Here is a 115,853-nt window from a genome sequence, read left to right on the forward strand (position 1 = left end):
CTGTATAGTTCAACTTTGCCAGGTGTGTGTACTCCTTCAGTTTTGCATGACCATGTGGAACTAAGGAAGATAGAACCAAGACCTGCTCACATTGCAGAACAGTTGATCAAAATTTCTGACATGCCTTAGTTCCATACAGTTGTCCAGAAGCAATGTTGGACACAGCGCACACTGCATGTCAAATGAAGACTGAGTAGGCCAAATAATGCCAGTCTGGGATAATCGAGAGAAGGTTATCCATCTTCCAGTGTAGCAGGTCAACAGTCAGAGTTCCCACAGATCCACTTGTACACCTCAACGTGCCCTGCACAAATACCTCATTCTTGTTGCAAAAGTCTATTTTCTCTTCCATTCAATTTCTTTATCATACATTTGCTTAGAGTAACTCTGCTTTATTCTTTTGTAACACAAATATTTGCCTTGAAGGCTTTCATTGTCTTGTTTGAATGGGATAGTACTGAAATCTTTAATAAACAAAACCCACCTACCTGAGTTTCTAGCTAACCATGCAGTGTGAGCACTCAAACTGTGTCCAGTGTTTGTCGGGCTATAAGTGGTCTTGTGCACAAACTCAACCTGGGAAGGTTGGACATAACAGCTAGAGTATCTTTAACCCTCTGTGCAACTTTTAAAAGTAGTGGTCACTGGAATTGGTATTTGTAAAGGGCTTTTAAATCCCCAGGATAACACTATTCAGAGGTAAATTGCTGAGAATTTAATTAGATCACTTTTTTTATTTCTTCTAATACATTAAGTGAACACCATAGCTTTGATGAAACAAAGTGCATGAAAACAAAATATTTTATTGATAACTATGAAATCAGTCAGTTACTATGACTCAGAACAAAATGACAGTAACAGAAAAAATATATACCTGCAGATTTCCATTGGGTAAATAGACAATAAATGAAGGCCTACTGAAATAGACTGTAACAGTATGAACAAAGATACAATTAAAGCCCTCTTCTTGACCAAAAAAAACAAAAAAAAAACATGCAAAAATAAATGAGGGTGGGGGTATTAAAACCAATTTTTTAAATAGCCTTAGGCATATGGACTACTGAATCACCTTGGCACCTAGCACTCAGAATGATAAAAATGAGAGAAGAAAGATCTCTGGATAATTACATCTCCATTAAAAGTGCTTTTATATAAATTATGTAAGAAAAAGGCGGCCATATGTTTAAAATGCATCCTCATTCCAGTGATAAAAAAATTTATTTCCAGAGGATAATGCATACAGATGAAAGACTGTTAGCTGCTGGTTTTACATTTGTAACACATCATCTTTCAGAATCCATTTGTTAAAATGTCCGAGAGACACTTAAGACTTTCAGGCAAAAAAAAAAAAAAGGGAAAAAATATCAGAAGGTTATAAAACGATACAGCAGTTAACATGTCCCAGAGACAAGTCTGGGCAATCATACTTATTTTTAAACCAACCATACACTTTGTTAAAGAGAAAGAAATCACAATGTTGCTTAGCTAAACAACCCATGATTGCCTGAAGAAATTAAAGAGAATAAGTGGTTATTAAAATGTCAAAAAAAGTAAAAAATATAAAGCAAATTTACCTACATTAAGTATTTTTGAGATGTTTGATTTTGAGACCTCAACAACATGAGTGTAGAATAAATGTTGAACGCTTATGGTCCCCTGAATAAACGGACCAAAAGTCTCACTAAAAAAGTCGGATAATTCCATGTCTACAGGCATTTACTTCAGCGAATATGAAGTTCACAATATTCTTATTTAATGTAAATGGGTGATAATAGCTGGCTTGTTTTAGGCTGGTAATTGTTTGCACACCAAGAACATCAGTCTCCACAGGGATGTCTTCATGTAAATATCAGGTACTAAACTAATATTTTTGGTATAATTCTTTCATAATTTCTGATAGAAAACAAGGCACTGAGCACAATAATATAAATTGTTTCTTGCAAATGCTAAACACATAGCACAAACTGTTGACCCGGCAACCAATTATTATTATACAAATAGTAATAACATTTTGGAACTGCGACGTTTTCCCTTTCACACCATAAATTGTGTAAAGGCTTTTATAGGTCACCTGATCAAAAAAATGAACACCACCACATTCCTAAAAGTAATTCTTTCACACACTTCCAGTGAGATGATATTGGCAACCCCCCCCCCCCAAAAAAAACAACTCTTAATCTAAATTTCTTCCCCTATTAGATCAGGCTTATGCAGATTTTGCTGTATATTACACTCTGACCCAAAGCAAGCACACACCATGTCAACTCAGTTTAACTGAAGAGTTTGACAAAGCAACCATGGCAGTATGGCTTGTCGTTCTGCTCCTTGAAAGTGCCCTTGTTGAGCTGCTTGAGGCAGAAGGCACAGACAAAATGCTCAGGGTGGAACTTCTTCCCCATAGCTGTGATGCACCGGCCTGTTATCGGCTTCTGGCAGCCAGAGCAGAGAGAGCCACGTCGTTCATGGTAGTGAACCTCACAATATGGCTGCCCATCATGCTCAAAGAAACTGCCATTCACGAAAGGGGTAAAACACTCCTATTGTACACAAAAAGGAAAAAAAAATTTGGAAAAATTTATTTATATTAAAAACAAATGATGGAGTGGAAAGTATGAGTCATGTATACATGATATTTTACATTTTAGTAATAAAACACATACCCTACAAACAAAGCACTCAGGGTGCCAAAGGCTGTTCAGAGCAGATATATAATTTTCCAAAATAGCACGGGCACAGCCGCCGCACTTAGGAGCAAACAGGTCAAAGTAATCTTTACGGCAGTACGCCTTCCCATCTTTCTCATGAAAACCTAAAAAAAAAAAAAAAAAAAAACACAGATGGTGAGAGACCTCAGGACTTGTTGCAAGTGATACACAGGGAAATGCAGACAACTGCAGTAGCTACTTACCCTCAGGACCAAAGAAGGCCCCACACTGAGCGCAGAAAAAGTGTTCAGGGTGCCATGTCCTATCCAGAGCAGTCACTACTTTCTGCAGATGAAAAGGAAAACATTTTCCCTGTATCTCGTCAATAAACTCACAGAATGTATATCTTATATTCTACATTAAACCTTTCTTCCCAAATATATGTGCAGAACGGCAATAGATTAGTATTGAGTATTAGTACATTTAATTGCACGGAATTAAACAACAAGGGTACAGTCTAATTTAAGTGTCCTCACATCCAGTATGGGACCATTGCAGTAGTAGCATCGAGGTGAGAAGAGGTGATGGTAGTCCCTCTCACAGTATGGCTGTCCGTCACGTTCAAAGAAGTTTCTAGAACCAATCTCCTCCTGGCAGTGAGAGCACACAAAATGCTCTGGATGCCACGTGCGGCCCATGGCGGTCACTACCTGCAGAAGCACCCACAATTCTACATTCACTCTCCAGCTAATCACAGTTAAGTATCAAGTTATAACTTCATTTTGTTTATACTGCTAATAAACTAGCACCAATTTATGTAAATGATAATATTTGCAGAATACATTTTAGTCCTAACTGAGACTTCTTAGGGGTGGGGAACTATGACAACTGACCAAATTGTTTAATCATGAATATACATTTTTATTTCTCTTGACATCGCTTGTCAAGAGAAAGAAAAGATGCATCATTGTATACTCCTCACCTGGCCAACAATAGGTTTGCAGCAAGCTCCACACACTCCTTTGGCCACAGTCTTTACGCCCAGTTTATGTAAGTCAGACTGCAGGCTTCCCAGCATGTTGTCTAGTTTATTGACCTGTGTGTTTGGACCCTTTCCTTGATTCATGATCTAAAGAGATGGCAAAGGAAACAAAACTTAATTCAGCCCATAACAAGATGCAACATCAAATAGGCTTAAAAATAAACGGACAGACAGTTGCGGAGTTAAGACAATGGAGAGAAATTTGTCTCCACAAAGAAGGAGACCTTATTTGTAAACCTTTCATGTTCATCAACATCAATAAGCTGTATAGACCATGCAATGAATCATACATGGCAGCTTGGGGGAAAAAATTTTAAAATTCTGACATTACATGCTTTTTCAAATTGTATGGATGGGAAGGGAAGCTGTGTATGTGTACAACACACGTGAGCTACTTCTGCACTTATCTACGAATGTTTGCAGCCCCTTTGAATCTGTAGATATTCATAACTCTACTGTGAGTAAGTCAGTGACTTACCGTATTTGTGCTATTTGCGATGGACAATATTGACAATGCTTTTTCCACCTCAAACCTAGACACACAAGTATTTTATGTAATGCTTTATGATGAAAGATCACCACAATACATTTTTTTTCTAAATGCATTTTCATAGGAAGTTGTTGGTTTAGCACTATCCTAAGTTGCAATAATGTGTTCTTAACCCAAATTCCAACGGTTTTTATGTTTTCTTTCCTGGATCAATAATTTCACCCTTCTAAAATGGTGACTTTTTGACTGGACAGTATCTATTGTCCCCAGCTTCTAGTTTCTTCTCTCTCAAAATTATTGAGACCAGCTTGTCATGTCAGAAGGAAACTCAGAAAGTGCAAACACTTATCTCCTGGGACCTAAAAATTTAAATCTCATGGACAATGTCCACATCTAAGAATAAACATTTAAAAAATCAACTAAAAAATTCATATTGCTCATAAAGGAATAAAAAGTTGTAATTTTGGCAATTGTAATTCACTGTTCAATAGCAACTGTATATCATCTACATTTTAAACTGCAATATTACCTAGTGCAATTTGAACATGTAACTACGGTAGTTTGTTTCTTTTATATTTATACACTGTACTGTATATTTTTGTACTATGTATCTACTTTTTAGATTATTTATAGAAATAATCTATAGAAATTATATTTGCACATTTTTCCTTGCTGCTGTAACACAGAAATTTCCCCATTGTGGGACGAATAAAAGTTTATCATTAATTAAGTGGTAGATAAGAGGAAGCAGACTCTTCCGAATACAAACTATTTAAAATACTCTATTCTTAAATAATGATAAGCCTGTTTATATTGTTTTAGTAGCTCTAGCTTTTATGGTTATGGCACCCTCAGCACCCCATTTCCTATTTCCTTGTAGGAGAGTGGGAGGCCCATGCCTGCACCTTCATCAGCGGGAAGAAAGGATCACACTCCGTCTGGCAGCTCACGGACACCAAAATTTTTGAAGAAACAACGGGGATAGGCTGTGTTGGTGGAGGCTGTGTTGGTGGAGGCTGTGTTGGTGGAGGCTGTGTTGGTGGAGGCTGTGTTGGTGGAGGCTCCTGGAATGGAGGAGGCTTTACTGGCTCAGAAATAGACGACTTTTCTGGGACTAAAAGAGGCTCACATTCTACAGGGAGTTGGGGAGGAGGTATGGATTCCCAAGGAAGTTGAGAGGGTAAAGTAATAGGTGGAAAGTGGGTGGGAGGAGGGGGAGGTGGAACTGGGACAGCTTTTACTGTAGGCCTGGCCTTTGGTTCCAAGGCTGGGGGTGGGAGGCGAGGGGCTAGGGAGCTGGACTGGGGAGCGGATATCACCTTTCTCTGAGGAATAGGAGACTCAGGGGGAATAATTTTCTAAAGAGAGACAGACAGACAGAGATAGAATACAGGAGGGAAAAGACAAAAGATCAATAGAGAAAGACTGATAAAGCAATGACAGGTCACTTGCGAAGTCAATTTAAGCAACTATTCACAAAGTATGAAAATGAGTTTGCTTTGTGAATTGCCCATTATTCTGCCCATCTACCTTATCCACCTCACTGCAGTGGTCATCTCGCAAACGTTTAGGATTTGACATTACAATGACCCCCTCTGTCAGCCAGTCATCTGGTTGTTTCTTGGGACGTTCCTTGCGAGGAATTCCAAGCTTGCCTTGTAGCTCTTCTATGAGGCGATCCTGAGAGTTGCTTTTGTGGAAGATTACTGGACCCATCTTCCTGCGAATAATACCATCCCTGTACATGGGATGGACGTTGGGCGTTTCCTTTGTACGTCTGATCACAGATTTGATCTAAGCCAGGGGTAGAGACCCTATCAGATGTTTTTTTTATAAAATGACATTACATGCCATAGTTAGTATTCAGCAGAAGTTCACCCACTTGAGATTAAATGCTGTTGAGGTGATTTCACACAAAGGTGATCACCACAAAAACACACAGCAATAGCTTCAGGCTGATAGTTCTGTAAATAGGCCAATAACTTTATGGTTGATTATAATTAACTACAATTATTTTAATAATGCTTGCTAATTTTAATACTTCTATTTTAATGATCTCATGCTAATGTTCATGCTTCATTCACATGCCAACACTCCACACACAGTGCACTGGCACACAGCTTATAAATAACAGTAAAAATCCACAACACTATTTCCATGACTAAAGTGAAATAATGCAATTTCTTCCATACATGTCCAGATGCTGAAATCCTATCTGTGGTGCTGACAGAATGCAACAAGGGCAGGTTTGTTTGGGCATCTGGGGTTCCAGGACATGAGGATGGGGTAAGGGAGTCATCCATCCAGCTAGCTTCAGTCATGGAGCCATCAGCTCCATCAAGTGCTAGCTTCAGCTCCATATCCGCCCAGTCCAGAAGTTTACTCCTGCAGTAGGACTGGTCTTCAAAAAGTCCATCCCCTGCTTCACTCTCTGTGTGCATGTCTGGCTGCACCACACTGCGGTCCACTGCAACAAGTGTATTCTCAAACACATCTAGGTTTTCTGTTGAATTCATCTTACAAACTGATGCAGCAACATTTTGGACCTCAGTCTGAGACTTGCTGAAGTTAATGGTGAGGAGATTGTCCAAAGGATCAAAAGAAGGCTCTAGAGCTGGAGCATCCCAAATAGGAGGAAGTTGTTTTGTTATAACAGTGCCTTGATCTGACAGCTCTGCTGAAAGACTTGAGGTCTTAGGCTCCAACGCAGAAGTGATGGGAGATGTGCTGACAGAAGGTTTAGCATGCAACAGGGCTTGTAAGTTGGGTGATTCACTAGCAGGTACCGATGTAGAGATAGGACATGTAGCAGCAGATATAGAATTTGGACTGCTCACAAGACATACATCATTATAAGCTTGAATTATGAAGGAATTGTCCTTATTTGAGATCATTACATTTCCAGGTTGACTTATTGGGATTTGAGGTTTTGCAACAGGCACAGAAAAAACTGGAGGTGATTCTGTCCCACTGCTGGGAAACAGACTCTCTACATGGGCAGAGATATGCTGTTGATTATCAAGGGTGGTGTCAGAGGTAGTAGTGATGGTTTGTGATTCCAGCTTAGTGCTTAGCATGCAGACAGAATCACTAATGTCTGGGTCTGGATGGGGAATCGGAGGGACAGATTTTAGGGCACTGTACCGCAGAACAGTGTCATTGGAATCTTCCACTATATGTAACTCTAAGGGTACTGGAGAGGAGAGCAGTGGAGAGTAGTGGTTCGGTTTTAAAGGGAAACCTAATGTTGAAGAAACTGCAGTAGGGACTACTGTGGCAGAAGAAGAATGAGTTGCAATGGAAGGGATGCTGATGGACTGATCAAACAGTGGCTCAAAGTTTAGAGAGCCCAAAGAGCTTGGCTGGAGGGTAACAACAGGAAGGAAAAGAAGAAAAAGAAGAAAAAAAAAGTATGAAAGAAAGCAAACAAATAATATATATTTTTTTTCTTTAATGAATAAAATAAAAAAAGGGCGTAGAAGAAACGTAAAAACAGCCTGGAGACTAGATGAACAGACTAGCTGACAAATAAACCATCTGAGCTATGAATACCTGATCTTTGTCAAAGTGCTGAGGGTGTGGGGTAACTGGACTAGATAAATAGTTTAGCAATCTTGTCTTGAAGTTAAGAATTGCAAGGAATTTCATTCCATATACATTTAATCGCCCTTTCACAAAGGAACTTGCATACAGTTATAAGTGTGACATGTAATCCTTAGGACCAAATAATATGCACTCACATTGCTCTGAACCTTGAAATCAGATAAGCAGGCCATGAGCTCATCTAGCTCTCGTGTGGCTGAAGTGGCTGACATCCGACCCTGTTGCTCAGAGGATGCATCCAAATGCGCCTCTGTCTGAAGTCCAGAGGGGGTATGCCTGCTTACATGTTAAAATTTATCAGTAATATATAAATTAGTCATATTTCAGGATTCATAAAATGCAGAAATATAAAACTTAGAGAATCTCACATTGGGGCAGGTATAGAACCCTCTAGTTCATTCAGTAGGCTTTCAACAGTAGGCCGCCCCTCTTCTGGCCCTTTGGTTCCATTTCTGTGAGATTTGTCCTTGGCAGCAGGGGAAATACCTGATTGGGCCCCATTTTCCTGAATATAGTGTGCAGAACTGGAGGGAGGAAGTGGTGGAACTGCATCTTCTACAGATCAACAAATTACAATACATCTCACAATTAAACAGGGTTTATACTGGCGTATTCATTGTAATTAACATGTTTGTAAGAATCCTATTTTACGGTAAAATACACAGCATACAATGAAACATGGTTAAACCTAGGATTTTAATCCTTCTATCTGTGTGATGCATATTATTGGGTGTCATATACTGTATGTAGGGCTTTGCCTTATGAGACCCCAAAATCAATTACATTTTACCATATATACAGTACTGTGCAAAAGTCTTAGGCACCATATTATATGCTGTACCAATTTCGTTACATATGTTTATCATGTCTGCATAAGTATGTACAAAATCAGTATTTCCATATATAACTTAAAAATTAATACCTAAATGACATTATAGGAAAATACATGCTTGGCTGTAAAGAAAAAATATATAGTACAGACTAGTTTTCAGATGGGAACAAAAAAACCCTAATGTATGCTCCTGATATTTGCATAAAAACAGAAAAGAGCAAGTGTCACAGTTTTTTTCTTTATTTTTTCTTTTTATCTTTCTTTTCAGAAAGAAAATACATTCGTAGGCAGGGACATTTACAACTTTTCCGTATCCAAAATAAGCAAATAAAAAAGTAATAATAGTAATATATATATATATATATATATATATATATATATATATATATATATATATATATATATATACACACACACACACATACACACACACAGTATATATGTATATATACACACATTGCTATGCTTACCATGCTAAAAAAAAAATAACAATAAAAGCCTAATATACAAACCCTCACTAAATACCATTATGAACTATTAACCTTTTCCATTGAAACTATTACAAAATTCCTTATTATAGTGTGTTTTGGACACTTTCCAATAGGATTTACCATCCCATTTACGAGAAAAAATCCATCATATACCAGCAGACATTGTTATACTTACCATTAAAACCAATACAATTCCCATTATAACCATTAAATCCATTACAATTTCTATTATTTTTGGGCAAGGTTCTATTGTTTTTTTCAGCAGTATATAGAACATGAGATCTAATTAAATTATTAATATAGCCAATATATTTACAATATATTTACAGTATACTGTACATAGCCAGTGTAAATTACATCTGTGTAGATAGTTTAAAAGACATTTTCCATTTGCTATAACTCTGTTATGTGACAACTTTAAGTTATGAGTAGTTTATTTATTTTTTGCCAAAATTGGTCTGTTACGGAACGACATGTAGTATTACTACTAGGTCTGTCACGATAAATTTTGCAGGACGATAAATTGTCCAAGAAATTATCGCGATAATCGATGATATTGTCGATCTGAGACCATTTTCATCTAGAATAATGATAATGCCATAATATTGCACATATGCCTTTCAAAATTCAAAAACGTTTATTTTCAGACTATTTAACACTGAAAATAGAAAACATTTTAAATATCCACAATAACAATGAACAAAACAACCAAAAACAAGAAAAGCAATGGACTCTCAGTCTCTGTTAACAAAAAATGCACTTGAATAAATACCAAAAACAATAAATAAAATGGATGTAAACAAAATTGCACTTCAAAAAATATTAAACAACAGGCTCAACATGCATTCCATAACAGGCAAAACTGCCTGTTAGGACCTTTGTAAACAAACAAACAAAAAGCCTCAAGCCATTTGTACTGGTTGTCAAATGTTTGCAGCATTCGTCGAAATGCCGGCTTTTCGACAATACTAAAGGGCAGCATCTCTTTAGCAATCAAGCGAACTACACTGTCGGTGAGTGCACACCATTTTGAACTGTCCTGTTTGTACTTTGTTTGTCGACTAAATGCCCCAGTCATGGTGCATTGTCGGGAAGACGAAGGCCCGTCTGTTGTAGATTTTTTTTTTCTCATCTGGAAAAACTGCAACAGATGATTGTGTTTTAGGTGCATGTGCATGTTCTTTGCGTTACCGATTTTAGTTGATACTGTTTTACAACAAATGCGACATACCGGCTCGCTCAGGTTAAGTGGTTCACCACTGTCATTCGGTTTGAATCCGAAGTGCTCCCACACGGCAGCTGTCGCGTTTGGCTTTGAAACCAAACATGTCACCATGTCTTTTTGCTCTTCTCTGCAGTTGCCTCAAGCACTCCCGCCTTCCCACACAAAGTCCATGTGACTGACAAACGCCGCCTCCCCACACAAAAGACAATGCAACTAACAAGAGGGTTCGCTTCTCCTACGCTAAGGAAACGAGAGTTGTCATTCAGTCGCTTGATAAACAAGTATGCAAATGAAATTATCGCGGCCGGAAAAATTATCAAGGTGATTTTTTTTATCGTGCGATTAATCGATTTATCGACTATTGCAACAGGCCTAATTACTACAATAAAACGTGTGGTGTGTACAAAATGTAAAGCTGTGTCAGGTTTTTTTTTGGAAGGGGGGGCTGCTAGGAGGCTTGGGGCGCCAGGAGGGAGTCTCGTCCAGGGAGCAATTCAGTGTAGAACCGCCACTGCTTCCAATCAAATTCTCTCCATAATGTTGAACTTGTAGACTCCAATTGTAATCTGCAAATTTTCCCCCAATTATCCTCCAGAATATTCAGATTTCCTTTCATTATCCATTTGTCTCTGACATATAATGTGTTAGAAATGATCTTATTGCATGACTGTGCTTTTGGCACTGCTAGGATCACCTTCATTATTTCTGTCTCTGCTATTTTCAGTTCTTCTGATTTAAAATTACATTCAGCATAATGTCTTACTTGAAGGTATCTATAGAAGTCACTTGGTGCCAGATTTTAAATAGTAAATTAATTCATGGATTTGTTTCCTCACTCATTCTTATTCTTAATTTAGAATCAGCTACCAGAGCGGGTAGAGGAAGATCACCCATCTTTCCTCTATCCATTTCGATCCTTCTTGCTGAGTATATTGGACTACACCAACAAACAAGTGGGCTTAGTTGAGCAGCATAATACTTCTGAGGGCATGGAAGGCCTAGCCCACCCTCTTCTTTTCTTAGTTGCAATGTTTTAAATCTAACTCTAGGCTTTTTTTTTACCTGCCATAAAAATCTAGCTATTAACTTATGCCATTCTGTAAATTGTTGATTTGGTATTTCTATTGGGAGTGTTTGAAATAAATATAACAATTTTGGTAGGATTATCACCCAAGTCAACTTTTGAACTTAAACTATAGAGAGGAATAAGGTTCCAACGGAGGAGATCGGATATTTTTTTTTTTTTATGAAGGGGACTGTAATTTAAATCAAATAATTTTATTACCAGAAATATTTACTTCTAAATATTTAATTGACTTGGTATCCCAATTTAGATTAAACTTCTCCTTATTTAGTCTGGGTGGTTTATAATTAAATAATATAATGGGTTTTTGTAATATTCATTTTATAACCAGATATGGCCTCATATTCTTCAAGGAAGTTAAATAAAATAGGCAGTGACTTAGGACATATAGATCCATACATCAGCAAAAAAAAGCTAACTTATGTTTTCCAAACCCCATGTCAATACCCTTAATTAAATGGTTTTGTCTTCTATCCATTGGCTCAAAGGTTCAATAAATAGGGCAAATAGTAATGGCGAGATGCGGCATCCTTGTATTGTACTCCGTTCTAAATTAAAAGGATCTGATAAATCTCCGTTGATTTGGATTCTCACATATGGCTTATTATATAATGTCTCAATTATTTATATAAACTTATTACGAAATAAAAATTGCCAATACCTTGTATAAGAAAATCCCACCTCACTGAGCAAAAAGGCTTTCTCTGCATCTAAACTCAATTGAGCCGCTTTCACTCTATGGTTAGAAATATAACTAAGTATATGTAGAGTTCTTCTAATATTGTCTGATGCTTGCCTTTGGCTGATAAAACCTGTTTGGTCCAAATTAATGAGGTCCAGAAGGATCTTTTCTAATCTCCAAAATGGAGGTGAACAACTAATAATCAACATTTAAAACACTAATTGGGGGGTAATTACTACATTTTTCCCCTCTTTCGGAATAACTGAAATTATCGCTTCTCTCCATGAAGGTAAAATTTCCCTTTTTTGTATTACCCTGTTAAGTGCCTTTAATGAAGTTGGTGCCAAGTGATCAAACATGGTTTTATACCATTCTAGGTTTTTTATCCAGGCCCATCGCCATATAAATGGAACTGTGGTCCGAGATCTCCATCATACCCTATTCACAATGTACAATCAAATGAAGATCCTTTTCGAAAACCAAGAAGTAATCTATTCTAAAGTATATCTTATGGGGATAGGAGTATTAGGTGTAATCCCGGACCTTGGGATTTAGTTCTCTCCACACATCTATAATTCCTATTTCCTTAAACAGGCCATTTATCTTTTTAATTAGTAACTTTGGTACCTTGGTATTTTTAGAACTATTCAACATAAAGTTTAAACATATGTTAAAGTCCCCTCCACACACTAGAATTCCTTGAGCTTTAGTAATTGTTAAATCAAATACGGTAAAAATTCCATCCTGGGTCAGGTGAGGCATAGACACTCAAAAAACTAATTAGATTTCCCCCTATTTTCCCTATTATTATTACAAATCTCCCTTCTTTATCTTTTATCTTCAATATATGTTCATAATTTACCTTTTGGGATACAAGTATGGCCACACATCTTTTACGTGTAGATTTATAGGATGAATGTAAACATTTTTAAACACCATTTTGTGTAGTTTTGTATGTTTTGTATCATTTAGGTGGGTTCATTTAGAAGCAACCTCTGCTTCTGCCGTCTTTAGTTTAGATAAAATTTTCCCTCTCTTAACTGGACTAGTTATGCAATTAACATTAAACGAGGCAATTTTCATGCTTTGCATTTAAATTGTATATTGATTTTAACAAATATATCATTTGAGCTTTGCGAGTCACATTTCCCGTCTACACGACGTGGCATTCTCCCAGCATCTCCATTTGTACTTCTCTTTCATGAATGGACGCATCTGTGTGAAATTTATGACGGCATCTTCGAAAGGTTTGCAACTTCTCTTTGAATGAAGGTACTCCTTTCTGCTGCTTATCAGTGCTCCTGGTGTGTCCTCTGCCACGACATTCTCTGAATCCGCTCCGTAAAGGTGTTTGGGTGGCTGGTCGGCTGCACGAAGAATCCTCTCTTTGTCATATGCTGTGTTGCCTCCTCAATTGTGTAATAGATCTTCAAGCACTTTTAATCAGGCAGGATACAATGTCTTAAATTTCACTTTGTCTTTCAACACCTTGCATATCTCTTTATATTCTCTTCTCATCTGCAGCAGTTCTGGGACATAATCATTATCAAAGCTGATCCGCTTTGCTTGTTAGGAGAATCCTCTAATCTGCCATGCTTGTTGAAGTACTGTATTAGTTCTTTGGTCGTGAAACTTTGGAAGTTGATTACTACTGATCGTGACGGAGCGTCTGCCGGTGGTGGTTTGCCGAGCACTCTGTATGCACGTTCTTTTCGAAGGGACATGCCTTCGGGTAGAGTTAGATTTTCTTTTAGGAATTTTTCTAGAAAGTGGATCATTATTGGCGAGTCTTATTTGGCACCTTCAGGTACTCCGTATGTTCTGAGATTATACCCGACCCTCCACAAGTTTCTCTTCAATTCTGGTGTGACTTTAACACATCTGTGAATACCTCTTCGACATTTTGATTCCTGTCTTCTACTGTTGCAATTTTACATTTTGCCTCCTCCAGTCTAGCTTTAGTATTAGAAATTTCAGCTTTAATGTCTTCCAGTTGGGTTTTGGTATCCTGATGAAAGTCCCTTAATTCTCTAAGAATGAGGCATAAATCGGTAGTCTTTACCATGGGGTTCGCTGTGTCTCCCTCCTGGCCTCCTTGTTTGTGAGCCAGGGGAAGAGCGCGCTGATTCCTCTTCTTGCATTTCTGCGGGCTGCATGGCTTTCTTAGTTTTGCACCTAGTCTCCATGTTTCTCCCCCTTTATTTTAATTATATATCTCACATAAATCTCTATTTAAATGTTTTTTGGGGAGTTTTCAAAGCCTCACTAATCGGGAGCGCTAGCTCTATGCTGCCATTTTGTCGCTATCCACAGTGTGACAAAGTTACCAGTAGCACTCATTCTCCAGCAAGCTCAGTAAAGCCTAACAGCTGTTTTCTTATAAAACTGCACAAATCTGTGTCTAAAACTTCATTTTAAGCAATGAGTTTTTACTCCAAATACTGACTGTTTATTGTATTACTCTTTATAGAAGTTTCTTTTATGCAGAAATGTTTTCAAAATATTTTATTTATGCCATATTTTTTACATGCCCAAGCATCTATTTGCATCTATTATAAGAAAACAGCTGTTAGGTTTTTTTCCTCCTTTGCTCCTTTCTACTTTTATGCAAATCCCAGGAGTGTACTGTGTCTTGTCTTATACTACATATTTTTTTCTAGTTATATATGAATGATTTTGTACATAATTATGCAGACAAACATATACAGTGAAACCTCGGATTGAAAATAACGCGGCTTGCGAGTGTTCCGCAAGACAAGCAAAGATTAATATATTTTGACTTGGAAAACGAACAAGCCTTGATTTATGAGTATGAGTATCATGCATCACGCATGTGCTTCTTGTTTTGACGCCGAGTGTCACGATCACAAATGAACCAACGTTTTTCCTTTCTCTTGTGCTGCAGAATTGTGGGTAATCGTCTCCCCTGCTGGGTCTTAGTGCGCGTCTCTTACTGGCATAATTAACATCCGTGCATGCGTGTACTGTTTACTTATAATACTGTGACACACACACACACACACAGTGCTATCTCTCAGGATTTATTTATTTATTTTTTTAAAGGTAAAGTGCAGGTTAATTTTTTTATTTAAAAAAATCTTTATATTTTGTGTTTATTAGTTTTATGTATTTATTTTTTTAGTCTTGAATTTGGTTTATGAGTGTTTTGGAATACGAGCCCGCTTCCAGAACGAATTATGATCGTTCAAGGTTCCACTGCATAAAAAAATTAGTACAGCATATAATATGGTGCCTAAGACTTTTTCACAATAATGTATATTTATGGCCAATATCAACTGTATATTGAATTACCACACATTGGATGATCAGGTGCAGATATTTGGAGATAAAGTCTTGTATTCGGTCATGCACTGGCAAAATTGGAGATGAAAGCAAACATTGAGATGCATTGATGAACTCCATGGAAGTTGACAATGCAACCACCGCAGTAGATTATACTGATGTGTCGGTGCAGCCCTAGATAAATGTATGGGTGTAGGTACCTGTGCTGGTGTAGGATGGGGTGTTCTGTTGAACAGCATTCAGTTCAAGCAGCAGACGGTCCAGCTCAGACAAGTTGCTGCCCAGTGTAGAGCTCATAGCGGCTGCTGCTGAGGAGTCTGATGGTGTCTTTTGCTTGTTCGGAAAACTAGAATAACAGTTAGAGGTGGTCACACTTCGGTAATGTATAAAAACTGGCAATACAAAAGTTTCTGGGGTCATGTGACTGACCTGTAGACGTGGTCCTCTTCTGTATGAGGTAGTGGGGGACTACTGCTATCTTGAGACAAGGTGCTTTTATGTGCTGAGCCAAGAAACTGAAAAGTGGACAAAAAAATACATGGCCAAACAAATATATCACTTTACCCTCTTACTCACTTATCTCCCTTCTTCTTTGTCTTTCGGCTGTTCCCTTTTAGGGGTCGCCACAGCGAATCATCTGCCTCTATATAACCCTATCCTCTGTATCCTCTTCTCTCACACCAACTAACTTCCTGTCCTCTCTCACTGCATCCATAAATCTCCTCTTTCTTCTTCCTCTAGACCTCCTGCCTGGCAGTTCAAACCTCAGCATCCTTCTACCGATATATTCACCATCTCTCCTCTGAACATGTCCAAACCACCTCAATCTGGCTTCTCTGACTTTATCTTCATCAGAGGGACAACCCATGTTAGATGTTTTAAACTCATTCTTGATCCTATCTATCCTTGTCACTCCCAAGGAAAACCTCAACATCTTTAGCTCTGCTACCTCCAACTCCCCACTCTTTTCTTCAGTGCCACTGTCTCTAAGCCGTAAAGCATCGCTGGTCTCACCACGGTCCTGTGCACCTTTCCTTTCATTCTCGCTGATACTCTATCGCACAACACACCGCTTATCTCCCTATACTGCTTTTTCTGTGCAGAGTTGCAGGAGGCCTAAAGTCACTGGCGGGGTGCCAATTCAGAACACATGCACACACAGAACAGGCAATGTGGAAACACCAATTAGCCTAATCTGCATGCTTTTAAACTGTGAGGAAACCAGTTACCAGAAGAAACCCACCATGCAAACTCCACACACGCAGATCAAAGGCGAGAATCAAATACTCGACTATGGGAGGTACAAGGCCATCAAAATAAATAATTATAATTAAAAATAAATATCGAGCCTATATACAGTGGTGGCCCAAAGTCAAACATGAAATTTAATGTTTTAATGACATTTTTACATTTTAGTAAATAAAGACAATCAAGACTTAATTGGTTATTTTTGTGCAATGGAATTGCTACACAACAATAACTATTTAGTATGAAGTCCTTTATTCATCAAAACATGCTGGGTCCAACTGGGCATGTCGAAAAGGCTTAAATATTAGATCTCTCACATCTAAAGGGCTTACTGTTAATGAAACTATAAAGGATCAGGAATTTGATATACTGTGTTTAACAGAAACCTGGATCGAACAGAACGAGTATGTAGCATTAAATGAAGCTAGTCCTTCTGGATACACTTACAAACACCAGCCTCAGCTGAAGTTTTGGAGTATTGGAGGAGGCGTCGCAGTTATTTATAATGATAATCTGACCATCGTACAAAAACACAGACACAAATTTAATGCATTTAAAATTTCATTAAAGTAACATAAGTGTAGCTACAAATATTAGGTAAGCTCAGTCGATTCTGCAAATGATCATTTACAGTCCCACAGGGCCGTACTCTGAATTTCTCTGTGAATTTGCAGATTTCCTCTCAAACCTAGTAATTCCTGTAGACAAAGTGTTAACTGCTGGAGATTTTACTACTTCTTCTGAGAACAGCATTTTTGTCCATACTGGACTCAGTAGAAGTAAACCAGTGTGTAGTAGAACCTACTCAAAGCAGGTCACACTTTAGATTTATTAATATTTTTCAAATTTAGTATAAGAAATATAATCACAATTCCACAGTCTCTCAGATCACTATCTGTCTCAATTGAAGTGCGTCATAGTAATAATGTACGCACAGTGCCGCGCTATCGGATTAAATGTATATTCACATCAACTACCACACAGAGCCGTCTGACCCCCCTAGAACTCGATTAGGCAACTGAATATTTAGAGTTGACATTCCGTTATACCGTAGATAACATAGGTCCAGCTAAAACGAAAATGAGTAGAGATGACTTACTCCCTGGTATAACGATTACGCATTTTAAAACAGACACAGAAATTAGAACGTAAATGGCGTCGAACTAAATTGTTAGTATTTTAATTAGCATGGAGAGAGCATCCTGAACTATAAAAAAGCTCTTAGTGTTGCTAGATTGATGCATCTCTCCAGGCTTATAGAAAATAACCAAACAACCTAGATTTTTATTTAATACCATAGCAAACTCAACTAGGAATAAGGCTACTGCAGAAATCTTTACAACAAAAATATACAGCAGTGAGGACTTCATTAACTTTTTCAATAACAAAACCATAAAATATTAGATCAGAACTTAGAATAATTTACTTCCCTTGAAGAAAATAAGCTAATTTCACTCATCTCATCTGCAAAATCATCAAGTCACCTATACCGACACATGTTCTCAAGCAAATGGTACCAAAAATAACAGAACCCCTGTTGAAAATAATTAATTCTTCCCTCAGCAGTGGGTATGTTCCAAAATCTTTTAAATTAGCAGTTATTAAACCATTAATTAAGAAACCCGACCTCGACCCCTGTCAGCTGTCCAATTATAGACCGATATTAAACTTCCCCTTTATCTCCAAGATTCTGAAAAAGATAGTAGTGCAGCAGCTATGCTCATATTTTCATAGAAATAGCATACACAAACTGCATCAGTCAGGATTTAGGCCTCATCACAGCACAGAGACATCACTTGTTAAAGTAGTAAATGACCTCCTATTGGCCTCTAATCAGGTTACTTCACTATGCCCGTGTTACTTGAGCTTAGTGCAGATTTTGACACCATGGATTATAGTATTCTTCTTCACAGATTGGAAAATGTAGTAGAAATTGAGGGAACGGGCCCTCTCCTGCCTTAGATCCTGTTTGACTGATCGTTATCAGATGTAGACTTAAATGGTGACTATTCTGCCTGTTCTCAAGTGGAGTTCGGTGTTCCACAGGGTTTGGTTTTAGGCACACTTTTTTTTTCTCCTGCGATTAGAAAACTGTGATTATACCCAAAAGTTTTCTGTCCTTCTCTTCTGCTCTCTTCTCTCTCTCTGTCAAGCTACACATGCAGCTTATGAGCTGCCAGTGATCCAGACTCCCTCTGCCCTCTGGACCTGCCTGAGTCTACCTGAGCCTGCAATAACAAACTGCACTCCATATTAACCTAAACAAACAGTGTAACTGCAGATTAGCCCCTGCCATCTATTATCACCCAAATGAAGATGGGTTACCTGTTGAGTCTGGTCCTCTTAAGGTTTCCATCTATTGCAATCTCAGGAAGTTTTTCCTTGCCACCGTCGCAAAATTTAATCATTTTGATTTATACACCAACATTTCATACAAACTTCCATAATTTCTTTTAATTGTGTAAAGCTGCTTTGCGACAATGACAACAAATAAAAAAATATTCAATTGGAAAAAAAAAAAGAAAAAAAAAAGTCTGCAGTACGCTGGTGTCACTTACTCAGTACATGCGTGTTTGATTGCTTCCTGAAAATTACATACAAAAATTTGTGACAAAAGACAGAAGTCTGCAAGTTTTATCGATTTCTGTGCAGGTGTGGACATCCCAGCTTAAAAAAAAAAAATGGTCCAGCAATAGTTAGGGGATGCAATCTTAGGGTGTTTTCACATTAGCGGTTTCACCCCTTTTTTTCGAGAACACTTGACCAGAAAGTCTGGTTCATTCTCATTTTGATAAGAATATATTCGTTCCGCGTTCAGAAATGTGTCCGAGTCTGCTGGAAAAGGTGGCCTCGGGTATTATACAGTGTACTCGAGCACAGATGGATTAAATATGAAAGCCAATTGTGCCTGAGAACGGAATTAGTTTGCTGTTTAGCCGCAATGCCATCAGTGCTCCTTTGAAATCTGTGTACGCACAGCATGCACCAAGCTCATCCTTTGTCCTACACAGCCATAGTGATAAAGTAGGAAGACATACAAGAGTATTGTACCAAACGTTTTCCCTGAAATATCAATATTATTAGTCATAGTGTAAAAGTTAATTTCCTTGTTCTCTTCTTCTCATGTTTAATGGTGGCTTATAAACTAAATAAGTGCTGAATGCCACCTGTTGTATCGGAGGGTGTGAATACACCAATGTGCCTGAGAACGGAGACAAAAAACAATGTAAACGTGGCCAGTGGAGGAGTTGGAAGGGGGAGAAATTTGAAAATTAAGCAGGGTACAAATTATAATGTGAAAATGCCCTTATAGTGCGATTGTTTTGGCCAGGCAGTGCATCTCTGCTCTCAGTGGTGAAAGACATTACCTAGTTTATGCATTCTGGAGCTTTGTTTAACAGAAAATTCATTCTTTCGCAAAAATAAATAAATACAGATTTTTATATACATAGATACATACATACACACACTAATATATACATACATACATATACACACACGCTACCGTTTAAAAGTTTTGGGTCACTTTCTAACTCCATGATGGTTCCTGATTTTTATTTCTTTCTACATTGTAAAAAAATGCTGAAGGCGTCCAAAAATGCATTAATCTCCTTTGAACAGTTAACGGTGAGATGCGTCTGCTACTTATGCCCTGTAAAGACTTTATAACGCCTCTAATCTGAGGTGCTGTTAATTGGTCATTTTTCAGGCTGATAACTCTAAATGAACTTCTCGTCCGCGCAGAGGTAGGTTTTGGTCTCGCCCTCCGGGGATGGCCTTCATGAGGGCCAGTTTCATTTTGGTGCTTGATGGGTTTTGCAAATGCACTTGACAATACTGTTCTTGCAAGAACTATTACAGAAAGACTTTGTCTGACCTCTGTGTCTTAAAATAACAACTGTTGTTTTTGTTGTTGTTACATAATAACCTAATTCCATACGTGTTATTTTATAGTTTTTAAATCCCCAGTATTGTTGTAGAATGTAGAAAATAAATTACAAAGAAAAAAAAAAAAAAAAAGAAGAAATCTGCAAGTGACCTCAAACTTTTGAACGGTAGCGTGTGTATATATACACACATACACACACAATGCTCAGTATAAATAAGTACACCCCACTACATTTGTCAGAAAACCATTAGTTTCCTTTTAGAATAAATTTTTTTATGAGATACTATACTACAAAATAATTCCGCAAATGTGGGCCATTGATCGCAAACAAGTTTTGTTAATTTGCACACACAAAACGGTGAGAATTTTAAAGTTTTAAAGTAGTTTTTGTTGCCAGATGTATTCATTTTTGCTTTAACCAAGTTGAGTAAAACTGAAGATTTTGTGATCCAAGTTTTATTATTAACCTTAATTTCATGTTATGGAGTTAAACAAGTGTTCAATAAAACTCAAACGTGAAAATTTTGGAAATTGTTCTTTTGTTCATTGAGTTACTGATTAAATTCATACTTTTAAAGTGGGTGTACTCATTTATGCTGAGCACTATATATATATTATTAGCACCAGTCAAACTGACATTTACATCCCGGATAAAGGCTTACGACTAAAACATAACTCCTCAAAGATATGAGGAATTGAGTCACTGCATGTTTTATGTTTATCAAACAGGTGAGCCAAGTACACTGAGGAATGTTGAACTGCCTTATTCTGTATGCATAAGCTGACTGATACTGTAGTTATGACAGTATAGTGCCAGTCCAGTTATATGGTCAGGCATGCATGGGTGGGTGTGGCATTGCAATCTCATAACAGGAAAAAATTCTTTACTTTCATCTAGCGTTCTAACAAAAACCATGTAAAATGTAATGATGTAATGGCTACTGGCTACACACAGCAAAGTAGTTTGTAACCACTCTGCCCTTTCTGCCCTTGGCTTTTTGATTAAAACAGATAGTGAGCAAAAACTATTTTTTTTTTGTTTTTTTACACCTAACCTGTTGTGAGGAGTGGTGGGAGTCAGCTTGTTTTTGTAGAGACCCGTTCAAAGGCCCTGAAGATGGAGAAGGGGGCACGGGAGGAGCACAAGTATCATCCTGGAGCAGGCTTCCACTACTGGGAAAAGAGTAAGGTGTCTCATCTGGAAGAAACACTGGACACTTTGAGATATGAGCAGTGGATGACTCCAGGTCTGCCAGCAATGCGTCTGTGGGGGGGGAAAAAAATCACAAATTAAATAAAAAAGCACAAATTGTGAAAAAGGAAATATCACTATAACTCTTTCAATGTCGTTATAGCACATGCTGGGCATGTGTAATCACGGGAAAGCCAAGAACATGCATCAACATAATTAATCAATGAGAGAAAGCTAGCACTGCATCTCATCACAGGGCACCATAAACACAAACATACTTCTGGGGTGAATTTTAGCCACCTATTAGCATGTCTTGGAAAGTGGGAAGAAATGTTTAGAAGCTGAAACCTCCATGCCATTTCATAAAAAAATAAAAATAGTACAGTAGCTCTTTTTTAGTGTGTACTGACAGTAATATAATTAAAATGTATGGTATTTCTTTTTACTTTTACTGGTATTACTTTTACTTTTTACTTAAACTATTTAAAATGTTACTAAATGTTACTGTTCCCGAAATATGGGAATGAATTGACCTCACAAAATGTGCATATGATTTTTTTTTGTTGTCTAAAACAACCATAAACACATGCCACCTTCTGAATCTATGCTTTTTAGCTCTATATTGCATAATCCTGATCCCTACATATATTTAAACATAGTAATGCAACCCTCCTTCCCCCCCACCAAAAGAAACCAAACTGGTTTTTAAGGGCTACACATGCGCTGACAGAGTGCCATCCTTGTACACCAAAGAGTGTTTAGTTCTTAACAATTTTCCTTCGCCTTATTCTCCACATACAGGTAGATTGAAGTTAGGGGTAGTTGTTTTGATCTCTGAAATGTGAAACTAAAAGAAATATCAAATAAATAAATAAAATTGTGTTTTGTTTTATGTAGTAAATCAGTTTTGCGCTGACCCATTTTACTGGCTACCACCGCAAGTACAGTGAGGTCAATAAGTATTTGATCACCCTGTGATTTTGCAAGTTCTCTTACTTAGAAATCATGGAGGGGTCTACAATTTTCAGCATAGATGCATTTCCACTGTGAGGGGCAGAATCTAAATAGAAAAATCCAGAAATCACATTGTATATTGCTTTTAAATAGTCCATATGCTTCTTATGGAGCTGCCCCTTGGTTTTCCTGGCTGTGTGCTTTGGGTCATTGTCATGTTGGAAGACCCAGCCACGACCCATCTTTAATGCTCTAAATGAGGGAAGGATGTTTTTGCCCCAGAGCATGATGCTTCCAGCCCCATGCTTCACTGTAGGTATAGTATTATTGAAATGATGCTCACCATTCTTCTTCCTCCAAACACGGCAAATGGAGTTAAGACCAAAACGTTCTACTTCGGTCTCATCTGACCACAGGACTTCAGACGGGCCTGGACATGGCCTGACTTAAGCAGGGAAACCTTCCGTGTATTACTGATAGTAACCTTGAAAACGATGGTCCCAGCCCTCTTCACGGCATTGACCAGCTCCTCTCGTGTAGTTCTGGGCTGATTCTTCACCATTCTTAGCATTATCGATACCCCATGTACCTACTTAGACTTTGGCTGATTGTGGGGTGCACAGGTGTCTTTATGACAGCTAACGACCTCAAACAGGTGCTACTAATTTAGAATCATGAGCAGAGTGTAGCTGGACTACTTAAAAAGCTAAATAACAGGTCTTTGAGGGTCAGAAATCTGTCTGATAAGCAAGTGATCAAATACTTATTTGACACAGTAATTTACAAATAAATTGTTAAAAAAAAAAAAAAAAAAAAAAAATCATACAATGTGATTTCCGGATTTTTTTTTTTAGATTCTGTCTCTCACAGTGGAAATGCACCTATGCTGAAAATTGCATGCGACAAAAAACTCCATGATTTCTAAGTGAGAGAACTTGCAAAATCACAGGGTGATCAAATACTTATTGACCTCACTGTATATTTCACACCTGAGGGAAACACTGCAATGGGTTATACTGTATCTAATCAAGAATCCCATATGAATTTTTTTTTTCCTGCAGAACTAAACTGGTAATCTTGTGCTTGTCACTTTTAATGTCACTATTTTATGTTAAGGAAGGGGAACAGCATTAAATTAAACAAATTTTAAAAAATCTGATTACTATAGTTGTAACAGCCAAACATAACAGGGGTACTAGTTTTCTCCTGAGGTAGAGTGTCAAGATCCCAGAGTGGTCAGAGACAAATAATGTAAGTACATAATCATTGCCTACTGAATGTGCATACTTTTAGGGAAGAAGATTTTTGGAAGACGTCTTTGGCACACAAATTATACAAGGACCATATAATTAATTGATTCAATTTATATTCTTCCAACAATTATAAAAACAAGATATTTTACCTTAAACAATTATTGTACCGCTTTCTGTTTCACAATGTTTTTAAAACGAGTGCATACTTTTGCTTTACAGATTTTCCACATTCCATTATCTCTCTCTCTCTCATTTCTACATTTCTTTTTTTTTTTAAACAAAATTTTAAGTAATTTCCATAGTTCAGGAAAATCCACTGTTTAAAAAGTGTTGAAGTTAATTGCGGCTTGGTTAGTCAATCAGTGGTTGTGAGACATTAATAGGATGTTTCAGCCTGTCAGAAAAGGGGGGTGGTATATATAGAGAGCAATAAATCTTAGATCATTAATATTTTATCCTTTTCCAATCATCTTTAACCCTACCACTGGTAGTCTAATAGCCAATAATAGCTTTTAGCTCTGACATACCATACTGGGGGAAAGGGGTGGGGGTGGGGGGTTATTCAGACTTGTTAAAGACTGACACCGTGGGTGACTAAAGTCTGCAACTGTGAAGGTTTATATGACGGCTATATGCTAACCTGGGCCTCAGAAATATGAGTGTGTGCCACTGTTACTCAAAGTTTATGAGTGCAAATACCAAAGGAGCAGATATGAAATGCTGGCCCATATCTGAAGGTGTGGTGGCAGAGATTACCGGCAAGTAAGTTCGAAGAGCAAGTCATCACATGAAGGTACAAATAAGCTGAGGGCAGGGTTGCACTTTGAAACTGTGCTATTCATAAATCAGGACAGATAAAGTCCCTGTTTAGATCAGCAGAACAGGCTGAGCTTTTATTAGAGCGGTCAAAATAGAAGTTATGACTTAGTGATAGTCAACATCTACACAAATGTTTATTCAAGGAGAATATTATAATCAGAAAGAGACCTGTCTTTCTTCAAAAAAAACAGACAATAGATAAATGTTAGAAGCTGTTTTAGTAGCACCCAAGTGAAGCATTTCATACACATAAATAAGAGTATACACGCAACATTACAGAATATACTATAACGTAAAGAAAGACGAAAATTTTACTCACATTAATTTGGGCATGTATGTCTAAAATGTATTCCAGTCCTTTTAACTCACACCAGCCTGTCCACAAAGTGTCAAAGCCAGTGAAAACAGTGTAAAAGAGAATGGTCTGTGTGAGCATGTGCAAGTATGAGAGAGAATGCAATGCAGTGGGAGGAACAACAAAGCCAGGGGACATTAACCCACTCTTGACCAAAATCTGTCTACCTTTCTTTTTTATGTTTCAGATAATACTTAAATACTTATAATAATTGTAAACAATAATACACACACACTGTATATATATATATATATATATATACATATACATATATATATATATATATATATATATATATATACACATACATACACACATATACACACACAGTGAGGCCAATAAGTATTTGATCACCCTGTGAAGTTTTCTTACTTAGAAATCATGGAGGGGTCTACCATTTTTAGCATAGGTGCATTGCCACTGTGAGGGACAGAATCTAAAAAAAAAAATCCGGAAATCACATTGTATGATTTTTGAACAATTTATTTTTGAATTAGTGTGTCAAATAAGTATTTGATCACTTAAGTCAAAAAATTAATTTTCGGTACAGAAGCTGTTGTTAACAATTACAGAGGTCAAACGGTTCCTGTAGGTCTTCACCAGGTTTTCACACACTGCAGGAGGGATTTTGGCCCACTCCTTCATACAGATCTTCTCTAGATATGTGTGGTTTCGGGACTGTCACTGAGCAACACAGAGTTTCAGCTCCCTCCAAAGATTTTTGATTGGATTTAGGTCTGGAGACTGGCTAGGCCACTCCAGAACCTTAATATGCTTTATACGGAGCCACTCCTTGGTTTTTCTGGCTGTGTGCTTCGGGTCATTGTCATGTTGGAAGACCCAGCCACGACCCATCTTTAATGCTCTGACTAAGGCAGTGGTTCTCAAAGTGTGGGGCGCGCCTCACTAGTGGGGAATACAGATATGACAGGTGGGGCGCAATGAACGGGAGGGAATTAGTGGAAAATAATAGGAAAGTACCTATTCTAATTCATGCTTTTCTTTATTGATTTATTTAATCTTTATTTTCTTTATCGGACACTCGAAACTAAATAATGACACACAAAGAAATGGATCATTAATACAAGTAAATTAAAATAACATTAGAGAAAAAGTGGAACCATAGTGCAACAATAACGGTTTAACGTCGGCATGTTAATTGCAGCGGAACAATATATAAGGAAACATTCGGTATTATATATGTCATTTCATTTATTCCAATGTGTATTCTGATGTTTCTGTATTTTTGTTAAAAATTAATATTTTATCAGGCGGTACTAGTCCTGCATTTCTAGTTTCCAGTGTGGTAACAAAGTTGCTTTTTGATCCTCCAGGCGCTGAACAGAAGGGAAGATCAATATCGTTCTACGCTTTTTGTTGGTGTGCGGCTTTTTGCGATGATCCCTAAATCATTGGTTGCGCCGTAGAGAATAATGGTGTTTATGCTTTTAAACATGTATAATTTAAGGTGTAGCTTAAACACAATGTAGAGAGGAAATATGGGTGGGTATCTTATTTGCGGGTTTACTTACGCAGCTATTGAATTCGGAGATGCGAATATCAAACTAACTTTACCGCGAACACAAACAGGTGTTATTCGCTAAAATGCCCCCCTGCCACGGGTTGCCCCCCTACATAATCTCTATCAATTATTATATTAGGACATGCATTCAAATGTTTATTATTATCGAATATATTATTACTATTATAATTAACCCTAGGCACGTGACAGCCGTCGAGACGATTAATACAAATCCCCAAAATGATTATTTTATGGCACATTTATTTTGCAGGGGTTTTTCAATGTACAAATAAATTATTTATCACAAATTACACTTAATAAATATTGTTTGTGGTGAAAAATTAAAGGAAATGATTTTTATTATAAAATAAGCAATATAAAAATATACATGTGGTATATGAAAAAATATATAATTTATATATTTTGCCCCCTATACAACCTTTTTTTTTTTATATTGCTTACTTTATAATTAAATTCATTTGTTGTAATTTGTAAACCATAAACCTATGAATTTAGGTGGGCAATCCGTGGCCTAGGTCGGGGGCATTTAAACCATAACACAGTAGCGTACTGTATGTAGTGAGCATAATAACATCAATGGATACATTTGTTACATGGACCACAAATAAGCAGGTGTTTCAGCCCTATCAGCCTAATCAACCAAAAATCCAGCCGAAAGGAAAACATGATGAAGCCTATGTTGCGCTTGGATTCATGGTGGGGATTGGGGCAGAGGAGAGACCTTTGTGTGTTTTGTGTCTTAAACCGCTGGCAGTCAGCATGAGACAAAGTAGGAAGACACTTATCGACAACACACCCCAGTCACGTTAATAAGCCACTTAACTTTTTTGAAAGAAAGATCTAGATAAGTGACGAAGTAAGCCTGTTATAACAATTGCACATGTATTTTATCTGTTTTGAACTTGGTGTTATTTTATCTTACTGGTTTAGAAATTGATTTTTCAATAAATAGTACACTTGGCCGTTTTCGTTATCATTTTGTTGACAAGTGGGGCTTGAAAATTCGCCCACCCCCTTAAGTGGGGAATGACAGAAAATGTTTGAGAACCACTGGACTAAGGGAAGGAGGTTTTGGCACAATATGTCACAATATATGCGTTCATCCTCTCCTTAATACAGTGCAGTCGTCCTGCCCCCTGTGCAGAAAAACACCCCCAGAGCATGATGCTTCAAGCCCCATGCTTCACTGTAGGTATAGTATTATTGGGATGATACTCATCATTCTTCTTCCTCCAAACACGGCGAATGGAGTTAAGACCAAAGTTCTACTTTGGTCTCATCTGATCACAGGACTTTCTCCCCTGACTACTCTGGATCATCCAGATGGTCCCTGGCAAACTTCAGACGGGACTGGACATGGGCTGACTTAAGCAGGGGAACCTCTGTGCGATGCAAGATTTTAAACCATGACGTCTTAGTGCATTACTGATCGTAGCCTTGGAAGTGATGGTCCCAGCTCTTTTTACGGCATTGACCAGCTCCTCCCGTGTAGTTCTGGGCTGATTCTTCACCATTCTTGCATCATTGATACCCCATGAGGAGAAATCTTCCGTGGGGACCCAGTCCGAACGACATTGACGGTCATCATTAGCCTCTTCCATTTAATGACAATTGCTCCAACAGTTGTTCTTTTTTTTACCAAGCTGCTTGGCAATTGCCCCGTAGCCCTTTCCAGCTTTGTGAAAGTCTACAATTTTTATCTCGTGTCTTTTGACAGCTCTTTGGTTTTGCCCATGTTGCTACTTAGACTTTGGCTGATTGTGGGGTGCACAGGTGTCCTTATGACAGCTAACGACCTCAAACAGGCACTACTGATTTAGAATCATGAGCAGAGTGTAGCTGGACTATTTAAAAGCAAAATAACAGGTCTTTGAGGGTCAGAAATCTGGCTGATAACCAAGTGATCAAATACTTATTTGACACAGTAATTCACAGATAAATTGTTCAAAAATCATACAATGTGATTTCCAGATTTTTCTTTTTAGATTCTGTCTCTCAGTGGAAAATTGTAGACCCCTCATTGATTTCTAAGTAAGAGAACTTGCAAAATCACAGGGTGCATATATATATATATATATATATATATATATAATTTATAAAAAAACTCATTTAAATCACCACACTTAGACCCAGCTTTGCTACATATTAAATGAACAAACTCCATGCGACAAAAAATAATTCTTCTGCTTAAATAGTTGAATGTCTACTCATACATTTTTATTTTGCAACCACAAAATTTGAAAAACAACTGACTAAAAAAAATATTTTGCCACACTCCATGTTGAATTTAAGGATCTTTATAATCCTTCTTTTATTTTAACTCTTTTTGGGATTAACAGCTTATTAAGATCTGTAAATACTCTGCAAATTATAATGTGCTTCCATATTTTCTCAACATTGACTCAATATTGTTTTGTGTTGATTTCATATTTTCCCCTGAGGCTGCATAACCATTAGATAGTAGGTGTGTGAAAATAAAAATACACATTTGCTCCAAAGCTAGCTATGTTTAACTTTTGCCACAGAACCACAAGGGGGCATAAAGCTTCGCTATTTTAAAGTTCAAGGATCAACATGTCTATGTAAACATGCTAAAACTAAACAGCAGTAAGCATACTTCATCCTGTTGTTTAAAAGCTAAGGTGTTACTAGATTCATAACTTCTCTCTGAAATATTACTTGCTTTATTTTGTTGCCCTGTGAAGAGTGATTAATAATTACATGGTTCAACAAAGTTACCATAGTGACTGAATACAGATAAGAACCAAACACAATCGTGAGTGACCAGGAAGGAAAAATCTCAAATATAAATATCATGTTAGTCATACATTCATCATACATTAAATGAGACAGCAAGAATAATAATAAGTATCTGTCTCTTTAAGCACATAACCAACTTAAGATGTCAGCAGTAAAACAAGAAGATATTGGGGTTATAATGTGGGCAGAAAAAGATGAGCCCCTTAACACAGAAGCAATGCTGTTATAATACACAAAAAAACAAAATGTGAATTTTTATACTCTAGAATATAATGAAACAAAGTTACACAAACGTGCGTACACACAAAATACTTCTTTAAATTTCATTACATTAATTAAATTTGCGTAAAAACAGTAATCGGATTGTAGTGGGTATTGGCCTAAATTGTGATTTAGGCTAATACAACCTCAGACAAATATTTAACTTTTTTCCCCCACGCCGTTATTTATTTAATAAAAACTATCTGAAGTACCTGTCACTGATGAAAAAAGTGTTTGTAGAAATAGCTGAGTGATTCCATCTCAAATTAACCAGTGGGTTCCACCACATGATCACAGATTTTGCTGATTTTTTCACCAACTGTTGGTATTGCCATGAAAATAAACCCCCCCAATTTTTTTGTTCCAACTCCCACTCGTTAAAAAAATGGCAGCCATCTTGATTTTTGGCCTCAACGCGCTTCGAGACATGCCACGCCCCTTTTTGAAATCCTCTTTTCCTTGATAACTCACTTGCTATATGTCATATGGAGATGAAACTGGGTATATTTATGTAATTTATGTAGATTCAGATTCTGCAACCAGAATTTGGCTATCTGCTGTGGTTATGGAGATAAACCTTTTTGGGGGGTACCCCTTTTCGACCCCACAGAACCCAAGGTCTGCATGTATATATGTTACTCAAAAAAATAGGGGTTACTTCACATCAGCTTATCTTGAAAATAAATAAAAACCTGGGGTGTGTTATGCCCTGTTTTATAGAAATCATCAAAAATGTATTGTTTTACGATTTGATACACATTCATACAGATACAGAGAATGAACATGGATCTACACAATAGGCCTTATCTACCAGTAAATGTGTCATTTTATGGTGGTACATGTAAGATACATGTATTACTGTCAAACAGTATCCTGTAACTGAACCATTCAGGTTCATACTGATCAGAAAGTTGAATTATCTCCAACCAACTCCATGAGTGACCTCGCACTCAAGGAACTTGAGGATTGCATCATCTTTTTCTTGGTATTAATTAAGTGCAGAAAAACAAAAGCAGGTGAGTATTTCATTTATGTTAATTTATTAACTAAAGCTTTCCAATGTAGTTTGTTATCTTAATCACAATCTGATTACTAAGACCTGATGGCAAAGCTTGTCTGTTCTTTGGATTCTCGTGACTATATGTTGCACAGGTGTGAGCAGTGCCCCCCTAAATCAAAACTATCTGATTTGAAAAATTTGCGATAATGATATAACTGACAATATGATTGACACGAGACAAAGCAGCTGTTTGTATGTGCATTAAAGCTATATAAAAGTTTTACAGTGCAAATGCAAATTCCCCACCACTGAAGTTGCACCATTTTTACAAACCAATTTTGGTTTATCTTATCTATGTTTCATTTAACGATCCGCTTTCGCCCTTCTTATTCTCCGCCGCCGCCATGCTTTTTCCGCCATAAGCGTTTGGAAACAAAGACACTACACATGTGTGTTTTACCCATATTCTATCGCGATATTTCATTTTCTTATCATTGCCTAACATTGTACCGGTATTACCGTGAAAGGTATAATATGGCCCAGACCTAATCTTGATGGTATATTTGAAAATGCTGATTTGGACCCAGATGACATTGTTCAGTTCGAGCAGTGGATTTCATTATGAGATTTTGTGAAAAATGTGACTCCTGCACAGCTCATCACTATACAGCCAAGGCCCAAGCTGCTTATTTGAAATACTGAAAGAGAAACTTCCCATTGGAAAGGAGGCTGTTATGCTTATGGATTTTGCCGAATGCTATTTTTCATTTGTCAGGATGCTGTTCAAAGTTTTCATTGGGATAGATCCAAGGTGATTCTGCATCCCTTCGTGGTTTACTATAGGGATGGTAGTGAAAACGATGGTTCGCTAAGTTGCAAAAGTTTTTGTGTTGTCAGTAATGAAAGGGAACACAATGCTATTGTTGTTCACAAGTTTATTAAGGTTCTCATGAATCCACTGAAAGTTCTTCTAACAAATTTAAATCATGTGCATTTCGTATCAAAATGACTTTGGTAGCTACAAAGTGCATGCCTTTCCTAGTTGATATTATTTGTGTCACTGCAACTTGACAGGTCTCGTACATGTACCCTTTTGGTCTTATTCCATGAACTCATTTTTGTGGGCTTTGTTCTTTCACAATCAGATACCCAGGGTGATAAAAAAACTGCTCCTTTCAAAGTAAAAGTTACCTCAAATTCTTCTGTAATGCATATCTAGTCAAAGACTGATAATGACGTTTTTCATCTCTCTACACTGAAAGGACTAATCACAGTTTTTTTTTTTAAGTATGCATTAAGTATTCTACAAATATTGCAGTACATTTCTGTGTGTCAAATCATAAAATGTTGCAAAACCTGGACAATAAATTTTTGATGATTTCTATAAAACAGGGCATAACACACCTCTGGTTTTTATTTATTTTCAAGATAAGGTGATGTGAAGTAACCCCTATTTTTTTGAGTAACATATATACATGCAGACCTTGGGTTCTGGGGGGTCGAAAAGGGGTACCCCCAAAAAATGTTTTTTTTTTTTAAAATATCTTCATAACCACAGCAGATAAGAAAATTAAGATGGCTGCCATTTTTTAACGAGTGGGCGCAATACCAACAATTGGTGAAAAAAAATTAGCAAAATCTGAGAAGTGATGGTGGAAAATTTCTCTTTCATTGGTTGATTTGAGATGGAATTACTCAGCTACAATTAATATAAAAATACGTTTAATTAAATTAATCAGCCATTATTTCAGGTTGAGACCCACGTAAAATTATTTGACAAAAACAAAGATGAACTGGTGTGGCATAGTACGGTATGGGAAATATAAGGAAATTTTACAAAATTTGCCTAGTTAACGACAGGGCTTTGAATCTGTCATTTTATCTTATTACAATCAATAGAAAAAATAGGATATAGAAACGTTTATGTTTTCGTCTTGTTCACGCCAAGTTGTACTTTTTTCATTGTTGGCCAAATACACTCCCTGCTCAGTAATTGGAGAGTGAGCCACAGATGAGAAATTAAAGTAGACCAAATTATGTTTTTTTTTTTATCTTAAAATGACTCCAGCATATTAAAATTTAGTCATACCACTTCAGCATTCTGTCATTTCAGCTGTAAAAATATTAATTAATGGCAGGAAATGTATTCGGTTTTGATTTTCTAATTCATATCTATTAATGAAAGTGTTCATTTACATTGAGCAAGTAACTTGTAAGTACCTTATCTTAAAGTAGATTATTAAATCAGGCACACAACTGTTAATAACATCACTTTTACTCAACAATTAGATTTACTATTATTATTTAATCAGCACTTACTTATGGGGCTGATTAAACTTAAAAAGGCAGATATCTAAAATTGTACTGCAATAATCTAAAAAGTCTACCGCAAGTTGCAACTAAAACATTTTGTCCAGCCAGTTGTGAGGTTTGTGCATCTAATCAAACCTCAAGAAAAAATATCGTATGGACAAATGAGACCAAAGTGGAGTTGTTTGGCCCTAATGACCAGTCCCATGTTTGGAGAAAACCAAACAGTACACAAAATTAATCCAAGTAAATACAAAATGCTATTTTTAAATTATTTCATTTATTATGGGGGGGGGGGGGGGGTGCATTTTTCCCCTTAATAAACGAAATCACGTAAAAACTGCATTTTGTATTTACTCAGTTATCTTAGATTAAAAAATTTATTTGAATAGTAAAATAATTTAAGTGTGACAAACATGCAAAAACAAATTTCATTCAAGAAAGGTGTGTTATACACACAAAATCAGAATTCTAAAATAAAATGGAACCTCAGCATATGAATGCCCTTCCACCGAAATTTGTATCAGCATACAAAGCATTTTCGGCATACAGACTTAACCAAGCGCCTTTCCAAGGGAAAAGGGAGCCACTTTCAGTTTTGCTAAAAAAGCAGCCGGTGTCAAGAGGAATCATAAATTAAGGTGAGGTTCAACATCTATTTTCATATTTTACTTCATTTACATGCCATTTTTTTTTTTTTAGTTTTGATTCTTTTTATATGCAAAGATATTATAGTGTTCGAAATTGGTATTTTTTTTGTGTGGCTGAAACGGATTTTATATATATATATATATATATATATATATATATATATATATATATATATATATATATATACACACATTAATATACACACACACATATACACATGGGTAATATATATATGGGACTTGGGACTTCTTGTGCCAGTCCCAAGTCTGGTGGTAGGGGAGAGTGTAGCCAGACAACATAGAATGGTGGTGTGTAAAATAACCTTGGTGGTGAGGAAGGTGAAGAGGACAAAGGCAGAGCAAAGGACTAAGTGGTGAAAGCTGAGAAAAGAAGAATGTTGTGTAGGCTTTAGGGAGGAGTTGAGACAGGCTATGGGTGGACAGGAGGTGCTTTCAGTTGACTGGACAACTACAGCCAATGTGATTAGGCAGACAGGAAGAAGGGTACTTGGTGTCTCTTCAGGAAAGGGCAAAGTGGACAACGATACTTGGTAATGGTGGAAAAAGGAAGTACAGGAATGTATAGAGGAAGAGGTTAGCTGAGAAGTGGGACACAGAGGGGACTAAAGGTAGTAGACAGGAGTACAGGGAGATGCAGCGTGAGGTGAAGGTAGAGGTGGCAAAGGCCAAACAAAGAGCATATAAGGACTTGTATGCTAGATTGGATAGTAAGGAGGGTGAGGTGGATCTGTACAGGTTGGCAAGGCAGAGAGATAGAGATGGGAAGGATGTGCAGCAGGTTAGAGTGATTAAAGCAATGGAAATGTACTAACAGATGCCAGGAGGGTGATGGGAAGATGAAAGGAGTACTTGAGGAGTTGATAAATAAGGAAAATTAAAGATAAAGAGTGGAAAGGCTGTTGGTCCTGATGATGTACATGTGGAGTTATGAAAGTGCTTAGGAGAGGTGGCAGTAGAGTTTGACAAGATCTTGGAGAGTGAAAAGATTCTAGAGGAATGGAGAAGTGTATTGGTGCTGATTTTTAAGAACAAGGGAGATGTGCAGAGCTGTGGGAAAGAGTAGTGGAAGCTAGGTTAAGGGCAAAAGTTAGCATTTGTGAGCAGCAATATGGTTTCAATATGGTTACATCAGATGCAGTACTTGCTTTAAGGATGCTGGTGAAGAAGTGCAGAGAAGGTAATAAGAAGTTGCATTGTGTCGTAGATTTAAAGAGTGTGTACGACAGGGTGCAGAGAGAGAAGCTGTGGTGTTGTATGAGGAAGTCTGGAGTGGCAGAGAAGTATGTTAAAGTGGTGCAGGACATGTATGAGAGCTGTGAGATGTGCTGTAGGTGTGACAGAAGAGTCCAAGGTTGGTCTGCATCAAGGATCGGCTCTAAGCCCCTCCTTGTTTGCTATGGTGATGAACAGGATGACAAATGAGGTTAGACAGGAGTCTCCATGGACAACGATGTTGGCAGATAACACTGTGCTTTGTAGCGAGGGCAGGGAACAGGTGAAAGAAAATTTGGAGAGGTGGAAGTACGCTCTGGAAAGCAAAGGAATAAAGCAATGAAGCAAGATGGAATACACATGTGTGAATGTGAGGGACCCAAGTGGAACAGTGAGGCTACAGGGAGCAGAGGTAAAGAAGGTGTAGGACTTTAAGTACTTAGGATCAATGGTACAGAGCAACGGACAGTGTGGAAAGGAGGTGAAGAGGCGGGTACAGGGTGAAATGGGTGGAGAAAAGTGTTAGGTGTTTTAAGCAATTAAGCTTGTACATTAGTTAAAGTAAGCAAATGAAATAGAATAAGGTCACAACTTATTGTATTTTGAGATAGCGCTTCATAATGAGTAAATAAAGTCTTTACTGTGTTAGAAAAGTGGAGGCAGAAACAGTATTAGCCTAAGAGGAGGTGAGAAATGTAAAGCTGCTGTTAATGGAAACCCGAAATTTGTGGTGATTGAAGTATTAACCATTGATATTAAAAATTATCCTAAGATAATAAAAAAAAAAGATTACCAATCAAGTAGGTTAATTAAAATGATTGGGATAAAAATAATGCAGTTTTTATCTTTTAATTAATGATACTTATCCACACCTCTGTCTGAGTATTAGAATCATACAACCTTATTTGGTTGCAGAACTACCAAAAAAAATAAATAAAAAATCTAACAGTTGAAAAAGGTAAAGAGCTGTGGACTAGGCTGTATAACAAATTCAGTGTTACAAGAGACACTTTATTTGTGGCAGTTTGCAACTCTGACATCCGCCTACCTAATTATAGACAAACAGTCAACACATTGACTGCAAACTTATACAGCAACGCCTTCTTGTTTCAGTATTATAATTCATACAGAAATCTTTTGCATGCAATGGACATCTTTATTAAGTTGTCTCACTGATTTTTTTTTATTAAATATGTTAATAAATATAAGGATCGTAATCTAAACTTAAATTAAAATCTGAACAGAGTATAAAAAGGCTTTCATAAAAGTACATTTACATGCATACAGCATGTAGCACAAAAGTCTGACTTCTACTAGTCACCTACTGGTGATGAAAACTCCCTACAGTAGTGAGAGCAAAAGTGTAAATGACCAAAAAAAAATCTGAGATCTCAAATGATATCTTACTGTTATGTAGAAAACCTTGGAAGTGTCAATGATGTACATCTGTATAAGGAACGGGAGGCAAGAAATGTAATAACTAACTTAGTGGCTAATGATCAGGCAAGAAAAAGGAATGATGGAGAAATTAGGAGTTGAGGAAAATGACAACTCAAGTCTTCTACAAGTCAAGCAGAAAGGTAAAGCTTTCCTAAAATCGACATAGCCTCCACATGGTTCTTTATACCAGGCATATAAAATGGAGTAGGGAGGACTATTCTTAATATGCACACACACACAAACACACCTTTAAGTGTTGGTTGACACATGAGTTAAGTTCTATGTGTTAAATATGGACATGAACCAGACAGACACCACAAGCATTGTTATATTTGGCCTTTTCAGTTTAACTTGCACACAGCACTTAGTATGACTACATGCACTCAATGGAACATTTGACACACAATGCCTTGGAGTGGGGGGTGGGTCTCTAGTTTCAGTCATGTGGCAGGAATTCAGTTCAAACTTAGTCTAGTGCTGAAGCATCCAAACCCATCAGGAAAACAATCAGTACTGTGTCTCAGCCAAGACACAAGTCCATTAAGAGGGGGAAAGTATGTTCGGAAAGGAGTTAGGAGAAAACAGCAAGGGAAGACAGAATATTCTACCATGTAGACTCTAATGCCTATTTTGATCGCGACATAAACTGTAAAATAAAGTGTCCCTGCTGTGCCATATTTTCCCCTCTTGTTGACTGTATTCCATGTTACGGTACATTGTATGTTTAATGACTTGAAAATTATTTTTATAACCATTGCTTGACTGCTAGCCTTCAACAAATGATACACTACAGAGGCACTTTAAGCTCTTTGCTGTAGGATGCAACCAAGTAAATGTCAGGAAAATCCTTTTAGAACTGCTGAACTTTCTAAAAGGGGGGGGGGGGGAAATCATTAATTTGATGGCAACTATTTAACTTGTGTTTGAATGTTATTGGTTAATTCTGAACACAGCCACATCACCAATTATAAGGAGGTGTGCAGACTTTTATAAATCACATTTAGTTTTTAATTTTTATTACCCCACCAGGTGAATTGAATAGGTTATAGGTCACATTAAAAGTAACATAAAACATTAAAATTTAAAAATGTAAACAAAAGAATTTTTTTTCTTGGTCTTTTTACATTACAAAAACCTGGGATTTTAACAAGGGTGTGTAGACCTTTAATGTCCACTGTATTTGTTATTTAAAGTAGTATGATAAATAAAAGATTCAATGTATTGAGGACTTGCAAGAATTATAAAATGGTAAATTTGGCTAAGCTAATAGAACAGATAACTAGCATCAAATTCTCACAATTTCCTTGACACCATATCCTGAAAAACTGCAGAAGTTGCCATTTCTTAATAACACCCTTATAAACATTTTGATATCTAGCCTTCTTTTGGGCTCCTAAATTAAAGATCTAAATCCCAACAACATAACAGTTGCATGGAAAAACAAACACTGTACAACACTGAAAAACTTTTCTTGGCTTCAAAATCAAAACGTCTCCTTGTAGAGCATTTGAAGTTGTATTGTCTGCCTGATGAACTGTGTTCATTGTGGTGAGAACAGACTGCTTCCTCTTTCTGCAGTTTCCTGAGGAAGTGCCAGTGAGTGCTGAGCTCAACTCTGGACAGGGTGTGAGGGACAGTAAACCAGAAGTTGCTTAGTATGAATCATTTAGCTGTGGTTATGACAGATACATTGCATCAGTTAAGTCAAATAACCACACATTTAAGCAACACCTAAACTACAAGGGGACTAATCAGTAGACTGAGCAGCCTGAACAAGCAGATTTTGTCTTTTTGTCAAATCAAATATGTAATCAACTTGTCTTGCTATGGCTGATAGAGTCATCCCTTTGGCCTTCATCTGGACAACCTGCTGCCGGAGGCTTTCAGTCAAGTTGAAACGGCCCACCATCTTGCAGAGTCAGTGTAACTGGAAGTTAGGCTGCCAGTTAAATAGGGGTTGACAGGTAATAAAGGAAATTAGCATCAGGTGCCAGATTAACACCAATAACTGGGAGGTATCTGAAAGTGTTCTCTAATTTTGATCCGTGTGTTTTCTGCAAAATAATGTTTTTTGTTGAAATGCCTTAGTTATTTTGTGGAAAAGGTGTTCTGGTAGCATGTATAGACAGGACAAAAACTCCAACTGTTGAGCAGTGAAGATGACATTATTTCAGAATTGTTCAATTGTTTATAAATTGTTCTCTAATTCTGATCTCCAGTGTATATGAGGGTCAAGAAGAGCAAAAAATGATCTGCCTTCCGGCTGTGAAACATCGATTTTTGATCTTGTTTTTCAATACACTTTCCCAATCTGTAAACATTAAAAATGTTTTAGGCCACAAAAAATGATTGAGGCAAAATCTTCTGCCTCAAAGTTTCTTTTAATTCATTTTAAAAGCTTGCATTATGTTTTTGCGCAATTATTTGTTTGGCGTGACAGCACGCTTCTGGATGCAAGCCACCAGTAAACACTGTTGAAGAAGAAGCACTTATGTCACCCAAACAAGTGGAAGGAGACGCACACAGTTAGCTGTGTATTGATTTGCGGGAGCGTTCAGTTGTGGGCTGCAAAATGGAAAAGAGCGATAAAAATATCAGCGAGCCAAGAGATAAAAAAAAAAAAAAAAGAGAAAATGACAAATTGTCAGTAAAGACTTATGTTATGCCTGAGCTGTAGATTTTAAAACTTTGTTGCACAACCAACTTTTTGATTAATTAACTATTTTAATGTGTGCCTTAGTTTTTTGATACCCAACATCATTTGAAATACCTTTTTTTTAGTTTTTGCATCTGAGAAAAGGCTTTAAAATAAGAATGTACAGCATTGTAATGAACTTACTTTATCACCGTCAACTTTAAGTTATTCCTTGCGTTGTGAATAATGTCAATGTTTATTTTTGATAAAATGCTGTATGCATTTTAAAAATAAAAGTAGACTCTTAAAAAAATAAAAGCAATTAATCTTTGTTTCTCTTATATATTTTACATTGCTGTTTTATCAGGCAAAAGTAAATTTTATCCGATTACTCGATTAAATTTCTGGTAGAATACTCGATTACTAAGATATTCGATAGCTACAGTCCTAAACTAAAGGGCACCAGATGAAAGTCTGAAAGTATTTTGCAGTGTTGACAGTGTGGGCAGAAGTGTGAGGAATGTTATGCAGAACACCCTTGAACAGCAGTCATCTGTGTTCAATCCGAAGTTTAGGCTTAAGCTCTCCAATAAACATCTCACTGTAATAAGATGATTGTAATGTTGATTGTTGAACCTTTTACTGTATAAAATGTTCCACTAATGGCCCTCGAGTGTGCCAGAGAATGGTAAGCAAAAATTTCCAGATGATGGTTGACTTTTCTTTTTCCTGGTGATGCGGATGCTTCCACTCCATAGTCTTTCACTTACTCTCAGGCACGTAGTGATTAATTTATGCCTAGTCACCAGAAATAATTATCTTTAAGAAACTTTCAACTTCATTAGAGTATCAGTCCAAATTCGGTTTGGAAATATCGAAATGCTGATGTTTATGCTCTTTTGTGAGAGAAAAAGATTTATCACTGCACGCTGCTCTTCTTTCGTGCAAATGACAAGTAGAGCACCCATTTTGCTCACAATGTGTAACAGATGAACTGATGTAACTAGTTCACACCTGTACAGCAGTGACTGGGGAGACAGTAGCCTTAAATGGAAAGTGCCTAATAAAACCGGATATATTCATGCTTGTATTAAAAGTTTTACTGAGTGTGGATCATGCTTGTAGATTTGTTTTTTACAGAAATTATACAAAATTATAGTTTTTTACAGGGGGAAAAAGACATGAGTGTTATGCACCCCACAAGATTTGATAACATTTACCCATGTCTCAGACTTTAACTAGCTCATTGGCACTTGTGCACAATGATTAGAAAAGATGCAAGTGATGCAAATTTTAAAGCTTAATAAATACTCTGACCCTTTATACTTCATGCCAACAATCAGCAATCATGGGCTGCTTTTGTAAGCAGAAAAAAGCCTGATGCATTTTGGAAACAGATCTTGTGGACTGATGACTTTAAAATGTTTCCAACCTTAAAAAGGGCCTTGAGCAAAGGATTAATTGGAGATATGGTATATTGGACACAGAATTTCATGCAAGGAACACCTTAGCAAAGGAGTCAATATGCCTTGTATTATAGCCAGTAGTGAACATTTCATAGTAGGCAGTAAAATGGATTACATTGAACACCAGCAAATCACATCATATGTAAAAAAAACATAATGGAAGGATCAAAGTTTCTACAACCAATTATTTACCTAAAAACTCAAAAAAGACCTCAAATTCCACAACACAACCTTAAGAGGCACAAGCTTTTTTTAGCATGGCCCAAATTGTCCACAACCTCAACATCATAAACACATAAATGGACCATTAAAAAAAAAAAAAAAAAAAAAAGCATTGAATGCATTTATTGCAGCAATTAGCCCAACAAAACCAAGTCAGCTATAGAGATGACAACCAAAAACGTTCATACCTTATATGACGTTGGCTGAGCGAGAAAAAGGCTTGGATAGATCTCTTAGATGTATCTCAAGACTTAATATAACTGGACAATTGTGTTAACTAAATAATGAAGGTTCTAAGAACATGAGATGCCATCGGGTCTTTGTGTCTTCGTGTCTTCCTGGTGTTCACATTCCTTCTCGTCTTTTCTAATTTCATGCTTGTAGAAGATAAAAGCATTTCTTGTTTTGACACTCATGGCATTTTCACATCAGGGCACCGGAACATTTCCGAGAACACAACCCAAAAGTCTACATCATTTTGATCCACGAGAACAAAAATGTCCCGCACTAGAGAAGGAGGTCTCAAATAATTGACTTCCTTCTCTCCTTTTTGTTTAATGGTGGGTTGCAAACCAACTAGGTGCATACTGCCATCTGCTGTAGCGGAGAGTGAAAATATGCACATTTACCTGACTATGGAGAAACTAATGTAAACACTGGCCAGTGTAAAGTAATTGTTCATGGGCAAGGTCCAAATCAACCATGAACTAGGGTGAATGTGTCCTCAGTGTGCCTGCTGCAATTAGCATGGATAATACTGCTAGCATCACTAGCACTGCTACCTGCAGCCTTGAAACCAGCTTTCAAAGTGTTCAGCTTGTCCACCACACACATTTTATATTCTGTAATACCCTACCTATATTGCCAAAAGTATTCATTCGCCTGCCTTTACATGCATATGAACTTCAGTAACATCCAATTCTAAATCCATAGGGTTTAATATAATGTTGGTCCATCCTTGGCAGCTATAATTATGAGCATCCCTAAAATGTTTAGGAGTATTTTTATGGGAATTTTTGACTATTGTTTTATAAGTGCATTTGTGAGATCAGACACTGATGTTGGAAAAAAAAGGCCTGGCTCGTAGTCTCTGCCCAAAGAGGTTCTATTGGGTTGAGGTCAGGTCTCTGTGCAGGCCAGTCAAGTTTTTCGACAACAAACCCATGTCTTTATGGACCTTTATTTGTGCACTGGTGAGCAGTCATGTTAGAACAGGAAGGGGCTATTTCCAAACTGTTCCCACAAAAATGGAAACATGAACTTGTCCAAAATGTCCAAGAGTTCACTAGAACTAAGGGGTTAAGCCCAATGACTGAAAAACATCCCCACACAAGTTCCAACATGACTGCCCTCCAGTGCACAAAGCAAGGTCCATAAAGACATGGAAGGGTTTGGTGTGGAGGAGTTTGTGAGTTCTGACTGGCCAGCAAAGTTACTCAAGCAATGTTACGCAAGCTCATATGCATGTGAAGGCAGGCGAGCGAATACTTTTGGCAATATAGTGTAGCTGTTAGTGCCTGGATAAGCCTCCTGTTTGAATCGTTTTCTCCCATTTGGCTTCTTAACCATTCTGCTGACAACATGCACAGCGTTGTATTTGATCATGGTGATCCTTATGTCCAGCATCTCAGAGCACTACAGATGGTTTGATCAACCCTTGGCTTCTGGCTGGAAAACATTGTTTATTTTAGATGGTATCATTGACCAGTTTCCTGATGAATCATGTGAATACTCCCATAAATGTGTTGGCTTCAGAGCTGGACAGAACAGTCCTAGTCTGCGTCATTTAGGACATCCTGCAAAACACCAACTGGTCGATTCAATACGCACCACCCCTGGTCTTATTCCAGACACTGAGTAAAGTGGCCACACCTCTCAACATGCATGTGCGTAAAAGTATTTAAACTGATATTGGAATCTGCTTTTTAGAAATGGTTACTAGAGACATTCCTAACATGTAGATCTGCAGTGTATCCCAGGTGTATAAAAAAAATACTTATGGTGATAGCTGGCAGAATGTGCCAGCATTTTCTAGCAGCATAAAAATTAGTTAATTACAATGTTTACATTTGGGCACATCATCTTAGCCCTAAACCCCACCCTGCATCTATTAAAAACAAAAAATACTTTGGTTTTATTTAATCAAATTAGCAAACACTTCAACACCTGTGCATATGCAAGGGCCTCACCAAATTTGTGAAGCAAGATGAGGCAAATATACGGCTAAGAACGTAATGCATTATATTTACGTTACCTTATTTATATGAAATTTCAAACGTCTACCAATTCCATATCCCTGAAGCAATATTTTAACCTTTTGCTCAAGCCTTTAAATGTGTCGCCTGTTTATCTTAGATTAAAAAGAGCACACGATGCTTAAGAGTAGAACATGTCTGTGCTTGTAATACTGTCCCTAACCACATATTTGGAGAATGCAATCTCTCCCTCTCTCTTTCTCTCACACACACACCATTTCCCACAGGTCTGAAATACATTTGTGGTCATAACCAGCAAAACGAGCTAGCATTACCTGCCAGCACAAAAGTGGTCTACTTCATACATACATACAAATAAACTTTATTTATTTGATATTTCTGTTAATTTCCTATTTCAGAGATGCAACCTACTAACACTTTTTGGTTACAAAGTTGTCACTGTTTATCAGGGCACGTAACCCATATACATATATATATTTTTTTTAATTGCATTACTACGTTTTAATAAGTATACACTGGGTCAGAATTGTGAAATATAGAGTGACATACAGCATACTTTCTTTCAAGACAACCTAGGCAATATGATCACCTCAATTTTACATTTTACCTAACTACATTGCCGTGCAAAAGTATTCATACCGCTTGAACTTTTTTACATTTTATCACGTTACAACCAAAAACAAAACAAACAAAAAAAAAAAAAAAGGTAAATGTATTTCGCTGGGATTTTATGTGAGAAACCAACAGAAAGTGGCCTCAGAGGTTTTTTAGTAAACATTAGTGAACAAACAGCATTATGAAGACCAAGAAACACACCAGACAGGTCAGGGACAAATCTGTGGATGAGGTTAAAACAGGGTTAGGTGTGACGAGCCATGTGGGGGCACAGCAAACATGTGGAAGATAATACTCTGGTCAGACGATATCAAAATGTAACTTTTCGGCCTTAATGCAAAACTACGTGTGGCCGAAAGCTAACACTGAATGGTGGTGGAAGCAGCATGTTGCGAGAGTGCTTTTCTTCAGCAGGGACAGGGAAGCTAGTCAGAGTTGATGGAAAGATGGAGGGAGCCAAATACAAGGCAATCTTAGAAGAGACTGTGGTGGAGGTTCACCTTCTAGCAGGATAGTGACCCTAAACATATAGCCAGAGCCACAATGGAATGGTTTAGATGCAAAGTCAAACTCCAAACCTAACTCCAACTGAGAATCTGTGGCAACACTTGAAAATTGCCGTTCACTAATGCTCTACATGCAACATACTGACTGAGCTTGAGCTATTTTGCAAAGAAGAATGGGCAAAAACCTCACTCTCAACATGTGCAAAGTAGGGCTGGGCGATATGGCTGAAAACTGTATCACCATATGAGTGTTTCATATCGGTCAATATCGATACTTATTGATATTTTTTATGACCCATTTAAAATAAGGACCAGGAGAAAAATATTTTACATTTAAACATTTTTACTTTAAACTTAACCTTCCTCTGATCATAGTCCCCTCAGTTATAAGACAGAAATGTCAATAACCATGGAAAACTCAAATAATTAAAATGTAAACATAAGTCTAAAGTCACAATGAACACTTAATTATCTCTTAACATTTAATATGCAAAATGAAAGAAAAAGTGAGAAATGCTTAATAAAGTGTAATAAAATAGTGCAAAGTGCATTTTCTGCCAATGAAGAGGAATCCAGCAGACCAGCCTGAGACATGAAATAACACATATGGAATTATGACATGGCGCAACCAAACGTGATACTGTTACATGAGATACTGTTACCAGAGAGCGAGTGCCTTTGTTAATGCAACTGTCATGGGCAACCGGAGACAGACCAGAAGACTAGCAGTTAGCCCTTGTAGCGTGGACCCTAAACCCAAACGCGGAAATAGCGCGAACAGGCAGGATAAACACGCAAGTTATTGTAAGAACTCTCTCACGCCGAGAGCAAGAGTTTACACAATTAAACCCGCGTTCTAGCAACACACACTCAATCAGGAATTGGACCCAAAATGGTGAGTACTCACATAAGATCCGGCGAAGCGCCGGAAACGGCATGGGCAGACTCAATGACTGAGCGATGTGAAGCGCCATCTTGTCTCCTTTTATGCTTCCTGAATCGCAACCGTACTACTTTAGGGTCCTAGTGCCGGTCGCGAAGTGAATGCGCATGACAGCAACCAAACTAGCTTCGCAACCTCTGTTTTCTTCCGACAAAGAATAAAAATTATCAAACGTTTTATCAAACACATTTTTTATTGATATCGGTCACGTGTCTATCGCGATACGTATCATTATCGTTTTATCGCCCAGCCCTAGTGCAAAGCTGATCCAATGCATTTACTCTCAGCACAACGCTCTCACAATTGCAAAATGTACAGGTACAGGAGCGGTAGTGCAAGAGAAAACTGTCCGCTACTAGTTAACTGATCCTGGATGGCTTCATTCTCCCAGACAAACTAACAAAAAATAAATAAATAATATTTTTTTTAAAATCGCAGCCACATATTAGCAACAACAATGGCGGGAATACTGACATCTTAAAAGGAAAACAATACTACACATTGCTGCCATACGTCAATTTCAAGTTTAAAAAACGGGCATAGGTAACTGTTGAAGTGTGTATACATATTTTGTGCCCCTCTGTATTTCAACATCCACTGTTCAGAGAAGACGAAAATTTCACAAAGAAACCATTACTTCAACAAGCAAATCAGACTTGCTTGGGGCTGTCCTGTGGTCTAATATGTAAAATTTACTTATACCCAATGCCAAAATCTGATATGGAAATGTAACTAAATAACTGTGATCGGTCTACATGGTAGCATTACATGTCCCACTTCTAAGCTTCCAGAAAAGTTGAATGAACACAGACACACCAGGAAACAAGTATAAACGCACACAATGCTGTAGACCGCTTGCTCTGTGTGTACCTGATGCAAAAGCATAAATTTAGATTTGATAGCCACGTTTGCTCTCTTGCTATGGCATTGTTGAGGTTTAAACCATGTGCATCACTCAAGGTCGCCATCTGACATTAACACTTTTGGTTGTGACACTCAATGCTACATAGCATGAATTGAACTAATTCACCAAATGGCACCAAATTTCTTTCAGATTTCCTGATTACGTATTGTTCAATCTTGACCTATATCATCAAGCCTTTTTTCAAAAAAGGTAGAAAACACTGCATTAAAAGGCTTCAGTAAGCATAAACAAATCATGATCAGGAACAGGGTGATACCCACAAGAGCAATGATGCCATTAGCAAAATATGCAGAATATATCAAAGAAAGCATACAGATGGACGACAGGTGGCTGGACAGCTCTATGCTAATTATACATTTCTACTCCTAGAGGAGTATGCAAAAGTCATGGTTCAATAGGTAATGTGAGAAAAAAAATTATGAAAACATTTAAAATCTATAACAAAGTTAACTTGTTAAACTTCTACAAACTTGGAAACAATGGCAAACTAGCCCAAATTCCTGGACAGACACATTCATAAAGCCACATATCTTGCTTTCTAAAAAAAATAAAAAAATATCCATGTCCAAGTAAAATATATATAATCTCTTTATTACTTTTGTTTAATGCACTTGCCTGTCCCCAACAGTCTACAAATGTAGACATAATCTGGCACTAAGCGATTTAGGTGAAGAAGTACACAAGTAGTTTGTTTTTTTTGATTGACATAATTTCCTTACTTGTGCTGAACAATTTAAAACCTCCATTTTAAGGCCGGGGTCATGCTCATTTAACAAACAAGGCTATGAAAACCTAGTGCAAGGTTTCATTTTCAGCCAAAACTTAAGCTACTCCAAAAAAATTAACTTTATAAGTTAAATGTTACCTAGCAACACAGCTAAATTCAACATGCTCCTGAAAGGCCATCAACAATGTTTAAGATGAATTGTTTCCGTGGATGTTACCAAGTGCATAAATTGATGCTGTGAATCAATCAAATCAACTCAACTAGTGAGAAAAAAAGTCAGTAAATTTTACACTATGGCAGCACAACACCTATGCTTACAGGACTGGATTACTGAACATGCGCTAATTTCACTGCTATTCTTTCCCCTCCATTATGGAATTGGGGAGGAAACTGAATTTACACAGAATAACACAAAACTAGAAAGTTTAGCGTATACTGGTCAAGTATGACTTTTTTCACTAGTGTTTCTGTCTACTGACAAGATATACTGTACATTTTCTAGAGCACAAAACACTAAAACAATACACATGGGTAAATCTAAACTACATTTACTCAGAACACAACATACAATGGACCAAATGTCACGTACCAATACAAACTTACTTCTAACTGAGGGAGAATAAAATGTGAGGTGGAATTACATGTTCAAAAAGACTCATGTTTAAACATGCACTGGCCCAAGGCAAAGAATGAAGGCAACAGTTAAATAGTCTGAGCAAAATATTTGGCCTACAACAACAAAAAATAAGATTAAGTAAAAGATGCTGGAGTCAAGCATATTTTTAGTGATGTTCCTGATTGAAATAAACTGGTGAGTTGTAATGAGTGTCTTTGAGCAGAACCTGTTAGGGCTGATATAAAGAAACATGCACAAGAGAATTATACCTAAATAAATACGCCTCCTTAGTGTCTGCCTACCTATTTAAGTTTGGAGAAAAAAAAGGGATGTTCATAAAAATATTATGCGAAGACATATCTGAAGTCAAGCAAATACTGTGCCCTGAATATTCTGGCCAGAGCTTTAACAAGTTTGGAAACAATGAACAGAATAAATTGAAGGACCAGTAAAATTAATTTATGGGACTAGCAATACATAAATAAAGGACCCCCCCCCTAAAGGACTAACCCTAACCTACTATATATCCCACTGAGAAAGCTGGGGTCAAAGAGCTGGGTCAGCCAGGATACAGCACTTTGGAGCAGATAGGGTTTAAAGCATTGCTGATGGGTTCAATAATACCAGCTTGGCAGAAATCAGTAAACCCAGCCTTAATCATTTGAGCAATCACATCCTGTGCAAACTTGTCAGCTTGGTCTGAAGTTGAGACTACTAATGCGGCATCATAATACAAATAAATGCACTTCATTGACAGTATTAAATAATTACTAAAATTAATCACCAAATAAAGCAAATTAATGCATATTAATTTTTCAAACCTGGATCAGTCATGGAAAAAGGTAATTTAATAAATCAAATTTGTTTGGGTTCCTTATTTAATGAAATTGTAATGTAAAATGTCTACTGCATATGATGTAGTCAAATATCAGCTTTACAATATGCATCACTCATCTTATTGTTACAGTGAATAAATGACTTTTTTTTTTTTTTTTTTTTTACTCGTGGTTGTTCCAAAGGTCAAACTAGATTCCATCATTTGTCTTTTTTGGTTCTTAACTCAGCCCAAACTTGAGCTTGAAAAAATTATTATTAACTGTAATCGTGAAAAAAAAGTACAAACTTAATGGCTATGATCTTTTTCTTCTTCTTTTTTTTTTTTTTTTAAAGATCTTACTGATAAGATGGTATATGTTATCCTGGAAAGCTAAACGAGTATCTACATACGAGTAATCTAAGTGTTTTCACTTGTTCTTAAAATGTCTTCTAAAACTAAATCTGATCTTGTTTTCTAGTGTTTGACTGCTAAGTTTTGTCGCTCAGCCCTTTATCAGATTAAGGTGGTAGACAAAACTCTGGGATTTGCTTTAGAAATCTCCGAATCCAAGAAATAGTATAATAACCGGTAATTAAAAGGTTATCTTTTATCTCTAACCGTGTTGCAGTCCACATGTCGCTAGCGTTAACCCGACGAAGAAGCGAATCTATTCATAACTGAACAATGATATTTTAAACGTTTCTCTGGCGAGGGGTCAAACGCTCTGGCATTCCCAAATTTGTTAGCTAAGCTAGCCGACTGAGTGTTAACGTTAATACAAATACGGGTTTCCGCTGTCAGACCAGTTCAAAATGAACATTTCACCACTTTGGTAATACAGCGAAGAGAATCACATACTCGCGAAAAAGATAAGTTAACATTTGCCCACTTTAAAACTAACTTGTTCATTGTTGGTTAAGTTAGCTACACACGAAATAGCACGTTAGCGCTTCCCATTCCTCCCATACTTTTCCGCTATTTTGTTTTCCTGCCACCCTACAGGAAATATAAAAGGTATGCAGAAGTATTGTTTTTCTTACCTAAATCGTCCATGCTGCGCTTTTCTGCGATTCTTCACTTGTCTGCGTCCACGTCGCCAGAAAAAATCGGTGACCCGTGGTCTTACTATAATGCTTTTTTGTTTTTTTCTTAAACAAGTTCTTCTGAAGTTGTGCGGTTCCTCAAACGCACAGGTCTGAGTGAGCAGCGCCCGGCGCAGATATCAAGGAGGCGAACACACTGAGCACGAGCGCCCTCTACTGCATAAGATCAGGCTGCAACACACAAAACACACAAATCAACACAATCCGTATCCTCTGCCCAGCCCGTCTTTTGTCTATCAGGCTTGTTTAAATGCACTAATGGACGGCCAGTGTTCAGCACAGTTTGTAATTCGCCAACACTTACACACACCCACTAAATCTGGCAATTAAGAGATTTGTTAAATCGGCTGTGTTCGGGCAGGGGAAAAAAATCACCATCCTGTGCTGAACACTGGCCCTTCAGGACTGGATATGAATACCCCTGATAAGATGCAAAGGTGCTCTAATTAAGGGGAGGCCTGCACCCATACTGGCCCTTTCTAGATCAGATTGGACACCTCTGCTCTGGAGTGGCTACATTTATTACACATAACCTTTTTATACATGTCTTAACTGAAACCATTTAAAAGCACCCAAGTACACACTGATCACCAACTATGGTGAGAGATGTAGGAATAAACCTTTTTTTTGGAGGTCAAGTACCATGGACTTTCTGAATTGTGTTCCCTTAATGTTTGCAGCCATGGACTCGTTGATCAGTAAGTGAAATTTCATGAAAGCCCCCTATAGTACAGAATCATTTTAACCTAACCCATCAATGAAAATATTAGGCTCATGTTTTAAGTGTGCATACTAACAATCTGACATTTATTAGATCTTTTTATTCTGGGACTTTCCACCAACTCAACTTTTTAGATCCACACTGATAATTAATGGCGTTAGGATTAAACCCAATTCATTAAATTCACTATACAAACTATAATAATTCAATAATCAATTATTTTATAATTGTGAAGTTATAATTTCTATAGGTGTAACAAAATAAAAAATCGTGTCTGCACTTGATGGGGTTTATTATTGGAGCCTCAGTTCTAAAGGACACAGAAAAGCATAAGGAGTAACCCTGCTGTTATCTAACACATTGTAACTTAATATATTCATGAGTGTAGCACATCTCCATGCAGGCATTACCAAACAAATTAGTCTTAAGTTTGCAAATGCGACTACATCCATCAGTGTTTTGAAATATGTATTTACAATATAAAAACACAAATCAGCATCCTTAAATGCAAAAGTCTGCTTTAATGTAGAATACCAAAGAAAGTTAAACAACATTACTTCAAAATCAAAGGCTAAAAACAATAACCTCCCCCTCTATTATATGTGCACAAACACTTATGAAGTTACATTAAAAGTCCACTGCCTTTAGCTTCTTCTCCTCTTGTTTTGTTAAAGCCTGCTGGGCCAATATCTTGTCATGAAGCCGGTGGTGTTTGCCTATCCCAAGTTTGGGCAAGCCTCGATTTAGGCCATCCAGCAGTACACAAGACTTGCACAGTGCCTGGCTGGAGATATAACCACAGCGTGAACATGTTCCTTGCACAGGCATCTTCACTCCTTCCTTCACAGAGAGGTTCTCACCCGAGTGGATGATGTCAATGATAGCACTAGGCCTGACAGCCTCAAGGTCTTTGAGGAAGGTACGTGCATAGCCACGGTAAGCATTGGGTGAATAAACACACTCAGTAGAGAAGTAGTCAAGCTTTTTGAAGTATGCATAGAGAACAATTTCTTTTTCATAAGCATATTTGAGAGGTTTGCAACGTGGAATTGCTCCTTCACCATCACTGGCTGTGGTGATTGCTGTGCAGCGACGCAGACGAGCAATATCACCACGCAGTACATTCATCAGCACCGTCTCCGCCACATCATCTGCATTGTGACCTTAAAATACAACACAAGAGATTGAATATGAATGTTTGCAGTAACCCATGGCACATATTCATTGTACAAGTTTGCATATTCTTAATATAGATATTTAACCTTTCGTTACAATGTTTTGTGTGTTGCCAGGTCTCCCGAGTGCAATGGAAGGGAGTGGCGGGGGCACAGTTAGTTATGAGGGTTCGTCGAACCACTGCTCCCCTGACTCCTAGCTTGCTCCTTTTAGGTCTAATCACAAAGCGGGACATAGCACATCAAAGAGCTTAAAAAAAATCTACTTCATAGTCTACAATGGGGTTTGTAGGGTGGATACTAGGGCCAGGGGTAGCTCAGTGGTTAAGGCATTGGATTACGGTTCAGAAGATCCCAGGTTCAAACCCCACAACCATCAAGTTGCCACTGTTGGGCCCTTGAGCAAGGCCCTTAACCCTCAACTGCTCAGATCTGTAATGAAATAAAAATGTAAGTCGCTCTGGATAAGAGCATCTGCCAAATGTAAATGTACTAAACATTTTTGGACCATTTCTGTAAAAAAAAAAAAAAAAGGCCATTATGTGCACAATTTTTTTAATACACACATGAAAATTGAAATCCAACAACTTTTTCTCTTCTCTCAAACAATTAAAGAACCAACTTGTATTAAAGGACCTTTGGGTGGAAACAAGTAAAAATACCACAAGTGTGCTGTTGGCTTTGAAGTTTATGCTAGGTACATTCTCAGACTCCGTCCACACGAAGCCGGTGCGTTCCCTATCCGATAATTTTTTTGCGTAAACACGGTGTCGTCTCAAGAAATATCTGCGTACACACGAAACCACTGAAAACGGTGTAGTATATATGCCAGACCAGTATGGGGCGCTGTAATTCTGCCATAGAGATACACCATAAAAGGAGAAGAAGACCTTGAGCATGTGCATAACCTTCGCGCTGTATACGAACCAAGATGGTGTTGTACATTATCGCTTTTTGCTCATAACAGCTGCATAGAAGCAATAGATTTTGCTATAATAAAGCTAGTAGGCTTTGTAGCAACATGAACACAATCATGTAGTCCGCCATTATTGTTGTTGCTGTTACGTGTGACGCAACCGACACGTGATGTGATGACATCATCGTTTCACAAAATATACGGATTGGCCGTACACACGAAGACGCAAGGGTGTTGTTTTCAGATGTAACCACTTTAGGACCCGGTTTCAAAAAATAGCGGTTTCAGTCTCCTAAAACGCCGGATCCGTGTGGACGAAATGCCAATACGATGAAAAATTTATACGTATACAGCAAAACGCGTCTCCGTGTGGACAGGCCCTCAGTGACTGAGTGTTTCATGTGCAGGGGGGGAGGAACAGCCCAAGTCCAATCAATACAGACACACACACAGACAGACAGACAGACAGGCGCGCAGAAAAGTTAAACAACATTAGTGCCAAATCAAAGGCTAAAAACAATAACCTCCCCCTCTATTATTTGTGCATAAACACATATGAAGTTACATTAAAAGTACACTGCTTTTAGCACACACAGGCGCGCGCGCGTGTGCGCACACAGGGAGGAACACAGGCAGGCAGGCACACAGGCAGAGACATGACACAGACAGACACGACACACACAGACACCCTGATTTTACAGGCAGTATACAATCTTATCTTTGGAACCATATGGGCTAGAAACAAGATGTTTTGCTCAAGAAAAGCAGCATGCATTTGCACCCCTACTTCTCCAGAAATTGTATCTAGTTAATTCTCTTACAGTTTAATGCATGTTTTTTGTTTCCTTATACGCTGCTTATAGTTTGAATTAAAGTACTCACTGTTCATTTTTAATTATTATACTTTAATATTATTGAATAATTAATTGCAATTAGCTTGACAATGCTTATTTCTTGCTGGATTACAAATGTATTACATCAAGACACCAATATAATTTATGAAATTTGTACATTATATTACTCCACTATCATAACACTATTAAAAGTGAAGATTTTAATTGCTAGTTAATCTGCATTTCTATTTTAGAAAGTAATTTGCACCTGCCTTTTGCTGGTCATGGACAGGCTCCTTCATGTGTGTTAATCAGCATATAGACACGCACAAAGACATACCTGTCAAAGCTAACTCAAAGTGTTGAGGGCAGCTTGATTAATACACAAAATATGTTGCTAAATTGTAGTTACATAATTTGTGCAAGTATATTGGATTTAGTATTGACAAAATATACTAGTAAACAATAGACTATTAGTAACTAAACTAGACACGATTTAAAAAAAAAAACAAAAAACAACACTTTATTAGGATCCGTATATGGATTTGGGTAAGGGCCTCCACCTGATTACAAAACTTTGGCATAATTCTAAAAGATGCTGGGAAAAAATTCTTAAATAATTCAGTCGATGTTAAATCTCCCATTCTAACACATCTCAAATTTGCTCTATTACATTCAGATCTAGTCAGCAATTTATTGTGGTTGTATATTTCAAGTGAAAATGTAATCCAAGCATTTAAAATTCAATGCAAAAATATTCAAGTTACTAAATTACAGTTCAAAAATATTTTCATGGTGTTAATCCAATACAATCTTCATTATTTTTCAATATAACAAATTCAGGTCGACAAAATTCAGGTAATAAAATTCAAGTCGTCTTGTGACTTGAGAGCCGATTGCTGCTGTCCGTGCCTCAGTGTACTGTAAAGTATCAGGGATGTCTGAAACTGACTCAGTGACGTGTGCCCATAGCAAAAATAAAAGTGATCAGAATGGGTTAAAAAACATCAGGAAAATCGGTTTTCCTTCCTCCTACTGGCTGTGGAAGTATCTGAGATGTCTGAAATTGCCTCAGAGACATGTGTGCTTAGGTAATACAGTGAGATGATGTTTTTTTCAAAAACACTATTTTAACAAAAGACTCCTGGAAATCAATTCACCCAGTTAACATTTGTAATAAACTTCAAGTTTCCATACTTTGTGAAATTAAATAAAAAGAACCAATTCAGATACATTATTTAATGTAAAAATTCTATTATAATATGTGCTGTGCCAATTATATATGTCTGTTTTATAATGGATATCCATACAGTATATCATGGACTTCAGGATTATCATGTTTCCCCATCATATGCGGGTGCTAAGGTAGGTAGATGGATAGGTAGATAAATAGATCGATGTGATGAACATAAATAACTATGAGAGCTATAATCGCTGTACCAGTGTGTTTGATATGTACACCATAAAACTAGATGTTTGAGTGGGTTAAAAAAAAAAAAAAAAAAAAAAAAAGAGTATGGTGGTTATCACGAGTAGACACTCTACCCTTGAGTTACATGCTATAATAAATTACAAAGTATAACCTTAAATATATTTAGAATTAATCAGTATCACATCTATTTTCACACAGCTAATGTTTGTGTAATAAAAGTAGTCGCGATGTCAGTACTTGGCCAGCAAACCAGTCTTTTGCAGCGGCTTAAAACGTCTGAATTATCTTCAAATATACAAAAAAAAAGGGAAAAGACACTCGATTATTTTGCATAGGTTATATTTTTAATTCACAAAGTTGGTAAAAACACTGTAAAACAAGAGAAACCCTGTTAAAATCCTTGTTCGCCTTCTCAGCGTTAAGTAGCGAGTGACGTCCTGATTTGAATCTGCGCACGACCGGGGAAACATAGGGAAACTGAATTTCCCGGAACACCGGCCTGTTAGTTAAGAGGGCAGCGTTTCGATCGGTAAGTAGTTTCTAAGAACTAGACTGCACAGGGAGCAGGAAGCACACTTTAAAGTACACTGCGGCACGGACAGCAGCAATCGGCTCTCCACTGCTCTTCCTGTGATATCCCGGATGTGAAGACACAAGACGACTTGAATTTTATTACCTGAATTTTGTTACCTGTATTTTTGTAACCTGAATTTTGTCAACCTGAATTTGTTATATTGAAAAATAATGAAGATTGTATTGGATTAACACATAAAAATATTTTTGAACTGTAATTTAGTAACTTGAATATTTTTGCATTGAATTTTAAATGCTTGGATTACATTTTCACTTGAAATATACAACCACAATAAATTGCAGTGGCAAAAATTTCAAACATTGTAAATGCTCTAAGAATTTTTTCAATTCAGATCAAATTGCAATGCAGAAAAATTCAAACATTTTTTATTGCAACACGTTTTCTTCAGTTTATGTAATTCAACCTGCTATTTTGCTTTGAGGAATTTGGCACTATTATACTTCCATACATTGTCATGTTCATGAAACCACTTTGACACACCTTTTCCATTTTGGCATGGTGTGTTATCATACCATAAATCATTATTAGTAGATGAGTAAATTTAAGCTATGAAGCTATGAAAGGATCCACATACTCAGCAGTGGTGGAAGCAAATAAGATTGTATCTCTATGCCTCAGCAAGATTAACAGAAGGAGGCTACGTTTATACTGTCCAGTTTTGGTGGACTAGTGCCCACTGCAGCTTTTTGTTCCTGGCTAAAAAAAAAAAGCCAGAACACCATGTTTGTCCCCCATCAAAGTCCATCCACCTCAAGGTGTTTAGAATAAGTTCTGCAGTCTAAAAAAGTGCCTGTGTGTTACTGTAAAAAAATTGTTTTTTTCCCCCTGATTATGATCTTCCAGTGTAAGATAATGTAATAAATAGTTTAATCCTTCATTAAATGAACCAAACAAATGGGAAACAAGGATTTCCACTATTCTCTGATTAGAGTAAAAACACAGAAATTCGAGGTATATGGGCTACAAACGCAAAAAACACACCAGGTTCCACTCCTGCTAACTAAGAAATTTCCTCCAAAATTTTCAACAGTATAGTTCGGTTTGATTAAATTAAAAACTACCTGTGCATATCTTGTCCACGTTCAGCATCATAGCTCCCCGATCGAGCGCCTGCCTCCGAAACACGCCGCAAAAAGTGCAGTTGTTCTTCAGGCCCACTTGTTTGACGATGGCGTCCATGGTCCAACCATATAACTCTTGATAGGACACAATGGTTAGAGGCAGATCGTACTGCTGTTGGTTTCTCTTCACCGTTTCTAGAGAATCGTCGCGGTATCCCGTGATCCCCTCGTCCACCGAGAGCAGCAGTAGCTTAAGGCCGTAATCATATCGCTCATTCAGCACTTTCAGAACATGAGCTAATACAGTGGAGTCCTTTCCTCCTGATGCTCCGATCCCAACCGTCTCCCCACGATTAAACAGCCGGGCCGACACAATGGTTTGATGAATCTCTTCCTCAAAAGCCCAGAAGAAGCAGGATTTACATAAGGAATGGCCGGTTTTTGGGCGTCTGAGCAGCGCTCGGTTTTCTACACAGCTGTTACACTGGATGGGCATAATGACCAAACCTGGAGCGACCCCTTATAGTTAGATCTAAATCCGCAAAATTTGTCTGCTTGTGACACAAGACAGGGAAGTGTACAAATACAGCTAGCTCATTATCCAAATCGCACAATTATGTAGATGTTCGTTTCTGTTTAAAGAAAGCAAGAGCAACTCGAAATATTTGCCAAGCAAGTTACAGCCTCGGGTCTGCGATTAAGTAAACATTTACCATATAACACGCTTACCTAAGCTGAAATCGCGAAACACAAGGTACAAGGCAGTTCAGAATGTTACATAAAACAACCAATTGTAATGCTACTTCATCAATGATATCCGTCCTATTAATAATCAGTGGTCTATTCGGTAAACTAATATATAAGTTTGTTGACTTAACATAACCTACTCGCGCAACTGTCATGCCGGTGCTAACCGTCTTCTTCTCTGATACTTAGCAGCAGTAAGCATCCGGCATGGTGCACTTCCGCCACCTGGTCTTCTTCTACTTTGTGGTGGTCATTGGGGGTTGGCAAACAACGAACTGGTGCTTTACCGCCACCAATTGGTAAGGGGTCTGGGTTAGGATTTTACAGTTAGTCTACAACACATTATTTTACTTTCACTAATAGTTAATCCAATAAACTTTTTCTTAGCCTTTTGTTCAAATCGTTTCTGTTTCATATTTTTGACATCATAACATGACATGTCCTAATGTCGCTTTTTGCCTACAATAGTTGCAGTTGCCTGTATCGACTTTCCCTATTTTAAATAATGTACTGTAAAGTCTGGTATGTATGCCAGGATATTATTGTACCGCCTCCTCTGTTTCTTTTTGGCAATCTCATCTCTCTGACAATTATTTAATTCTGATTAAAAACAAACATCATCCATCATCTTGTCTATTGCTTCTGCTATCTTTTCCATAGCCCCTGCCTAATAAGCAGCAGGACCAGACGGAATCTCAGGTCGTATTCTCAGAGCCTGCACAGACCAGCTAGCACCTGTGTTCACTGAGATATTCAACATCTCTTTATCTCAGTCGGTGATCCCCACATGCTTCAAAGAATCCATCATTGTTCCTGTCCCGAAGAAACCTCATCCTGCTTCCCTCAACGATTATTGCCCTGTAGCCCTCACCTCAGTAGTGATGAAGTGCTTTGAACGCCTGGTCAGAGACTCCATCATTTCTTCACTACCAGACACACTGGACCCACTACAGTTTGCATACCGCCCGAACCGTTCCACAGACGATGCAATCTGTCATCTCCTCCACACATCACTCACTCACCTGGACACTAGGAAAGGGAATTATGTTAAAATGCTCTTCATCGACTACAGCTCTGCATTTAATACCATAATTCCCTCCACAATCACCACCAAGCTGGAGCACCTGGGACTCAGCTCATCTATGTGTCAGTGGATCTCCAATTTTCTGACTGGCAGACCACAGGCAGTAAGGATAGGCGGACATGTCTCAGCCTCACTCACTTTCAGCACTGGAGCCCCTCAGGGTTGTGTTCTGTCCCCTGCTGTACTCTTTGTACACCCACGACTGCATGGCCACTACCAACTCCACCGCCGTCATCAAGTTTGCTGACGACACTGTTGTGGTGGGACTGATCACCAACAATGATGAGACGGCCTACCTAGAGGAGATTGGAAATCTGGAGAACTGGTGCCAAAGGAACAATCTCCTCCTGAACGTCAGCAAGACTAAGAAGCTGATAGTGGACTTTAGTACAAAGCAGGAGAGGAACTACCAGACCCCCGTCATTAACATGAGCCCAGTGGAGAGAGTGGACAGCTACCGATACCTCGGTGTTCACATCATGCAGGACCTGTCATGGTCCTGTCACATTAACACCGTAGTAAAAAGGCCCGACAGCGTCTCTACCTCCACAGACGCTTGAGAGACTTCAGACTAGTAATGGGTCGTTCATGAACGATTCTTTCTCTTTGAACGAATCTTTAACATGACTCAGTTGAACAAGTCACCTCGGAGAGTGAGTCGTTCGTTTTTTATAGGGCACGCATGCGCAAAGCATCGCAAAACCTCAGTATGTTATATACAGGAAACAGAATTGAATGATTCTCAGCAATGAGTCTTTAAGTTTCGAGTCGTTTGTTCTTTTGACACGTGACTCCCATGACGCTATGCGGTGCAATAGATTTAGAAGAATAAACGACTCAAATTGGAATATAGGAGGTGAGCTGCTCATTCTGTTTATTATAATATGTCCTTGGTTGCATTGTAATATTCTCATAACTGAAACTATAGCCAAAAATTTTGTATGTAGACGTATTTGGGGGTCCTTTTATTGAAAACGCAACACTTTATTTCTGATCAAAAGAACGAAATGACTCAAAAAGAGATTCGCTCATTATAATGAACAAGATTCAAAGAACCGAGTCACTAAAATGATTCGAACTTCCCATCACTACTTCAGACTGCCCGCTAAGGTGCTTAGGAATTTCTACTCATGTACCATAGAGAGCATCCTGACGGGAAACATCACAACCTGGTTTGGTAACAGCACCATGCAGGACAGACTAGCTCTACAGAGGGTGGTGCGATCAGCTGAGCACACCATCCGCACCGAGCTCCCTGACCTGCACTCGATCTACAGCAAGCGGTGCTGGACCAAAGCAAGAAAGATCGTCCTGGCCAACCCAACAATGGACTCTGTTGCGGTCTGGGAAGCGATTCCGCTCCCTGAAGGCCAACACAGAGAGACTGAGGAGGAGCTTCTTCCCGCAGGCGATAAGGTCTCTCAATCACGCCACCATACAGAACTAAGAACATCTTTTAAACTCCCAACATTGACTGGACAATCATGGACAATCATGGACACATTCATACACACTTGCAATACATATCTGGACCATTGCACAAGACACTTTAATAAGTCACTTTTTATGCATATTTGCATAACCACTGTCACAATTTATATATATATATATATATATATATATATATATATATATATATATACTTTTTTCTTCTATATTTCTATATTTTATAATATTTTTATTATTCCCCTTATTTGTACAGTTTATTTACCTAGTTAAATTTATTTTTCTTTAATATTTCTTTTTATTCTTATTTATTTCTAACGTATAAGTTTTTATTTTTTAAGGTCACTGGCGGTCGTATAAGCATTTCACTGCATATCGTACTGTGTATGACTGTGTACGTGACAAATAAAATTTGAATTTGGTAAGCTACTTTGTTTTCCCCCATACTAATGTTTACTACCATATCCATGTTCTGTTTGTTTGTGGCTTCTTTTGCAACCAATATCATTTCATTTTCCTTTTGTTATAATATGTACTGGTACTCTCATATATTTCCTGCAGGAGAGCAGTGCATGCTCAATAGTCTTACTTTGTACGTCACAGAGTCCTGTTAGGTGCTTACCTCTATGAGTATACTGCTATTAAGGTTGCTGTGTCCAATTCTTAATCTGCTAATTGATACCACTCCTGCCTTTTCTCATCTACTTTGAACTGTATTAAACGTAAATGCCTGCTTTTGTTTCACTAACGCACTTCTGTTGCCATTTGTTGCTTTGCCTTTCTCCACACTATACCGTTATTCTCTGATAATTTCATATTGACCTCAACATTTATTTTTTTGGTTGCTCATCCACTCTCTTATTTCCCTCCACTTCTTGAGTTAGCTAACAAGTTTTCATACACCAGATTCTGGTGTCTTCTTACTGTACCTGTATTAATGTTTGTAAGTGCTGCTGCTGAGTCACTACAAATGACTGTATTTTGATGACTAATCTTTTCGGCTCATTCTAATGCCATCAGTAAAGCATACACCTCCACAGTACATATACTCAGACAATCAGACATTCACTTGCTAATCTCCCATTAGTAACTGCGTTTAATGACTGCAACTCCACTTCTCTCTGTTTAATAGTCCTTAGTTTGGCAATGTTTTATTATTTGTAATTTCAACATTTGGTGTTTCTAATAACCAGAGCGGTCTAACACTACGGTTGTATCAAAGACTTTGTCATCCACACCCATCTCTATTGCCAGCTGATCTTCTTTTCAAACAAAGCCTTTTTTCTGTGCCCTCTCCATCTCCCATCACTCCTCCAGCACTTCATTCAGTGGCTTTCTCCATGTCCTCTTAAAATAATCCACTAAAAAAAAAATCTGTGTAGACGCAATGGCATTTTACTTGCTTCAACCTGAGAGCACACACTGGGGAAGTTCTAACTGCTCCACATTCTTAGAGCTTGAGCTTACATTATATTCAAGACAGAATGTGAAATTTAGGCACCTGTTAAAGAAACCCTAATCTCTGTGACGAGCTGCAGTATTTGATCTCTGTGATGTCATACAGTAGCCGGCTATCAAAGATGGAAATAGTTACTTTTGGTCTTAATCTCATAACAAGATCGCTGTACTGATCTCCAAATAGACTACAACCTAGCAGTTTACTGATAAATATAATACACAGGCTTCTTAAACTAGGAAACACACTTTATATTGCTTAATTATTGCATTTCTAATACGAAGTGTGGGCTGATTTGCTTATGTATGTTACATAAGTTTGCAAGACTTTTTATATACTTTTACTTTATGATTACTGGTGTATCATCAAGGAAAGCAGTGATTTTAAATGTATGTTTTTCCGTTTTACAGAAATGTGTGATGGTGTGTGAGTGCTTGCTAATAATTTGGGCTAATAACACAAAGGAGAGCTTTTATATTAATATTTCCCTCTATTGTGCAGATTTCAACTACTATATTTTCTAATTTGGTTCATTTTGTCAGAACTCTATATTGCATTACTTGCTTTAACATATTATACACTCTCCACCACTTCCCTTTTTTCTATCTATGTACCTTTAGTAACAAACTCCTGGCTAAATCCTGGCCATTTTTTCCCTATACATATGTAACATTATTAATGAACACCTGTATATTTGCTGTTGGATCTTTTTTTTGTTTGTTTTTCTTTTAGTAAAATAATCAATTTGTTTTATGAGCTGGTTTGCCTAGTTTTTCTTTTGAATCAAGCCTTTTATTTATTGGCTCCTAGGACAAGCCACACCACAAAGTCAGTGACATTTTACCATTATGTCTACATGAACATATTAATATAAATATAATAATAGTATTAACTGGAAGACTCATTTATTTTAACATGAAATATATGTAGGTAGCATCCAACAGTACCAAAAGTCGCTTAGCAAGCAGCCCTGTGGCTTGTGACCAGGCCCCGATTACCGCGAAACGGATGAGACATTTCTGGGCGTTCCCTGTGATGTCTTTATACTTGGCTTTTTTATCCTTAATGAAATCAGCAACACGCAACCCAAAAAAACATAACGGTGGAGAATAACAATAACTACAAATAACAAAAGCTAAAAAAAAAAAACTCTATTAAAGAAATGTCCTTTTAATAGGAAATGACGTCATGGCCAGCGCCGAGTTCCTTTTTTCGAAGTAAGCCGATTGTAAGCCTTACTTAAAAGTAGAGCGCCCGCGAAATTCTGCGAGTTTATACCTGATGGATGAACTTTGCATGGTCTTAGTTCTTTTTTCCCCACCAAAATTAATTGATTGACTAAATAAAACAGCCGTTACGCTGATATTTTGTTCATCGCATTTGTCTTGTGTACGAACAGGCGTTAGACACCTGTCTACTGGTAGATAACTGGCTAATGCTAATCAAGGCAATTTACGAGGGTAAACATTCGTGTGATAGATAAATAGCCGGAGAATTTACAAATCTACATAATGACAGGTAGGTTATGATAAAATTCTTAAATACATCTAACATAAGCGGTAATAATTCATCTTCTGTTTGATTTGCTGAAAAACTGGCAGGCATGACAGGGTTTGTTTGTTACATGTTCTTGCAAGGTAACCATTGTGATCAGTGAATTGTTTCTTAGTTGTGTATAAACTAATTAAAGATGTATATATTTGCTTATACCCCCCCCCACCCCCACCCCCACCCCCCCCACACACACAGATGTCATTCTGTTAAACGTACCGGTTATCCGGCAGCTCTACCACTGGGACTGCGGTTTGGCGTGTGCAAGAATGGTGTTGAAGTAAGGGCTACTGTAACTCATATGTTATCTTGGGTGATAATACATGTATTTGATGTGGTTTGTTAAATATCAGTTTAAAAGTATTTCCAAAATTTCCTAGATATCTACATTCAGTGAGTGAAGAGGAGTTCCAGAGAACCTGCTGTGATCTGAAATTGACAGAAAGCGTGTGGACAATTGACCTTGCATATCTTATGTGTCAGCTAGGCGTAAAACACTGTTTCTGCACACAAACATTGGGGGTAGACAAGGGCTTTAAAAACCAGGTATACCAAAATTTTTGTTGTGATTACTTAAAAAAAAAAAACAATGACTGATTTGGTCACACTGCATAAGTCATAGTTGTTATTTTAATAGTCAACATATTTGTATGCTTTATGATACAAAATGTAGACTTTTTGCAGACAGTGCAATTTGTATTTGCTCAAATTACACACTGTATTTTAGCTATTTATTATTTTGTGCTAACAATTGAAAATAAGAACAGGATTATGAATTATGAGTTGGGAAGGGCAGATCAGTGTGGCCAATACTGAGGAGGACCTTAAGTGGACTGTGCTTTGATTTTTATGTACACACTATATTGTCAAAAATATTCACTCACCCATCCAAATCAATGAATTCAGGTGTTCCAATCACTTCCATAGTTACAGGTGTATAAAATCAAGCACCTAGGCATGCAGACCACTTCTACAAACATTTGTGAAAGAATCATTTATCTTGGCAGAAGTTGAGAGACATAGTGCACAGAGGTCGGCAACTTTTTGCAAATAGCTACAGATATCCAAACTTTATGTGGCCTTTAGATTAGCTCAAAAACAGTGCATAGAGAACTGACCAAACTGCATCCAAGCCTTACATCACCAAGTGCAATGCAAAGCATCAGATGCAGTGGTGTTAAGTACATTTAGGCATTTGGCAGACGTACTAAACATAAGTACTAGACTCTAGAGCAGTGGAAACGTGTTCTCTGGAGTGACGAATCATGCTTCTTTGTCTGGCAATCCGATGGACGAGTCTAGGTTTGGTGGTTGGCGGGAGAACAGTACTTGTCTGACTGTATTGTTTCAAGTGTAAATTTTGGTGGAGGGAGGATTATAATGTGGGGTTGTTTTTCTGGTGTTGGGCTTGGCTCCTTTAATTCCAGTGAAAGGAACGCTTAATGCTTCAGCATACCAAAACACTTTACACAATTTCATGCTTCCAAATTTCTGTTCCAACTTGACTGTGCACCAGTGCAGTGCCAGACCTGCACAAAGTCACTAGAACCCAATAGAACCCTTTTGGGCTGAATTAGAGCAGAGACTGTGAGCGAGGTCTTATTGTCCAAAATCAATGTCTGACCTCACAATGCACTTCTGGAACAATGGTCAAAAATTCCCATAAACACACTCCTAAACCTTGTGGAAAGCCTTTTAAGAAGAGCTGTTACAGCTGCAAAGGGTGGGCCAACATCATATTAAACTTTATGGATTAAGAACTTTTTAAGAATGTTATTTAAGTTCATATGCATGTGAAGGGAGGTGAACGAATACTTTTGGCAATAGAGTGTGTGTGTATGTATATTTGTGTGTGCATGTTTATATACTATGTATGTGTGTGTGATGTATACACTCATCGACCCGATTTTGGATAAGCCGTTGAAGATGGATATACTGTGTACAAATATATACACTCCGTGTGTGTGTATATACTCGTAATCCGAACTTTTACTGTGCAGACATACTTTGCAAAAGACAGACACCATAGCAAAAGATTAGAATTGTGCAGTGTGACCCAAGTTTAACCAAGTACTAATGTTTTAACTAAAAAGAAAACTATTCTTTTTTCCTATTTTAGTCTTTCTACAAAAAGCATTTTGATACCGAAGAAGACAGAGTAAATGAACTGTTCCTGAAAGCAGAGAGCAGAGGCGTAGTGGTAAAGAAATGGTATTAACATGTTTTCAGTTATATATATGTTGCAAGTTAATATGTTGTTGCATGATTGTGTTAGTTTTTTTGTAGGTCCTAGAACATTAATCAGAATTCTCAAAAAAATCTGGATAATGCAAGATGACATGGGTAACTGTGGTTCGGAAACTGCCACAGGGTAGTTTCAAAGTACCAATTTGTCACAGTGTAACTATGAACCTATATGGGTAGTCAATTAAAGGTCCCTATGTTACTCTTGTGTTAAGATTATTCACAATGACTTAAGTGACACAGGTAATTTCTGATTAATTATAGAACTATGAGTTGTGTACTTTGACAGTTGAGCAGTCTGAATCCATGATTTTCATTATAAAGTCAGAAAACGGGAAAATCTCTTTTTAAAAATATTTGTTTCCAGAACCAACAGAAAAATAAGTAATGTCTTTTTTTTTTGCTCAAAAAAAAAGAAAAAATGGATAATGAGCTGGTTATAATGGTAATAATGGTTTTAGACATAAAGCGTTAACTGTGCCAAACCGGAAAACTAGCTTTTGCAAGCTCTACACAAGCGTAATGTAAACAATAATTAAAAAAATAAATAATTAATTAAAGGAAGATAATTATTAATTGTCAGTATCAAGTTCATAAACTGGTATAGTTGGACAGGAAGCTCATTGTTACCACTTCAATGTCTGTAAGTAATAGTACTTTGTAGTTGTTTTCCTTTGAGAACAGAAGTAGTTCTTGGATTGCTTTTGAAATATGTTTTGGGAAATCTGTACTGTAAACCACAATGCTATCGGTTTTGCAGGATTTGACTACTTTTCGCAGAAAATATAGCTCCAATTCATCCTGCTTCTTTTATCAGTCACAGAATCAATGAGACCCAGTTCGTATGTGAGCCACACAGCCATGGCCAAAAGTTTTAAAAATGACACAAATATTAATTTTCACAAATTTCTTAAAAATCACAAAGTCTGCTGCTTCAGCATTATCTTTTTTGTTACCAAGGTATAGTCATACCAATATTTGTCAGTAAATAAGTCTGTAGTTGCAGTGTTGACCATTCTTTTTGAAGACCTCTGCAATTCGCGCTGGCATGCTGTCATTTAACGTCTGGGTCACATCCTGACTGATGACAGCCCATTCTTGCATAATCAATGCTTTGAGTTTGGCGTTGTCAGAATTTGTGGGTTTTTGTTTGTCCAATTGCCTCTTGAATATTGACCACAAGTTCTCGATAGGATTAAGGTCTAGGGAGTTTTCCTGACCTAAAATTTCAATGTTTTCTTCCTGTGGTTATCATTTTTGATTTATGGCAAGGTGCTCTATCATGCTGGAAAAGGTAATGTTTGTCACCAAATTGTTTTTTGATGGTTGGTAGAAGTTGCTCTCAGAGGACGTCCTATACAAATTCTTTTACGACCCCCTCTTGCTTGGGATGTAACATATTTTTCCAAACTTGAGGTTAGCTTTGGCTTCCCCTTTTTTTCTCTGATAAATCCCGCCTGTTGCATTATAATCGGTTCCAATAATTTGGTCTTATGTATAATAATATAATAATTTTGTAGTCAGTGACAAGCATTTTAAAATATTAATATTCCATGTACAGTATTTGACACCTATATTACACAAATGACCTTGTTTTGCCCTGTTCAATTTTCTCTGACCATTGTTTCTTGTTTGTAGCTCTGTGACTGTTCAGGAGATCCAGACTCATCTGAACCATGGACAAGTGGCTATTGTGCTGGTTAATGCTGTAGTGTTAGTGTGCGATCTCTGCTCCAATCCAGTCAAGTACTGCTGCTTTTTACCTGTGAATCAGAAGTGTTTCTGCAGCACGCCTGATTACCAAGGTCACTTTGTAGTAGTGTGTGGATTTAATCGTACAGCTGGCTGCATCTTCTATAACAACCCTGCTTATTCTGACCGTAAGTACTGCACATACATATGACAATTTATATATTGCTAAAGGTTTGTAAAGAAAAACATTGACTAGGAGAAGATAGTGATTTATAGATATTCTCCAAAGTTTTCTAGATTTGCTTTCAAATCTATTAGTCTGTTTACCACTGGCAAAGGTAAGGTTTATTTTCTAGTGGAAATTGCCATTAAACACAACATTGGGCTATCTTTGTGATCGTTTAAACATAATTGTTATTCACTTGTTATTCAAATGTTCTTATATCTGGAAATACAAACTGAATGGAAAAATACCTTATTCATATTTTTAATTGTAATGTGAAAATGCATGGCATTAGTGCTGGGCGATATGACGATATATATCGTGGGGACAATAGAAAAGTGTCTATCGTCCTATTTCTCTTCTATCGTTTCTAACCTAATTTTATCAATTACTAAAGAAAATATTGCATTAAATAGGCTATGACAAATGTATGATAAAGTCTTGTCGCTATGCAATGCATACTCTACCCTTTATATAAGTGATAATCAAGAATAAAAATGAACTTTTTCGCAAAGAAACTCCGTCTTGTGGTTTTGCGATATGACACTTTACGTTGTTGCGACATGCTTTACGACATGCTTTACGCTAGTTAACTCGTGAGTGCTTAAAGATGGAGACGCAAGAGGTTGAAGATAAATGCCTGGAGTCGCACCAAACTGAAACTGCTATGCAGGAAGCAGCCCAAGAAGTACTTTTACCGAAACGTGGGGGTACGTCAGTGATTTGGTTGCATTTTGGCTTTAAGAGCTCCGACATGGAGCAGAAGACAGTCATGTGCAAACTCTGCCAAAAGACTGTTTCCGCACCCGACGCAAAACTTGAAATGGTTGTGAACTTTAATTAATTTTTTTTTTTTTAAATAAAGTTTATTTTGATAATACTATTTAAATAACTATGATGTGGATAAAAATATTTTTCTCATTTGTGACAGTTCAGTTAAATGTCACTTCAAAATAAAGTTGCAAAAAAAAGTATGCAATGATATTTTTGTCAAACTGAAAACGTACTTTATTGTGGGTGGTATATCGTGATGTATATAGTTATCGTGATATAAAATATTCCATATCGTGATATATGATTTTTCCATATCGCCCAGCACTACATGGCATGGTGGTGTAGTGTTTAGCACTGTGGCCTTGCACGTCCAGGGTCTTGGGCTCAATTTCCACTTTTGATTCATGAAGTTTGCATGTTCCCTTCCTGCTCTTGCTTGTGTGCCCTGTGATGGATTGACACCTCAGCAGCTCCTTGTTCATTGCATGAACAAACTCAAAAACATGTACATTTGTGAATGGGTTCTTTTGTTATAGTGGGTTTACAACTGTAATATATCTTAATGGGTTGCACTATTAGTACTTCACTACCTAGGCCTGATTTAGAGAGCTTAAGCCCTTTGTCATTTTAGCACGAGCTTGTCTACTTTTATTTACAGTGGAACCTCGGATTACGAGCTTAATTCGTTCCGGAAGCGGGCTCGTATTCCAAAACACTCGTAAACCAAATTTAATTTACCCCTAGGAAATAATGGAAACTTAAATTATTCGTTCTACAGCCCAAAAAAATAAATACATAAATATAATTAATACAAAATATAAAGTAAAAATAAAACAAATTAACCTGTACTTTACCTAAAAAAAAAAAAAAAATAAATCCCGACAGATAAGGGTTTTCGTTTGTGTACGCAGGGTGTATGTGTGTAAAATGTGCACACACACACACACACACACACACACACACACACACACATTAACGGATAGACCGTTTTTAAAACCGTTTAAAAATTAGCAAGGAACATTCCTAGTCACACTCACGTGAGCGAATATTAACAGGATCACTGCTGTAAGTAAAACAACAACAACAAAAAAAAACAAATTAAACAGCTCCTCACCTTCGAAAACAATCGCGACAGAGAGAAGTTTGTGTGTTTATTTGGCAACCTGAGAGGAGGGGGGGCTGAAGGGGGGCTTGCTCGCGTTTACGGCCCCCTTCTCTCAGGTTGCCAAACAAACACACAAACTCTCTGCCTTACACAGACACAAACACACGCGAACTCAAAAACACTGCAGACACTAAGACCCAGCAGGGGAGACGATAGGTCTCGGCTTTACAGCTCCCCTTCTCTCAGGTTGCCAAATAAACACACAAACCTCTCTCTGTCGCGATTGTTTTCAAAGGTAAGGAGCTGTTTAATTTGTTTTTTGTTGTTGTTTTACTTACAGCAGTGATCCTGTTAGTATGCGCTCACGTGAGTGTGACTAGGAATGTTCCTTGCTAATTTTTAAACGGTTTTAAAAACGGTCTATCCGTTAATGTGTGTGTGTGCGCGCGCGCACGTACATCACACACACACACAGTGTGTATTCACCCAGCAGGAGAGGCGATTACCTACATTCTGCTGCAAGAGAGAGAAAAACCGTTGGCTCACTTGTTACACTTGATGATGTAACGCTCGGTGTTAAAACAAGAAGCGCATGCGTGAAACATGATACTCGGTGCTCGTAAACTAAGACAATGCTCGTTTTTCAAGTCGAAAATTATAAAAAATTGTTGCTCGTCTTGCGAAACACTCGTAAACCGCGTTACTTGTAATCCGAGGTTCCACAGTATAATACTTGTCAGTACATATATACACTTGTTAACAGTATTTTAAATATGCAAATTTCTGATCATGGTTTTCAAATAAATGTAAGGTTTCAAAACTGTAATAGTATTAAATATGGATTGTTCTATTGGTGTCTCACAATGAAGGCCTGTTTTAGTGAGGGTATGCCTTTTGTCATTTCAGCAGGACCTTGTCAGTTTAAAGATCTGGTGGAAAATATGCCTAATTTAGGGAGGCCAAGTCGTTTATTCACTGACTGGACAGTTTATGGGTTCTAAGGCCTTTTACAATAATATAGTAGTTTTACATTAAATAGTGCTGAAAATTTTTCAGGCCTTTTAAAGTTTTCTGCATTTTGTTATGTTTCACATTAATCTTAAATGGATTAAAATCTTTTTTTTTCTCTCATAGTTCTACACACAATACTCCAGAGCAGTGTCCCTTTCAAGAGGCTCTTAGGTTCAGGTCCAGACTCTAATTGGGCCACTCTAGGGCTTTCAAAGAGTGGTTTTGTGACCACTCCTGTCTTTTTTGGTGGTATACTTGGGCTGTTGTCTTGTTTAAATGTAAACTGTCACCACAGCCTGTGATCCTAAGCATTCTGGAAAAGGTTTTTACTCCGCATTGCTTTTTTGTCTGCATTTATTTTTCCTCTCTATACTAAATACTTCCTCAGTCACAAAAAAACATCCTCACTGCATGATGCCATGTTTGACTATAGGGATGATATTAATTAGGTGATGCACAGTTCCCGATTTCCTCCACATATGGCATTGGAAATTGTCATCAGACAGTTGTGTGCTTTGCATTATGTCCAAAGCACACAACTGTTATGTCCAATTATGTTTAAGATGAGTGTGAAACATAACACAATGCAAAAAACTTGGTCTGAAAACTTTCCATATGCATTGTATATGTATAATATGTAATAAACAAAGCTACAGACAGCATTTTTTTTATTATTTTAACGTAATAATGACAATGAAGGACTGCCAGCATTCTCCACCATTATATGTAGGGTTTACATAATAAAGACAACGAATGGCGGTCGCATTGTCCACCAATAAATGTAGACATTTTAATGTGGACACAATGCCAATGCATCCTTCACCATTAAGATGTAATGTTTAGCTCTGGGTCAGAGTTGTATCGAATCTTTAACGATTCGGGTTAATTTGATTAACCTAAACAAAATGTATAATGTACAGTTATCGACTACCCAGCCACTACCCGTCCAAATTAGCACAATTTAGTGTATCTTACAAGTTCTGCTTATCCAATGGCCAACGAAGATAACACAAAATCTAGTATTTAGCGATTATGAGCAAGGTAACAAGATCTGAGCAAATTTTTAGACTTTAAAATACATGACCAAGAAAACAGTTCATTATAAATAAACGAGAATTTATTTGACCAACCTACGATACATGAAACTACACTACTTAAACGCACGCACACGCGCGCACACACACACATACACATACATACAGACAGACACACATACAAACAGTTTGGAAGGTAAAAATTAAATGAATTTATTCTAGTACTGTTTACTAGATCAGCGAAAGTCACAAGAGCAGAGTCTTGGGTTTAATCTTACGGTTTAGTTATGGAACGAGCACCAACTTCAGCAAGGTATGCAGCTTTGTTTGTTTACTTGCGTTACGGTACGTTCTCATCCGTTGGTTTGCCTCCAGCGAAGGGAATCACGGCGTTGCTGATTGGTTGGTGCGCTGTTGTAGAGATGACGTCTGTCTGGAAAGCCCTTCGGTGAGGCGTTGGTTGCCTGGTTACGCTCTGGAACTTTTCCTAAGGGTTTATTCGTTGCTGGACTTTGGAGTTCTGGCACAAAGTCTTAAGAGTTCTTGAAGAGCAATGACGTCAGCAGCGACGGTGCAGCGCCCGCAAGGGCGGAAGCCCGAGCTGCCTTAAAGATGTTGTAGGTTGCAGTTGTGATGTTAACTTCCCGACTGTAGACTTCCTTAAGGTTTTTTTCCCTTCGGGGTCAGTCCGTCCCACGGGTGATTGGTCCAGTCGGATGTGGTTGCGGGGCTTAGCCACACCTCACTTAGCCTGGTGTTTCGGCTGTCACGTGGAGCCCATCCGGTTAGAGTTTTTAATAATTTTTATGAAGTAATTTTGCATGAGCTCTGTTCATGCTACCAATTCCCCATGTTCACCAACGTTCTTTGAATAAAGCCAGCTTTAAATTGACATCAAACATTACATATTTACCCACTCATTCTTTCCTTTATCTAATAAAAGGGGTTTGTAAATGCTGATTACACCTTTAAAGTTAGGCAGAATAATCAAACATATACACAGGAATAAAAGATACTGAGTAAATATATGTACAGTGGTTACCTAATCGGACCGTTGCGGCGCTCTGCGGTAGCATTTGGCTTTGTGCGTTTGCTGACTTTTATCACTGAGTGGCGCTATATAACTACAGACTGACGGCTAATGCCTTAGTTCATTCTCTGCAGGATTGATGAGACGCGCTTCTTTAGCACGTAGTAGCGGATAAAATAAAGTGAAACACTGTAGTTAAACAAATTCATAATCACAGTACCAAAATTACAGTTCAAATGTAGAATTCAAATTAAATCAAATCTTATTAGGATCAAATTTAAGCAAAATAAATGTTAACACAGTGAGTCTTTAGATTTTATCACGTGTAATTAGAAAAGAACGTGTGTTCTTTAAATTTATAGTAGATTTATTAACTTAAATAAAGGACCATAAAATTAAAACATTGTCAGGACGTTCTACTGCATCAGCTGATGTCGGTCATTCAGCCACGCTTGTGTTTTCGCTTTATTATAAAAATGAAATGCAGTAGGCTGTTATGATCTGTAACTGGTTCGACCCATGTTGCACGGACAGCACCATAAAGCACGGACACGAGGCGAGGTCTTATAGGGAAAAGGGTAATTTATTGGGAATGGGATAAAGGTTGTGCATGTGCAGTTCCGGGGGGCTGTGCCACACTGACATGCAGGCACACAGCTGACGATAAGTGGCGGTGGGCGGAGTGGCAGAACGGAGCATGTGGAGGCAGCGCTCCTGCACGCTCCCTCGTGACGGCGCTTCTCCCGCTGTCGATGGCCGGCGCGAGTCCTCGCTGACACAAACTGCCTTTTCCTCTTCGGCAGCGGGGCTGCGAAGGCGGGCACGGTGCGGGAGTGAAGGTGCAGCTCTTTCTCGCGCTGTCGTTAGCGCAGGGATCAAAGGACGGAATTCCAGTGTCCTTGTTTAAAGTCCCTGGGGCGCGTCACATCACCCCACTCGCATGCCATTCTCCTATTCTCCACCACACCACATAGTCCCGGACCTCGGACTAAACTCCGCGCCTTGCTTTTATAATGTGGAGCAAGCCCGAGATCATATTAACCTTAATTATCGCCAGCCGGAACTTCGTCCCTTTGCCGCCTTTTCAGGGAGCCTACGGAGTGAGCGAGTAGCGATAGTAGATTTGAGCGCACACCCATCACAGGCGCACGCCGTGGCACATCATAATTTTCTTTAATAGTAAATAATGACCCCCGTTGCGCTTTACCACCGCTGGCAAAACCTTATGAAATATAAGTTAAACATTAAACGAATTTACAAAACTTTATGCGTGCGGTTAAGCGCTGATTCAACGTATTAAAGTAAAGAGAAGGATCACGATGCTTAACATCACGGAGCCCAAACCCTATTTAAACTAAATTAACAAATATTGTAAGTAAATAACAATAGCGCACATTAAGAAAAGCATTTTTATTTAGATTATAAAAAAATAATCCTGCATCTGTTTTAGGTGTTCCAGCTGCCACTGTTCTTATGGCTCTGTCAGTGTCAATCAATCAGTAACAGTAAATTTTTCTGTAAAACAGGTACATCTGTATGAATAAATTGATATGATGAGCTATTGATTAGAGACTTATGTAAACGACTCAGTTTAGATGTAAGTAAATAAAAAGAAAGTAAATGGCTGCACTGTTTGGTGGAGGGACGTGCTAATGATTTGGTCTGCTGTGTGTGTGTGTGTGAGAGAGAGGATTAACAGTGAAACAGGCTCAGCTGAAAAATGTTAGGCACTTAACACCAAATAAAAGGTATTTCTGAGTGTTATGATAAAGTTGTAAAATAACAGATGTACAAACGGTGCGCACTGGATACTAAACCTAAACCAGGCACGAGGATTAATAAAACGAGATACCCATACCCGTTTTAAAAAAATAATAAAAATACCAAAAAATATTATTGTGTATGGACTGATTAAAACAATGCAATTTATGCTATCATAAGGAAAATCTTAATTTCTTCCATTCCAAGGATTAAAAAAAGGTAACAATGTCAACTTAGAATCTAGAATCCAGGAGATTAAAATTACACAAGTTGAAATCACTGAAAGTCTCGAGAAGAGCCACAGATTTAAGAGGTTTTTAAAGTGGGGAGAGGTGCATTTCAGTTTCTCTGAATGTATAGGTGAGAACAGCTGATTCACACCTGGGGAGGGTGGATAATTTGTATTTGAATGTTGTCTGGCATTGTAAAGCACACACAGTGACACTAAAAGAACAAAAACCCTGGATTTATAGGAATAAGAGGCAATGATTATACTGCATAAATATTATTTAGCAGAACAAAATTCCTCAGCCCTCGGGAAAACTTCGTGTACGATTGAGCGCTAATTAGGCTATAGGAAATTAAACAGGAGGATTTTTATTTAGACTATAAAAAATTAGCGTCTATTTTTAGGCATGCTAGCTGCCACTTTTTAGTTAGAAGTTTTCAATACAAATCTTATAATGCCCACATGACATGACGGAATTAGGCACGGCTGGTGAGCTCTCCTTGCTAATGATTCCGGGCTTGCACCCCGCGCTATAAAATAATTGGGGTTTATTGGGTTACAGTGGATTTTACTAAGCTGTGTGATTGCGACAGCCATCTGCGCACAGCAGCTCCTGCCTCCGTTTGCTCGCGCTGACTCTGCTCTCCGCTATGACCGGACCGGCCCGGCCCCTCCCACCTCTTACTTCTCAGATGAGGACTTAATGTGCAAAAACTATAGATTAAAACTATATAAGACTACATAGCCTTTATAAGACTTAACTTTAATTTTTTTATCACAATAACAAAAAAACGTTATGATTTTGTAAATGTTTGAAAGCAAATAAGGTGCGCTGTTCTGTATTGTTTTTGGTGAACTTGAGCGCGTCAGAAAATGAACGCAATGATCACGATGCTGAATCGAAGTCCTGAGCCCAAACCTCATTTAAATTAAATTAACAAATATTAAAAGTAAAAAAAACAATAGCCCACGTTTAGAAAACGTTTATAAATTCTTTCTGACATGAGTTGGCCCGGTGTTATGCGCAGAGCGCCGGGAGATTTCCTGAAGCTCAGAAATCGCTGGGGCATTTTTTCTAAATAGACGCTATCTTTAATAACTGATGGAGGTTTTGAGCTGTATACACATGCATTCCTGCCTAAACAACTCTTAAAACTACACCTGTGACACAATAACAGTAATATTTCGAACATTTTGCAGGCAGCCGTTTGGAGAAACGAATAGTGAAAAGAATAATAAATAAACCAGTTGTTGGGTCAAAATAACCCAACCAGGTGTTCATTTGTAAACTACATCTCATATGAGCCAACATGAGCAACCCAACAATGTGTTTAAAGTACCTGAAATAATCCAGAACTTAAATAACAATAAACAGATACAGAGATACGCTGTATAACAGTTTATACTTTGTACAAATCAAATTGTCAGCTAGTGAACTTGAAAATGGCACCTGGCGGCCATTTTACGAATGACTTTGAAATGCAATTGATTTATTTTGGGTGCTGTCGTCTTTACACGGGGGTGAGCGCGACGGTAATAGCCATTCCGATTGGGTAACCACTGTAAATACATTTTGCCCTACTGGCACACCTTAAATATGTTTAAAATAGTCTATGCCTTTGTTCATTAAAAGGCATGTGCTCTGGAGGTCAATGAGTGTCCAGGTGTGACTTGGTGGTTCCCCCCAGCCCCCCTCCACACACACACTCAAACTCGGGGTGAAGCTGTGAAAATGTCTGCTATGTTTACCGGATCGCCGATTTACACCCTTGATTTTGGGGTCTACTTTAAAGCATCTGGTCTTGTGAAGTTTCTTGCAGCTTAGTTTTACAGACGTCCTCTTAAGATCGCGAACCCGATGAGGTTATAGGGATGGCGCCATGCATGCTGGGAGAGGGTGTCTGAACTGTAATCAATTGATTGCTCTCTTTCTCTGTGGGAGCCCTGTTGTTCGCTACAATGCTGACAGCCTGTACATTACTAAACTGCTCTTTTATGTTATTACATTCACTTTATAGCAAGGGAAAATCATTAAGGGTTAAAAGGACTTTGTATTTGTATTTATAAAAAACACATGTACAAAAAAAAACCCTTTGCATTATAAGCAAATAGCAAAAATGGATCTCAAAGATTGCACATGGTTGTGCTAACAGCCAAAATGTGAAGTATGTTCTCATATCTTAATCCAAGAAGCAAAATAGAAATGTATAAAATCCAAGCAATAAGTAATCGTGTGTGTGTGTGCATATATGTGTGTGTGTTGGGGGGATATATCGGCAAAACGATTAATTTATGCATGTTTTACCTATAAATACAGTATGTGCTTATTATGCTTATTATGAGTTTATTCAATTAAAAAGATCAATTAAGGAATTTGGTCAAGGATACAACAACAGAGAAATTGTTGCACAAATGACAGGATAGTTATGTAAAAATAGTTTATTACCTTTTGTGTAGTCATGTAGCTTTATATTTTCTCAATCAAAATGTTAAAACGCTGTTATTTTACCCCAGTAAAAAATACTGCCAGTAACCTAAAAAAAAAAAAATGTTTTTCTTTACTTCCAACAAAGGGGTTCCTTTAGGGTTGAATAGTCTTCTCAGGGAATTAATGGATTTGGTTGACATGGACTAAATGGATGCATATACAAATGTATCCTAAGACTTAAACATCTTTTCTCATTAAAACTAAGAAACATCTTTCTTTAACCTCCAGCTGTCCAGTTTCCGTGAACCTGCGCCTAGTTTAGCCTCACATTTTCGTTCTTGGCTGCTGAAGTAAAACCTTTGGCTGTTGTGGTCCATCAGCTTCAAGGTTTGATATGCATTCTTTGATGGTTTTCTACTCACCACAGTTGTGTAAATATTGACTATTTGGTTTCCAATAGTCTACCTTTCAGCGCAAAACAATTTGGCCGCATTAACCACGGTTTTATGCTCCCAGAACTACTGCTCACAGGATGTATTTTTTTTACACCATTCTGTAATCAGCATTTTCTGATATACTCAAACCAGCTGGCTAGTATGCCACCCACAACCATGCCAGGATAAAAATTCCGGAGATAATTTCCCCCCATTTTCATTTTGATATGAACATTCACTGAAGTTCTTGTGCATTGTGCTTTATAAATGCAGTGGGCTAAATTGTAAAATTTGTATAAATGTGCAGATGGACAGATGGGCTCAATAAGTGTATCATAATATAAAATGCTGAGGTTGTTAATTGTCCAACTGTTGATTTAAGAGTATATTCTGGAATCCACTGCAATTATTTTTTTTATAAGTTGACCTTACTGCTATTCTTTTTTATTACTTTATTACTTGACATGTTAAGTTGCAACACACATTATTTTGTAGTTTATCATGATTAAATTCCTGTATTTAATGCAGTATGGTTAATGGTAGTATTATTCAGAAATGTTCTTTCTTTAGTTACAGGATTTACATTAAATGATTGTTACTAATTAACATTTCTTTTAACAGGTGTGTGCTGTACTAGTATTAGCAATTTTGAAGAGGCAAGAAGGAGCTATGGAACAGATGAGGACATTCTTTTCATCTTCAAGAACAGCTGATCACAGAATGCACTTTTGTTTTAAGGCACAGTGAGAGCTTCGCGTAGGCATATATCAGCATGGGTATAATCACAAATAAAAGAGGACACCTCCAGAAACTCAGGAACAAATATGGTTATTCCATACTCACAAGCACACACTGACTTAAAAACGAGCATAAAAAGCCAGAAAATATAGCACCTAATACAAACAAAAACAGATATTTGGTTATTTTAGTATTAAGGTAAATTAGCATTTAAACAAAGCAGCATGGCGGTGCAGTGGTTAGCACTGTTGCTTTGCACCTCCAGGATCTGGGTTCGATTTCCGTTTATGTGTGCATGGAGTTTGCATGTTCTTCCAGTGTTTTGTGGGTTTCCTCCGGGTATTCCGGTTTCCTCCCATAATCCAAAGACATGCAGATTAGGCTAACTGGCATTCCCAAATTGCCCGTAGGACATAAAAGTTTCATCAAGATTACGTTACATGTAAAGTGACGCCAAGCCTTTTTTGCTTTCCATTTCGATGCTTATAAATTATATTTTAGGATATATTTTTGTAAGAAAAGGAGGGCAACAAGGATGACTGTAGCCTTAAGAATATTCTTAATTTAAGCCTTATCAAGAATTTGGGAAAGTTTTACAAGGAGCTCACTCCAGGTGAATTGAATTGAGGCTAAAATCAGTGCATCAGAACATGCAAACTCCATGCACACAGGGACAGGAATCGAGCCTGGCCAGGAATTGAACCCGGACCCTGGAGGTGCGAGGTGACAGTGCTAACCACTACACCACCAAACAGCTTTATTATAGGGAATTGAAACAGTTAGGCGACAGTGGTTAGCACAGTCGCCTTAACACCGCCTTAACTTTGAGCCATTGATTCTGAGTATCAGAGTAGGAAATCACTCTTAAGTGGCAAAAAATTCTCAGTGATGCAATTTTGATTCTACATTTAGAAACAGGAGTAACAGCAGTTTACCAAAAACTGTTTTATCAAAAAGTTATTTCCTTACAACAGGAAATCACTACCTCCACCAAAATGTAGGAAATCTCCAGAGGTGTCTGAACTTGTTAAGGGGAGAGAGAAAATGCTGTCCAGGCAGAGACATGTATGAATGAGAGACATACCTCTGAAGCTCTCCTAAAAAGCTAATTTATGCTATTTTCGGCCACTTAGGAGCAATTTTCTATTCTGAGACACTTAGTAAATATGTGCCCTGTTCACAGCTGTAAAATATGGAAATTCTTGTGCACAAACCCTTGGTTTGATTATTTCAAAACTAATCTCCTGGGCCTGTACTTGGTAAGTGTCTCAGAATCACTCGTAGAAATCGGGCTCAATGTTCATTTAGGACTAAAAATCTTCCTACCTCAGTGTGGGACATCCCACTTTTTTCCCCCCAAAGAGTAGGAAAGCATTTGATGTGACTTTTTTTTTTTTTTTTTACAATACTGTAAATTAGGCTCCACGTTATAGTGAGTGCTGTAGTTTTGATAGGAAAACCAAAATGGTGAAATTAGAGACAGTTCTGTGAAAGTTCTGCACACAGACAAAACTCTAATGTGTGTCTCGGCTGCATGATGATATCCTAATCAGACTGCTTCAGTCACAACTGTTTCAATTCCCTACAATAGAGCTGTTTAGGACTGCCATAATCTGATCAAAATGACATTGAAAAGAAAGTGAAACTGGAGAGAGTATGAGAGTGTTTTGCTTGCGGAGAAGGGAGTAAAATGTAAAGAAATAATCAAAGCTAAATTCTGCCCTACTCTTACCTCTTAAGATGAAAAGTAAACAAAAGCAATTTGTGAAAGCATCGATGCCACCTGTCAGTTTGCCACAGTTGTACCCCCGAGCAGTGTGATAAACAGGGATACGAAGTGCTGCTTATAACAGATAATCAAAAAAAAGTTGTGTACCCTCAAATAATTTAATATAAATATATACAATGTACATATAGATTATTTTATAGTTTATTTTACTGTGTGCCATGGATGATGCCCATGACTCCATAAATGGAACTTGTCTTTGGTTGATTTCATGCTGTGTGGTGGGAAATGTTTAAACCTGAGCATGATCTGCCGTGGTATAAGATCATTGTTTAATTTATTATTTCCGACACTGTCGGCTGTGTTGTTTCAAAAAATGTTTCAAAACTGCATCTTAATTATTTTTATTGGACTAGTTGCACACCGCACATGTTGTGCAACAACAACCTATCTTTTATGAGCTCCGTGTCACTCAGTGTTACTAAAACGTCTCTCCTTCCATCTCTGCCTGAACGAAATCTCCTAACCAGTTAACACACCTCTGGAGCTATCCTCTTTGGTGGTGGTTGGAGTGATTTCCTATTTTAAGAATAGCTCTTGTTTAATAGCTCTTCCTGCTACTCCTGAAAGTAGGAATAAAATGGCATCACTCTAAGAATTTTTGTCCACTTACGGGGAATTTGCTACTTTGAGACGCTTAGTAAATATGGGCTTGTGGTTTTACATACAGTCTATATAGTAAAAAAAAAAAAAAAGAGAAAGAAGAAATAAAAAGAAAGAAATAAAAAAGCTTGACATGAATGAAGAATGAACATGCTGACCATTGGGGGTGACGGCAGTGATTGAATTCATATTCAGGCAGTAATGTACAGACCTGATATCCCTGGTGGTTTGCAATAGGTAATACCTTTTCCACGTTAGATAATGTCTATTTGTGCATTTGTATGTCACAAAAATTGTTCAGTTCTCAAAAGTGTGTGCTCTATTTTCCTAAATAAGAACATACACATATTTAAACCATACTTTAGAAACATTTTACCTGGTAATATCTCTTAGTTACATCACTGCGTGTATGTCACCACATAAAGCAGTGCTCCATATCAACACATTTAGTTTAAATGTCTAGAAATCAGCTGGCATAAAAGTTGTTTTAAGCACAAATGACTACACTTTACGCAAGTGTTGTCCCTTTAATGGTTACCCCCTATATGGACAACCAACTAACAATAGTGGTTTATGACATTTTAAATTACAGATTTATTATTTGTAGTAGGTTTGTAAATTGTAGCAGTGAAATGTTTCTGGAAATTATCAGGAATATAAATCTGAAAGAAATCATGTCAGCTAAATCTGTTTATTTTAATTCTGTTTAACTAAATATTCCTCAAGGCATGTTTGGTAATCTTAGAATTCACAGTTCACAAGAAAAAGAACGTCACATCATAAACATGATACTCATTTAGGAGATAACATTTGAAGTATATGTGAAACCACACTATACATAACCTATGGTCATGAGTGTATCCACGTCAATATGTTATTTGTTTTTACTTTCTGTATATATTGTACAATAAACTCACATTACTTTTACTAACAAAAAGAGTATTCGTTGGAACCAGTTACAACAACAGTTTTTGGACAGGTTATTCAATATATTTGAAATTAGATATTGAAGTCAATTTTAGAACACAAATTTACCCTTCAACTGTTTCACGCTGTCTTTGAAAGGCAAGTTAGAAAAGACTGAAAACTATTAATCAGTTTAGACTATTATTTAACAAACAAATGTGCTACATTTACAAATATTTTGACAGAATTTACTGTTAATGTTACACTTATTTTTTTTTTTGCCCATTACCCAAGAAGTATATCCATGACTATGCTTTACTCAATAATGATTGAACATTCTTTTAATTAAGCATCAACTGTGCAAAGGTTACACTGCCATCCCATAAGCTAACACTTAAAAAAAAATGCAAATCAAGCACCAAAATGAAACTGGCTCTCATAAAGACCATCCCAGGAGGGCGAGACCAAAACCTACCTCTGCCGCAGACGAGAAGTTCTCAGCTCTCATTTCGAGTTATCAGCCTGAAAAACGACCAATTAACAGCATCTCAGATTAGAGGCGTTATAAAGTCTTTACAGAGCATAAGTAGCAGAAACATCTCAATATCAACAATCAAAAATCAGGAACCATCATGGGGTTAGAAAGTGTCCTAAAACTTTTGAACGGTAGTGTATATACTGAGGTCAATAAGTGTTTGATCACTTTGTGATTTTGCAAGTTCCCCTACTTAGAAATCATGGAGGGGCCTACAATTTTCAGGATGGGTGCATTTCCACTGTGAGAGACAGAATTTAAAAAGAAAAATCCGGAAATCACTTTGTATAATTTTTTAACAATTTATTTGTGAATTACTGTGTCAAATAAGTATTTGATCACTTGCTAATCAGCCAGATTTCTGACCCTCAAAGACCTGTTATTTTGCTTTAAAATAGTCCATATGCTTCTTACAGAGCCACTTCTTGGTTTTCCTGGCTGTGTGCTTTGGGTCATTGTCATGTTGGAAGACCTAGCCATGACCCATCTTGAATGCTCTGACTGAGGGAAGGAGGTTTTTGCCACGTGTGCGCCAATATGTCACAATACATAGCCCTGTTCATCTTCTCCTTGGTACAGTGCAGTCGTCCTGTCCCCTATGCAGAAAAACACCCCCAGAGCATGATGCTTCCAGCCCCATGCTTCACTGTAGGTATGGTATTATTGGGATGATACTCATCGTTCTTCTTCTTCCAAACAGCGACTGGAGTTAAGACCAAAATGGTCCCTGGCAAATTCAGACGGGCCTGGACATGCTGCCCCCCACCCTGGACCCACTGCAGTTTGCATATCGTCCTAACCGTTCAATGCACAACTCTATCTCCACCACACTCCAACTTGCCCTCAAACATCTTGGACAATAAGCATACCTACATTCGAATGCTGTACATAGATTTCAGCTCAGCATTCAACACTATCATCCCAAACACCTCATTGGGAAGCTGAGCCTGTTGGGCCTGAACACCTCCCTCTGTAACTGGATCCCGGACCTCAGTCAGTACGGATCGGGAACTGCACTTCCAGCACCACCACACTGAGTACTGGGGCCCCTATAGGCTGTGTGCTCAGTCCCCTGCTGTTCACTATGGAACTCCAAAGTGTTCAAAATTAAATAAATAGGACATGATGAAATAAATAACTCTATGAATAAATAAGACACATCTATGTAATATAAGAATGATATTGTGAAATAATGGAACATATTTGGAAAAAAGGTTATTATTGTGAAATATATTGCATTCTGCTATATAATTTACTTATTATTATGTAATATTTCATGGTCATTATTTTTCCCAATAACAGAGATTATTGCAGAGGCATTTTATTTAATTCATGCTGTTTTTATTTCAAAATGTAATTTTTTCAAAGTCAGTTTTTATTTCAAAATCCCGTTTGTCACGATGGCTTATTTATTTCATAATGCGACTTTTCAGCAGAATGAGTCGTTCTGTCAATCAAAAGCGATAGGGCGGAGCCAGCTGTGTGATTGGTCGCTCCTTTATTCAGACATAATTAATAGCACATGTAGCACGAGTATCGGGATAGGTCTAATGGTGCAATACGTATTCTATGCAGTAGATGGCAGTACAGTGTCTACTGGTAAATTATCCCTCTCTATCTGGGGTGCGTTTCCCGTACAACGATGTAGCTCTTTACTTAACCACCGTTGTACGATGCAACGTTGAAGAAAATAACTAACTAGTCACGAGTGTTCCCCAAAACCATAGTACCTGTGTCGCACTTCCATCGTTAGAACCATGTTGGTTTAATCTGTCGTTCTTCTTCTTCTTCGATACTATGACGGAGTAGTGCCATAGGCACATATCGCCCCCTACTGTTAAGTGTTTTTTCTCTCTCTTCGGCTCGCATTCACTGCGCTTTCGCAATGACGTTATGTAGAAGTGGTGTAATAATGTCACGAATCAACATTCATTATTAAGTTGGCTTGAGAAAGCCAACTTACTGATATCCGACTTAAACTTATTAGTGGTGCTTGCAAAGCATCACTACTATTCTCTTGCAAACTTATTATTATTAGTGGTGCTTGCAAAGCATCACTATTGTTATCTTGCAGGCTTATTATTATTCTTTTTCTTATTCTTTTTCTTCTTCTTCTTCCGTATGAAAGTTCGGCGCGTAACTAGTCCCGCACCGTTTGTCGTAGACCCATGAATGAGGTGTCAAATCGTGCGGCCTAATCGGGAATGGGGTGCTATGACTTTTCTAAGGGGTGGGTGGTTAATTGCCCCCGCAGGGGGCAATTAACCGCCCCGAAAAGTCCCATAGACTTAACATTGAGGCCAACTTTGACGGCTTGTAGCGCAGAGGGGGAATTTTGTAGAAACGTGAAATTTACAACATTTGAAGAGGTTTGCAGCCTGTGTCAGAAGATACCCCGCACAAGGGTATAGGTTTTACCCCCGGGGCAAGAGGGGTCCCTAAATTTGCCCCATTGACTTATAATGGGGATTTTGGTGAATCACTTGTCCCGCACCGTTCATCGTAGACCCATGAATGAGGTGTCAAACCATGCGGCTTATTCGGGAGTAGGGTCCTCTGACTGTTGGAAGGGGTGGGTGGTTAATTGCCCCCGCAGGGGGCAATTAACCACCCACAGACTTAACATTGAGACCAACTTTGACCGAGTACCATGAGTGAGGTGTCAAACCGTGCGGCCCATTTTTGGGAACAGGGTGCTGTGACTTTTCTAAGGGGTGGGTGGTTAATTGCCCCCGCAGGGGGCAATTAACCGCCCACAGACTTAACACTGAGAACAACTTTGACTGAGTCTTGCACCGTTCGTCGTAGATCCATGAATGAGGTGTCAAACCGTTCGGCTTATTCGGGAGTAGGCTGCTTTGACTGTTCGAAGGGGTGGGTGGTTAATTGCCCCCGCAGGGGGCAATTAACCACCCACAGACTTAACATTGAGACCAACTTTGACCGAGTCCCATGAGTGAGGGGTCAAACCGTGCGGCCCACTTTCGGGAACGGGGTGCTGTGACTTTTCTAAGGGGTGGGTGGTTAATTGCCCCCGCAGGGGGCAATTAACCACCTACAGACTTAACATTGATTTAACTGTGGATCTGACTGTCGTAGAGACACTCTTTTGCATTTATCATCATGCTCATAAGCCACGCCCCCTAGCACCCTCATTAGCATGCTGTTAGCATGATGCTAACGCGATTAGCATTTTGCTAGCATGATGCTAACAAAATTAGCATCTTGCTAGCTTTATGCTAATTTCATCAGCACATCGCTAGCATGATGCTAACCCTATTAGCATGTCGCTAGCATTATGCTAACTTTAGTGGCATTTCGCTAATAACATGTATAGAATGTTCCTAGCATCATGCTAGTGTGGTTAGCATGATGTTTAGCTGGTTAGCATGCTGCTAGCTTGATGCTAGCTATATTAGCATGTTGCTATCAAGATCCCATTGTCGAAGAGATATGGGGGGCCAGAGTTTCGCCACGGCAAGCACCACTCACATTTTCTTCAGGAAATGTACCTCTCTAGTTAAGTGTGTCTATGGTAATAGACATACTTATTACTATTCTACCGAAAAGTTTGGACGTCTCCACGCCGGAGAGCTTTGACCCGACCGCCACGTATGATGCACCGTTGCGTGCGGCTCGGCCGGGAGAACATTTGGGACCTCGGCTCCCGAAGCGATCCGACGCACCGTTTTCCCGTTATTTGGGTTTGAAAATTTCGCCTCTATTTATTATTCTTATTATTATTATTCTTCTTCTTCCGCCTAAAATTTCGGTTCGTTTCTCGTCCCGCAGTTTTGAGAAAACCCACACGTATGTTACATCGTTTCGTGCGTCCCGATCGGGAATGGTGTGCTATGACTTTTCTAAGGGGTGGGCGGTTAATTGCCCCCGCAGGGGGCAATTAACCGCCCAAAAAGTCCCATTGACTTAACATTGGGCCAAATTTGACGGCTTGTAGCGCAGAGAGGGAATTTTGTAGAAACGTGAAATTTACCATATGTGAAGATGTTTGCAGCCTGTCTCAGAAGATACAATGCACAAGGGTATAAGTTTTACCCCCGGGGCAAGAGAGGTCCCCAAATTTGCCCCATTGACTTATAATAGGGATTTTGCCGATGAACTAGTCCCGCACCGTTCATCGTAGACCCATGAGTGAGGTGTCAAAGTGTGCAGAATATTCAGCAATAGTTTTCTATGACTTTACTAAGGGGTGGGCGGTTAATTGCCCCCGCAGGGGGCAATTGACCGTGCCATTGACTTATAATGGGGATTTTGGCAAATGATAATTAGTCCTGCACCGTTCATCGTAAACCCATGAATGAGGTGTCAAACCGTGCGGCTTATACAGGAATGGGGTACAATGACTGTTCCAAGCGGTGGGTGGTTAATTGCCCCCGCAGGGGGCAATTAACCACTCACAGACTTAACACTGAGGACAACTTTGACCAAGTCCCATGAGTAAGGTGTCAAACCGTGCGCCTTATTTGGGAATGGGGTGCTGTGACTCTTCTAAGGGGTGGGTGGTTAATTGCCCCCGCAGGGGGCAATTAACCACCCACAGACTTAACATTGAGACCAACTATGGATCCCACTGGAGTATAGAAAAGAGGGAGGGCTCATTTAAGGCAGGCAACCAATCAGTCTTTCAGATTGATCATGATGCTCTTAAGCCACGCCCCCTAGCATGCTGTTAGCATGATGCTAACACGATTAGCATGTTGCTAGCATTATGCTAGCAAAATTAGCATGTTGCTAGGCTCCCTATAATTATATTAGCATGTCGCTAGCATGATGCTAACGCTATTAGCATGTTGCTAGCAATGTGCTAACTGTAGTAGCATTTCGCTAAAAACATGTGTAGAATGTTCCTAGCATTATGCTAGTGTGATTAGCATGTTGCTAGCATGACCTTTAGCCGATTAGCATGTCGCTAGTATTACATATACCATGCCCTTTTTTCTTCCGCCTAAAACTTTGCAGCGTTTCAAGCCCCGCAGTTTTGAGAAAAGCCTCACGTATGTTATATCGTTGCGAGCGGCTCGGTCGGGAATGGTGTGCTATGACTTTTGGTAGGGATCCGTCGCACGGTTTTCCCGAAATTCCCCAAAAACCACCCCATTTTTCCTCCATTCATTTCAATGGGAAATGGCCCGAAAAAGGGTGAAAACATGGGTCACTTTGAAAGCTTACCGTTCGGCCATACTTTGTCGTAGAAACATCATTCAAAGTTTAAACGGGTCACAAGACTTTTGACTTTTACAGATTGGGTCCATGTTTCGATAACTTTTACGGTTGCTTCATGAGAGCAGTTTAAGTTTGATGAAAATTTTGATTTTTCACCATGCGTGCCACTGTCAACTGCCATATTCACAGAGTGTGAATCGGAGGGTGTCTTTACACTGTCACCACGTCAATATAATACACTCTACGGACATAAGGATTCAATATGTCGTAGTCAGGAAGTTCCTGACACTCAGCGTCGAAGAATTTTTGCGATCCGACCTACGGTTCTCGGTTGGGAAGCGTTTGTTTGAGAGCATAATTACAGTTTGTGGTTCTCTGTGTCTGTCACAGAGGAGTGTGCGTGCACATGCACGACCCATCCCCCCCTCTCCACACACACTCCTCATTCCCCACACCCCCTCCTCCACCCACCTCCCCCACTGACAGGAGTTATACAGGCACTGAATAATAGCGACACTGATTAGAAGTGACCCGGCATGCGCATAGACACACTTTAAAATTTCTTCAGGAATTTTCGCTCTCTAGTATTACATATACCATGCTCTTTTTTCTTCCGCCTAAAACTTTGCAGCGTTTCACGCCCCGCAGTTTTGAGAAAAGCCTCACGTATGTTATATCGTTGCGAGCGGCTCGGTCGGGAATGGTGTGCTATGACTTTTGGTACGGATCCGTCGCACGGTTTTCCCGAAATTCCCCAAAAACCACCCCATTTTTCCCCCATTCATTTCAATGGGAAATGGCCCGAAAAAGGGTGAAAACATGGGTCACTTTGAAAGCTTACCGTTCGGCCATAATTTGTGGTAGAAACATCATTCAAAGTTTAAACGGGTCACAAGACTTTGGACTTTTACGGATTGGGTCCATGTTTCGATACCTTTTACGGTTGCTTCACGAGAGCAGTTTAAGTTTGATGAAAATTTAGATTTTTCACCATGCGTGCCACTGTCAACTGCCATATTCACAGAGTGTGAATCGGAGGGTGTCTTTACACTTTCGCCCCATCGGTATAATACACTCTACAGACATGAGGATTCAATATGTCGTAGTCAGGAAGTTCCTGCCACTCACAGTGAAAGAATTTTTGCGATCGGACCTACGGTTCTCTGTTGGGAAGCGTTTGTTTGAGAGCTTAATTACAGTTTGCGGTTCTCTGTGTCTGTCACAGAGGAGTGTGCGTGCACATGCACGACCTATCCCCCCCTTACCACACACACACCATCACCCCCCCCGCCTCCCCCACTGACAGGAGTTATACAGGCACTGAATAATAGCGACACTGATTAGAAGTGACCCGGCATGCGCATAGACACACTTTAAAATTTCTTCAGGAATTTTCGCTCTCTAGTTAAGTGTGTCTATGCAATAGACATACTTATTACTATCCTACCGAAAAGTTTGGACGCCTCCACGCCGGAGAGCTTTGACCCGACCGCCACGTATGATGCACCGTTGCGTGCGGCTCGGCCGGGAGAACATTTGGGACCTCGGCTCCCGAAGCGATCCGACGCACCGTTTAGCCGTAATTTGGGTTTGAAAATTTTGGCTTGGCTTATTATTAGTGGTGCTTGCAAAGCATCACTATTGTTATCTTGCAAACTTATTAGTGGTGCTTGCAAAGCATCACTATTGTTATCTTGCAGGCTTATTATTATTATTATTAGTGGTGCTTGCAAAGCATCACTATTGTTATCTTGCAGGCTTATTATTATTAAGTTGGCTTGAGAAAGCCAACTTACTGATATCCGACTTAAACTTATTATTATTATTATTCCGAGACTAAAATTATCAAACGCTTCTCCTCCTAGAGCTTTAACTCCACTAACTCCAAACTCGGCCCAGACCTTCAGACTGATCTCACGGGGTGTGCTATATCTTTTCTAACTGATCGGACTTACTAATTGCCCCGCAGGGGCAATTAACCGGCCCAAAAATCCCATTGACTTAACATTGAGACGAATTTTGACGGTTTGTTGCGCAGAGAGGGAACTTTGTAGAAACGTTAAATTAACCCTATTTGAAGATGTTTGCAGCCTTTGTCAAAAGATACCATGCACAAGGGTATAAGTTTTACCCCCGGGGCAAGAGAGGTCCCCAATTTGCCCCATTGACATATAATGGGGATTTTGGCGATGAACTAGTCCCGCACCATTTATCGTAGACCCATGAGTGAGGTGTCAAAGCGTGCAGAATATTCAGGAAGAATTTTTCTATGACCCTCCTAAGGGGTGGGCGGTTAATTGCCCCCGCAAGGGGCAATTAACCGTCCCATTGACTTATAATGGGGATTTTAGCGAATTATAACTGGTCCCGCACCGTTCATCGTAAACCAACAAATGAGGTGTCAAACCGTGCGCCTTATTCGGGAATGGGGTGCCGTGACTCTTCTAAGGGGTGGGTGGTTAATTGCCCCCGCAGGGGGCAATTAACCACCCACAGACTTAACATTGAGACCAACTTTGCCCGAGTCCCATGAGTGAGGTGTCAAACTGTGCGCCTTATTCGGGAAAGGAGTGCCGTGACTCTTCTAAGGGGTGGGTGGTTAATTGCCCCCGCAGGGGGCAATTAACCACCCACAGACTTAACATTGAGACCAACATTGCCCGAGTCCCATGAGTGAGGTGTTAAACCGTGAGCCTTATTCGGGGATCGGGTGCTGTGACTCTTCTAAGGGGTGGGTGGTTAATTGCCCCCGCAGGGGGCAATTAACCACCCACAGACTTAACACTGAGAACAACTTTGACCGAGTCCCATGAGTGAGGTGTCAAACCGTGCGCCTTATTCGGGAAAGGGGTGCCGTGACTCTTCTAAGGGGTGGGTGGTTAATTGCCCCCGCAGGGGGCAATTAACCACCCACAGACTTAACATTGAGACCAACATTGCCCAAGTCCCATGAGTGAGGTGTTAAATCGTGCGCCTTATTCGGGGATCGGGTGCTGTGACTCTTCTAAGGGGTGGGTGGTTAATTGCCCCCGCAGGGGGCAATTAACCACCCACAGACTTAACATTGAGACCAACATTGCCCGAGTCCCATGAGTGAGGAGTTAAATCGTGCGCCTTATTCGGGGATCGGGTGCTGTGACTCTTCTAAGGGGTGGGTGGTTAATTGCCCCGGGGGCAATTAACCACCCACAGACTTAACATTGAGACCAACTTTGACCGAGTCCCATGAGTGAGGTGTCAAACCGTGCGCCTTATTCGGGAATGGGGTGTTGTGACTTTTCTAAGGGGTGGGTGGTCAATTGCCCTCGCAGGGGGCAATTAACCCCCCACAGACTTAACATTGAGACTAACTTTGCCCGAGTGCCATGAGTGAGGTGTCAAACCGTGCGCCTTTTTCGGGAATGGTGTGCTATGACTTTTGGTAGGGATCCGTCGCACGGTTTTCCCGAAATTCCCAAATAACCACCCCATTTTCCCCTATTCATTTCAATAGGAAATGGGCCGAAAAAGGGTGAAAACATGGGTCACTTTGAAAGCTTACCGTTCGGCCAAAATTTGTCGTAGAAACATCATTCAAAGTTTAAACGGGTCACAAGACTTTGGACTTTTACGGATTGGGTCCATGTTTTGATAACTTTTACGGTTGCTTCACGAGAGCAGCTTAAGTTTGATGAAAATTTTGATTTTCCACCACGCGTGCCACTGTCAACTGCCATATTCACAGAGTGTGAATCGGAGGGTGTCTTTACACTGTCACCACGTCAATATAATACACTCTACGGGCATGAGGATTCAATATGTCGTAGTCAGGAAGTTCCTGCCACTTACGGTGAAAGAATTTTTGCGATCGGACCTACGGTTCTCGGTTGGGAAGCGTTTGTTTGAGAGCTTAATTATTTCAGTTTGCAGTTCTCTGTGTCTGTCACAGAAGAGTGTGCGTGCGCATGCACGATCCATCCCCCACACCACCGACTTGCTTATGCCAATAAGACTCAATCAAACTTCTCTTCTATGTACTATTTCTAAGCCATTCAAACTCATCTATCTATCTATCTATCTATCTATCTATCTATCTATCTATCTGTCTGTCATCTGATTATTTCTATCTATCTATAGACTTCCCTTCTATGTACTAATTCTAACACATTTTAACTCATTCAAACTTATCTAACTTTTCTAATCTATCTATCATCTGACTATTTTATCTATCTATCTATCTATCTATCTATCTATCTATCATCTATCTATCTATCTATCTATCATCTGACTATTTATAACTAATCTATCTATCTATCTATCTACCTATCTATCATCTGACTATTTCTATCTATCTATCTATCTATCTATCTATCTATCTATCTATCTATCTATCATCTGACTATTTCTATCTATCTATCTATCTATCTATCTGTAATCTGACTATTTTTATCTATCTATAGACTCAATCATGAATCTATCTATCAATCTATATATCTGTAACTGTCTATCTGTCTGACACTATCTATCTATCTATCTATCTGTCTTTTAAACCTTTTAAACTTAAACTGTTTTAACTTTTTTAACTTCTTAAACTATTTTAAACTTTTCACACTTTTAAACTTTTATCTCCGGCTTTCTCAAGCCAACTTAAAGTTTGTCTAAACAAACTTTTGTATCTAGTTATTATTAAGTTGGCTTGAGAAAGCCAACTTACTGATATCCGACTTAAACTTATTATTAAGTTGGCTTGAGAAAGCCAACTTACTGATATCCGACTTAAACTTATTATTAAGTTGGCTTGAGAAAGCCAACTTACTGATATCCGACTTAAACTTATTATTATTATTATTATTATTATTATTCCGAGACTAAATTTATAAACTCTATCTCCTCCTAGAGCTTTAACTCCACTAACTCCAAACTCGGCCCAGACCTTCAAACTGATCTCACGGGGTGTGCTATATCTTTTCTAACTGATCGGACTTACTAATTGCCCCGCAGGGGCAATTAACCGGCCCAAAAATCCCATTGACTTAACATTGAGACGAATTTTGACGGTTTGTTGCGCAGAGAGGGAACTTTGTAGAAACGTTAAATTAACCCTATTTGAAGATGTTTGCAGCCTTTGTCAAAAGATACCATGCACAAGGGTATAAGTTTTACCCCCGGGGCAAGAGAGGTCCCCAATTTGCCCCATTGACATATAATGGGGATTTTGGCGATGAACTAGTCCCGCACCATTTATCGTAGACCCATGAGTGAGGTGTCAAAGCGTGCAGAATATTCGGGAAGAATTTTTCTATGACTTTACTAAGGGGTGGGCGGTTAATTGCCCCCGCAGGGGGCAATTAACCGTCCCATTGACTTATAATGGGGATTTTAGCGAATTATAACTAGTCCCGCACCGTTCATCGTAAACCAACAAATGAGGTGTCAAACCGTGCGCCTTATTCGGGAATGGGGTGCCGTGACTCTGCTAAGGGGTGGGTGGTTAATTGCCCCCGCAGGGGGCAATTAACCACCCACAGACTTAACATTGAGACCAACATTGCCCGAGTCCCATGAGTGAGGTGTCAAACCGTGCGCCTTATTCGGGGATCGGGTGCTGTGACTCTTTTAAGGGGTGGGTGGTTAATTGCCCCCGCAGGGGGCAATTAACCACCCACAGACTTAACATTGAGACCATCATTGACCGAATCCCATGAGTGAGGTGTCAAACCGTGCGCCCTATTCGGGAATGGGTTGCCGTGACTCTTCTAAGGAGTGGGTGGTTAATTGCCCCCGCAGGGGGCAATTAATCACCCACAGACTTAACATTAAAAACAACTTTGACCGAGTCCCATGAGTGAGGTGTCAAACCGTGCGCCTTATTCGGGAATGGGGTGCCGTGACTCTTCTAAGGGGTGGGTGGTTAATTGCCCCCGCAGGGGGCAATTAACCACCCACAGACTTAACACTGAGAACAACTTTGACCGAGTCCCATGAGTGAGGTGTCAAACCGTGCGCCTTATTCGGGAAAGGGGTGCCGTGACTCTTCTAAGGGGTGGGTGGTTAATTGCCCCCGCAGGGGGCAATTAACCACCCACAGACTTAACATTAAGACCAACATTAACCGAATCCCATGAGTGAGGTGTCAAACTGTGCGCCCTATTCGGGGATCGGGTGCTGTGACTCTTCTAAGGGGTGGGTGGTTAATTGCCCCCGCAGGGGGCAATTAACCACCCACAGACTTAACATTAAAACCAACTTTGACCGAGTCCCATGAGTGAGGTGTTAAACCGTGCGCCTTATTCGGGGATCGGGTGCTGTGACTCTTCTAAGGGGTGGGTGGTTAATTGCCCCCGCAGGGGGCAATTAACCACCCACAGAATTAACATTAAAACCAACTTTGACCGAAACCCATGAGTAAGGTGTCAAACCATGCGCCTTATTCGGGAATGGGGTGCTGTGACTGTTTGAAGGGGTGGGTGGTTAATTGCCCCCGCAGGGGGCAATTAACCACCCACAGACTTAACATTGAGACCAACATTGCCCGAGTCCCATGAGTGAGGTGTTAAACCGTGCGCCTTATTCGGGGATCGGGTGCTGTGACTCTTCTAAGGGGTGGGTGGTTAATTGCCCCCGCAGGGGGCAATTAACCACCCACAGAATTAACATTAAAACCAACTTTGACCGAAACCCATGAGTGAGGTGTCAAACCATGCGCCTTATTTGGGAATGGGGTGCTGTGACTTTTCTAAGGGGTGGGTGATCAATTGCCCTCGCAGGGGGCAATTAACCCCCCACAGACTTAACATTGAGACTAACTTTGCCCGAGTGCCATGAGTGAGGTGTCAAACCGTGCGCCTTTTTCGGGAATGGTGTGCTATGACTTTTGGTAGGGATCCGTCGCACGGTTTTCCCGAAATTCCCAAATAACCACCCCATTTTCCCCTATTCATTTCAATGGGAAATGGCCCGAAAAAGGGTGAAAACATGGGTCACTTTGAAAGCTTACCGTTCGGCCATAATTTGTCGTAGAAACATCATTCAAAGTTTAAACAGGTCACAAGACTTTGGACTTTTACGGATTGGGTCCATGTTTTGATAACTTTCACGGTTGCTTCACGAGAGCAGTTTAAGTTTGATGAAAATTTAGATTTTTCACCATGCGTGCCACTGTCAACTGCCATATTCACAGAGTGTGAATCGGAGGGTGTCTTTACACTGTCACCACGTCAATATAATACACTCTACGGGCATGAGGATTCAATATGTCGTAGTCAGGAAGTTCTTGCCACTTACGGTAAAATAATTTTTGCGATCGGACCTGCGGTTCTCGGTTGGGAAGCGTTTGTTTGAGATCTTAATTATTACAGTTTGCGGTTCCCTGTGTCTGTCACAGAAGAGTGTGCGTGCGCATGCACGACCCATCCCCCGCACCACCGACTTGTTAATGCCAATTAGACTCAATCAAACTTCTCTTCTATGTACTATTTCTAACCCATTCAAACTCATCTATTTATCTATCTATCTATCTATCTATCTATCTATCTATCTGTAATCTGATTATTTCTATCTATCTATAGACTTCCCTTCTATGTACTATTTCTAACACATTTTAACTCATTTAAACTTATCTAACTTTTCTAATCTATCTATCATCTGACTATTTTAACTAATCTATCTATCTATCTATCTATCTATCTATCTATCTATCTATCTATCTATCTATCATCTGACTATTTCAACTAATTTATCTATCTATCTATCTATCTATCTATCTATCTATCATCTGACTATTTATAACTAATCTATCTATCTATCTATCTATCTATCTATCTATGTATCTATCATCTGACTATTTCTAACTAATCTATCTATCTATCTATCTATCTATCTATCTATCTATCTATCTATCTATCTATCTATTTCTATCTATCTATCTATCTATCTATCTATCTATCTATCTGTAATCTGACTATTTTTATCTATCTATATACTCAATCATGAATCTATCTATCCATCTATATATCTGTAACTGTCTATCTGTCTGACACTATCTATCTATCTATCTATCTATCTATCTATCTATCTATCTATGTATCTATCATCTGACTATTTCTAACTAATCTATCTATCTATCTATCTATCTATCTATCTATCTATCTATCTATCTATCTGTCTTTTAAACCTTTTAAACTTAAACTGTTTTAACTTTTTTAACTTCTTAAACTATTTTAAACTTTTCACACTTTTAAACTTTTATCTCCCGCTTTCTCAAGCCAACTTAAAGTTTGTCTAAACAAACTTTTGTATCTAGTTATTATTAAGTTGGCTTGAGAAAGCCAACTTACTGATATCCGACTTAAACTTATTATTATTATTATTATTATTATTATTATTATTATTCCGAGACTAAATTTATAAACTCTATCTCCTCCTAGAGCTTTAACTCCACTAACTCCAAACTCGGCCCAGACCTTCAAACTGATCTCACGGGGTGTGCTATATCTTTTCTAACTGATCGGACTTACTAATTGCCCCGCAGGGGCAATTAACCGGCCCAAAAATCCCATTGACTTAACATTGAGACGAATTTTGACGGTTTGTTGCGCAGAGAGGGAACTTTGTAGAAACGTTAAATTAACCCTATTTGAAGATGTTTGCAGCCTTTGTCAAAAGATACCATGCACAAGGGTATAAGTTTTACCCCCGGGGCAAGAGAGGTCCCCAATTTGCCCCATTGACATATAATGGGGATTTTGGCGATGAACTAGTCCCGCACCATTTATCGTAGACCCATGAGTGAGGTGTCAAAGCGTGCAGAATATTCGGGAAGAATTTTTCTATGACTTTCCTAAGTGGTGGGCGGTTAATTGCCCCCGCAGGGGGCAATTAACCGTCCCATTGACTTATAATGGGGATTTTAGCGAATTATAACTGGTCCCGCACCGTTCATCGTAAACCAACAAATGAGGTGTCAAACCGTGTGCCTTATTCGGGAATGGGGTGCTGTGACTCTTCTAAGGGGTGGGTGGTTAATTGCCCCCGCAGGGGGCAATTAACCACCCACAGACTTAACATTGAGACCAACATTGCCCGAGTTCCATGAGTGAGGTGTCAAACCGTGCGCCTTATTCGGGGATCGACTCTTATTCGGGGATCGACTCTTCTAAGGGGTGGGTGGTTAATTGCCCCCGCAGGGGGCAATTAACCACCCACAGACTTAACATTGAGACCAACATTGCCCGAGTCCCATGAGTGAGGTGTTAAACCGTGCGCCTTATTCGGGGATCGGGTGCTGTGACTCTTCTAAGGGGTGGGTGGTTAATTGCCCCCGCAGGGGGCAATTAACCACCCACAGAATTAACATTAAAACCAACTTTGACCGAAACCCATGAGTAAGGTGTCAAACCATGCGCCTTATTTGGGAATGGGGTGCTGTGACTGGTTGAAGGGGTGGGTGGTTAATTGCCCCCGCAGGGGGCAATTAACCACCCACAGACTTAACATTGAGACCAACATTGCCCGAGTCCCATGAGTGAGGTGTTAAATCGTGCGCCTTATTCGGGGATCGGATGCTGTGACTCTTCTAAGGGGTGGGTGGTTAATTGCCCCCGCAGGGGGCAATTAACCACCCACAGAATTAACATTAAAACCAACTTTGACCGAAACCCATGAGTGAGGTGTCAAACCGTGCGCCTTATTCGGGAATGGGGTGCTGTGACTTTTCTAAGGGGTGGGTGATCAATTGCCCTCGCAGGGGGCAATTAACCCCCCACAGACTTAACATTGAGACTAACTTTGCCCGAGTGCCATGAGTGAGGTGTCAAACCGTGCGCCTTTTTCGGGAATGGTGTGCTATGACTTTTGGTAGGGATCCGTCGCACGGTTTTTCCGAAATTCCCAAATAACCACCCCATTTTCCCCTATTCATTTCAATGGGAAATGGCCCGAAAAAGGGTGAAAACATGGGTCACTTTGAAAGCTTACCGTTCGGCCATAATTTGTCGTAGAAACATCATTCAAAGTTTAAACGGGTCACAAGACTTTGGACTTTTACGGATTGGGTCCATGTTTTGATAACTTTCACGGTTGCTTCACGAGAGCAGTTTAAGTTTGATGAAAATTTTGATTTTTCACCATGCGTGCCACTGTCAACTGCCATATTCACAGAGTGTGAATCGGAGGGTGTCTTTACACTGTCACCACGTCAATATAATACACTCTACGGGCATGAGGATTCAATATGTCATAGTCAGGAAGTTCCTGCCACTCACGGTGAAAGAATTTTTGCGATCGGACCTACGGTTCTCGGTTGGGAAGCGTTTGTTTGAGAGCTTAATTATTACAGTTTGCGGTTCTCTGTGTCTGTCACAGAAGAGTGTGCGTGCCATCCCCCACACCACCGACTTGCTAATGCCAATTAGACTCAATCAAACTTCTCTTCTATGTACTATTTCTAACCCATTCAAACTCATTCAAACTCTATCTATCTATCTATCTATCTATCTATCTGTCTGTCATCTGATTATTTCTATCTATCTATAGACTTCCCTTCTATGTACTATTTCTAACACATTTTAACTCATTCAAACTTATCTAACTTTTCTAATCTATCTATCATCTGACTATTTTATCTATCTATCTATCTATCTATCTATCTATCTATCTATCTATCTATCATCTATCTATCATCTATCTATCTATCTATCTATCTATCATCTGACTATTTATAACTAATCTATCTATCTATCTATGTATCTATCTATCATCTGACTATTTCTAACTAATCTATCTATCTATCTATCTATCTATCTATCATCTGACTATTTATAACTAATCTATCTATTTATCTATATATCTATCTATCATCTGACTATTTCTAACTAATCTATCTATCTATCTATCTATCTATCTATCTATCTATCTATCATCTGACTATTTCTATCTATCTATCTATCTATCTATCTATCTATCTATCTGTAATCTGACTATTTTTATCTATCTATAGACTCAATCATGAATCTATCTATCAATCTATATATCTGTAACTGTCTATCTGTCTGACACTATCTATCTATCTGTCTTTTAAACCTTTTAAACTTAAACTGTTTTAACTTTTTTAACTTCTTAAACTATTTTAAACTTTTCACACTTTTAAACTTTTATCTCCGGCTTTCTCAAGCCAACTTAAAGTTTGTCTAAACAAACTTTTGTATCTAGTTATTATTATTATTATTCCGAGACTAAATTTATAAACTCTATCTCCTCCTAGAGCTTTAACTCCACTAACTCCAAACTCGGCCCAGACCTTCAAACTGATCTCACGGGGTGTGCTATATCTTTTCTAACTGATCGGACTTACTAATTGCCCCGCAGGGGCAATTAACCGGCCCAAAAATCCCATTGACTTAACATTGAGACGAATTTTGACGGTTTGTTGCGCAGAGAGGGAACTTTGTAGAAACGTTAAATTAACCCTATTTGAAGATGTTTGCAGCCTTTGTCAAAAGATACCATGCACAAGGGTATAAGTTTTACCCCCGGGGCAAGAGAGGTCCCCAATTTGCCCCATTGACATATAATGGGGATTTTGGCGATGAACTAGTCCCGCACCATTTATCGTAGACCCATGAGTGAGGTGTCAAAGCGTGCAGAATATTTGGGAAGAATTTTTCTATGACTTTCCTAAGGGGTGGGCAGTTAATTGCCCCCGCAGGGGGCAATTAACCGTTCCATTGACTTATAATGGGGATTTTAGCGAATTATAACTGGTTCCGCACCGTTCATCGTAAACCAACAAATGAGGTGTCAAACCGTGCGCCTTATTCGGGAATGGGGTGCCGTGACTCTTCTAAGGGGTGGGTGGTTAATTGCCCCCGCAGGGGGCAATTAACCACCCACAGACTTAACATTGAGACCAACTTTGACCGAATCCCATGAGTGAGGTGTCAAACCGTGCGCCCTATTCGGGATTGGGTTGCCGTGACTCTTCTAAGGGGTGGATGGTTAATTGCCCCCGCAGGGGGCAATTAACCACCCACAGACTTAACATTGAGACCAACATTGACCGAATCCCATGAGTGAGGTGTCAAACCGTGCGCCCTATTCGGGAATGGGTTGCCGTGACTCTTCTAAGGGGTGGGTGGTTAATTGCCCCCGCAGGGGGCAATTAACCACCCACAGACTTAACATTAAGACCAACATTAACCGAATCCCATGAGTGAGGTGTCAAACTGTGCGCCCTATTCGGGAATGGGTTGCCGTGACTCTTCTAAGGGGTGGGTGGTTAATTGCCCCCGCAGGGGGCAATTAACCACCCACAGACTTAACATTAAAACCAACTTTGACCGAGTCCCATGAGTGAGGTGTCAAACCGAGCGCCTTATTCGGGAATGGGGTGCTGTGACATTTCTAAGGGGTGAGTGATCAATTGCCCTCGCAGGGGGCAATTAACCACCCACAGACTTAACATTGAGACTAACTTTGCCCGAGTGCCATGAGTGAGGTGTCAAACCGTGCGCCTTTTTCGGGAATGGTGTGCTATGACTTTTGGTAGGGATCCGTCGCACGGTTTTCCCGAAATTCCCAAATAACCACCCCATTTCCCCCTATTCATTTCAATGGGAAATGGCCCGAAAAAGGGTGAAAACATGGGTCACTTTGAAAGCTTACCGTTCGGCCATAATTCGTCGTAGAAACATCATTCAAAGTTTAAACGGGTCACAAGACTTTGGACTTTTACGGATTGGGTCCATGTTTTGATAACTTTCACGGTTGCTTCACGAGAGCAGTTTAAGTTTGATGAAAATTTTGATTTTTCACCATGCGTGCCACTGTCAACTGCCATATTCACAGAGTGTGAATCGGAGGGTGTCTTTACACTGTCACCACGTCAATATAATACACTCTACGGGCATGAGGATTCAATATGTCGTAGTCAGGAAGTTCCTGCCACTTACGGTGAAAGAATTTTTGCGATCGGACCTACGGTTCTCGGTTGGGAAGCGTTTGTTTGAGAGCTTAATTATTACAGTTTGCGGTTCTCTGTGTCTGTCACACAAGAGTGTGCGTGCGCATGCACGACCCATCCCCCACACCACCGACTTGTTAATGCCAATTAGACTCAATCAAACTTCTCTTCTATGTACTATTCGTAACCCATTCAAACTCATCTATTTATCTATCTATCTATCTATCTATCTATCTGTAATCTGATTATTTCTATCTATCTATAGACTTCCCTTCTATGTACTATTTCTAACACATTTTAACTCATTCAAACTTATCTAACTTTTCTAATCTATCTATCATCTGACTATTTTAACTAATCTATCTATCTATCTATCTATCTATCTATCTATCTATCTATCATCTGACTATTTCAACTAATTTATCTATCTATCTATCTATCTATCTATCTATCATCTGACTATTTATAACTAATCTATCTATCTATCTATCTATCTATCTATGTATCTATCATCTGACTATTTCTAACTAATCTATCTATCTATCTATCTATCTATCTATCTATCTATCATCTGACTATTTCTAACTAATCTATCTATCTATCTATCTATCGATTTATCTATCTATCTATCTATCTATCTATCTATCTATCTATCTATCTATCATCTGACTATTTCTATCTATCTATCTATCTATCTGTCATCTGACTATTTCTAACTAATCTATCTATCTATCTATCTGTAATCTGACTATTTTTATCTATCTATAGACTCAATCATGAATCTATCTATCAATCTATATATCTGTAACTGTCTATCTGTCTGACACTATCTATCTATCTATCTATCTATCTATCTGTCTTTTAAACCTTTTAAACTTAAACTGTTTTAACTTTTTTAACTTCTTAAACTATTTTAAACTTTTCACACTTTTAAACTTTTATCTCCGGCTTTCTCAAGCCAACTTAAAGTTTGTCTAAACAAACTTTTGTATCTAGTTATTATTATTATTATTCCGAGACTAAATTTGTAAACTCTATCTCCTCCTAGAGCTTTAACTCCACTAACTCCAAACTCGGCCCAGACCTTCAGACTGATCTCACGGGGTGTGCTATATCTTTTCTAACTGATCGGACTTACTAATTGCCCCGCAGGGGCAATTAACCGGCCCAAAAATCCCATTGACTTAACATTGAGACGAATTTTGACGGTTTGTTGCGCAGAGAGGGAATTTTGTAGAAACGTTAAATTAACCCTATTTGAAGGTGTTTGCAGCCTTTGTCAAAAGATACCATGCACAAGGGTATAAGTTTTACCCCCGGGGCAAGAGAGGTCCCCAATTTGCCCCATTGACATATAATGGGGATTTTGGCGATGAACTAGTCCCGCACCATTTATCGTAGACCCATGAGTGAGGTGTCAAAGCGTGCAGAATATTCGGGAAGAATTTTTCTATGACTTTCCTAAGGGGTGGGCGGTTAATTGCCCCCGCAGGGGGCAATTAACCGTCCCATTGACTTATAATGGGGATTTTAGCGAATTATAACTGGTCCCGCACCGTTCATCGTAAACCAACAAATGAGGTGTCAAACCGTGCGCCTTATTCGGGAATGGGGTGCAGTGACTCTTCTAAGGGGTGGGTGGTTAATTGCCCCCGCAGGGGGCAATTAACCACCCACAGACTTAACATTGAGACCAACATTGCCCGAGTCCCATGAGTGAGGTGTCAAACCGTGCGCCTTATTCGGGGATCGACTCTTATTCGGGGATCGACTCTTTTAAGGGGTGGGTGGTTAATTGCCCCCGCAGGGGGCAATTAACCACCCACAGACTTAACATTGAGACCAACATTGCCCGAGTCCCATGAGTGAGGTGTTAAACCGTGCGCCTTATTCGGGGATCGGGTGCTGTGACTCTTCTAAGGGGTGGGTGGTTAATTGCCCCCGCAGGGGGCAATTAACCACCCACAGAATTAACATTAAAACCAACTTTGACTGAAACCCATGAGTAAGGTGTCAAACCATGCGCCTTATTCGGGAATGGGGTGCTGTGACTTTTCTAAGGGGTGGGTGATCAATTGCCCTCGCAGGGGGCAATTAACCCCCCACAGACTTAACATTGAGACTAACTTTGACCGAATCCCATGAGTGAGGTGTCAAACCGTGCGCCTTATTCGGGGATCGGGTGCTGTGACTCTTTTAAGGGGTGGGTGGTTATTTGCCCCCGCAGGGGGCAATTAACCACCCACAGACTTAACATTGAGACCAACATTGCCCGAATCCCATGAGTGAGGTGTCAAACCGTGCGCCCTATTCGGGAATTGGTTGCCGTGACTCTTCTAAGGGGTGGGTGGTTAATTGCCCCCGCAGGGGGCAATTAACCACCCACAGACTTAACACTGAGAACAACTTTGACCGAGTCCCATGAGTAAGGTGTCAAACCGTGCGCCTTATTCGGGAAAGGGGTGCGTGACTCTTCTAAGGGGTGGGTGGTTAATTGCCCCCGCAGGGGGCAATTAACCACCCACAGACTTAACATTGAGACCAACATTGCCCGAGTCCCATGAGTGAGGTGTTAAATCGTGCGCCTTATTCGGGGATCGGGTGCTGTGACTCTTCTAAGGTTTGGGTGGTTAATTGCCCCGGGGGCAATTAACCACCCACAGACTTAACATTGAGACCAACTTTGACCGAGTCCCATGAGTGAGATGTCAAACCGTGCGCCTTATTCGGGAATGGGGTGCTGTGACTTTTCTAAGGGGTGGGTGGTCAATTGCCCTCGCAGGGGGCAATTAACCCCCCACAGACTTAACATTGAGACTAACTTTGCCCGAGTGCCATGAGTGAGGTGTCAAACCGTGCGCCTTTTTCGGGAATGGTGTGCTATGACTTTTGGTAGGGATCCGTCGCACGGTTTTCCCGAAATTCCCAAATAACCACCCTATTTTCCCCTATTAATTTCAATGGGAAATGGCCCGAAAAAGGGTGAAAACATGGGTCACTTTGAAAGCTTACCGTTCGGCCATAATTTGTCGTAGGAACATCATTCAAAGTTTAAACGGGTCATAAGACTTTGGACTTTTACGGATTGGGTCCATGTTTTGATAACTTTCACGGTTGCTTCACGAGAGCAGCTGAGGTTTGATGAAAATTTTGATTTTCCACCATGCGTGCCACTGTCAACTGCCATATTCACAGAGTGTGAATCGGAGGGTGTCTTTACACTGTCACCACGTCAATATAATACACTCTACGGGCATGAGGATTCAATATGTCGTAGTCAGGAAGTTCTTGCCACTCACGGTAAAAGAATTTTTGCGATCGGACCTGCGGTTCTCGGTTGGGAAGCGTTTGTTTGAGATCTTAATTATTACAGTTTGCGGTTCTCTGTGTCTGTCACAGAAGAGTGTGCGTGCGCATGCACGATCCATCCCCCACACCACCGACTTGCTTATGCCAATAAGACTCAATCAAACTTCTCTTCTATGTACTATTTCTAACCCATTCAAACTCATTCAAACTCATCTATCTATCTATCTATCTATCTATCTATCTATCTATATATCTATCTGTAATCTGATTATTTCTATTTATCTATAGACTTCCTTTCTATGTACTATTTCTAACAAATTTTAACTCATTCAAACTTATCTAACTTTTCTAATCTATCTATCATCTGACTATTTTAACTTATCTATCTATCTATCTATCTATCTATCTATCTGTAATCTGATTATTTCTATTTATCTATAGACTTCCTTTCTATGTACTATTTCTAACAAATTTTAACTCATTCAAACTTATCTAACTTTTCTAATCTATCTATCATCTGACTATTTCTAACTAATCTATCTATCTATCTATGTATCTATCTATCATCTGACTATTTCTAACTAATTTATCTATCTATCTATTTATCTATCTATCTATCTATCTATCTATCTATCTATCTATCTATCCATCCATCTATCTATATATCTATCTATCATCTGACTATTTCTATCTATCTATCTATATACCTATCTATCATCTGACTATTTCTATCTATCTATCTATCTATCTATCTATCTATCTATCTATCTATCTATCTATCTATCTATCTAACTGTAATCTGACTACTTCTATCTATCTATAGACTCAATCATGAATCTATCTATCAATCTATATATCTGTAACTGTCTATCTGTCTGACACTATCTATCTATCTATCTATCTATCTATCTATCTATCTATCTATCTGTATTTTAAACCTTTTAAACTTAAACTGTTTTAACTTTTTTAACTTTTTTAACTATTTTAAACTTTTCACACTTTTAAACTTATATCTCCGGCTTTCTCAAGCCAACTTAAAGTTTGTCTAAACAAACTTTTGTATCTAGTTATTATTATTATTCCGAGACTAAATTTATAAACTCTATCTCCTCCTAGAGCTTTAACTCCACTAACTCCAAACTCGGCCCAGACCTTCAGACTGATCTCACGGGGTGTGCTATATCTTTTCTAACTGATCGGACTTACTAATTGCCCCGCAGGGGCAATAAAGCGGCCCAAAAATCCCATTGACTTAACATTGAGACGAATTTTGACGGTTTGTTGCGCAGAGAGGGAATTTTGTAGAAACGTTAAATTAACCCTATTTGAAGATGTTTGCAGCCTTTGTCAAAAGATACCATGCACAAGGGTATAAGTTTTACCCCCGGGGCAAGAGAGGTCCCCAATTTGCCCCATTGACATATAATGGGGATTTTGGCGATGAACTAGTCCCGCACCATTTATCGTAGACCCATGAGTGAGGTGTCAAAGCGTGCAGAATATTCGGGAAGAATTTTTCTATGACTCTCCTAAGGGGTGGGCGGTTAATTGCCCCCGCAGGGGGCAATTAACCGTCCCATTGACTTATAATGGGGATTTTAGCGAATTATAACTGGTCCCGCACCGTTCATCGCAAACCAACAAATGAGGTGTCAAACCGTGCGCCTTATTCGGGAGTAGGGTGCTCTGACTGTTTGAAGGGGTGGGTGGTTAATTGCCCCCGCAGGGGGCAATTAACCACCCACAGACTTAACACTGAGAACAACTTTGACCGAGTCCCATGAGTGAGGTGTCAAACCGTGCGCCTTATTCGGGAAAGGGGTGCCGTGACTCTTCTAAGGGGTGGGTGGTTAATTGCCCCCGCAGGGGGCAATTAACCACCCACAGACTTATCATTGAGACCAACATTGCCCGAGTCCCATGAGTGAGGTGTCAAACCGTGCGCCTTATTCGGGGATCGACTCTTATTCGGCCAATTAGATTGAATCAAACTTCTCTTCTATTTCTAACCCATTCAAACTCATTCAAACTCATCTATCTATCTATCTATCTATCTATCTGTAATCTGATTATTTCTATCTATCTATAGACTTCCCTTCTATGTACTATTTCTAACACATTTTAACTCATTCAAACTTAACTAACTTTTCTAATCTATCTGTCATCTGACTATTTTAACTAATCTATCTATCTATCTATCTATCTATCTATCTATCTATCTATCTATCTATCTATCTATTTATCATCTATCTATCTATGTATCTATCATCTGACTATTTATAACTAATCTATCTATCTATCTATGTATCTATCATCTGACTATTTCTAACTAATCTATCTATCTATCTATCTCTATCTATCTATCTATCTATCTATCATCTGACTATTTCTAACTAATCTATCTATCTTTCTATGTATCTATCATCTGACTATTTCTAACTAATCTATCTATCTATTTATCTATCTATCTATCTATCATCTCACTATTTCTATCTATCTATCTATCTATCTATCTATCTATCTATCTATCTGTAATCTGACTATTTTTATCTATCTATAGACTCAATCATGAATCTATCTATCAATCTATATATCTGTAACTGTCTATCTGTCTGACACTATCTATCTATCTATCTATCTATCTATCTATCTATCTGTCTTTTAAACCTTTTAAACTTAAACTGTTTTAACTTTTTTAACTTCTTAAACTATTTTAAACTTTTCACACTTTTAAACTTTTATCTCCGGCTTTCTCAAGCCAACTTAAAGTTTGTCTAAACAAACTTTTGTATCTAGTTATTATTATTATTATTCTGAGACTAAATTTTTCAAACGCATCTCCTCCTAGAGCTTTAACTCCACTAACTCCAAACTCGGCCCAGACCTTCAGACTGATCTCGCGGGGTGTGCTATATCTTTTCTAACTGATCGGACTTACTAATTGCCCCGCAGGGGCAATTAACCGCCCTAAAAATCCCATTTACTTAACATTGAGAGAATTTTGACGGTTTGTTGCGCAGAGAGGGAATGTGGTAGAAACGTTAAATTAACCCTATTTGAAGATGTTTGCAGCCTTTGTCAAAAGATACCATGCACAAGGGTATAAGTTTTACCCCCGGGGCAAGAGAGGTCCCCAATTTGCCCCATTGACATATAATGGGGATTTTGGCGATGAACTAGTCCCGCACCATTTATCGTAGACCCATGAGTGAGGTGTCAAAGCGTGCAGAATATTCGGGAAGAATTTTTCTATGACGTTCCTAAGGGGTGGGCGGTTAATTGCCCCCGCAGGGGGCAATTAACCGTCCCATTGACTTATAATGGGGATTTTAGCGAATTATAACTGGTCCCGCACCGTTCATCGTAAACCAACAAATGAGGTGTCAAACCGTGCGCCTTATTCGGAAATGGGGTGCCGTGACTCTTCTAAGAGGTGGGTGGTTAATTGCCCCCGCAGGGGGCAATTAACCACCCACAGACTTAACATTGAGACCAACTTTGCCCGAGTCCCATGAGTGAGGTGTCAAACCGTGCGCCCTATTCGGGAATGGGTTGCCGTGACTCTTCTAAGGGGTGGGTGGTTAATTGCCCCCGCAGGGGGCAATTAACCACCCACAGACTTAACATTGAGACCAACATTGACCGAATCCCATGAGTGAGGTGTCAAACCGTGCGCCTTATTCGGGGATCGACTCTTATTCGGGGATCGACTCTTCTGAGGGGTGGGTGGTTAATTGCCCCCGCAGGGGGCAATTAACCACCCACAGACTTAACATTGAGACCAACATTGCCCGAGTCCCATGAGTGAGGTGTTAAACCGTGCGCCTTATTCGGGGATCGGGTGCTGTGACTCTTCTAAGGGGTGGGTGGTTAATTGCCCCGGGGGCAATTAACCACCCACAGACTTAACATTGAGGCCAACATTGCCCGAGTCCCATGAGTGAGGTGTCAAACCGTGCGCCTTATTCGGGAAAGGGGTGCCGTGACTCTTCTAAGGGGTGGGTGGTTAATTGCCCCCGCAGGGGGCAATTAACCACCCACAGACTTAACATTGAGACCAACATTGCCCGAGTCCCATGAGTGAGGTGTCAAACCGTGCGCCTTATTCGGGGATCGACTCTTATTCGGGGATTGACTCTTCTGAGGGGTGGGTGGTTAATTGCCCCCGCAGGGGGCAATTAACCACCCACAGACTTAACATTGAGACCAACATTGCCCGAATCCCATGACTGAGGTGTCAAACCGTGCGCCTTATTCGGGGATCGGGTGCTGTGACTCTTCTAAGGGGTGGGTGGTTAATTGCCCCTGCAGGGGGCAATTAACCACCCACAGACTTAACATTGAGACCAACATTGCCCGAGTCCCATGAGTGAGGTGTTAAATCTTGTGCCTTATTCGGGGATCGGGTGCTGTGACTCTTCTAAGGGGTGGGTGGTTAATTGCCCCCGCAGGGGGCAATTAACCACCCACAGACTTAACATTAAAACCAACTTTGACCGAGTCCCACGAGTGAGGTGTCAAACCGTGCGCCTTATTCAGGAATGGGGTGCTGTGACTTTTCTAAGGGGTGGGTGGTCAATTGCCCTCGCAGGGGGCAATTAACCCCCCACAGACTTAACATTGAGACTAACTTTGCCCGAGTGCCATGAGTGAGGTGTCAAAGCGTGCGCCTTTTTCGGGAATGGTGTGCTATGACTTTTGGTAGGGATCCGTCTCACGGTTTTCCCGAAATTCCCAAATAACCACCCTATTTTCCCCTATTCATTTCAATGGGAAATGGCCCAAAAAAGGGTGAAAACATGGGTCACTTTGAAAGCTTACCGTTCGGCCATAATTTGTCGTAGAAACATCATTCAAAGTTTAAACGGGTCACAAGACTTTGGACTTTTACGGATTGGGTCCATGTTTTGATAACCTTCACGGTTGCTTCACGAGAGCAGCTTAAGTTTGATGAAGATTTTGATTTTCCACCATGCGTGCCACTGTCAACTGCCATATTCACAGAGTGTGAATCGGAGGGTGTCTTTACACTGTCACCACGTCAATATAATACACTCTACGGGCATGAGGATTCAATATGTCGTAGTCAGGAAGTTCCTGCCACTTACGGTGAAAGAATTTTTGCGATCGGACCTAAGGTTCTCGGTTGGGAAGCGTTTGTTTAAGAGATTAATTATTACAGTTTGCGCTTCTCTGTGTCTGTCACAGAAGAGTGTGCGTGCGCATGCATGACCCATCCCCACACCACCGACTTGCTAATGCCAATTAGACTCAATCAAACTTCTCTTCTATGTACTATTTCTAACCCATTCAAACTCATTCAAACTCATCTATCTATCTATCTATCTATCTATCTATCTATCTATCTATCTATCTGTAATCTGATTATTTCTATCTATCTATAGACTTCCCTTCCATGTACTTTTTCTAACCCATTTTAACTCATTCAAACTTATCTAACTTTTCTAATCTATCATCTGACTATTTTAACTTATCTATCTATCTATCTATCTATCTATCTATCTATCTATCATCTGACTATTTATAACTAATCTATCTATCTATCTATCTATCTATCTATCTATCATCTGACTATTTCTAACTAATCTATCTATCTATCTATCTATCTATCTATCTATTTTTCTATCTATCTGTAATCTGACTATTTCTATCTATCTATAGACTTAATTATGAATCTATCTATCTATCTATCAATCTATATATCTGTAACTGTCTATCTGTCTGACACTATCTACCTATCTGTCTTTTAAACCTTTTAAACTTAAACTATTTTAACTTTTTTAACTTCTTAAACTATTTTAAACTTTTCACACTTTTAAACTTTTATCTCCGGCTTTCTCAAGCCAACTTAAAGTTTGTCTAAACAAACTTTTGTATCTAGTTATTATTATTATTATTCCGAGACTAAATTTGTAAACTCTATCTCCTCCTAGAGCTTTAACTCCACTAACTCCAAACTCGGCCCAGACCTTCAGACTGATCTCACGGGGTGTGCTATATCTTTTCTAACTGATCGGACTTACTAATTGCCCCGCAGGGGCAATTAACCGGCCCAAAAATCCCATTGACTTAACATTGAGACGAATTTTGACGGTTTGTTGCGCAGAGAGGGAATTTTGTAGAAACGTTAAATTAACCCTATTTGAAGATGTTTGCAGCCTTTGTCAAAAGATACCATGCACAAGGGTATAAGTTTTACCCCCGGGGCAAGAGAGGTCCCCAATTTGCCCCATTAACATATAATGGGGATTTTGGCGATGAACTAGTCCCGCACCATTTATCGTAGACCCATGAGTGAGGTGTCAAAGCGTGCAGAATATTCGGGAAGAATTTTTCTATGACTCGTCTAAGGGGTGGGCGGTTAATTGCCCCCGCAGGGGGCAATTAACCGTCCCATTGATTTATAATGGGGATTTTAGCGAATTATAACTGGTCCCGCACCGTTCATCGTAAACCAACAAATAAGGTGTCAAACCGTGCGCCTTATTCGGGAATGGGGTGCCGTGACTCTTCTAAGGGGTGGGTGGTTAATTGCCCCCGCAGGGGGCAATTAACCACCCACAGACTTAACATTGAGACCAACTTTGCCCGAATCCCATGAGTGAGGTGTCAAACCGTGCGCCTTATTCGGGAAAGGGGTGCCATGACTCTTCTAAGGGGTGGGTGGTTAATTGCCCCCGCAGGGGGCAATTAACCACCCACAGACTTAACATTGAGACCAACATTGCCCGAGTCCCATGAGTGAGGTGTCAAACCGTGCGCCTTATTCGGGGATCGACTCTTATTCGGGGATCGACTCTTCTGAGGGGTGGGTGGTTAATTGCCCCCGCAGGGGGCAATTAACCACCCACAGACTTAACATTGAGACCAACATTGCCCGAGTCCCATGGGTGAGGTGTTAAACCGTGCGCCTTATTCGGGGATCGGGTGCTGTGACTCTTCTAAGGGGTGGGTGGTTAATTGCCCCGGGGGCAATTAACCACCCACAAACTTAACATTGAGGCCAACATTAACCGAATCCCATGAGTGAGGTGTCAAACCGTGCGCCCTATTCGGGAATGGGTTGCCGTAACTCTTCTAAGGGGTGGGTGGTTAATTGCCCCCGCAGGGGGCAATTAACCACCCACAGACTTAACATTAAAACCAACTTTGACCGAGTCCCATGAGTGAGGTGTCAAACCGTGCGCCTTATTCGGGAATGGGGTGCTGTGACTTTTCTAAGGGGTGGGTGATCAATTGCCCTCGCAGGGGGCAATTAACCCCCCACAGACTTAACATTGAGACTAACTTTGCCCGAGTGCCATGAGTGAGGTGTCAAACCGTGCGCCTTTTTCGGGAATGGTGTGCTATGACTTTTGGTAGGGATCCGTTGCACGGTTTTCCCGAAATTCCCAAATAACCACCCAATTTTCCCCTATTCATTTCAATGGGAAATGGCCCGAAAAAGGCTGAAAACATGGGTCACTTTGAAAGCTTACCGTTCGGCCATAATTTGTCGTAGAAACATCATTCAAAGTTTAAACGGGTCACAAGACTTTGGACTTTTACGGATTGGGTCCATGTTTTGATAACTTTCACGGTTGCTTCACGAGAGCAGTTTAAGTTTGATGAAAATTTTGATTTTTCACCATGCGTGCCACTGTCAACTGCCATATTCACAGAGTGTGAATCGGAGGGTGTCTTTACACTGTCACCACGTCAATATAATACACTCTACGGGCATGAGGATTCAATATGTCGTAGTCAGGAAGTTCCTGCCACTCACGGTGAAAGAATTTTTGCAATCGGACCTACGGTTATCGGTTGGGAAGCGTTTGTTTGAGAGCTTAATTATTACAGTTTGCGGTTCTCTGTGTCTGTCACAGAAGAGTGTGCGTGCGCATGCACGACCCATCCCCCACACCACCGACTTGCTAATGCCAATTAGACTCAATCAAACTTCTCTTCTATGTACTATTTCTAACCCATTCAAACTCATTCAAACTCATCTATCTATCTATCTATCTATCTATCTATCTATCTGTAATCTGATTATTTCTATCTATCTATAGACTTCCCTTCTATGTACTTTATCTAACACATTTTAACTCATTCAAACTTATCTAACTAATCTATCTATCATCTGACTATTTTAACTAATCTATCTATCTATCTATCTATCTATCTATCTATCTATCATCTGACTATTTATAACTAATCTATCTATCTATCTATCTATCTATCTATCTATCTATGTATCTATCTATCATTTGACTATTTCTAACTAATCTATCTATCTATCTATCTATCTATCTATCTATCTATCTATCATCTGACTATTTCTATCTATCTATCTATCTATCTATCTATCTATCTATCTATCTATCTATCTATCTATCTGTAATCTGACTATTTTTTATCTATCTATAGACTCAATCATGAATCTATCTATCAATCTATATATCTGTAACTGTCTATCTGTCTGACACTATCTATCTATCTATCTATCTATCTATCATCTGACTATTTCTAACTAATCTATCTATCTATCTATCTATCTATCTATCTATCTGTTATCTGACTATTTCTATCTATCTATTGACTCAATCATGAATCTATCTATCAATCTATATATCTGTAACTGTCTATCTGTCTGACACTATCTAACTTTCTGTCTTTTAAACCTTTTAAACTTAAACTGTTTTAACTTTTTTAACTTCTTAAACTATTTTAAACTTTTCACACTTTTAAACTTCCATCTCCGGCTTTCTCAAGCCAACTTAAAGTTTGTCTAAACAAACTTTTGTATCTAGTTATTATTATTATTATTATTTTTATTCTTCCGTACAAAGTTTGGCGCGTAACTAGTCCCGCACCGTTTGTCGTAGACCCATGAGAGAGGAGTCAAATCGTGCGGCTTATACGGGAATGGGGTGCTATGACTTTTCTAAGGGGTGGGCGGTTAATTGCCCCCGCAGGGGGCAATTAACCGGCCAAAAAATCCCATAGACTTAACATTGCGGCCAACTTTGACGGATTGTAGCGCAGAGAGGGGATTTTGTAGAAACGTCAAATTTACGACATTTGAAGAGGTTTGCAGCCTGTGTCAGAAGATACCCCGCACAAGGGTATAAGTTTTACCCCCGGGGCAAGAGAGGTCCCCAAAGTTGCCCCATTGACTCATAATACGGATTTTGGGGAATAACTAGTCCCGCACCGTTCATCGCAGACCCATGAATGAGGTGTTAAACCGTGCAGAATATTCGGGAATAGTTTTCTATGACTTTTCTAAAGGGGTGGGCGGTTAATTGCCCCCGCAGGGGGCAATTAACCGCCCACAGACTTAACACTGAGAACAACTTTGAGTCCCGCACCGTTCGTCGTAGACCCATAAATGAGGTGTCAAACCGTGCGGCTTATTCAGGAGTAGGGTGCTCTGACTGTTCGAAGGGGTGGGTGGTTAATTGCCCCCGCAGGGGGCAATTAACCACCCACAGACTTAACATTGAGACCAACTTTGACCGAGTCCGATGAGTGAGGTGTCAAACCGTGCGCCTTATTCGGGAATGGGGTTCTGTGAGTCTACTAAGAGGTGGGTGGTTAATTGCCCCCGCAGGGGGCAATTAACCACCCACAGACTTAACATTGAGACTAACTTTGACCGAGTCCGATGAGTGAGGTGTCAAACCGTGCGCCTTATTCCGGAACGGGGTGCTGTGAGTCTACTAAGAGGTGGGTGGTTAATTGCCCCCTGCGGGGGCAATTAACCGCCCACAGACTTAACACTGAGAACAACTTTGAGTCCCGCACCGTTCGTCGTAGACCCATAAATGAGGTGTCAAACCGTGCGGCTTATTCAGGAGTAGGGTGCTCTGACTGTTCGAAGGGGTGGGTGGTTAATTGCCCCCGCAGGGGGCAATTAACCACCCACAGACTTAACATTGAGACTAACTTTGACCGAGTCCGATGAGTGAGGTGTCAAACCGTGCGCCTTATTCCGGAACGGGGTGCTCTGAGTCTACTAAGAGGTGGGTGGTTAATTGCTCCCGCAGGGGGCAATTAACCACCCACAGACTTAACATTGAGACCAACTTTGACCGAGTCCGATGAGTGAGGTGTCAAACCGTGCGCCTTATTCGGGAATGGGGTTCTGTGAGTCTACTAAGAGGTGGGTGGTTAATTGCCCCCGCAGGGGGCAATTAACCACCCACAGACTTAACATTGAGACCAACTTTGACCGAGTCCCATGAGTGAAGTGTCAAACCATGCGCTTTATTCGGGAACGGGGTGCTGTGAGTCTACTAAGGGGTGGGTGGTTAATTGCCCCCACAGACTTATGCGGGGGCAATTAACCACCCACAGACTTAACATTGAGACCAACTTTGACCGATTCCCATGAGTGAAGTGTCAAACCATGCGCTTTATTCGGGAACGGGGTGCTGTGAGTCTACTAAGGGGTGGGTGGTTAATTGCCCCCACAGACTTATGCGGGGGCAATTAACCACCCACAGACTTAACATTGAGACCAACTTTGACCGATTCCCATGAGTGAAGTGTCAAACCGTGCGCCTTATTCGGGAATGGGGTCTTGTGACTCTTCTAAGGGGTGGGTGGTTAATTGCCCCCGCAGACTTATGCGGGGGCAATTAACCACCCACAGACTTAACATTAAGACTAACTTTGACCGATTCCCATGAGTAAGGTGTCAAACCGTGCGCCTTATTCGGCAATGGGGTGCTGTGACTTTTGGTAGGGATTCGTTCCATGGTTTTCCCGAAATTCCCCAAAAACCACCTTTTATGGATTGGGTCCATGTTTTGATATCTTTCACGGTTGCTTCACAAGAGCAGTTTAAGTTTGATGAAAATTTTGATTTTTCATGAAATGTGCCACTGTCAACTGCCATATTCCAAGAGTGTGAATCGGTGGGTCTCTTTACACTGTCGCCACGTCGGTATAATACATTCTATGGGCATGAGGATTCAATATGTCGTAGTCAGGAAGTTTCTGCCACTTACGGTGAAAGAATTTTTGCAATCGGAACTACGATTCTCCATTGGGAAGCGTTAGTTTGAGGGATTAATTCCTGTTTTCTGTTCTCTGTGTCTGTCACAGAGGAGTGTGCGTGCGCCCCCGCACCCCTCCACCACTGACAAGAGTTACCATAGTAACAAGTCTTTACAGCTAATTATTGATAAACAGTCTCTCTCTCTCTCACTCAGAGTTTAAAACTTAGCACTTTACTTTACTTAACTATATTGGCTTTTTGCTCTTAACATGATTAGTGTGATGCTAGCATGGTGTTAAGCTGATTAGCATGTTGCTAGCATGAAAATATTGCTGAGATGATGCTACATATAATCATGCTAGCAACAGCTAAGCATGTCAGCATTATGTTAGCAGGGTGGACTCATTTCATTCAGGCAAACAACCAGTCTCTCATGATCATTGTGAAGTTGTTAAGCCACACCCCAGCATGTGGGTGATCCCCAGTAAATGTGTATGAATCAAAATGTTCAGATAGCCTTTGATTTCTTCAATAACAGGTGCCACGCTACTCCCTAGCTACAAAACAGAGTACCCTAAAAACCATAAAACTCTTAGACTTTTCAATTCAATTCAATTCAATTTTATTTGTATGGTGCTTTTAACAATTACTCAATCAAAATAAATTATGAAAGGATGTATGAAATGTGAATGTGTACGAAGACTACCCTTCTCACATATGTATAAAAAAAAAAAAGTAAGGCTGCATGACTGTGCTTCTGATTGGCTGAGCACCGTTGTGACACTGCCTGGAGACGGCCGCCACTTGCCCCTCCGATTGGCTGAGCATTATCGTAACACCGCCTCTGAGACGCCCCCTGATTGCCAGAATCTTCTCGAGGTAAGTGGAATCGGTTCATATTTTTAACTGCTGTGTGTAAAAACTAAATTTGAGAAATTAAATGTTTGTGTACAAGGCCATATATATTAGACCTGTATTGTGTGAAAAAGGGTGTTATTGCAGTAATAAGAGTCTCCTTGTTATAGATAGGGCTGCAACAACGAATCGATAAAAATCGATTACTAAAATAGTTGCCAACGAATTTTATAATCGTTTCGTTGTGTCGCGCGACGCGGAGACATTTGATAAAAAAAAAAAAAAAACTTCAGTTAAGCGCGGAGCGGAGTAAACGCACGCGGTGTTGTGCACTAATGCTAGCATAGTTCGGCGCCGACAGGGTTTAGCAAAAAAAAAAAAAACATTACAAGCGGAGGTAGAGGAAAGAAATATGGCGGAGGATGCTGCTCGTCTCTTACTGGTGTAATTAACAGCCGTGCACGCGTGTACTGTTAACTATAACACTGTGACCACGCGTGTATGTAAAACATTTTATTTTGTGTCTGTTTGCCTGTGTGTACAGCGCGCCTCATTACAGACGTTAAAAATCCATTTCCTTGCTCTGCTCACGGCTTAGCCTGCTCTGTGTGTGTGTGTGTGTGTCTCTGTCTGTCTGTGTGCGCGCGCGTGTCATTGGAGACACACACACAGACACTGTTATGCCCTAAAATACCCCCCTCCCATGGATTGCACCCCTCAACATAATCGCAATTAAATATTGTATTAGAACATAAATTCATAGGTTAATGGCTTACAAATTACAAATAGCATGAGACAAGAAAATAAACTAAGAAATAAAAAATGAATTAACCGCTGACTGAGGTGATTTGTTCATATTTTGTTCATATTATTAACCACTGACTGGGGTGATTTGTTCATATTTTGTTCATATTTTTAACCACTGACTAGGGTGATTTGTTCATATTTTGTTCATATTATTAACCACTGACTGGGGTGATTTGTTCATATTATTAACCGCTGACTGGGGTGATTTGTTCATATTTTGTTCATATTTTTAACCGCTGACTGGGGTGATTTGTTCATATTTTGTTCATATTTTTAACCACTGACTAGGGTGATTTGTTCATATTTTTAACCACTGACTGGGGTGATTTGTTCATATTTTGTTCATATTATTAACCACTGACTGGGGTGATTTGTTCATATTTTGTTCATTTTATTAACCGCTGACTGGGGTGATTTGTTCATATTTTGTTCATATTTTTAACCACTGACTGGGGTGATTTGTTTATATTATTAACCACTGACTGGGGTGATTTGTTCATATTTTTAACCGCTGACCGGGGTGATTTGTTCATATTATTAACCGCTGACTGGGGTGATTTGTTCATATTTTGTTCATTTTATTAACCGCTGACTGGGGTGATTTGTTTATATTTTGTTCATATTATTAACCACTGACTGGGGTGATTTGTTCATATTATTAACCGCTGACTGGGGTGATTTGTTCATATTTTGTTCATATTATTAACCGCTGACTGGGGTGATTTGTTCATATTTTGTTCATATTATTAACCGCTGACTGGGGTGATTTGTTCATATTTTGTTCATATTTTTAACCACTGACTGGGGTGATTTGTTCATATTTTTAACCACTGACTGGGGTGATTTGTTCATATTTTTTAACCGCTGACTGGGGTGATTTGTTCATATTTTGTTCATATTATTAACCGCTGACTGGGGTGATTTGTTCATATTTTGTTCATATTTTTAACCGCTGACTGGGGTGATTTGTTCATATTATTAACCACTGACTGGGGTGATTTGTTCATATTATTAACCACTGACTGGGGTGATTTGTTCATATTATTAACCACTGACTGGGGTGATTTGTTCATATTATTAACCGCTGACTGGGGTGATTTGTTCATAT

General features: G+C 39.1%; 3 protein-coding genes across 5 annotated transcripts; 1 reads left to right on the forward strand and 2 right to left on the reverse strand.

The window, feature by feature from the left end:
- Window positions 1-783: 783 nt before the first annotated feature.
- Window positions 784-56,764, reverse strand: pxnb (paxillin b). 3 transcript variants are annotated; one of them, XM_053503395.1, is made up of 15 exons: window positions 56,558-56,764; window positions 49,033-49,266; window positions 21,590-21,798; window positions 15,827-15,912; window positions 15,598-15,743; window positions 8,149-8,335; window positions 7,918-8,056; window positions 6,370-7,539; window positions 5,708-5,971; window positions 5,083-5,535; window positions 3,628-3,774; window positions 3,182-3,355; window positions 2,909-2,990; window positions 2,661-2,809; window positions 784-2,537 (listed from the first exon to the last, which is right to left on the reverse strand). In XM_053503395.1, exons 2-15 carry the CDS (start codon window positions 49,043-49,045, stop codon window positions 2,271-2,273), a joined length of 3,486 nt encoding a protein of 1,161 aa, XP_053359370.1. In that variant the 5' UTR covers window positions 49,046-49,266; window positions 56,558-56,764; the 3' UTR covers window positions 784-2,270. The 3 variants fall into 3 exon arrangements, with proteins under 3 accessions (XP_053359370.1, XP_053359369.1, XP_053359371.1); XM_053503394.1 differs by having other exon boundaries at window positions 7,918-8,059; XM_053503396.1 differs by lacking the exons at window positions 5,083-5,535; window positions 5,708-5,971; window positions 6,370-7,539 and having other exon boundaries at window positions 7,918-8,059; window positions 56,558-56,759.
- Window positions 50,318-56,558, reverse strand: ctu1 (cytosolic thiouridylase subunit 1 homolog (S. pombe)). The gene is made up of 2 exons (XM_053503397.1): window positions 55,829-56,558; window positions 50,318-50,979 (listed from the first exon to the last, which is right to left on the reverse strand). Exons 1-2 carry the CDS (start codon window positions 56,322-56,324, stop codon window positions 50,444-50,446), a joined length of 1,032 nt encoding a protein of 343 aa, XP_053359372.1. The 5' UTR covers window positions 56,325-56,558; the 3' UTR covers window positions 50,318-50,443.
- Window positions 56,765-61,779: 5,015 nt separating the features above from the next.
- gucd1 (guanylyl cyclase domain containing 1) lies at window positions 61,780-79,298 on the forward strand. Its single transcript, XM_053504117.1, has 6 exons — window positions 61,780-62,079; window positions 62,311-62,392; window positions 62,493-62,658; window positions 64,232-64,323; window positions 65,995-66,236; window positions 76,699-79,298. Exons 1-6 carry the CDS (start codon window positions 62,073-62,075, stop codon window positions 76,788-76,790), a joined length of 681 nt encoding a protein of 226 aa, XP_053360092.1. The 5' UTR covers window positions 61,780-62,072; the 3' UTR covers window positions 76,791-79,298.
- The last annotated feature ends 36,555 nt before the right edge of the window (window positions 79,299-115,853 follow it).

The sequence above is a fragment of the Clarias gariepinus genome, chromosome 9, assembly GCF_024256425.1.
Source record: "Clarias gariepinus isolate MV-2021 ecotype Netherlands chromosome 9, CGAR_prim_01v2, whole genome shotgun sequence".
NCBI classification, from domain to species: Eukaryota; Metazoa; Chordata; class Actinopteri; order Siluriformes; family Clariidae; genus Clarias; species Clarias gariepinus.

What these genes read in the sequence shown, in the direction of transcription:
- gucd1 (XM_053504117.1), top strand. An exon ending in TGTGCAAGAATGGTGTTGAA is followed by an intron (nt 62,393 to 62,492) that starts GTAAGGGCTACT and finishes AAAATTTCCTAG; the next exon opens with ATATCTACATTCAGTGAGTG. An exon ending in CAACCCTGCTTATTCTGACC is followed by an intron (nt 66,237 to 76,698) that starts GTAAGTACTGCA and finishes TTCTTTTAACAG; the next exon opens with GTGTGTGCTGTACTAGTATT.
- pxnb (XM_053503394.1), bottom strand. An exon ending in GCAAACCTATTGTTGGCCAG is followed by an intron (nt 3,356 to 3,627) that starts GTGAGGAGTATA and finishes GTGCTTCTGCAG; the next exon opens with GTAGTGACCGCCATGGGCCG. An exon ending in GCAATGGTCCCATACTGGAT is followed by an intron (nt 2,991 to 3,181) that starts GTGAGGACACTT and finishes TTTCATCTGCAG; the next exon opens with AAAGTAGTGACTGCTCTGGA.
- ctu1 (XM_053503397.1), bottom strand. Translation starts at nt 56,324, where the DNA reads ATGCCCATCCAGTGTAACAGCTGTGTAGAAAACCGAGCGCTGCTCAGA. An exon ending in CGTGGACAAGATATGCACAG is followed by an intron (nt 50,980 to 55,828) that starts GTAGTTTTTAAT and finishes TTGTATTTTAAG; the next exon opens with GTCACAATGCAGATGATGTG.